We start from the raw sequence: 144179 nt of genomic DNA, 5'->3' as shown, positions 1-144179 counted from the left end.
TTTGGCTATTAGGTTGATGCTGGTGTCGATGGGCTGTTAACAAAAACACTGTGTTGTCCACAGGATCATTTCCAGGTCATGTCCTGCCTTCAGCGTACTCTACCTAGACGCCGATCCTCACCTGAATGTTACAGGGATTTTCTTTATGTTGTTCGCGTCTGACCCGGACAATCTCCTGCTGTGTTCTTCATATGTGAAAGGCAAACTCTGGAAAATGTCAGGAGCCAATTTTCCAAACATCTTCATGTTTGTGTCTGAAAATGGCTTGTGTTACTTTTGCTGAGTAACAGTGGTAATTAATTCTGTTGGGGTCCAAGACCGAGCAGTTGGGTTGTTTTCCTGTCCAGTGGCTTCCCACTGGACTGAAACACAAAAGAATGGGATACATTCCTCATGATCCCTGAATATTGTATCATGAAGAAACAATGAAGTTGTTGAATAATTTAACCGAAGCTACTGTAAACTAAGCTAATGATCTCCAAAGCTAATGGTTTGCAAATAAGTGTATATCCTTAATAGTCTAACTTCTTTTTCTTTTTCCTTTTAGACACAGACCCATTATCACAATTATCTTGTGTGAGTGAGGAAATAGTGTAAAAATGTACAAGTGGCTTAATGCATCGCAGTTCTGGACATACTATTCCCCACAGCCGAGCTGGACTTGACAGCAAATGTTCCGTCTACAGGGGTAAAAATAACAGGGCTTTCAGCTGAGATCCTAATGGTCAGACACAGACGCCTAAATATGTTCCTCTGGCTGCTGTTCACATCAGCCCTTGACAGCAGTTCTTAGCGATAATCATAGCCCTTGAAGATCAGATGGTGAGGCCCTTCATGTTTCACTGCCCTGTTTACTGTAAAAGTGATGGAATCTTGAGGAGGCAGCAACAAACAGAGAACAAACCCCCTGCTTGAAACACAGAATCAGATTAGTGCATTTTAATGAATACATTACCAAAGCAGAAAATGTAAATATCTCCACTTTGAAAATCCGACCCTGGTGTTTAATTTTAGTTTTTGCAGTGTCTTAATCTCAAGTTCTTTGGGTTGCTAAGGTCTGTAGATCAAATATTGACCTAGCAGCATTTCTAATTTCAGAACCACTGCAATTTGTCCCACCAAGAAAAAAGAAAGACTAATTCAAAACCTCGGGAAAGACTGATTGGTTTCTCCACATGAGCCCCCGCCATTCCTCCTCCTCCACCCCTTCAATTTGCTTTGTTCTACTGAAGTGCACCTTCATGCTTGCCTTTGCAAATTGCAGTTTTTACTTAACACAACGCTTAATTGCAGGCACATGCTTGAGTGGCCACGATGCCCATCAGAGGCGAAATGAGTCACAACAGCACAGCGTAGATTATTCTGGAATCAGCAGCCGCGGTGCCAGGCTCCCACTCTAAGCCCCCAAACCAGGGCCGAGTCCATCTCTTGGGCACCGGCACCAGATGGCAAAGCCAGTAACAGAGCTGGGAGAAGAAGAAAAAACACAGAGGAGGAATGCAGAATGGAGAGAGGAAATGAGAGAAAAGTCAGAGATTGAAAAAAAAAAAAAAAAGAGAGGATGGAAAACGCTTGGGTTCGGTCTGATCATTAGATTTCTAAACTCAGACGGCTGCGGGTGGATTTGCATAGCCTAGGGTTGGCAGTGGCCCACTTTCCCCTCGCTGTCTTTCTGAAAGACTGCCAGTGCATTCCATTATTTGTGTCAAGGCGGGTTCTGTGATGAGGAAAATAACTGCTGGCACATAGTCAGAGTTTAGGGTCTCTCCCCTCCCCTCCCCTCCTGGTGTTCACTGGGACTGGCTGGTTCCTCAATGCAACCCAGATATCTGCTGGCCACCACCGGAGAGAGGCAGGAAATGCAGCAGGTAAAAGGGCGAGATGAAGGGGAGAGAATGCGTTAAAGAATGTGAGAAATCAGTGCGGTACACACACTTTCTGCAGGCAGAGCGCGAGGCCTGGTTCTCTCTCTGAAGATTGAGCCAGCCAGAGACCAGCCCCCACTGTTCACATGGCTCTGAGACATCACTTTCCTATCCAGCTCCTGTGCTGAGCACAACAGCAAGGACAACAAGACATGCACGCTGGCTGGGGATGAATGATATCCGGGTTCCACGGAGCAATGAAAGAAACTGATTGTACCGTATATAATGTCACTAAACATGTGGACATATTCAAGACTTGGAATAAAAACATGACACCCAGATATATTACAAAAACAAATCCAAGCATTTCTGTTCTGCATGTTTGAGTACAGACTGGTTATGTTTCTCTATGTGTCAGCCCTGATGGCTAAGGACCTGTCCAGGGTGTACCCCACTTCTCAATGTTAGCTGGGATTGGCTACAGCTCCCCTGCGACCCTGAAAGGATAATCAGTTTAGATAAGGGATGGATGTTTTAATGTTGTGTGTTGAAAAGCAAAACAAATCTCCTTTTTCATCATTGTTTACTCTGTTCGTTGTCATATGATTCTACAGTTGGACAAGTAGTCCACTCATAAGTTGCAATATTTAGGCGTTGAGCACTGAACACACACTGAATTTAATTAGGAGTTGTATAAAGTCTTTGTTTCCAGGTCTTGAGTGCACTTTGAATATACAGACAGTACAGAATAATAGTAAACTAGTCATGTACTGAAATAACTTTACATTTAGAAAAAGGACACAGCACACCTGTATGTTCACCTTAGCTGTACTTCATTAAACACACACTAACCATGTGCTTTTTTATTCTTAACTAGCAGTGCATTTTTACTTTTTAAAATAAGCAGTGCACAAGAACAGGACCAGTATATGTACAAAAATAAGATTTTGTGACATAACACACACTTGAAGTAGAAAGATAATACCATGACTAAAAACTAGCAATAAGGAATATGATACCTATAAAATACCAGCATCGTGAGGTATCCTTAAGTGGATCTTTGTTCTGCAGAAGAATGACTCGATAAAGCTTTGGAATGCAAACTCCTCTCCGAGCATCTTTAGGCTATTACAAGCTCAGATTCAAGTGCACATAGAGGGTGCTAGAAGAGTACTTGAAAAGGTATCATGAGTATACTTGTACAAGAGTATAGTTTCATTGTGACTTATTTTTCTTTGCACACAAAATACATCTGCAATAGAAAACTTTCACTGTTTTGAAAGTTGGTTGTCAGTATTCTGTAGGTACAAATTAACAATTCAATAATATCAACATAACTAGTTTGATTGTGTTGGAATCTTTAAACACAAGCGTATATCTATAGCCTGGTATGGTTTATGGACATTTTCTTGTATCTATGTTTTACATTTTATTCAATATTTTCAGTATATGTTTTTATGCCCTTTTGTTAAAAAATGTCCCGTATTTACTGTCTTTTTTAATTCGTATTTTTATTTTAGATTTAAAATCGATTCTGCAGTATTTAATTTACAGCATTTGTATGTGTTTTGTTCTATTCTTGGCTTATCAGTAAATTGTGGACCACTCTGCTGGACTAACCTGTTTGAACGCTGCTATATAAACAAAGATTGATTGATTGATTGATTACATATTGACCATCAGCAGTGTGTACTGTGGGTTTTAAAGATAAGTATTTAATTGGGTTACTATTATTCTAAAAGTATATATTTATTCTGAGAGTATGCATGTGTGTGTCTGTGTGAGCTGCATACACACAGGACTGGCATGTCATGCTTTGTTCTTATGCCCATAATTTTATGTATCATGTCGTCTTATTTACAGTAAATCAAAGCTGCCTCTCCGCAGCGTCTCCAATATTCTGTTTATCACAGTGGCTGAATTCCACACAGGAAGCACTTGCGGCACGAGGCCATTGTTATTCATGGACAAGGTGTTTTCACTGTCTCTGCATATTTTGAGGGATTTGAATAACTATCCCCCTGCGGCTCAGAATCTGCTGACCTAATGAGCCAACCTGACTGATTGACACAGGAGACCATGGGAGAAGCCATTCATCTTCTCCTGCAGTGAATAAACATTGGCTATTTCATCCTGCCAATGTATGCCTGATAATGCATCATTTTAATCCAGTCAGAAAAAAAAGAATTAAAAAAAATCTGCGACACATCCCTGAAAATGCTCCGATCACGATCCCTACGTCTTAAACCCACATGCGAAAGGTGTGCGGGCTGCCAGGAATTCAGAAATATGAAGTAATGATTGCTTTTTAGGTTCATCAAAGAGCTCATTCTACTATAAAATTGCTTGTGGCAACACAAATTAAAGTAGGAAAATGTTTTTTATAGAAGAAAAAAAAGAGGTAACTTTAGTTGACAAAATAGAGAAGGCGTCTTAAGGAGAGCGATGAAACGCAGAGCATCAATGACAGTGGTTTAAATGAAATGCACCAGATGCGTCTTTTTTATCGTTTCTGTCAGTGTCGTATTCCGAGGCTCACATCCAGCTGTCATTTCACAAGACTCGTGTGTTGGAAGTCACTGCTGTTCTGACTCTGCCTTCACGAACCAAAACTTCCTAAATCTGGCGTCATCCTGTCAAAATGGAGATTAGTGGATAATGTGCATAAGCCTGGCGTGTTTCCTCTTAACATTTTTTGTGTTAAATGCGAAGAAAACCTGCAATTTATGTTTGTTTTTTAAAAGAGGCAGTCTTTCAAACGTATGAGGGGAAATAGCACCGCAATTATACAAGTAATTAATCAAATTCCTCCGTGCTGAAGCAGCTTTTTTAGGATTCAAGGAGGCTGTTCAAATTGCTGCAAGGTCAAGCGACTCGACCCGTTTCAATTACACAAACGATTCCACTTGAGGATTCTGTCCTCGGTTCCTTCGGGCTGCTGTTACTTCGCTGTCACTTGAACAGAGACGAGAGGCTTCACACTGTGTAGCCAGTGCCAAAGTTTAAACAAAAATATGTCGGAGCCTCATAATGTATGGGTATTTTGTTGATGTTTAAAAGAGTCGTTGAACATTCTGGGAAATTATTCCATTGAGGAGTCTGTCCAAATGTAATAAGATCTGTCTACCAGCACCTCTCAGTGATTGAATACTGTAGCTGTTTCCCCCCATTTCCAGTATTTGCAAAGATGAGCTAACTAGCTGCTGGAACGGCTTCATAACACACTCAGATGTAAGTGGCATCATTCATTCTAACTCTTGGCAAGAAAGAGAAGCACATTTTGAAAAATGCCAAACTATTCACATAAGGTAAAATTGTGTCTGTGTGTAACACTGGATGTTCTGTTTCTACTATTTTGTTAAATCTAAGCGAAATATTAATATATTTTATATATCACTAGGGCAATGCCCGTTGTAAACATGTCGGTTTGGAAAGGGCTGGTTGCTTTGCCTGTGGTAATGCTGGCGGCTGACCTGCAGTAATTGAGCGGAAAAGTCCTGCTACAGAGCCCTGAAGCTGCCCTGAAGCCCCCCCCCCCCCCCCCCCACTGCTGCAGAAAGAGCTGTTCACCTGTTTATTTAAAATGGGGGTTGAAGCTCAACACAGTAAACAGAACCCTGAACTGCAGAATCAGTTGTTGTGAATGTGCCTGTGGTCCTGAACGCTCTGTATCATGATCACTTACGTTGATAGGTCCTCCCCTCGCGTGTCCAGATCATGCCAAATTCAACAATACACATGCCAAGTATGACGCCAATAAGATGAACAGTTCTCAAGATATGTCGGCCAGAGTGTTAGAAGCTGATTTCTGGAATTTTTTTATGTCAATACATATATACAGTATATTAAATGGATTGTGATAGCTGACTCCATGCTGGACAAAGCAGAGGAGACGCACACACACATGAGTTGTAACTAAAAACAAGTCTACTTTACAGAGCTGGAAGGAAAATCAGTGAGTAAACAAACCAAATGCAACAAAACCAAATGGGTTGGGAGCCAGGGGAGAGAGATGCACTGGCTGACTGCCACCAGTGTATACTATAGTGCAGCCAGATCAATGTGAGCTGAATCTCCCTGATGACCGCAGCCTGTCCTCCAGTGCTCCTGCAGGGAGAGGCCGGCCCAGAGAGGGTCGTCCCAAAGGCATTTCTGATTTCCCTGAAGTGTTTAGCACACGGCCTGTGGATTTCATAATTTGCATGTAATGGTTGCTTGATGAAGCGGAGTCACAAACCCTCCTTCGCATCCCTCTCATCATTCACACGTGTCATTCACAGCGTTTATAGAGTCATTCTGGTTCTCAATGAGGAGTGTCTGTCAGCTGTCAGCAGAAAGATTGTAGTTTGAATAGTTGCTGTCATTTATTCTGCACCACGGCCTGTTTGCAGTATCTATTTAGCAATCTTATGACGGCCGTGTAGGGGTTTGTGAAACATTTATGCACAGCGTCAGTAGTCCTCATCTAAATGCTGAGTGTGAGTTGAGCACAGAGTTACTTTAGAAACTGCTTAGACGGGAAAACATACAGTAGGCTTGCCCTTTAAATCCTTTGCAGTTCAATCCTAAAATCCCTTAGGGAGGCGCACACCCATTTAAAGGGCGTCAAATGATGATTGATGAGGCATCCTCACAACAAGCCTGCCCCCTTCCACTACTTTGGAAACAATCTGTTATCCCCAAAACACCAAAAGCCAAGCCACAATGTTGTATTAGGCCCCCTAATTTCCTTGCATCGGGGGAATGGGAGCCATTAGCCATTTAAGTGACAGCAGAGTGCTTCGAAGGGCAAGTTGTCCAGAGATGGAAAGTCCTCACTCTAAGTGGAGGTCAAAGGGCCACTAGTTTGTTGTACCCCTCGAGGGGCCTCACACAGCTCACTCACATGCTCCCTGTTAAAGATAGCTCTGTGCAACATATGGTCAGGGGGAAATAACAGGGAAAAGAAAACAGCTTTTGAACAAGCAGGGTCATGTTGTTGACTTTTCAGTTCACTGAATCTATTAGAGAAAGTGTGTTCAACTATATTAAAAACCATTAGTCAGGATGTCTGCTTTTCTTTTTGGTCCCTATAGCGTTTTCTTAGTTGTGGACTTTTATATGTATATAAAATATGTATACTGAATACTGCATAGCTGCATTAATGTGCATCAGAAATTTATTTTCCATTCCATTTCCATTGAAATTTGAATTTACCAACTTGTACACCCACTTTCATTGTTTAAATACTAGTTAAAATTGTTTATTTCACTAATAGCAAACTTCTCTTGTGGTAACTAATGGTTACCATCACTGGATCCTGAGCTGGACACTTTTATGCTGATATAATAAAAAACATTTATTTAAACTACTAATATAAATGATCATTTAATGTTTTCAGTGAATCTAACAGTAAATTCTGACTTTTTGACTTCATCGTAATTGATATATATTATGCTGATTTAGCCCCTGGCAGTTACGGCCCTAAGTAGAGCGCTTTGGATGCTGTGGGTTCAGCAGATGAGGAGGAGGAGCGGGGGGAACCTTGGAGGAGTTCTGCTGAGTCTGTAAAATATTGTGTTCATTATTTTAATGTCACAAACATCTTGAAATTTTGCTCATTTTTACAGGTTAGAGTTCATAGTTCAGAATCCTTGGAGGCCACATCCTGCTGACAATGCTTAAGGCTCTACTGCGGTAATATTTTAATATTACTAAATTAAAATGGATATGCCGAACACAGTTTGACGTTTAAATGTATCCAACTGGGAAAATACCATCTGTTTACAGAAGAAGGGGAAAGGTGTTGATATCTCTAAGCAGCCATGCTTGGAAGCCTTGGTGTGTCACTGGGGGACCATGGGAGGGACATGGCATCAGATAGCAGGTTGAAGAACAGTGTAAAGGCGTGAGATGGTGGCTGTCGCAGCCCCTGAGGGAAAGTCTTTTTCTGTGACTGTGGTGGGCAGCACGAGGCAGTGTGAATAAAGTGACTGCTGGGCCCGTGTCTGTGGCCCGATGCTGCTCTCTGACTCGTCTGGCCAGAGTTTGGGCCTCAAGCCATTCAACACAGTCATCCACCTCCTCTTTTATCCTCAGACTACTGAGCAGTTAGTAGTGGCTTTGGTGGTTGTCCTCCTGACCCTGCAGGTGCTGGCGGTGATATTGATCTCGGCCAGGAGGTAAGCCAGGTCTGCTGTCATGCAGCCTGATGGTCGGAAGGGACAGATCTCCTGTAGTACCAGAGGAATCTGCCCTCAAAGGTCCACAAAAGCTCATATCCAGAGGCTACAGGATGTGCAATGCGTGTGTGGTGGCCGCAAACTGTAGGAATATCCTCCTGCCTCTATGCTGCCTGTATTGGCAGGTATCTCTCCATGACAGGCATCGACCACACACCTGTGCAGCAGAATTCAGGGAGTTAACAACCCCCCCTGTTCATGTGTCAGCAGGCATCTTCCCAGAGAAGGATCCACTCCATGTTTCAGAGGCCACCTGGATCTGATTCATTTAACACAGGCAGCAGTTAGCAGTCTGAAACACTCCTTGATGGGCCCCTTGAGGTAATCGTTCTATATCTTCTATATGTCTAATGCAACCTTGAGACAGACAATTGCTCGGCTTAGATCTGAAAAGAGATACAAACAGGGGAAAGGGAACTAGAGCTTTTTATTGAGACAGTAATGACACAGAGCGTAAATTCGTAACTATATTTCACAGTGGCACCATATCCCTGATATTTCACATAATTAAACAAATTCTACAAAGTCCATTACAGCCAGGATTGCTGTGTTTAGAAAGTGTCTACAACATTGTCCAAGGTTTAGTCAGTCTCTCTCCTCCTTTAGTCAATCTGAATGTATCTTTTGTTTTACTAATTGAGCGCAACAAAAATAAATATCTTATCGCTCATTGCACAATTTTTTTCTAGCTCTTACTTTTTGTAGTGTTTTTTTAATTTAATTCTGTATTTATTATTGCACTTTATTATTGCACACCACAGCAACTTCCTTTAAAGGTACTTGGCAATACACCCAGATTCTGACACATTAAACAAATATCTTTTATAGACTTGTATTATTTGGCCATCCACCATGTGCATTCCCTCAGTTGAGTCCAAATTACAGCTGAAATATTCAACTGGGCTTTAAAGGTGAAACAGAGATGAGATCGAGGGAATGTGACTCATTGATTGAGACAAGCCCAGACTGGCCAGTGAAGAACAACACCTGCAAGTAGGAGATGAAATCAACAAGGGAGATAAATTGCGATTCGGGACACAGTTGAGAAGCTAAATGTTAATGTCGTAATAAATTGTCCACTCTGGACTAGTATTGATGCACCGCAGCAAACGTATAGTATGCGAAAATAAGGGAGGAAATAGAAATAACCCAAAGGAGACACAGACAGATAGAAAGATACAGAGGCAGTGAGAGGAAGACTTTCCCAGGGAGGAAGAATTACCCAGAGAGAAACAAAGACAGATAGAAAAACAGAAAAAGAGAAAGTGAGAGAGATGAGACACTGCCTGCACCCAATGGAAAATCTGTATTGACTTCTGCAGAGTGAAAACTTAAACCCTTTTAAATGATTTTTTTTTCATCAATGCAACTAACACAAAATGGCTTGACTTATAAGACAAGAGCCCACTGAGGCCTTTGCCCTCTCATTACAGATTTCCTATTGAGAGCAAATGGGAAAATTCGATCCTTTGTTCTCTCTGGGCCTCCAAATCTTTTCCTGGTCACGAGATGTTTGTGGGGATTCCACTGTTTACTGGGATATTGTATTTCCCTTTACCAGAATTGCTGCATGCATTTCTTCAAACATAGACACAACAGCACACAAGTAGAGAGCTGGGAAATGAATCAACAAAGGAGCACTTATTATGATGATCATTTACTATTCTACTTAAAACTAAGGCTCATTAGATTGAACTTAATATTGAACAACTGGACCTGTCAAATTCAAGGCTGCAGTGTCAGCGGCTGCCCTGAGCCCCCAGGGGTCCCCGAGAACCCAGGTTTCATGTTTAATTTTCTCTGGTGGAAATCTGATTTATTATAATGCTAATCTGGTTTTGATACGCAAAATTTAATTATTTTATCAACTGAAATCTTTATTTAGTTTTCGTCATTAAAAAAACTAATCCTGAGCGCCCACTGTGCAAACGAATCAATGGTGAAATAGTCATGTATTTCAGTGCACTGGCTACCTTATTGACACACAATGTAATACTGTGTGAATCAGCCTGTCTGGTACCAACACAGTCTCAGTCACTGTGATCACATTGTTTCCATTCTTCTAATGTTTTGTGCACATCAACTGAAGCTCCTGATCTCCGCATGATGTTTGTCTGCAGTGCTCTGCCGCCACATGATTGACTGATTAGATAATTGCATCAATAAGCTGGAGTGCAGGCATTCATAAGCGTGTATTGAATGTATATTTGAATCAGCTGTCGGGTTACACTACATTGTGGTCTGCAATTAATTATTTCCTGAATTGTGATTAAAAAACATTTTTATTTAGGTAGGTGTATTCTCAACTACACAGTTTTTTTAAATGTTTTAATCAGCTTTAAATCTTTTTTTAATTGTTTATTCATGAGGTACATATTTTCCATCAAAGCATTCAATGAACAAACCACATATTCCCAACCACCATGTAGAAGCTAACTGGGGCCCAAATAGAAATATAGAATAGCTTTTTTATGAGCTTTTTTGACCTTTTATTCATTGGCCAATCATATTTGCCTGATTTAAATTCGGTATTCACTCTTTTAGCTCTGTTTTGGTCTCCACCAACTCCATAGGTAATTATTTGCTTATTATATTGTTGTTAGCTAGTTACTAACTGTCCGTCTGTCCTTAGGGTTTGGCTGTTTTTTGCTGTAAACAACCAAACACCAAAACAACACAGAGTAGGCTACAACTTTGAAATTTGGGGCGAGAAAAACCAAAACAAAGAGCTAAGAGTTGCTAAAGTGACACACACAAGTCTTCGATAATCCTATCAATTAAAGGCAAGAATGCCACAAAAATATCTTTTTAAAAAAGTGTGAGATCTGAGCGCTCCTGAATCAGCTGGATGTTGAAAGAGCCTTCGCTCGCAAGCACATGCTCAATTCAGCAGCCACCCACTCCTAGCCTCACTACTCTCTTGGCTCTCTCCCTGTCTTCTGTTGCCACCTCTACCCTTTTCCTGACCCCGTTCCCCATCTTCCACCTCACCTCCCTCGCCCTCACGCATCCTGAAACGGCGGCCTCTCGCTCCACCATCATCCTCATGCACCTCACATGAGGCTGTTTCTTGACCCTTAAGTCCATGGACATACTGCCAGTCCAATTATGTTAGATTAGCGACTCCTTCTCATTTGACTCTCTGTCTCTCACACTCTTTTTCCGTCTATTTGCTTTGTTAAGAGAGAGCAGACTGCACGGGAGAGAGGGAATCAAGGGGATGAGGGGAGAGAAGAGTCAGCCCATTGCGAAGAGCTGACATGACTACCATTATTGTTGCATAATGGCCAATTATAACATCTTTTTGGCCATTTGTGTTGGCGCAGTAGACAGGATTTCAAAGTGTACGCAATGTGCTGTCTCTTTAAAGACAGTTTACAGTGAGTGTCAATTTAGCTCAGCAGTTTTCAGCCACAGCCAGTCGGACACTACACGCCACAAAGTACTTTCATTGTCACCGCGGAGCTGCCTCAGTGACAGTTCAAAGTAAAAGTTGGATAAAGATGGAAGTAAAACTGGTATGAAGTTGTTTGACATGACTTCATCTGTTTTTAGAGGATATAGTAGAAATGTTTCTGCCCAAAAGGTTTTTTTTTAACAGTTTGCTGTTATTTTTAGGTATAAATCACTATATACTGCTGCTAATCCTGGGAGGGAATCACATCCTCCTGACAGATTCACATTAGAAACAGAACAACCTTTGTTCCATCAAGTTGAATAAGAGCACCTTCACTGTGTCAGGTCAAAATATCCCAGAGCATTGTGACCCTGAATCTTTCCACAGGGATCTCTTGACATTTAACTACAAGAAGTAATCGGGGGATAAAATTCATGCAACCTTCTACCGTCAACCCACTTTTTCCTGTTTGCACTGAAACGTGCTCTGTTCCTCTCAGCGTCTCAGCGCTGCCTGCTGACGAGGCTTACACTCCTAATAGTAGGTTCATATTCTGCCACTAAGGCATTGCACAAAGACTGTTGGGGGGGGGGGAGTGGGTCTGAATCTTATGTTTCAGTTTCTTAAAAGCAAGACCCTCCTCAGCGCTAATAATGTTTTCATTGAATAAAAAATTAAAAAACAAACTGGAGCTTTCTATTTTATAACTTTACAGTGATGGAGGACACAGCAGCACTAAAGCATTTTTCTAAGTGTAATCTTTACCATGTTCACCTAACTAGCAATGAAGACAAAGTACAGCGTTTTTCTTAGTTTTTGCAGGTATTTGGTAGTAGATGAAAGTGTTGCACACATTGTAATTTTGAATTGAGGATATGTGATGCCGCTGGTAACACCTATTTAATCACGCTACTGTTCGCACTCTGGCCCTCCGGCACAAGATGGCATTGTTCATATATGGGATATTGTTGCCTTCAGGTAGAAGTGGAGATGTGTCCCCCATGTTTATATAAAGCCTATGGGTTTATCATGTTAATTCACTAGGGACACTAAAGCCCTGATACAGGTGAGTGTGTCTGCACCAATAGAGCACATACAAACCATCTGTTGTTGCCATTTTTTAACTAAATCACATAAGGAAAGAAGAAGAAGAAGCAGAAGAATGGAACAAAGTAGAAACTGGGTCAATAAAAAGTTCAAAGGCCCTCCTCTGCTCCCCAAAAGATTACCCTCCTCTTAGCATAACGGGAGGGTAATCATTTTCATAAAGTCCCAAACCTGCTGGTGATTAAGTGTGCGTGCGTGCGTGCTTGTGTGCGAGACACCGAAAATGTAAAACTCGAATCAGTGACAAATCTTCCGAGAAATGCAAAAAAACCTCTTGGTTTCACAAACACAGAGCTTGCGCCAAATCAGGTGGACTCTGCGTCTCATAATTGTGATCGCGAAAGTGTCATAATATAATATCAAATTGCCTTTTCTGATTAATTGCCCTCCAGATGCATACTGCATATAGCCCGGCACTCAACTCAAGGACAGCCACCTGGCGTCTGCAGTGTGCCGTGAAGAGAGCTGCCTGCTCATCACTGTTTGATCCTGCAAGCGCCAGCAAACTGGTGTTTTATCAGGACGGCTAATTATAGGCAGAGAAGGATGTGGAAACGGCATCCTGCCTCCAGAGGAACGCGGCGTGCCCACACATTCATTTGCACACACACACACACACACAGGCTGACACAGGCGTCCGTGTTATTGAGGACTGCGCGTGCATATACACACATACACGTCCCCGACTCCCTCTGAGGTTTACCGCGATCCATCTATCACAGAGGGGGCAGGACAGCAAAATGACACGGCTAACTGCTCTGCTGTGGTTGGTCAGTGACAGAAGCGTTTCTCTGGCCCCAATTTGGGGCCCTTGAACTCTTCGGTCGTTGTTTGTATCCTCCCTTAACCCCAGGTTTCTCTATTGTAAGGAGATCTGTCAACGAGGCTCCAGTTTGCGGAGGTAAACATCTCACTGGGCGTCAGGGGAAGTCGCTCTTGCATGCAGAGGTTACAAGAGTTCACTTGGGGTCTGTGTTGTTTTCTTACAGAAATCGGTCGAAGGCAATGTGGCTTTGGCTACGACACAGTGACAGTGATGAAAGTTTAAGGGATATGATTTACCAAACTTTTGCTGGAGTTAAGAGGCAAATAAAATAATCATTTTCTAGTTCATCAGTTATTCATCAGTTATTAATAACAGCCTCATTATTCCCTAGTTTGTTTCATCTGCAGTGACAACTCGTTGGAGCAAATTGAAATGAATCTGATAAAAAAAAAAAAAAGTTTAAACAAATCAGCAGAATTAAAAGGAGGTTTTTTTTCAGCTTTAGGACTTAATGTCAGTGAAAGTGAGGCTGCGCTCTAATCACACTCCAACAAACAAATCCTTGGCATAATTACAGAAATATGGCAGCTGATTTATCAACTCCCAAATCAGAGCTCAGCATCAGTTCATCTAAACCGGAAAGTGTGTCGGCCTTCAAACCATCATCCCGTCCGTCTTTTCAGGCCTCTTTCATTTGCCAATCACTCAGTGTACGCTCATGAGTAATAACGTCTGTGAAGAGTTGAAGTGAAAATAATCCTCAGATTCCGTGTGTATTTGTGTGTGTGTGTTGTGTGTTGTGTTCTACCTTCTGCCCAGACACACTCACAGCATCTCAAGGATGTCAGCAGACGCAGCTCCCGCCCTTGGATGCCAACTTCGGGCCACGAGTCATAAAACGGCTGCTTCTGCGGCAAAGCTGTTCTTCACCTGCTTTGAGTTTCCTTCTGCGTTTTCTCGTGTTCCCTCCCCCCGCCAAATTTCCAGCATGTTGCATATCATCCTCTTTTAAGCGAAGTCACGTCATATAAATTATTATAAGTAAATTTCATGGTCATGACAGGGCAGTATGAGGGGATCTTGGCTCCACTTTGCGGCAGAGGCCCGTCTGTAGGGCCCCGCAGTGAGCAGGAGATGGAAACATTGATGTGTGCCATTCATCTTAATGTCAGAGGTGTGTATGTCTGTGTTTGTGTTCATGTGTGCATGTGTGAGTGTTGTGCTCCATGAATGCATGTGTGCATGTGTGTACGTGGTGTGTGTGTGTGTGATGTATTGTATTGATAGATGTTCTGACAGCGCAGTCGTCTCCCAGCCTGTCTGAGGAAGAAGAAGCAGCCTGTTCTGATTTGCGAGGAGCTCAGAAGCTGCACATGTCAGAAAGCAGAACAATGAATAGTTTGTGAATCTCGCTGTCTCCTCTTTCTCTCCTCTCCGTTTTACGCATTAGCATGCAAACGCAGCCCAGTAATGCAAAATGCAAATATTGTCACAGTGGGTAATTGAGGCAAATTTTGTATTTCCATACCCAAACAAATATTCACTATAATATATATGCATATGAGAGAGCCTTAAAGTCACAAACAATGAAGCCCCAAAAAAGATTAAATAAAGTAAACATAGTAAAGCTCAATGGTAAACTTGACGTTTTAATTGCCTACTTGAATGATAAACAGCTGGTTAGAGTGAAAGCATCTGGTTGGGATTTGTATCCCAGATGGAGCAGTTCTACGGGATGGTGAAAAATATATAAGTGATGGGGTAAATTAAATGTTGAGAAAAAGATGAGGAAAGAAATTTACTTTAAAAGGTTCAGTGTGTAAGATTTAGGTGAAAGGGATTTATTGGCAGAAACTGAATACGAAATAATCCTAGTGATGTTTTCACTAGTATGTTTCATCTAAATTGTACGAATTGTTGTTTTCTTTACCCGAGAATAGGCCCCATTATATTTAAATACTTTATATTCACATCAGGAGTGGGTCCTCTCTACGGAGGCCGCCATGTTTTCGTCCAGACTGGACAAACTAAACACCTTTTGAGTTTTTATGTCAACTGAAGGCTACCACAGGTTCTCTTTAATGTTTGGAAAGGGAGGGTGAGGTGAGGGGTATTCAGCTGCAACATGCGACTTCACCACTAGACGTCATTAAATTCTACACACTGAACCTTTAATACATTTACACCCACGTAAGAGCTCCGAAGCCGCGGCCCCCCAGTGGGTTCCTGGTTCCGTCCTCCTTGTGAGCAGCAGGACACTGATAGATCGATAGGTCTAGTTCTGCTTCAATCAGCAACCTCACCCCAGTGGTCCTGGCCCCGCCCCCTGCTGCGGACGTTTCTGCTGAAGTAAACGGGGGGGGGGGGGGGGGGGGGGGGGTGCACTTGAGATATTAACCCTGCTTAAAAGACTCTAAAATGTTAACATCTGAGAAAAAATTGAATAAAAACAAAAAAGACTAGTTAGTTCACCGCAAAATTATAATTCACTCTGGAATGAGAAATGACATGATCGCAACACATGAACATGATTGTCGCCCGACTGCTAAAATATCTCCTGATTGCTTTGCTCTTTTGTTTTAAAAACCCTACTTTCTTTGGCGTGCCCCATACAGTCTACAGGCGGCTGTGGTTCAGGAGGTAGAGCGGGTCGTTCACCAACCAGAAAGTCATCGGTTCGATCCGAAAGATCCCCATGTCGCATGTCAAAGTGTTGGTAAGATACTCTGGGCCAAATTGTGTGATTGATGTGTGATAGATAAAGTGCTGCACCTAGATGCACTGTATGAATATGTATGTGTTGCTGGGTGAACTGTTGAGCACTTTGAGTGGGTATCAAGACGAGAAAGTGTGATTTAAATACAGGCTATAAATACAGCCATTTACCGTTTACCATTTACGATGTGCCCAAAGTGTCATACCACATTGACATTAAGCCGCCATCAGCATCGATGATGTGTCCTCCTTCCTCGGCCACCATTTTACACTAATTTGATTTATATGTTAGTGCGAACGTATTATGTAGTCTGAGTATGGAAGTCCACCAACTGAGACACAGCAAGGGTGTTCGAACCTTGAAATATTTCAAGTGCACAGGTATGATTCAAATTGCACAGTAATGAGTGCCCGAAGTCACCCATAAGTTTTCCTGGCTCACGGTACATAGCTTTCTCTGCTTGGAGTGAATATTATTACATCCTTGCCCTTTTGCTCTGTTTATTCAGTTGTAATGAGCCGCTTTAATATGGCCATACAAACACAGGGGCCCCGAGTTAACTGGATGTTTTGATGTCTGGACTCGGAACGCAAACATGGGAAAATGAATTTATGTGATAGGCAGTTTGCTTTGGAGCAGGAATTGATAACAGCAGATAAACACCTTCCGGAGTCAGGGGTGGTGATTAGGATACACAGAGGATGAGGCTCAGATTGTTTTTGTCTGCCTAAAACTCAGCCTTAATGAATACAAATACACATTCTCCTTTCGCACGTGCACACTCGGCAAGGTGTGCTTCATCCTTCTGAAATCGGCTCCAGGTATAACACCACATACACATGCCCTGTGGTAAGCTGTTTATTTTCTTTGTATTATGATTTGTGCCCTATTAACAATTCAAATGCATCTGTTGTCACCAAACTGCAAAAGGCGTATAAACGTCTGATACTCTTGTGCCCTTTTCTAGCCTTTCATTCTGCTGTGGTTACACGGCTTGCAAAATCCACCCAAAAGCAGACTAAGCAATGAAAGTCTTTTATCAGCACAGCTGGAGCCCAAATACCCCGTGAAATAGTATTTAATATTCGCTCCCTCTCCCTTGCTGAAGAGATGCCTCCTCATTTCCTTTGTGTTGCTGTAATACACAAAGTCAGGCCTGCCTGTGCTTACCATCAAGGTTCCTGCTGTTTGTCACTTTCTGCTCTGATATGAGGTTTTAAAGCCTCATCCAATTCACATTTGATTCCTTCATTTTGCAGGCAGCATGTTGAAGTGACCGTTATTTAAACCCCTGAGCTATGATTGTGCTCTTGTATCCAGGCATACAGTTAGATTTTTCTGTGTAAGAGCAAGATGCTGTAATAACAGAGATACTCTGCATTTAAAGAGTGAAAACTATCTGGGCTGTTTGTGTTTCCGAATTTCCACATTTTTCAGGGACAAGGCACAATTTGTTCCTCTCATATATCAGCATACAGTCAAAGAGGCAACCATTGGTTTCTGTGGAAGATAATTCAAACCCAGAGGGTAATTTAAAAACACGTTCAGGATCCTCAGAAGACTCTAGTAACCATCTGGATGAAAAAGTATTTGTACTGAGACTGACTCACGATTGGTCGACTGTGTGTATTGACAGGACCTCACTACTGCTACTCCGCAGACTTCAAGGACAGATTTGAGACTAAATTAAACATCAGCCAGAGTTGATGTTTTTAGCCAACTCATGGGGCTAATGCTAGTTTTAATTGGCTAGCTGGCTATAGCTGATCAAATCTTCCCAAAAAAGTTATAATTTCAGCTTTAATCTCACCAGAATATGGCTAAAAATGAGAAGCCTGCTCTGTCCTTTGTCTGTCTGAAATGAGGGATGTATTGTTTTAAAAGTTAAAAAGTCCATTTTAAAGTTAATTAGATATTTAAATCGGAAAAAATATCAGTGTATAATGTGCAAGAATGGAAAAATACAGGCAAAAGTTATCTTAAATTTAGGTACCGGGACCATTTTGGACTGTCTGGCTCTTGCACAAGTTATTTTTCAAAAGGCAGAGTTATCTAAAATATAACTCTTGTGTCTGATTAGTATTATATTCAGTGGCGAGAGGAATTCAACTGTGTGATTACTAACGCCGTCATTCACTACATCAGTCTCTCAGTGTGACTAACCTTGAGCCAAAGCACAGAGAGCGAGAGCACAATAACTGCTGGGCATGTACTGTGAACGACATTTGAAAAGGGAAAGTGTGACTCTGTGTGAGGGGTTGAGGCAAGATGAAGTAACTGATTCATACTGTGTCTGACTAATGTGACTTTCTTTAGTGAAGGAAAATGGAGGGTCAAAGTTGAAAGAAAGAAAGATGTATTTTCTTTTTACAAAGTTAGATGTATGCCTGCTGTGGTGGCGATATGACACCTGGGTATTTATTGCATGGATGCAGTAGGCAATTTGTAAGCGGATGAGGGGGGGTACCATCCCCTTTAAACCAAAATTAATAGCCTGCCAAATCTGTCATCCCCTCTTAGCCATCCCCCCATCTCCTAAGAGAGAGAGGGCTGTGTGTGCAGGTAGAGAATGTCTGCATGCAGGTGAACATCCTATTGTTAATGCTGAGCTCTTTGGCTCATTTTCCCTCTGTCTCCCACACAAACACACCGGCTATCTGTTTCACTCAGACTGACCATCAGCAGCACCGGGAGAAATCCTACCCTAGTCTTTGGTCAGTGGCCAACTGGCCATCCATAAAGATTTTACCATCTTCGGCAGGCAGGATTCAGCATAAACTTGGTAGATAGACATAACAAGCATAGTTCTCTATAGCTCCTTTTCCGTTGGTCAAAAAATCCACTTACACCCACTAACATTTGGCTTTTGTGTGCAATGGGAGTGGATTCATACGGCATTCACTCCCGGGTCAAATAGTCTGCAGCTCTGATCGGTAGTGATGCAAACGTGACACCCAGGTAAACACGCTTATTTGGCAAGACAGAGATGTGAGAGTTTTTTGATGCATTTGTGAAATCGAATATGACGGAGAAACCAAACAGAAAGTCAAACCTCTCTACTGGCAATGAGAAAGGAGTTAATGGCCTATTTTTGCAGGTTTACTCGCGTTTAAATAACTTGCGTACGGCTGCTCTCGACCGATCATGTTTATAAAGTAATATTCACAACATTTTTGGTGACCATCCCCTCTGGTTAAAAATGAACAAATCACCTACTGTCTGGATGAAACTAGAATTTTTCTGTTGATTCGCCTCTTCTCAAAATGCCTGTTTCTGTTCCCATGTTCTGCAGAGCAGTTAACAACACTCCTACAGTCTCAGTGAAAAGCATGTTTGAGGCTATATAGACCTTTAACTATCTGGAAGCAATGGGCCAGTGAGAGGGATGAATCATGTCGACAGCAGAGCTCGTATCACCCGTGGTGTAAAAGGGACATTGCTGGAAGGGAGCGTCTCATAATATGGATGCCATCATTAAAAGCAGTGAGAGTGTTCTGCTTCGCATGGAACACAGACACACACACACACACATATTGTGCAAACCCACACATGTATTCACCAAATACAGACACAAAGAGTGCACAGAACTCTTTATCTCTATGACACACACACACACACACACACACTGGACACCTGAACAAACTTTGCTCAAGGTTTAGGAATAAAAGCGCCATGCAATCCTAATATCTTCCATTTTACACTGTTTGGAAGCTATTATATTGGAACTGATTTCATAAATATGCTCTTATACAGTTTGGAAAGTCAAATCTTTAGGTCTTATTTGAAAACATAAATAACTTTCTCCTCAAAGCCAGAAAAGGTGAACACATGCACAAACCTAGCATCACCTTTTACACCTTATTCCGTACAGTTGAATCAAATCTTCTGCTGTTTACCCCCCGTCAGCACTGGGGAATGCTCCAATCAAGTAAGATGTGCATGAAACAACAGCTCCCCGGCCGGCAACACAGGTAACATGGCAAAATTGTTTTGGCCCAGATTTGGCACACATCCCAAACATCCTACATCCAGCCCACAGGCTGCATGGCCACAAGTAAACCATACCAATACCGCATGTCAACCAAAGATGGCCCAAATTTGTTTAATGCTATTTGAGCCATATTCACCATTTACCACATGGGCTACTTAAGGTTCACATCCAGATTACACCTTGCCTTGCCTGCTCATTTATCTTGGGATATTTGGGCCACATTTGCTATTTTGCAAGCGGGTAACTTTAGGCTGAAATCCATTTTATTCAGGCCACAAAGGCCAGAAGGGCTGCATCCTTGCCTGAAGTGGCCCACATCTGTATGCTATCTGGGTTTAAGGTGAGGATCCAATAAAAAAAAAATACACTGTCTCTTACAAAACACATAATAAACTTGTTTAACCGATTCGTTTTGGCTGCTAGAATTTTCCTACACCGATCAAAAGCCTCCCAAACCATCACTTTGTGAAATTGATAACAGCTTCCAATTATTAACTGTTTATATATCCTTCCTGTACTCAAAGTATCTTTGGGGGAAAGCTTAAAATCGGGTGTGAACAAGTATATCATACAAGCATCCATTTATGCATCTAATCCAGTTACAAAGTTTGGGACCTGCAGTTTCTCAAAGTTCAGTGACTCGCGACATCATACAACGGTAACCTTTTTCTAAGAGACAACAGATACATCCCAGTGGTGGTGATTTTACCCTTTAGAGAAATCCATAATTTCTGGCAGCTCAAGATTAATAATGTTTTGTCTGATAAACAGCTGACCTGAGCAATCGTGTGACTGATTATAAATAGCCTGCTTAAATGTTGCTGTCACTCACTAATAGGAAACATGGACTGAGCGAATGTAACACCGCAACACAATTTCTGATCTGAACTAATCCAAACGAGGTGAAGCTGTAAATCGGCACAAATTTAATATTCACAGAAATGGAAAATGTTACCACTAGCACCTAAGTGTGAGAGGAACCCATGGGATTTTTCTGGAGCAGAGGATGCATATTTTGGCTCATAACTAATAAACCCGTTTAAAAATTAAGCTGATTTCCTTATGCACCTCCAGCAAACACTTGTGTGAAGTCACAAAATGAGGCTGACATGCATTTTTTCATGTGGAAACTCCAGCTTTTACATGTAGTGACATCATAGGTCTGAGGGTTAGCTCTGTGGGTTTGTGACTTCCAGTAAATTCTTCCTGTTGAAGTTGTGTTGCAGCTCTCCAGGGTGAGGGGAGGTATCTAAACAGGGTGATTGAATGTGCAGATGTACAGGTTCCTGCGGGTGATTTGTACAAATCAGGCCCAAATAATTCACTGTCCATTCAGAGGAGTCAGCTTTCTGCGTTGGCTGGGCCTCTACTGACATCTAGTGGTGCAAAAACTAACTTTAGGTTGTGCCAAGTTGAGTCAAAGATGATGCAGGGGTGAATTAAATACAGCTTCTTTACTTGAAGAAAGTTGCAATACCTGAACGTAAAAGTTATATTATAAATGAATGTGCTGGAATCAAAACCTTCAGTTATATGTGTAATCTAGATAATGTTCAAAATAAAAGAAACAAGTCAATTGAAAGTCATTGTCAGGTGAAGTTATTGTGAAGTTGTTGTTGCCAAATGAGACTTTCCATAGTTTTTACAGATTGTATCATTGTTGTCAATGGAGCATTAACACGTGAGCAGCATTTTGGTAGTAGCATAGTTAAGATGAGCTGATTTTACTAATTCTTTAAAAGTTTTAATTTGCAAGAACCTCAACCTTATAAAGACATTAATACGTATTAATATTATGAATATTATCATCATTTCATCAGTATGTTATCACCATTACTCTCCACAACAGTATCACGACTTCCTTTGCACCTTATTTCCGACATATTTTTAGTGTGCGGGACTCCCTCAGCATCTTGTGTATTGTGTATTTTCCTTTTTTGTGTGTTTTTACCTTGTACTTTATCGTATTTTGATAAACGTGGCTGCTGCTATGGCAATTTAATTTCCCTGGGGATCTATCTATCTATCTATCTATCTTTTTTTTTTTTCTTCCAGTGCAGTAATAATATTTCAGTCTGTTTGACGTCTTTTTAAAAGCTTAGCGTCTGAATGTTCAAACAAGAAAGAATAATGTATCGTTAATGCACTAGAACAATTTGATTGAAACTAAGACAGAAAACGTCCTTTTTTCTGAAGAGAATAAAACCTGAAGGACGTAGTTATCGACAAGTCAGAAAAATGTAACATAGCAGAAGAAGAATCGAGCAATAAAGTAGCATACAATGGAATTTCTAAGGTAAGGACAAGTACTTGAAGAAAGCACTTGAGTACAGTCGTCAGTGAACTTGGCCGTGTTCCACACTGTAAAGCTAAAACCATGAGACCCTATAAATGCATATCAGACCAGTCTTCCTATCAGCAGATACTTAATATTCAAGGATGGAGATTGAAAAAGATCTAAAGGGAATAACCCTACTTTTAACTGAGTTCTGAACTTCAGATAAGAAATGTTAATAGTATTCACTTCAAAAAAGAGAGACAGACACTCTGGGGTCTCCTGAGCCACCGGGCCCTGAGCCTGCTCTCAGAAAGCCCATCAAGTATTCCATCCCCGTCAGAAATGTTAATTCACATCCATTTACTGTAAACCCTTTCTTCAGTATAAAGTTTCATAGCTTTGATCAGGTTTATCTTGGTAGTTTACTGCCATACTTTATGCTTTTGTACAACATTAACTGAGATTACTCATTTGGAATAGGCCTTAGCCTTGTTCACAGCTGACATTTGGACTTTTCAGAGTAGGAAACACAACGATTTTACAACTAATAATAACAAAGACAAGGACCTGGAAACTGAAACAACTAAATGTGCTTCATCCATCTTTATAGACCTGCTCTCAGCAGCCATTTTGACTTCTCGTAGTAGGAAACACATTGATTTTGTTACATACAGTGCCTTGCATAAGTATTCACCCCCCTAGGACTTTTTCCCATTATGTACTGTTACTAACTGGAATTCAAATAGACTTAAATAAACTTTTTCCCGTTTGATCAACAAAACATGCATAGTACTTTGGAGGTGCAAAATAAATTTTATTGTGACACAAACAATAATGAGAACAAAAAAGTTGACATCTGTTGGGTGCATAAGTATTCACCCCCCTGTGTCAATACTTGGTAGAACCCCCTTTCGCTGCAATTACAGCTGCAAGTCTTTTGGGGTATGTCTCTACCAGCTTTGCACATCTAGAGATGGAAAGGTTTGTCCATTCTTCTTGGCAAAAAAGATGAAGCTCAGTCAGATTGGATGGAGACCGTCTGTGAACCGCAATCTTCAAGTCTTGCCATAGATTCTCTATTGGATTGAGGTCTGGGCTTTGACTGGGCCATTTTAAGACATTAACATTCTTTAATCCAAACCATTCCATTGTAGCTCTGGCTGTATGTTTAGGGTCATTGTCCTGCTGGAAGATGAACCTCCGCCCCAGTCTCAAGTCTTTTGCAGACTGCATCAGATTTTCTTCAAGGATTTCCCTGTATTTGGCTCCATCCATCTTTCCCTCTATTCTGACCAGTTTCCCTGTACCTGCTGAAGAGAAGCATCCCCACAGCATGATGCTACCACCACCATATTTCACTGTTGGGACGGTGTGCTCAGGGTGATGGGCAGTGTTGGGTTTTCGCCACACATAGCGTTTTGCATTGAGGCCAAAAAGTTCAATTTTGGTCTCATCTGACCAGAGCACCTTCTTCCACATGTTTGCTGTGTCTCCCACATGGCTTCTGGCAAACTCCAAACGGGATTTTTTATCGATCCCTTTCAACAATGGCTTTCTTCTTGCCACTCTTCCATAAAGGCCAGATTTGTGGAGTAGACGACTAATAGTTGTCCTGTGGACAGATTCTCCCACCTCAGCTGTGGATCTCTGCAACTCCTCCAGAGTAACCATGGGCCTCCTGGTTGCTTCTCTGATTAATTTTCTCCTTGTCCGACTCTTCAGTTTGGGTGGACGGCCTCCTCTTGGTAGGTTTGCGGTTGTGCCATATTCTTTCCATTTTCTTATGATGGATTTTATGGTGCTCAGAGAGATGTTCAAAGCTCTGGATATTTTTTTAGAACCTAACCCTGCTTCATATTTCTCCACAACTTTATCCCTGACCTGTTTGGTGAGCTCCTTGGTCTTCATGATGCTGTTTGTTCAGTAATGATCTCCAACAAACTCTGAGTCCGTCACAGAACAGGTGTATTTATACTGAGATTAAATTGCAGACAGGTGGACCCTATTTACTAATTATGTGACTTGCAAATGTGACTTGTGAATGCAATTGGTCGCACCAGATCTTTGTTAGGGGTTTCACAGTAAAGGGGGTGAATACATATGCACTCAACACTTTTCAGATTTTTATTTGTAAATAATTGTGAAATCCATGTAATATTTCCCCCCACTTCCAAATGATGCACTATTTTGTGTTGGTCCATTACATAAACTCACGATGAAATAAATTTTAATCTGTGGTTATACCATGACAAAATGTAGAAAAGTCCAAAGGGGGTGAATACTTATGCAAGGCACTGTATAATAATCATGACTGTAACCAAAGCACACCTGACCTTACCCATCATATAATCACATTTAAAAGAGAGCAGCTAACCTTTGCATGCAGCAGGTAGGATCATCATGGGTCCTTCTCTGTGACATCTTTCCTGTCACATGTTCTTTCTGCTTAATTTAGTAAAATGGCTCCTTGAATGGTGCTTTTGCCACCTTGACAATTTAGGAAGTTGACTTCACTCACATGATTCCTCAAAACTAATAACAGTATTTAGAATAATTGTGTTTCATTTGTTCAATTTAAAATAATCAACTAAAATGTACGATTATGAGTAGTAATACAGCATTTTATTTGAATATGAATTTCACTTTTTTAAAGTTTGTTTAATTATTTGGTACATTTTTGCCATCATCGCTTAAATATTCTCTCATAATTGATTGAATCCAGACATTTTAGACCTGGTCCTAAAAAAAATGAAAACAATGCAGATAATTTGTGAGTTTATTATTAACACTTACTTGTCAAAATGACTGCTGTGAAAAAGGCTGTTCATACCTTTGCTTTTACTAAATTCTAAACTGTTTTTATACATTTCTATTCATTGCGTAGGATGTCAAAAGTATAGAAAGGTTAGAATATGAACTACTAATATTTTAGTGAAAGCAAAAGGCAGTGAATTGTAAAATTAAGAAGAAAAAATTAAAACACCTAAATTAAATATAAACACAATAACGAAAGTGATTTAACCAAATTATCACACATACAAAATTGTAGTAATTATCTTTTCCTTTTTTAAATGAAACAATAATAAGGAATTAAAGTCATTTTAGTGCATGTAAAGGTTACAAATATATACATATAATATATAAAAAATATAACAAGTCAATTTAAAAATGTGATTATTCTGAAGTATAACTAAACAACTGCTACTACGCAATTGATCGTGTTTTGACGGTTTGAATATCTTGTGTATATGTGTATATGTACAAACATTGCAGATATGTGCTCAACACACAGATAAATAAATATTAGTGAAAGAAACTCAAACAGAAAATACATACGTTATGTCAAAAAATAGATATAACATACATTTAAAGGAGAAATCATTTGTGGTAGAGTCTTGATATATTCAAATTTAAATTCACATAGAAATCCTGCGGGGGAAATCTATTGGGGGTATTATTTAAGAGTCTGGGTGTGAAATGTACTGTTTATATTGAAATCAAATGTTGTAATTTTTATCTTTAAATTGTGTAGTAAAATTTTTACGGTCAAATATCACATTAAGATGATCATTTATACATTATATAATTCTTCTATCGAGTTTATGAAATAATTGAATGGGTACAATGATTTAAAGAAATGGACAGATATAGATTTGTTGGACATATGTTTTAAATTTGCTCCTCCGCTGCGTCTCCGTGGACGTTACGTGCGTACGGAGCGATTCACGACACTTCCGGTCGCGGCGGTGCGTGCGGTGACGTTGCTGAGGGCGCAGCCTCCACAGACGCGGAGCAGGACGGTGACAATGGCCGATATTTCTCTGTATCTCACTAACGTGAACGTGTCGATAGGACAGAACATGGCTGTGGAGCAGGTCAGTGCAAATCTTCTCCTCACGTTGACTCAGATCAGTGTCTGGCTCGCCCAGTGCGGTGAATGATGTCACAGCCTGCAGCCCGATGACACTGGCACAGCTCTGCCTGGTGATGAGGAGGATATGACACGAGAAATGTTATTTATTAATTTGTACCCCACACCCTGCATCAGTGTTTGAATCCTACCTGGGGGCTGCATCCACTGACTGACCCCCCCTTATTAAAAAAAAGAGTCTCATAATAATAATAATAATACACTGTCTTCATATTTGCCTCCATCCTTAACTCCATCACACAGAGCCCGAAGGACTTTGAGTGTGTGGAGCTGGGGGAGCAGGACAAGAGAGAGGAGCAGCAGCAGAGGGAGAAGGTTCCTCGCAGGATCATCCACTTCTCCAGCGGGGAGACCATGGAGGAGTACAGCACGGACGAGGAGGACGCAGAGGACCAGGAGCCCGAGAGGAAGGACCTGCTGTCCTCCCCGGTCGATGCGGTGAGGGTGAGGAACAGAGGAGGGCTGGGGAATTTGTGTGTGTGTGGGCACAAGGAGATAAATGAGGACAAAGGGGATGATGGGAGGAAGGACTGTGTGTGTGTGTGTGTGTTTGTTTGTGTGTGAGAGGGACAAGGAATTTGTTTTGTGAGTAAATAATTCAAATGAGAAGCAGCAGTGGCGCAAGTCCCTCATCAAAATAAAAGAGTCACGGTGACTTTATTTTGTTGTGTCGCAGTCCAAGATGACCTGGGGTCCATACTTCTGGTTCCACATGTGGAGAGCGGCCACGTCCACTGTCTCAGGTTTGTTCATCCAGGTTCCTTATTTACGACATGGAGGCCGTATAGCTCCAGTGCAATGATGCAGGATGAGTGTGTTAGTCAGCCGTCTTTGGGCTGAACTCAGGCTTTCTGATGTCATGCTGCTGCCTTTTTTTTATTCACATCACCTCATGCTGCATGGTCAACCACATGGATGTGTCATAATACATCTATACGGTCAACCTGTCCCAGATCAGGTTAATGACTCTCTGGAGGTCATCATCCCTATGAACCTGAACAAGTACTAAAAAACAATAAAGAGGTCAGTTTGTTTACCAATTGAATTGTGTCAGAAAAAGGAGCCTAAATAAAGTTTGAACAAATTTGCACTAATACTCAACTTGAATACAGCCCATACATCATAATGCACGAGTCTGAGATCCAGTGAGCTGGGACTGTCACCTGTCAGTCCTGTGTGACCAGCGATGACCATCCCTCAGTCAGAGAAACGTTCTTACTCTTGACTGTAGTGTTTATATGTTCCTGTGTGCACGCCGACATACAACAGTCTGTTGAAAACACATTCAGATGAGGTTATGACTTCACTTCTGTCTTGTCTCCCTTGTGCTGAAAACCCGCAGATGAGTTATCAGATGTGTTTTTAACAGCCTTGTATTTGTTGGTAGTTTTGTGATCCACACATTTTGATGCTTCGTAGTCATTGGCAGCTTTATCCTCCATTTCTTATTCATTAGTTTTATTCTACTGAGAGAAGGTCGGTCAAAAGGTCAAAGTAATGGTTATCTCACCCAGATAGTCTCAACTTGTGTCAGTGCAGAGAAATAGTCTTGTTATTATCCTTCCTTTATAGGTTAAAAATGCTCTGGCTTCTTTGTGTTTCTTTAACCAATCACGGTTGTCCTGGGCAGCACTAAGCCAAGGAAACAACTACGGTGACGATGCAAAGTGTTGTCAGGGGAAACTTGTTTTGGTGGAACATTTGTACGTGTGGGTTGGCGAGCATGTAGATGTAGCCTTACTTTTGATATGATTCCTTGTTCTTCTACATACTCTAATCATACTACACTCGTGTGTTCATATTTTATATATTCTTTATCACTTTCATAGCACTTTCTGCTGCTGCTGCTTATGTAATGTGCTGCAGGTCCTCACTGCTCGGTCTCACGTCATATTAAGTGCTGCACTCACAGTCCTGCTGCTGCCGCTGCATGAGGAGTTTTGTGTCATGAAGAACTTCAGACTTCAAACTTTACGAATCCAGTTAACTAGATTTATAAAAATACACGCTCACATTACTGTGTTAACAGCAAATCTCAATTCTGAGTTCACCTTGTGTCAGTGAAGCTGTAGACCTGTTTGAATTATCAACGCTGCTGACATTAAGTAGCAGCATTTGTGCAGAATTATAAGAGGAGTGTGTTTAACAAAGAGGAAAAAGTACTGTATTTTACTTGAACTGTACCAAAGTGGAAAGAGTTTTTCCAAAATGGGCACTGCATCATTTCTGTTAGTGTGTTGGTTTGTATTATTTCCAATTTCTCCCTGTTATGATTTTCCAGCATGTGACTACCTTGGCGAGAGGATGGCCTCCCTCTTTGGCATAACCTCAGCCAAATATCAGTACGCCATCGACGAATACTACAGGATGAAGAAAGAGGTGTGTTACAGTTCTGAGAGCGCGTTAATGGGTTTTTGTATTTGTCAATCAGCTGATTTAATCTTGTGTCCCCTGCGTCAGAGGGAGGAAGAGAAAGAGGAAAACCGCTTATCAGAAGAAGCAGATCGAACCTTCGACCATCTACAATCTCAGGAAGACGAGGACGAGCCCATCGCCATGTCGGAGCGAGCCGGGGCGTCCGCCTCTCGCCTCGACGTGACCTATCGGATCGAGGATGAAAATCAGGTACCGCCAAGCACCATCAGAGTCCCCGCTCTTGTCACGGCGACCTAACCATCCCCGGGGGGAAAGGACGTTTGAGCTTTAATGTCTGTCTTTTTTGTTAAAGAAGGACCACTGTCTTGTTTCACCGAGCACCGTTTGGTTTGTGTGTTGACGCAGCTTTAGATGGGCAGTGCTGCTGTATGGTGGTTGATTGGCAAGGACGGTAGAGGCGCTGGAAGTGTCCCTATGCAACAGCGTAGCAACTGATAAAGTAACCGCTGGATAATTATCAAGAGGTGTGATATTAAAAAACAAACGGAACGAGCCAGGAAATGAAATAAAATGTTCCAGTTTATCTGCTCGAGCAACCGTTTTCCATTTCAGGCTCCTCGCAACATTATTCAACACTTTATTAGCTGCAGCAGCGTCCCAGATTAGAACGCTCGTTGTGGAGTGAAGGTTATACGTTGCTCCCCTGTGCCTCAGATGGACCGGACACTGTGCCTAAATCACCAATACAGCCAAGTCAGTGCCAGATCTAGACTAACATATATTTGAAGATCATTTTAAGTGATTCAATATGTAAAATAGCCTTCGCTTTAGCGCGCACACTCAGATTTGGATGGAGTTTTTCAACTATCTGATGCTGTTTTGTCCAGATCTGTTCAAAACAGTGTGGTCTTGATCCACCTGGCTGCGCTAAAGAGCTGGCTACTTTAACACGCCCTCACCTGTTTGATTGTAGTCTGTATTAATGTTCATTAAGCTCTTATTGCACTCAATGTCTGTGGAAGCACTGAGCAGATTAAGCCTTGGTTACTACTGACATTTTGTTAAAAAAACAATGAAAACGGGTTTAAATGTCCTGTTCTTTGTTGCTCCTACTGTCTGCCTCATCTGCTACACATTCAAAACATGTAATAGTAGATGAGGTCTGAAGATCTTTGATAATGGCAGGGAGCATTGTTACACTGAGTCTGTATCCAGACATGCAAAGTTACATTTTTAACAGTTTTTAGTACGATTTTTGATATTCATGTATTTATTTGACCAAACTGATTGCACTTAATTTATGCATTTTTTTCTATTGTTTTAATAAGTAACACTGTAATGAGCTGTTAATAAAAACCATTGTCTGACTTTTACACATGTCTCTGTGTGGCAGGTTTTCATTTCAAGATATCAAGTCAAACAAGTGCAAATGGAAAAAAATCTGTATTTTTCCCCGAAGTCAGTGTCTGTGACTCGGCGCTGCAGCGTGATGTGACTGATGGTTGTCGGCGGTAACAAAGGAGCCTGTGTTGTTGTGTGTGCAGATCGCTCTGAGGTCAGAGACTCTGTCCACTCGCTGCACAATGTCCCCATTCTCAGGTCAGAGTGGGTTTCTGCGGTCCCGAACGACCTCCGCAGCAGCCACGCCCTCACCGCCAACTGTCAATATGACGCACTCAGCTTCACAAATCAACGACATGCTGAGTGAACGCTGGTGGGTATGATGGGGGAGTGCCTATAAAGCTGCTTTCAGACATGCACTGAACTTTTGACATTTTTTCGGGGAAACATTTGCCAGAGGGGCTGCATGTGAGAAAGCAAACGTCAGAGTCAGTTGTTTCAGACGTTTTCTGAAACTTATCCTGCCAGCCCCTTAGTAAAATGTCTGGATAATGTGGGTGTTGATGATGTTTCTGACTGTTTTCCCAGGGAATAATTGATGAAAAAAATCTGGCACATTCAGGAACCTGTTTTCTATGAGTGTGTGAAATTTGTTGCAGCTTTATTGGATTTAGGGGGACCGTTGGGCCTCCTGTTGTGTTCTTCATATGTGAAAGGCAACCTTTCCTAGAGTTCATGTCTGAAAACGGCTTTAGAGTCACTAAGACACTGGCAGGGTCATGAACTTTTGTTACAGTGTTAGAATAACAACAATTGTGAATGTTTGTGTGTGTGCGTGTTTGTGTGTCGGTCGACGTACAGAGCCAACATTGTGATCATTTTGATGTCGTCATAATTGTTGGTTACACTGTAAAAACCTCCATCTCATCAAGTAGTTTTGACAATAGAGTGCAGTGAGTTTGTTTCAGCCTGTTTCCAAAACACATAATAATTTGTTATTGTGGAAGCATAATACTGGTCAAACTCTCATTGGCTTTCTTACAGTCAGTTAGATGAGAAGCTCGATACCGCTCACCACTCTGTGCCATGAACCATGAGCGTTACCTCGGATTTAAAAAATGTCTCAAAATGTCTCAATCTCAACAAGTAATTTAAACGTGGTTTTGCTCATTTTCATGACATTTCCCGAGAGGGGGAGCTTGAAACTGGGCCCGTCGCCAGTACTTAAGGACTTAATGAGAAACAAAACGACTTATGATGGAAATGTTTGGCGGCGACCACGACAGGAAAACTAAGCTTTTCTTTCTGCATAATAGCTGTTTCCTGGAAAAACAGGAAAAAAGCTGTGTTCTACTGGTCATTTGGACAGGATGTGAAATTTCACATTCAGGCTTTGGCGTCCTTCAAAGTGAGTCGACTCACAAACAAGATATAAAAGCAAAGCCTGTTGGTGGCTGAATATATGCGGCACCACGTCATTATGTGGTGGTGCCGTGATGAGACAGCTCATCTATGAGAGTCACCTTGTGAAATGGGTCCGTGCCACAGCCTGGCCTCACAGAAAACTGACAGACAATACCACCCACTGACAGCCCTGCACGGCCAAGTTCACCGAGTCATGTCACACTGCTGAAGGCTCGTACATCATTCAAAGACACAGTGACAGGGCAGGTTTTTTTAAATCATGTTTACGATCTGATATGGATGTTGTTGTTGTTAAGAGCATAAATGGAAATGTGTGTCAAAGGCTGAGGCCAGGTTCCTCTTCTGCAGCTGAAATCGACTCAAACTAGTGAAAAACAGCTCCTGGCTGTTTCATCTTTATCATTTATTGATATGTTTTGGAGTCAGTTATGTACATACATTAAGATTTGTATTTCCCTTTGCACACACGTTGTGCAAAATTAGTCTTCAAGAGAATCTAATTTATTTAAGGGGCCAGGTTCCACATGCAAATGGGATTTTGTCTGGTCGATTAGAGGAGCAATAGTAATAATAATTAGTCATTATTATTATCAAAACAATTAAACCAGATTAGTATGTCATGATAAGTCCTGTCAGTCAAGTTAAAGGAAGGGTTGGCAAATTGTTTTTGAAACACTTTTTATCTTTTTTGTTGAAATCCTCCTCACCTCCCGATCAATTCATCAATTTTGAAAAGAGAAGAAGACGGTGTCTGTGGCCCTCGCAGGACTGCAGCACAGACAACTAATGATCGGCTTGTGTACCTGTCTTCCACTAACTGACCAGTCTGCCATTGCAAGAGACATACGCATACAGTTTACAGGCGGTTCATGTTCATGTGTTTTGGGGGCAGTAGCTTTAATGGGAGGGGATGTGATGTATATGTCCCTTTTATTTTTAATTTTACCAACCCAAGCTTTAATGTCACAGGTAATTACAGGGAAATAACTTTTCTGAACAAGAACCAGAATTACCTGCGGCAAAGTCAAGGACCATCCAACAAGTGTGTAACAAAAGAATTGCACTTGTCACACCACTGAACCTTGGAATAATAAGCATGTTGATCCAAAGAAGTCTATTATTGCGAGGATAAATTGTGGCTTAATAAAAATAAGGTCTTCCTTAAGAAAAACTATTTTGTTGGGATCTTTGACAGTTCACATTTCAGTAAAGATTTATCCTTTTGTTTCTCAAATGTACTTATTTATATAATTTCCATATAGACTGTTGCTTAGACAGACGTTATCATTAATTGAACCAATCAGAACCAAAGTCCATTTGAGCAGCTCTTTTATGTTGATTTCAGCTGCGGGAGCCCATCACAGATTTTCTGTTTCCAAGTTCAAATGATTGTAACGTACATAAAATGGGAGTAATCATTTAAAAAGATAGAAAGACTGAAACTATGTTAAATACTTTATTATGGCCACTGGAGGCACTATTCATGTGTGAACATTTTTCATATAATGCTGGTTTATTTACTTCTCTGATATTCCCTGTACAGATACATTACTGCTTAGTCTGTGAAGGCAGATATGTTTTCAGACTGTGTAGAACTGTATGAATGTGTTTATACACCTTTTTTCCAGAAGTTAGTCACCAGTGTCAGGTTGGTCTGGCTGGTTGAGGGAAAAAAAAATATATTTACCGTCTTTATTATGCATTTCCTGTTCAGTCCACTAGGGGGTGGTACTGTATTTAATAGAAGAGGCTAACTGGGGTTACTATGGTGCATAATAACAGTCATTGTGGAACAAATTTTGTAACTAAAAGTTTTTTTTAAAGATTTGAGGAAAAGTTTTGCATGAAAAAAGGGAATCATCCAGATATAATTGTAAAAGAATGATGGACGCAAAACATTATCTAATGAAAGCTTCTTGTCTTGTAAACTTGGAATATAAGCAAGTTTGATAAAGCATGTCCACCACAGGTCTTTATATAAGAGCCTGTGCACTGGTGAAGCAGAGAGAAGACGGACTCGCCTCATCCATCTCAGCGTCTTCCATCTAGAAGACGTGAGGCACGCACCAGTCATCGGGCAAACAGTGATTAAGTGGGAAAATCCAGAGTTGAGAATTCACAATGCCATTCCTCGTGACTGAGTGTTTACTGGTGCAGCCATGAATGTGTGTGGGGGTGTGTGTGTACTTGTGATCGCCCAAAACGTTGCTTCAAATGTCTTGTGCCAATCCCCCCACCTGTGTGTCCACGTGCCGGCCTCGAGTCGTCTGACGCTTGGGGCATACCTGACATTTTTGCGGCCTTTGGGCAGTGGGGGTGGGGGCTGGAGGTGTTTACTGCTCTGGGGAGACCAGTTCAGCGAGCGTTCTCACTGCCAACTTACTCAAAGCTGGTATACGCTAGTTTAGCCACACGTCCTAAAATAAAGTATCCAACCACACCTGAGTGCCATGTGTGCTGACACATCGACTCTGTGATTAATCAGTGTGCACATTCCGATTAATCACTCACAGAGCACTAACAAAAGTGAGGTAAGTGCCGTAGAGGCAACACGTCCAGTAGGGAGATCTGGTACCTGGCACAAAACTAGAGAGGCACGTTTGTGGCTTGTTCCAACCAATTTCCTCGATATGCGGAAAAAAAAAAAGAGGACTACTGCTCCTCAGCGGTAAAAGCCACATGTACATCAATGGAAACAGAGGCAGAGGTGAGAGAGAGACGGGGGGACAGTGAGACATATAAAAAGACAGAGGGAGGATGATGAGAACAGCAGCAGCCCCTTTGATGTGGGCCTCAGCTGGGCCCTCTGTGTGTGTGTGTGTGTGTGTGTGTGTGTGTGTGTGTGTGTGTGTGTGTGTGTGTGTGTGTGTGTGTGTGTGTGTGTGTGTGTGTTCGGCAAAGCAGGCCTGCTGAGGGAAGGGGATTTCCAGCGCCGCTTGGTCTCCTGTCTCACCCCCTTTAGCCTTTGCTTCCTCCGTGGGCTACAGCGTAAAAACACAGAGAGCCTGTCTCCTGTGAGACAAAGCCCCTGCAGCTAACACTGCAACGGCAGGAATTGTCAGTTTAATGATGAAACTCTACTTTATAACCACATCCCTTTGGGTAGTAAAGAGGAGTCGAATATGCAAGGTGAAGGAGAGTGGGTTCTGTTGCTTTGGGGTATCAAGTTTCTTCTCTTTAGCTTTGCATGCTACATGAAAACACTGCAATTTCCTGCTTTGCATCCAAGTGTTATACACAGTATCTCTTCATTAAAACATCACTTGTTGCCATAAAAAGATATTGCACCCACAATCTCAACATTTAGAAAATGAATATTTACCTCCCTGCACTTGTAATTTCTCTCAAACACACAAAGGACTATTTCTTTTAAGCATTGCATGCTCTGAAAACACCAATGTTAGATAATCATCTCCCCCACATAATTGCAAAAGCTCCTCTGCATGTTTTCTGACTTCTGCACATCACACTTCTCTCACTCACTCACTCTGTCTGCACACAGCACACATGCACACACCCAAGCACACATGCACACACCCAAATGCAGAAACATGTGCTTGTCAAAAAGCACTTCACACACTCATGTAGCGCATGCACACACGCACGCACACACAAACACACACCCACACAAGGTTGCGGAAAGTCCCTGGCACAAGTTGTCTTCTATCTCAGTTCTAGCTGTTTGCTAGTACAGGTGGCTGCTTCAATGACAACGGGAAGACAATATGGCCTGTGATCATACATTGCACTTTACCAGCTGCTGGTACATTTATTGACTGTTTGCTTTGGGAAAAACTGCAAATAAGCTCAATAAAATACATGAAAAGTGTGTTCGGGGGGGAGATCCACACCTGCTGCCAGATTGATGTGGCTCGCAAGCTTCCAGTTCATATCACAACTACATTTAACAAGGTTTTACAGTGTGGATTCAATAATTCTCCTTTAACCCAAATATAGAAGAAAAAAAAGGCAACCATATCCCCTTATTCAAGAAGATTCACATCTGTTTCTGCCCAAAGCAGTAAGCAGATATGTGAGTAAACAAACAGGAAAAGCATTTAACTTTATTTAAATCTATAAGATACAGATGCAATTTTAAATAGGACAGAAATAACTTATCAGTTCAAAATTATTCAAATCTGGTATAAACTCAAAAGTATGAGAGACAACACATTTAGAATGTGTGAATAATCAAAGACATTATATTTCTATATTTTTTTCCATATGTGAACATGTGAGCTGCATGTGCAATGCGCCTGTGTAATGTGCAAGTTGCACAATGCTATTTTCACCATCAACCTCACCCAATACAAAAAAGACATAACAAGCTCATAATCAAATTCAATGCATATATTCCACAACAACGTATCTACATACATCTACAGACAGTTTAAAAATTACCAAAACTGTTTTATTTTAGATTTTACTCACTTGAATGTTGATATATCCAGTCCAGTAAAACAAGGTGATGTGCTTCGAAGAAGGTTTGCAGGTTGTGTGAGGTCACGGCCTTATAGCCAGACTTACTGTATATACACATTTACTATCCAAAAGCTTTGTGAGGCTGGACAAAAGGACTTATTGACTATGAAAATATGTTCTATAAAAAACAGATTTAAGGAGAGCTAAATGTGCTCTTCATTGTGGGGGGCCAGCATCACTGTAATCTATAGTTTCATATATTCTATCATTTGATGAATTACTCCTTTATTATACATTTCTTAGATATTCTATCTTTATGTATCTATATGTGACTTAAAATCTGTTCTCTTATATGAATTACATTACATTATATTATTATTATTATTATTCAGAATCAAAACTTTTACCATGAACAAATTCTTTCAACAACCCTGGAAATTCTGTGCAACCACCCTCTGTATACAATATTTGTTTTCTGTCAAACCCTGTATCTTTAATCCATTTATTATATGAAAAAACGTTTTTGTCAAACTTCCATTGCTCTCGGTTTGGTTTGCAGTTATTTGCCTTTTTATTATTCTTTGGCCACACTGGCTGGGGCAGCAGGAAACTGAGTCAGGCCCATAGCTGAAAATCTCCATGATAGATGAAAACTGTGTATGGTCTTTTTGTATTTAAATTTTATTGAATTTTTCCCTGATATTTTTAGTAAAAGTGCATCTGCAGAAAAAACACATGTCCACAAAGAGAGTGGAAAGTATGAGTCAGTTCCTTGATAAGTAGATGCACATGACAGTATCTAGTCTTTATCACGTTTGTCTTTGTAATTGTCAAACACTTTATGACTCAGTTTCCTATCAACCAGTGAACATAATTTATCTTTTATCACAATTTCTAACTTTCTCCTCATCTGGACATGAGTCAAGACTGACGGATTTTTGCAGTTTGTGAAAAGCCCCAGTGTGAAATTCTGATCTTTTTTGTTCAGATTTACTTATATGAATGAGTGATATTCACAACCAAGACAGCATATACTGATTAAAATGTGTAGGTACTTCCATCAGTCGAACCTGATCAAAATAGAATCTGTTTAAATCAAGATTTGGACCAACAACAAAATGTATAATTACTATACCACCACAAAGTGATGCAAAATGAACACAAGGAGACATTAAATGACTACAAAGTGACACAAAACAACCAAAGAGGCATAAAAAGACTCACAAAACAACCACAAAGAAAACATGAACAACCACCATGTGATGTAAAAAAAAAAGTATGACGCAAAATAAGACAAGGACTCGAGCAATATGGCCATGTCCGTGTTTTACACAGTCTGTGCCCCATGCGGCCCAAAAGTTTCTAAACCCGCTATGTTGTAGATTTAAATGTTCAAAAAGACGGTTTTAAAAAATAGTATGTGATGTAGAGTCATGTTATGTAAATTAAAGTAAAGGTTCACTGTCACAAACTGTTCATGTTCCAGTTGGAACAAGCAGCAATGAGTGTGATTATTTTGGCCTTAACTTGGCTTGAGAAACACTGTCAGGTCAGTGGGTGTTTTGTTCTGCAGGGTGGAGGCGCGCTCCCTTTTTGCAGAATGACCTTATGTAACTGCCGGTCAGGGCAAAGTGGTAGTGAAACATCCTCTGCACAATAATGACCCTGCATGGGTGGAGTGTTGCTGCTTGCAAAGGCCACTCAGGTCCAAATGTATAACTTTAGGTACTTTCCTCTCCATCTGTCACTCATGCTCTCACATCATGCAGACAGCGTGAACAGCGGTTTGAAACCAGGAAGCAGTACAGTACATGTCAGCCCACCTATAAACTGTGGTTGTCTGTTGCTGGGGTCAAAAATAAGAGAACAGTGACAGTAATTCTGTGGGTGTTATTTTGTCATTCACAGACATCAAGTACATAGCAGTGTATTACTGTTATCATTGATTACATTTGATCATGAGCACAAAGGTTGAGATCATTTGAATTTGGTTTAGTTGTTGCTTTTCCTCAGGCAAATCTGTGAAATCTTTGAAGAGGCTGGACTGTAATGGAATTTTTAAAAATGCAAAATGCTGAGTTATTTTAGGCCAGTCTGGAGTTGTACTGCCACTGGCAACTTAACATAGATGTGAACGAAAAAGAATGTTGATGACTATGTGAAGCTTAGTGGCTTTAAGCTATTTTAGGCGTAGCTGTCAGGCATTTAAATAGAAAGTCGGGTGTTGTTAATCCAGGCCCAACCGCTAGTAGAGTTAAATCAATCGGGTGGAGCTTTGTATCATACAAAAATAAATAAGACAATGTTTTGTATTGTCTTGCTTTGGTATGGCAAGGTGTGTTTATAGATGTGCCTACGTGAGTAATGAGAATAAACACGTATCTAATCTATAAATACACACAGGTTATGCACAGCTATGTAATCTATGAAGGTGGTAAAGCAAACACGCGTCATGTTGTTTTACTTTGTTGAGCTCAAGTCAAGAAAAACAAGCCATTCCAAAGAGTAAGGCTAAAGACATCTGTCATTTATTTGTTGCAATTACTATAAATCAATTACATAAAACCGCTCCCTTTTAGTACACAACACATTTTTTTCGCTTATGCTGTAGATGAAGCAAAACTATATCATTATAAGTATACTTTTTTTTTTTTTTTACAATTTTGAGGCAGGGAAACAAGCTGCAAACACATCATCACCTCATTTGGGTTAAAAAGGCTAATGTGTTAGTAAAGTGTTGCTCATTTACAATTCCACCAGACATGGAGTATCATTAACCTACATTTGTCTGGCCACCTGATGCATTTATGTCCATTATTTGCTCTCTTTGTAGCTCTGTTTTGCCAGATGCTCCACTATGCTAGCTACTACGTTTTTGTATTTGCTGCTTGAACTCTATAGAGCGTACAGATCCACTATTTGTATAAAAATATCACTCAATTCATCTAAAAATACAACGATACAAGATAGTGCTAATACCAGGATCAATTCGTTTCACAATATATCTATGTCCAGACAGCACAAAAACGACAAAAGCCCAAACAGGCATGCCAGGCCAGTAGGTGGCAATAAAGTCTACATCAACGGTTTATAAAATAGTAGAGAAGAACGCTGCGGGTAATGTGGTGCAGTAATGGTCAATTTAACTGCAAACCTGTAATTAGACGTCACAGTGCTAACCAAACATAGAGAAACCAGTCATTGTTGTTATTGTATCTGGCACATCCTCATTACACAAAGCAACAGTGGGCATATGCATGAAGTCAACTTGAACGTCATTGGGTTTTTTTTATACTTTTATACTTTGTAAAAATCTCTGTTTTACTGACTTAAAACGCTGTTTGTCCGCAGTGTACTGTGTAAGTTACTGGACTGAGCTTCTACTAATGCAGCAGTACCAAGAAGGCGAAGCGCTAAATCTTTTTTTTTAGACAGAAATAGTTTCTATAGTTGGACATTTATACTCATCTTGAAAGGAGAACACATGTTATTTATATTGTAACTCTCTGTTTGTTATCTACAGGTTAATAGGCATAACTTTAATTCACATGATCCGCTTTGCATCCGCAGTACAAAACACCTGGATGTGCCCGGTCACCTGCAAGCTCCAGAAGGAGTGAATGGCGAGCATGGGAATCTTCAGGGAGTGGTTATGTCATACAGTATAACAGCTTGAGGGGGCAATTAGAAGGTAATGGCTGTATAAACACACATTCGCGGAACAGAACTCAATTTCCTCCCTTGCTTGTTACTAGACGCTTCTGCGACTTCACAACCCAAAACTGCTTCAATCCCAAGAGAAACGGGGGAATGTGAATAACGCTGTGTCCCTGAGGAGGTCAAGCACTTGAGTGCATCTCAGCAAAGTTCAATTGTCATTCAGCACAGCTTGTCCCCGAATCTCGAAATGCTAACACACACAAGGAAATCTCCCAACTTCCTGGAGGACAGGAAACTCCCTACTTTTGTTTTGCTGTGGCCAATCCACGCAGCAGCCAAACAATGGATATTTTTAGCCGTTTTGTTAAATATATCCCACTTACCAGTGCTGTTAAGATGAAATTGCTATTTAGGTTGTTTGGCTTTTGAGGCAAGCAGAGGCCTGTCTCACGTTAGCTGCTTTGATAAAACACTTGTGGCGGAAATCTTTGCATTTTTCCTTCATCATAGTCAGGACATTCGTGGTGAGGTGCATTCAAAGCCCACGGAAACCAAACGCAGGCTCACAGTCCTTGTTATGTCTGTGCCTCACACACGGTACTGTATATTTACGTGAAAGACTTTTATCTTCCCTTTAAATTCACTCAACACAAAGGGATCCCACGCCTTCTGATGTAGCTACCAGACCAGCCTGTTTGTCTGTCTGTGGGGGGAAACAGCTCATGACACACGGAGGGAAATATGAGAGGAAGAACAGAGGGAGGCAGTCAAGCAACTCATTGTCCAGAGTTGAGGATTTAGCGGCGCAAAATACATGGAGACGCACAGTGAGAGAGGAATTCCCCCAGTAGGTTCAAACGATTGCAGATGTGCGCCTGGCCGACTGCTACTGCATACATCTGGGCCAGAAAGCTTTCCCGCACGCCTCCTCCTCCATCCTCCGAGCCCTCCATGTCTCGTCTTCATAACACTGCCCTCTGCTCTACCCTGGAAAAGCAATTAGGTAGAACACATGGCCTGGTGTAAACTACCACTCACCAGGCAGCCAGTCCAGCGGCTGTGGCTGTCCACAGCAGCGTGGATCATGGGAGGCCTGAAAAGACCATTATCTTGGCAACTGGGAGGGAGAGATTTGGCGGAGGGAAAGTTTTGGGGGATTTCAGAAGGGAAAGATGCAGCTTCTAAGTAACAGTGCTACTGGAGGTCAGCAGTAGTCCGCAACTTGTGCAAAACTGCACGTTTACAGTCAGACTGTTTTGCAGGATTTTCACCATCTTCTACCATGTTTTATTTTGAAATGCAGAGCCCCATCTTGAAACTAACTCCAAGAAGTTTAAAAGAAGTGTGAATGAGTAAACATGCATGCATGACCAGATTTATTTAGAATACAGCATGTCCCTCTTTGCAGGGAACATTCCCTGATACTATTAATAATCTATAATTGATATCAAGTACGACGCACATACAACAAGTGGCATGTTTTGCTTATTGATTACTTCCTTGTTCAAAAGAAGACACGCACCTGAGTCAGACAAACTTGTTTATGCTCATTCGGAGACAACAGGCACTCTGCACGAGCCCACAGACACTGATGCGCATGTGCAAACACATACTAGTGGGAAATTCCCAGCAAAAATTCCACTCCAGCAGTCCTCTGTGAGCACATTCCTGGGTTTTTCACAGCATCTTGCTGCTGAAATGAAAGTCGAATTTATAGTTGCAGGGCAGTTTTGAAGATTCAGCGTAGCCCCAAGCTAGCAGTAAATCTTTCTTGGCTGAGTATATTTCATGTAAGCTTATATCCCTCCTCAATTTCCTTGATGCAGATCTTTGGGGAAAGTGAGGGAGCATGAAAGAACAAGCAGAGAACAGGGAAGGAGGAAGAGACTAAAGAATTCGACAGAAAGGGATTTCTTAGGTGCTCAACATGTAAAAACAACAATATGTTGTGTAATAATTCGTGAGATTACATCCTTACATATAGACTTCATGTTTGGCCAGAACACAGAATAGCATAGTGACTAACAATCAGTCATGTAATTGTATAATTTTGGGAACACAGTTTGGGAACAGTTGTCTCATTCCAAATTCCCCTAGAATTCCCTGCGATGACTTCAGAGGTGATTGTGGTTATTTATGTTTATTCCTCTATAACTATTTATCATAACTAAATAAAACGGATGAGGGCATGTTTTCCGTTTGCAGATAACGTGGACACCCAATTAATGAATGTATAAGTGTCTAAGGGGGATTTTTATAGGCGTACAGTAGAGTGCAAAAAATGAGTCATGCTAGTTGGTGACTTTAACTGTCTCCCTACACCACAATTGTATCTATTAGGCTGTGGTCTTGCTCCGGGATTGCTCAATATTTGCTGACAAAATCGTGTTATTGTATTAGCTTGATGTATCTCTTTCATCATCATATATGTAATGGGCCAAAACACAGTTGGTTTGGGTGCTGCTGCATAGTACAGCTGGCATTGCTGCAACACAGTAGGGTGTTTCCTCTCTTCTTAAACCATCAGGAGATTACTTACCTCACTCTGGAACCACTGTGCTTTATGCACTATGCTACTGGCCTCTGAAATTAATCTGCAGATGGGATTTCCAGGTTTTATACCAGCCAGCCATGGAAAATCCCCCGTCTCTAATTAGGAATACTTTAGTTTTATTTGATTGATGAGAAGTCCCACATTTATTCACCTTGCTTCTTAAAGCTACAGTACTTTTGTATTAGCAGTAGAAAAAAAATGTTCTTCGGTTGATTAAAAATGTTGAAAACAGGTTTTCCATTAGCAGTTCGGTTGAGTACTTACATTTAAAAATAAATTCTTCTGGCGTTGCAGCCTCGCTTTTTGCAGCCATTATCTCTTTTGAAAAACAAGTAAGAACGTAGTAGATGTAGTTGTGTTGTATTGTTTATTTATTTTTAGCAGTTACGAACATTAGAGTAACAGTATGGGCCTCCATACTGTGCCACTATGCTATTGGGGACTAGCTGGTGGACAAAACTGAGCATTTAGCACACAGATGTCTTGATAATACCCTACGAAACCATAGAAGCGTGAATATCAGACTTTTATTTATTTCGTAGTCCGAGGCAAAACTGCAATTAGAACTGCTAGCTGTTTAAAAACACACGTTTTGCTAACACATTGGCCACATCAACTCTTATTAAGTTGATATGCCGATGTTGTGTTTCCAACTCGTTCCACTGAAATCAAGGGGCCAAAAGGTCAGGGGCTCTGAACAGCAGTGTTATTGAGTAATGTTTTGTGAGCTAAACAAAGAAATGTGTAATTGATCAATGAAATAAGTTTGTATCAAATAAATACGCTGCTTTTTGTACGTTTTAGCCTCATGGGAGAAGCTATGTTCTGGTTCTAGTTAAACAAAGTGAAAAATACAACTTCAAAGCCTGAGGGTAGCAATCGCTGTCATGTGGTGAGTAAAAATGTTAAGTTTGTCGCTATCAGATGATGGGCATTAAAGGTAAATATAATGAGATCGCTCAGAATGAGGCAGAGGGTGATACAGGGATCAAGGTATGAGGCACAGCAGACAAAGCTTACCAGCAGAACCTGATAGTTAAGGCTTGTCTGAATACGCCTGCTGGTGTGTACTGAAAAACACTGTGAGGTTGTCATGACTCAAAATACAGAGAAATACTTAGAAAAGGAGAAGAGGGTTTGGGTTTCCTGTGGTACAGCAGAGTGAGGCATGTTAAAAGTTGTTTTTGTTGTTTTGCCCCATTTGGATTTTCTTCCTCAGGTTAAATTTGATCCATCTCTATTTTATTTCTATGCACTAGGCCCAGTTCTTCTGTGGCAATGTGCGAATTACATGTTTTTTTCTAGTTATAAACCTTACCTATCCTACAGGTTATATTCAGGGAGAAGAGGAAGTATGTGGGAGTCTAAAAAAGCTATTGATCTCGCCCACCACTCTGACATCCAGCCATGTGGCTTCCTTTTTCATACTGGTATTTTTATATGATATTACAAGCTGCACACAGGCAGGAAGTGCAACTATTTTAAATCAAAAGCTCTGTCTGTGAATATCATTTGTTTTTGTTAGTCTCTGGGATTTAATGCACAGGGTATTTCAGGATTTATTTTCATGGGATAATTATAGTAAAATGCTTCGGTTAAACCACAGATACCCCCTTCAATGCTGGCTCTGCTGTTAGTGCAAACACATGTTCATGTATGGTTCATGCATTTTCTTATAGGAAAAAAGGGGAGACAATTGTTTCCAATGGTCAATGTACTTACTTCGAATTATGGCTCTTAACTGGCAGGTGAAACGTGGATATGTCTGGTTTATATGATATTGCATCAAAATAGGCTGCAGTAGTTCAACTTCAAACTACATAACATACAGTTGAAATAGTACAGGGGCATCTCAACAAGTATTCATATGAAGTCCAGTTTACTTCTGATGTAGAGTATTTTTCAATCTGTGAAAATATGTGTAAATTTATCTATTTTCTTTGAGGCACTGGAGGGAGCATGCTAAAGAAAGTGTAACACAAGCCTTGGTCACAAACTGGAGGAGTGAAATATGATTAAGCAGGCCGAAGGGTTCTTGTGAAAGATGCTACAGAGTGGCATTAAGGGAAGTGTAGTTACAAGAGTTTAGGCCGGTTGTTCATACAAGGAACTATACATCCCAATATCACAGCCTTTAACTTCGTGGAATTGCTCGTACTACATCAATGTTTAACCCCATTAAAAATTAACTATGTTTCTTTTTTGTATTATTAGTTTAACACTTGATTCAACACTTAACATAAGTCCTGTTTACACCTTGGTTACATGTGATCTGTATCAGGATACCATCTATCCACAGGCTTCTGTCTTCAGACCTGGTTTCAATAAAAACTCAATTCTGCCGTGACCAGATCTCAATATGTAAGTGAGTTAGGTGGGATCAACAGGCGTCATTCATTTTTAAACCACTTTTTGCAAGGTGACTACGTCTAGATGTGGTCTAGACGTCTAAATCGTGGCCTGGACTCGCTGCGGTCTGCGTACATTAACACTTTGCATTAATGTGGGGTGTTTTTTTTTTTCATTTTCCAGAGAGGATATCCAGATGTGGACTGATGTTAATACCAGACTCAAATGGGGCCATGATACCCACTGTAGACTCAAGTGTGGTATCAATTATCCGATTGAATTCATTTTCTTATTATTTCCTTCTTTTCACCCAATTTCTGTGTGATTTATACACATTTGTTTTGCACATTTTAGTGACGGACACTGTAGCAGTTGTGAAAGGGCTGAATTGAGTTATCTTCACTTTCTATTTGAGGTAAATAGGGTCCTTTTGTTTCCCCGCTCCTCCCGTCTCCATCGGGGCTAAAACGCAGTGTTTATCTGGAAGATCATCAGAGCAGCACTCAAGGGAATTAGGTCATGAAAGCAAAGTCAGTACATAAGTGAAAGACGAACAACATTTGCCAAAAAAGAAAAGCCAAGAGCAACATTTGCTTTCGAGTTGTTCAGTAGTAAAAAGTGTATAATAAAAAGAGAAATAGACTTGACCTTGTTGGAAGATCAATTAAATGAATCGATTAGATGAAGAGAAGACAGAGAAACAAATATTGTATAAAAAAAAAAATACATGGCAATGTTTTCCAGGTTGTGTGCCAACAGTTGTTTTTTGTTCACACCAATAATTTATGACATTATGATCATAATATTATTTATTTAGGAGTAAAGCACTCCTGCACTTACTCTTCAAACCACACTTATTGCATGTGTGTTAATCTCTGTACAGTACCTGGGTGGTTTGCTTTTAAACTCCGCTGTCACTACACCATGTAGTAATTTACACTCTGCTGTCTCACTGTTATGCAGCCAGTCCAAGACTACAACATTCTGGGTTATTTTATTTACACTACAGATTTTAAATTTCTCTCGAATACCTTGGGCATTTGCGAACAAATGTGACAACACAAATTGCGACATACCTTGAGAATACTGTGCAACCACCTGCATGTTTGCAACATGACAAACCAATAGATTACTTACAAGGAACAACATACAAATTCTAAAGAAGATGTCAGACGTAAGAGGAAGTGAGAATGCGGAATGTTTATCACATGCATGCTAGGTGGACTTATATCACTTTTGCCTCACCATGCATTATTTCACTTTAAATTAGCTGTTCGTAGAAACTGCACACTGGATTCAGCTTCATAGAAACTTTATTGAGAGAAGTAAAATGTAATGAATATTTTTCTGTTTGAGTTATATTATAGTTTATAGTATTATATATTTTTTTCATGTTTTTACAGTAAATACAGATTTAAAAAACAGATTTGAAAATGTCTTAATAGCAAAAACTTTTTTGTCAGATGTGGAATGAAAAGCTTTTGAAATGTACTGTACACAATGAGTCAATGTCCCATTTTCAGTTATGAGGGTGTTCAGAGAAAGCAAGCCTAATCATACCAATGTTTCCCTTATTGCCTAACATCTAAACTTCTGTGCTTGGAAAACATTAGACAGCCTGTGGGTTTTGAATGTTGAAAAAAAAAGAAGTATTTTCATAGATGGTGGAGATCCCCCCATAAACAGTCCCACGCCTCTTTCTCTTCGACAAGAGGGCGGGGGTCTTTCTGGTTTCAAATGTGAGCGAAAACGCTGCACAGTATAGTATGAATGAGCTGTGCTTTCATATGGCATAAGAACCGGATGCTGGAGGAGAGATGTGGTGAAGGGGACAGGAAAGGGGGAAGAAAGTGACAGGTGTCAGGTTGGAGGGGCATCGTCGTGGGTGGGGGGTGGTTTGCATGGTTATAAAATATCCAAAAAACAGAAGGTGCAGATGGTCTGTCGACGTAAACTAGAAGCATTCTGAGGTTTTACTTACCTCAACCAGCAGTCTAATTAGGTCTTAAAAATACATTAGGTCAGTCATTTCATAAAAAATGAATGTCTCCATTTATTAGTGTGGATTTTCTAAAATGATCCTAAAGTGGACATTTTGAAGTTGCAAAATCCATGTTGGAAAGTCACGTCTTTATCATCTCTGCCCCACACACTCCTTTAGTGTGAAGGAGTCTGGGTGTGCCAGAGAGGACAAGCTTTTTGACGATTAACGGCTGTTAAAATAAATAACTTGTTGCATAATTGGGTCATATGAGGTTGAGTATTTAAATATAAATACTCCCATGTATGTCACCTACAATTATACACTATCACAAACTGTGCTGTTAAAAAAGGATCATGACCTGGTATCCAAAGATACCATAAAATAGGAGAAAAGTTATAAGATTACCCCTGTTGGCATCGCAGGCCGAGGGGACGACTTTCTTCTTATCGCAGATCATCTGAATGTACGTCATTATCTGAGTTTATGTGCTAGTGACTTATAAAGAGGAAGCACACATCCTCTCTACAGCTGCATGAGCTACCTGGGGACACAGGGAAAATCCCCACATGACATGCGCACATTTGAGGCTTTTTCTTTTTTCTTTTTTTTTTTTTATAAGGAAGAAGGAAATGGGAATTAAGCATCAAACCATGTAATCCGTAACTGATTTTGTCCCACAAACGGTTAAAAAGAAACCGCGCTTGTTCCTTCTAAAGGTGGCATTACTTTCACGTGGCTTGTTATAGGATGAGAAAAAGGAATCTGTGGTGTTGTGAGGGTTAATCTGATGTTTTTTTCCACTTTTTTCACTTTGTCATAGTAACATACAATTACAAGTTTAGCTTTTAAATGTTGATGTCTAAACCAGGCAAAATGAAAGTAATATAATAGCTAATATATCAGTAAATGCTTTCTTAAATAAAATAAAAATGAGACACTCAGGGCTGACATAGACAAATAAATATAAGTTATTAAACAAATTAAAATGTAACTGTGTAATGACACCATTTAATAAATTATCCACATTACACTCCAGAAAAAATATTCAAGAGCCTATACTTAACATAAAAGTTGCCATGCTGAATACTCCAATACAAGACTGTCCTGCGTTTAATAATGTTAATAAGTAGGGAAATATTATGAGTAAAATTTACAGAGATATCACAAGTAATGATTACGCAAAGTCAGTGTATTTTATCTAATATTGTGATATTGGATTACTTCTGATGTTGATGTGTAAATAGCACTAAGTTGAAGCTGGGCAAGGTATATCCTAATTTAACAAGCTTATTAACTGTTGGTTGATTAAACTTAGCGATGTGTTTAGAGTGTTTACACAACACCTTAAAATTTGCATAATGCCGAAGAGCAAAGAAAAGGTTCAGGTCCGACAGGTTTATACATAATTTACAACAGGTGCACGTTGAACAAGTGACAAAAGTTTACCATGTGACAAGTTCACATTGAAAGATTCTATTTAGAGCTGTTGAATTATATTAATTGGTTCATAAGCGATGACGTCAAGAACTCTGTAACCCGTGTACCAACATTTCTAGAAGTCCGGGACTTCCTTTTAACTATCCCTTTAAGCCATTACAATGTATTTTAAGATTAATTCATTTAATATGAATGGAAAATACCAGTCTTCCAAAATAGCAAATTATTGTTGTGTGACCGTCAAATAAAAATGTGTCCGGTGGTAAAGGTAAGACGTGTTTCATTTTTGACATTTAGTGGAAGTATTAAAAAAGTATATACATTTACCTTAAAACTATACTTAAGTGTAGTACTTCATAGTACTTAGATTACTTGAGTGCTTCAGAGGACACAGCAGAGTAGTAGTATTAGTAGTAGTAGTTGTATTATATCACCATGGAAACAACGCAGGCCTCTCACACCGGATGATGTTCTGGTCCCTTCAGCTCAACTTCCGGGTAGAAACTGTGTGTATGAATTAGAATCTGCCTGCAATATTCATCTGGACGAACTTTGTCGGCCACGCTAACCTGTGTAAAATGTCCCGAGGCTCGAGTGCGGGGTTCGACCGACACATAACCATCTTCTCTCCCGAGGGAAGACTCTACCAAGTCGGTCAGTGCGCGGACGGGTCCAGACAAAAGCCGGCTCCGAGGCTCACCTGTTTGCTAGCTAGCTAAATGCTCTGTCATGGTTCGCTTAGCTTAGCTTGGCTTCTAGCTGGTAAACAAACAACGCGCCAAAGCGAAAGAGGCGTCAGATGCGACCATGACAGTTATATTAGTGTCCTGCGAGTTGTTATTGTCCCCTCTAGGTTTCTGATGATAGCAGGAAGCAAGAGGGAATCAAAACAGCTAGCTGGCTAGCAGGGTCGTTAGCATGGTTGGCGTTGCAGACAAGCAATCTGATTCATTGATCTAAGTCACAGCTTACTGTTTATGCAAATGTTGATTGATGGAAAAGTCACTGACAATTTTTCTTTTTAATAAATTTTCTCTGTAATGACCTCATACTGCCGCCAATCCATCCATTTTACGTAACACAAAAATAGGAAACATACACTGGGTCTATGTGCTGCAGGTTGATCCAGTCTGTTCTGAAGCTGAGCTGGTTGCAGAGTTTTGTTGCAGACATCTTATCAACATCAGCTAGTAGACAGATCCTAAAGTTGCACCACAGGCTATTTACTGGAATGAAGTGAACATTTGCTGATAAACAGCCTTAAACTGAACATGCAGCCTCAGCTGATCCATGTCTCCTGCTGAGGGAGACACCTTTGTGTGTTTGTACATGTTCACCAGACTGTCCACAATCATCTGAGTGACTTGTGGGTTTAGTATCATTTATAAACGTCCATTACTGTTGCGTGATGAACATACATGTGCATTGTCTCCTGCTTGTTTGCAGAATATGCTTTCAAGGCCATCAACCAAGGTGGACTCACATCAGTAGCCATCAGGGGGAAGGACTGTGCGATTGTCGTAACACAGAAAAAAGTGCCGGTGAGTTGACATCATGTGGTTTTCATATGGTTCACATCACTAACATCCTCCTGCAACCACAACACCAGGTTTCTCTTCATTGTATCATCCATACTCACAATGAATGTCAAATGTATAATACTCAGTATGTGTGGAAGCTTATTTTCATGGCAGCTCAATGCTGGTCAGTCAACAGTCGGATTGACTGTACATCTTGTGTTGGTATTCGTGAGTTTCACTATATTCATTTTCCCTCCGTCAAACACTCATAGTTTACTGCAAAAATGTCTCACATTTTATATTAGATTGTATGTATTGTGTTTTCAATAACAGCAGAAATAATAATAGACGTGCATCATATTTTTAGAGCCCAATTTATATTTGAAATAGACAATGTGTATTATATATTATATGTAATTTATATTGTATAATATACTATCTTTATAACTTCAGGAAGAAAATTATTTCCTTTCTCTCTGAAATTTTTTTGCTTTGTTTTTCACTTTGAACCAGCAAGTGTAAAAAAGTAAACAATTTCTTTTTATTATGTTTATACTATATTATTTTGTATTTGAGTCAGGTTTAATTGTATTTATACTCTTGGTCACTTCTATAGTTTAATGCTATTTGAGGGACAGTTTGATATTTAGTAGCACATATGGGCATGTATATTTAAATATATATTTTCATAGGAATTCCCATGCAACATATTTATTCATTGAAGGAGATAAAGAATTATTTTGGAAACAATAATGACATCAAACGATGAAGCCACTATCACATGCTCATTACTTTTTCTTCTTTAAAACAGGACAAGCTCCTGGATTCCAACACAATGAGTCACCTTTTCAGAATAACAGATAATATTGGATGTGTAATGTCTGGGATGACGGGTAAGGAAAAAAACCTGATGTTTCTATGATGAAGGAAACTAATTATGGATCCTTAGTTTTCACTATTTTGTGTGGGAAAAATCCTGTAATTTAAAGGTTCAGTGTGTAGAATTTAATGATATATACATGTTGCAGCTGAATACCCCTCACCTCACCCTCCCAACCGTGAAGGAGAACCTGTGGGAGCCCTCAGTTGTCATAAAAACTGGTGTTTAGTTTGTCCAGGTTGGGCTACTGTAAAAAAATAAATGGTGGTGGAGAGGATGTGCTCCAGATGAATATATAAAGTATCTAAATATATACGTGGCAAGGTAAAGAAAACAACCATTCATATAATTTAGATCATTACACACTAGTGAAAACATCACTAGGATTATTTTATATTCAATTTCTGCCAATAGATCCCTTTCACCTAAATCTTACACACTGAACCTTTTTAAAGTCATATAAAACGCACACATTTAAAAACAACCTGAAATACCAAAATCTGGGTCAAATTTTGACATGATTACCATTTTCAAAATAGACAATTAAGAATCTCCATTCCTTTATTGGTGGTTAGTTCATGGCAGCTGCTTTGCATTTTCTTCTTCTCTGTAACTTTCTCTTATGAAACTGTTGTCTGAGAGTGGCTAGTTTAGAAGACACAGTAACATTTCTATCAATCGGAACAATCCAGATGAAATCCAATTCAAACCCATCCACGTAGTTCTTTGCTTTAAAGATTGAAAGCACCATAGTTACTGTATGACAGTTTAGTGGACACTCTAAAACAAATCGGCCTCTCTTCTCTCCCCCTCTTCAACGTGCTCTGACATCCAACAGCTGACAGCAGGTCCCAAGTGCAGCGAGCTCGCTATGAGGCGGCCAACTGGCAGTACAAGTACGGTTATGAGATTCCAGTGGACATGCTGTGTAAGAGAATGGCTGACATCTCACAAGTCTACACGCAGAATGCTGAAATGCGACCACTGGGCTGCTGTACGTATACATGTTTTTTTTATTCACTATTGTTAATTTTTGGACAACGCCTGTTAACCGCCACTCTCCTCTCAAACGCCTGCAGGTATGATCGTGATCGGCATAGACGAGGAGTACGGCCCCCAGGTGTACAAGTGCGACCCAGCAGGCTACTACTGCGGCTTCAAGGCCACCGCTTCTGGAGTCAAGCAGACAGAAGCCACCAGCTTCCTGGAGAAGAAAGTGAAAAAGAAATTGGACTGGACCTTTGAACAAACTATTGAGGTACGTGAGGTCAACGCTTATCGCAGGTTGATAAAGTAGGAACAGGAATGTGAAAGTAACTTTAAAGGTGCTTTCCAGTTGTGTGGTGTCAAATTACGCAGTGAATTCTCATATCAGGTCCACCATTATTTGATATAATATAAACATAAACCTGATCTTGTCTTCCTCATAACGTATCTATTCTTTTCTCTACTTTTAGACAGCAATTTCTTGTTTGGCAACTGTTCTTTCCATTGACTTCAAGCCCTCTGAGCTCGAGGTGGGCGTCATCACAACACAGGACCCTAAGTTCAGGTAAAAGTCAGGCAACAGAGGATCTTTTAACACAAATCCATTTGGTGGGGGGGAGTCTAAAAATAGCAGCTACAAAAGTCATTTCACTTCCACCTTTTTTTTAAAGTGATTTTCCTAAGGGGTTGTAAGAATGAAATCACTATTAGTCATCTTTCACAACCTGTTTTATTTATGTATAATGTTTGATATTATCTTGTTTTTACTCTTCTCTCATCTTTTATTATTTATGCTCTAATGTTGTGTGATCTTCAAATTGCTTCTGTTTTCCATTGTTTGCCTTCAATTCTTCATTTTTAACACGTTAATCACCTTGTTACTGTGTTTTGAAAGGTGTTTTGCTATGTCCATCATCAACTAATTGATTGTTAAGTCGCTAAAATGACAGAAAACAGTAAAAAAATGTATAATCCCCACAGTGTGAGCTTCTTATGTGTAGCAGCTTCAAAATTTTAACCAAAACAATCAATTAATTGTTACACCTCTAGTAAAAGTACAAATAGATTTTGGACTTGAAGTGTATGATTAAATAATTGTATTCATTTGTGTATCTTTTCCCTCCAGGATTCTGACAGAGACTGAAGTGGACGTCCACCTGATGGCCCTGGCAGAGCGCGACTGAGCGGCCACCTGTTGGATTAAAGTTAGAGCATGATGGGATATGCAGTTCCCAGATGGAGGCCGGTGTTATCTTTGTTTGCTGTACATTTACCCCACTGTTTCATTCAACAATAAAAAAAAATATGTTTTTGGAGTAAAATAACGTTTGTCCTTGATTTTATTTTTATTGTTTATTTGTCTTTTGCATTGTTAGTTTTTTCCTTGCATACACACACACACAGAGACGAGACTTTTTAACCCCCGGCCATGTAAACTACTACTAACTAAAACCTTTGTTTCATCAGCTGTGTTTTCATCTGTGGGCTGAATTTAGCTGCAGAAGGAAATAGAACATGAGCGGGTGCAGAGCTTTACCTCTGAGCTTCCTGTTGTGGCACAGAAGAAATCACATGACATACACTAAAGTTGTGTGGAGAGGTTATTCTACTACACAAACTGCTGTAGATGACATCTGACCTCATTTTCTCTTAATTTATGTCTTCACGATCTTTATCGTGTCAGAAATATGAACTCTGCTCAGAGGATGTACTTCACAATCATTTTAACAGTGGCTTCTAGTGGGTGTCTGGAATGGGGGGGGGGGGGGGGTCCAGCTCATAATTCAGACGACTTTGTCATCACCATATGATCAGAAATGATGTTAACACATCACTGAGTCATTATTAGTTGCTTCCTATTAATCTTGTCACATCAGCACTTGTCCCCCTAGCTTCCAAGAAACAAATCCAGCTAAAAAAGGAAAGTTCTCTTCAAGTTCCAAATGCAGTCATCGTTTTCGATTTTCTGGACTTTTTACTCACATTAATGTTTACATCCCTTATGTAATTTGCAATTTCCCAAAGAAGTTGGTCCTGTTGTGAAAGACAGAGGAGTCCCCCCCCCCCCCCCCCCCCCCCCACACAGTGAAAAGTTTACAGCCCTGAGGATAATTACAGCTATTAAACCTTATCACCGAGTTAAATATGACTTCAGGTCGAGCCAGTTCCTTCAGGTAATTCCACCTAACTCTATCAAAGTGTCACCTTGACACAGGGTTAACACTAACTCTCTGTGGCACACTCTTCCGTCTTTTTAAATAACATTTCCTCCTTCAAAAAAATTCCCTTGGCATTTCTACCCGGTGCCTGTTCCCAGCTGCTATTCAGCAGTAGTTCCAGGGCGGGGCGGAATATTTAAGTACATTATGCTTCTCTTGTTCTACCCAGGGACTTTCAGCGCGGTGACTCAGAGACCTGGTGACCTCGCCCCAACGAGGAAATCCCAGACTGTTCCAAGTGGTCTGTCTGTGTTTCACAAGTCTGGGTGACTCTCTTCCTCATCACTTTGAGTAAGTGAGAAGTGTTTCTTACTTTAAACTGTGGAAAGCCCGACTGGTCACATGGAAGGAAATAATACTCATGCTGTCCAAGTTCTTTATATTCATAGACTTCTTTTTATTCTGAGCATTTTTGTTAATAGTGCTTAAATTCACACGACATATAGAATGTACAGGTACAAAAATAATATCTCTTCATTTACAATATATTACACGTCTGGTATGTACACATCAATATATATTTTTACAGTATAGAGAAAGACCACATGGAGGTCATGGTCTTTCTGGTGTGTTCAGTCCTGTGACCCGGACTGGCTTGGCCCAGACTGGACGCCATCTTCATTCATGTTTGTGATTCCGGGGGCCGGCACCAGTGGATGTGGATCTGGACGGGGGGGGACAGACACTGACTTGTCCCTCATCGTTGGGCCGCAGGCAACCCAGTAGCAGCTTCACTGTCGTTGATACCATCAACGGAGAGATGGTTCTGTTTACTTTCCGAACTTTATGTCATCGTACAACTGTAGGAAAGAAAAGAGAACGTTAGGGACTTGTATCTTGTAGGTTTATGATTATATGTCACATTTGCTTATGAGATGCCTCATGGTTCTGCCATTCCAAATCAGATACTGACCTCGTCTTCCGACAGGTCCAGTTCCTCCATGTCGCTCTCATCCGATTCGCTTTCGGGGAGCTCCCTCAGTTCCTGCGCCGTCCTCTCAAACAGCTGGCACCGTATCACTTCGTTCGTGCGCCCGTAGGTGAGGTGGTACGCCGTGAAGCCGCCATAGTTCATGCAGTTGACGTCGGCACCGAGGTCGAGGAGGCAGCGAACCAGAGCGGGGTTCTGGAGATCAACAGCCAGGTGGAGGGCCGTTCGTCCACTGCATTGTTCCTACCGAAAACAATGAAGTAAAAGTAACGTTAGCTTCCTGCTTTTTAATTCGGATTTTTGCAAAAAAAATTACGCAGGTTTGTTTTTTATTTAGGAGGTAATGACGCCTACCTGTGTGTTGATGTCTGCACCCAGCCGAACAAGGTTTTCCACCAATGAGATGTAGCCGTTAATGGACGCCAGGTGGAGACAGTTGTGACCTGGGGAGGAGAAAAAATAAAAAAAGGTCAGTCAACAACCAAAGTCAATAAGCAGCAAGACCAACTCTGCATGTATGTAAAACTTTTATTTTTCAATATGTACCATTGTAGTTGGGGAAGGACACCATGGAGGTGAGGTGGCGCTGGCAGTTTTGGGTGATGAGGCCGAAGCAGGCGAGGGAGCCTCTCTTGCAGGCGATGTGGAGCGCTGTGTTGCCGCAATTATCGGCCAACCGTGGGTCACAGCCGGCCTTCAGGAGCTTCTCCACCAACAGGGGCTGCTCTGTGATCACTGCTAGATGGAGGGCAGTCTGAGGGGGGGGGGAGGGAAATCAAATGGACATTTAATTATTATACTGTTTTTTTTTTAAAAACACTTTCTGTTTGAGCTGAAGAAGACCATTATTTTGGTTTAATCTTGATCTTTGATTATTACCTGTCTCTGGTGGTTGTGGATGTTGAGGAAGGGGTGGTTGTGCGACAGCTTGATCATCTGGAGGGCATGTTCAGTGGCTTCGTGAATGATGGCCAAGTGGAGAGGCCTGTGGGGAAGGGGAGAGAGAGAGGGGGGGGAGGTTAGTTAAAATGGTGCTTTTTCCCCCAATAAAAGAAAAAACACAGGCACTGAGGAAGTGGTTCCAGCCAAATAGGAAAGAACAAAGGCTGAGTAGCAGTGGAGCGTTTCGCAACAATGGAGTTTTGTCGGGTTATTTCCACCAGTTGTGGCTTGACACATCTGATGCTTTATCAGTTACTGGCAGAGGGCCAGGGACTTTCCTGAACGCGCAACGCGGAGTTAAGCACCGCCCCTGCTGCGCTCTGAGCCAAAGTACACACTGCTGAGTACACACTGTGCTGCTCACACACACACGCGCGCACGCACGCAAACAGACCCACTTTAAAAAAAACCCTCTTGTTTTCGTGCAACCTTCATGCTTAACGGTGCAACTTTTCAAACCATTTCAATGCTGGTGCAGTGCCCCGACTTCCACTGATTTTACGCACAATCCTAACATCGTGCATAATGCACAGTTGCAGTATTAGTGATCCACTAAAGTCTCCACTTACGTGTCACCATCCTCCGTCACCGCACTCCTCCACGGCTCGCTTTCGTGCGAGTGATCCCGCGGGTCCACGCTCATGTCCTCAAACTCGCTCACCAGCTCGTCCTCCTTCAGGGACTCCAGGCCGCTGTCGAAGCGGTCATCTTGGCAGGGCAGAATTTTCCCCTGCTTAGGTCCCATGTTGTCGTAGTTATAATCCATTTGACCGTGGTTGGATACTCGGTGCACGTCCATGTCTGAGTGAGAGCAGTAGCAGGCTGTGCGTGTGTGTGCGTGTCAATCCAGAGGTCAGGGCAGAATGGTGCAGCTGGAGGAGGCGCACTGGGTTTTGTGCGCTCGCTGGGCGGAGCCTTGGCGGGGATTTCCACTTGACTTATCTTAGAAAAAGCAGAGGGAAATCACACGGAGCTGTGCTTTTGTGAGAAAAATCCCCCCTCACACACACTCAGAACGAAAACTTGTAGTTTCCTATTCAACACCTATTTTCACCTGTGATGTAGGTTAACTTAGACACTTTGTATTTCAGTGAATGAGGCATGGTGTGCATGAATGAAAGACAGAAGAATTCCCTTTTGCACTGGGGAAAATCATTTTTTTAAAGTGGCTAACCAAAGTAGGACTGCATATTTTCCACCTCATACCTCTGGCCTAATTGGACAAATTTAAACTTGTCATAATACTTAAAAATCTGTGTTTCCAAAATGAGGTTCAGTTCAAAGTTTACAGTGACAATAGCCCACACCTACACCATTCACCACATTGTGTTATCATACATGAATTCTGTGGTCATCTTAATCAGACAAGAGAGGCATTTAATTTGACTTGCAAAGCACATTTATACTTGTCTTCATCTACATGTAAATATCACAAAAATGCAAGGAATCTGTTTTATTTTCCCCAAATAAACAGATATTTATTTGATCGAACATGTTTTATTATTTATGTTTATCTACCTTTTAAGTCTTTCTGTATGTCGAACAGTTATCTAGTCGGCAGTGTCAAATTTAGTGTGATTTGGACACGTGATACGTTTAATATTTATACAAATTGAATAAACTACCAGCGCTCTGTAGCAGTCTTCATTTCAGATAAACCAGGTAGGATGAACACACGTTTTTCTAACTTCACTCTGCAACATAGACTGTTCATGAAAGATTAAGTTTATCTAGTCTTATCTTACTTTTACAGCCTCATATGATTCTAAAAACATGAGGTGGGCAGGAATGCCAAATGTGTCCCTTTGCCCCATGATGCATCAAATAAAATCATATATAAATGCACGTGAAAGCCGCACATGTGGTGTAAAAACAACAACAAATATCCAGCTTGTAAATTCAGGGGACATACAGAAGAAAGTGGCAGGATTTCCACACTTGTTCCTGCACATGGTTACGCTACTGAGTGAGTTTACGCAGCTCTGTAAAGAGCAGAGGAAGAGGGGAAGATTCTGAAGTTTCCTCATGGAGACTCCCTGATGAAAACAGCTCTGCATGTTCCACAACACTATGCTCTGGACTTACCAGTTAAGCAACGTACATGCTTTAACACACCTCTGGAGGAAAAGTCCTTCATAGGTCAGCCCTAAACCAGGGAAACACTGTGTTGAGTCATGGACGAATGCACATTACTGTAACTATGTTATGTAATAATAATGCACATCACATCGCTTTTGACATTTGGTTGGAATTCTGAACTTTTTCCTCATAATTTCTTTTTCACAGCCAGTGTTGTGACTTTCCTCGTTATTTTTTGTTATTGCGTCTGTCTCTTTGTTGCTTTGAGGTAAATTCTTAAAAAGGAAACTCCTCTGTCTTTCACAACAAAGTTGTGGTAAAGTGCGCGACTGGGCTTCTTGCGTGTGCTCCCCCGACATTTAAGATAAAATTCCCAGGATCACGCCTGTTGACACCTTGAATGGGGGCTTGGTGAAAACATAGCAACAGTATCCAGGAGCAGAGAAGGTATCACACCTCTGTGGGGCGAGACTCAGTTGTGATTACGATATGAAAACCAGACGCACACACACATCTACACACCCAGCAGGTCTGTGATGTCACTATGGGGCAGCCTCCTGTACGTCTCACACACACATCCCTCGTACAGGCTCATACCATCTCCTGCCTTGAATTCCACACATACTTTCACATCTGCCAAGTATCACAATGAGACATCTGGGGACAAAATGTTCTTGCAGCCCTGTGTTTTCACTCCTGTTGCCAAGATGCTTGTGTCTATATAAGGTCACATGATAGGGAAATGCTGGAACTTCCACTTTACATCCTAGAGATTTACTTTTTAGTAAAGGCTTGCATGTGCACTTGCCTGCACTTGCCTTGTGTATTTATTTGTGGTCACTATGGAAACCAACATGGAGCAATGACGCCAGCTCGGATCGAGTGATGCACATTGCCATAACTTAGCTACCAGTTTATTTGCTACTACAAATGAAAACTAATGCATTGAAGTTATGCCTTATACAACCGCCCTAAAATAAACTCTGCTAAGATTATAATATTCAGTTTTTATTAAAAGTGAATGTACCAATACTGATATTAATGGGGTGAAAAAAGACCCTCAGTACAATGCGATACAATTCAATAGTACCATAAACTACAGCCTGACCTGGAAGTTAAATCAGTGTTTCAACAATTGATCCTTTCTCAAACTCAAAATTGATCATGAAGGCAGGATTTATACCACAATATATGGTGTACAATATATTTCCAAAATACAAAATAAACCTGTCCTATAAACAGTATTAATTTATAGGAATTAAAAAAATAACAAAACATTTGTTTTGTAAAAGTATCATGGTTAGCCACTCTAATAATAATAGAAATAATTAACAATAACAGCTACAAACATTTTATGTCAGAGTAATGGATGCCTACATTTGGTGCTTTAGGTTAGCATGAGGTAAAATACCGTTGAATTAGAAGTCAGGGGAAAAGGAGGGGGTGACGTCGAATAAACTACTAATACTGAAATTGCATCATGCATGGCTAATTTGTGAAAGTGAGACGCAAACGTAATTTCTGGACAGAATGTTTACACCTAAAGGAATAGTTTGACATTTTGGAAGCTGCGCTTTTTCACTTTCATGCTGAGACATGAGAAGAGCGACACCTCTATCATGTCTGTAGGGTGGTGGGGGGGGGGGGGGCACAGTGATTTTAGCACACTTAAAGCTTTGTAATTAAAAACGGTCATTTATTTAGTACACAAACAGAGATACATGATAATTAGTGAGCTATAGAGGTGTAGTTACACATATTTTTAACATTGGACACAGTAGGGTTTCTCCTCGCTTCCTGTTTTGAGGTTAAGTTACAGTAATAACGTGTGACTCTGGTTCCATAACTAGGGTACATACCATAGTCAGCATGTAAAAATGGATATGACGAGAAAAGTGAAGCCAGTGTTTCAATCGTGTTCATTTTTGCTGTAAGTTTGGTTTTAATTAGTCATTTGATGAACTGGGGTCAAATGTGCAAGATGGCAGCATTCATAGGAGAAAGAGGAGAGAGTCATCCATCTTTATGTGCACTATATGGTACAGGCACATGTGTTCCTCATCCGTATTTGTTTGTGTACAAATTAATCAAAAGTAATGTGATATGTTTATCGTGACATTTTACTGCAATTTACTTCGCACAGAGCCAGGCTTGGTCTTTATGCTAAATTAAGCAAATAGCCTCTTAGCTCTGGCTCCAAAATTAACATACAGAGATAATGGCGTCATCATTTTATCCAATTCCTGGTAGGAAATCCACCTCCTGTTTCAGGAGGAAGCTGATGCTCCATTATTACAGTAATCACTCAGTGGACCTTTACCTTGACACTCATCCATGGCTCGTGTGGGCCCAGTGACACAGCACTTCTAGGCCCAGTTTACACAAACGACACCCACGCCATGTTTTCACAGTGCGTGGCTTTGTGTAAAGAGGAGTATTTTAGTATGACAACCTCACACATGGCTGTTCTCCACGTCTTGTATTGAATAATGGGTGGGCATGTTTGCTGTTTAATGACATGAGTCAGATTGTTTCTTTGAGACACCTCATCACAACCGTGCTTTATGAAAAGATCTTGTGTAACCTTCATGTGCTATGATATGATTTTAATAGCTGAAGATAGTCCAAGATTATTAATCAACCCCATTAGGTGAATCACAAAAAGAACAAGGAAGATCTATTCAAACAGGTTCCCACACCTGTAAAATAAGAATGGTTCCCTTTCATAATGTCATCTAATGGTCATGATGGTTTGAATAGTGGGAAAGTTGAGTTTCTACCTGTTTTACTGACTGAAGACATCAGAGACTCACTGATTGAAACTTTCAAGCTGAGGTGAACGTCTCTGAGATGCTCCCCTCTGTCGAGTCAGTTTCGCGCTGAATGCGCAAATGCATAATTTTTCGGGGAAGCGTGGGTGTTTTTCGCAGAAGGGGTAATACCTTTATTTCCCTCCCCAGGCATTCCCACGGTGATACGCACACAGACACACACCGACACAGACACATACAAAGGGGTTAATATGAACTGCTGTCCTACTGCCCTACTGCCAGCAGCCATCTCCCAAGACCCTAGTGTCCCGGTCAGGTTCAGAATTGTTGTCTTACAGCAGCATTAAAACACATTATAGGCTCAGTTCAATAGATCTATAAAAAAAAAGTGGTGTCTAGCCATGCAGACATTTTGAGTTTTATTGGCAAGTTTTATTAGATATTTGATATTCGTCTCAGAGATTTAGATGAAATTTAGTTTCGGACATGAATACCACTCTCAGTTCAACATAAATGATAAATGGTCTGTATTTATATCGCGCTTTTCTCATCTTGATGACCACTCACGCCTGCTGCTTTGTTCATGAGTGAAAGAGAAAGTCAGGATCCTGATCCATGTCTGGCAATGGCTATACAGTGCATCTCTGTGCAGCACTCTCTCTTTCACACATCTCTCACGCACTGCCAGTACAGCAGTCGTGGACGACCCGCTCTACCTCCCGAGCCACAGCCGCCCGACATGAAGACCCCAAAGGGACAAAGAATGTGAAGAGAGCAAAAGATTGAGGTTTATTGTCATCACCATGAGGTTGCCAACACGATCATCACAGAGTGTAGGACTGAGCTCAGCCAAGAAAAGACTCCAGCATGATACAATTTGGGGTTTTATACAGATTACACAAACTCAGTATAACATGTTACTTAGTGAGCGTTAGAGGTGCTGGTAGGTGGATTTGCTTTGGAGTGAGCAACATCAGCTGTTTCTTTTTTAATTTTAAGTTAATTATTATATCTGTTGGCTCTATCGCTTCATATTTACCATACAGACATGAGAGTGGAATCAGTCTTCCCACCTAACCTGTGCTTAGAGGGCAAATAAGAGCGTTCCTCAATCTGGAATTTCCTTTCAAGCTAACCTTAAAGCGCTTATATGCATTTAAGGACCTCGCTTTAAAGACAATTATGTATTGATGAGCCTTAAAGGCTGGGAGATGTCAGGCTGTGCATACCTGCATGTGAAATCAAGGGCTCTGTGATGCAAAAGTGAAATGGGTTTAAACACGATCATGAAAATTTCAGTGTGATTTTAGAGTGGTAAGCAGAATGCTAATGTTGGGGATTTACAAAAAGGCCTTGCTTGGCTCAAATTCAAATACTTGCCGCTGCATATTGAACAAGCAGGAGATGTAGGAGTGATTTGATGAACTTTAAACAAAGTAAGATAAAAGCATTACAGAGACACACTTCAAGTTGTTTAATTGTAATTTAGATGACAAGCCTTCCCCTGTATCTTCATCTGTTATTGTAACGTTTAGTCAATAATATGACCATCAGGTTTTATAGGGAACGATAGATCAACTCAATTCTTAGAACTCTCAAATGAGCTCACCAGATGAGACTGAAAGCAGAGGCCTAAAATCATATCAGAGGGGGAAAGACTTGGAGACACAGTCTGTGCTAGCAAGTGTGGTTTGAGGTCACAGATTTACATTGATTACATGTCAGAGCGCTGACTGTCATGCGAGTGTTCATGCAGTTAAAACAAGGCAAATGATATTGTACCAAGAAATGTATCTGGGCTGCAGAGACTTCAGCTACAAGTAATGAGAGAATGTGCAGTAAACCATAAACTGTGGTTCTCTGTTTGGATTACTTCTCATTCCTCAGTCTCTCCATCAGCCCTTCGTGCGCAGCTTTATTGATTGTCCATTGTGTCAGCTCGTCTCCGCTCTGGACCGCGTGAGACAAAGAGAAAAAGTTTAATATTATGAAATAAACCACAAAAACAGCTCAGATTTTCTGCCATAGCACAACGTACTGCACCCTGAACTGAAATTAGACCGGCAAAGTTTCCTGACACACTTACAGAAGCGTGCTACACACCACGGAAACAGTGATGCTACAAGACAAACCACAAATCAACTGAGCACAATCTCTCAGTTTAATATCCTCATGTGCAGTTTTGCATTTGTGTGAGGTTGGAGGGGCCCCTCTGTTTGTTCTGTCAACCTATGACTCACAAAATAAAAAATGAAAGAATTAAAGTAGTTCATGCTTCATGCTCACCTTATTCTTTACAGATACATAACTCAAATAGTGATATATATAGTTATTCAAATTCAGGCTCATAATTTATGTTCTTTTTTAAATCACGTTCCTTTGATTATTCTAAAATCTCTATTTTATTTAATAATGACTCTGAACTCTTCCTGTTTCAATAGCAGCGCAGGTCATACTCTTCAGGAATATTTTACTTTTTTAACACACATACTGTTTGCCCTCCCGTCAAATGTCTTTATCGCCATCCTGAGGTCAAAGCATGAATTGCAGATCTTAGGATCTTGTCAGTGGGATACAATGCACTAGAACATGTACACTGCCAACCACAACACAATGATTTTGTGCCATATAGTGTTTTGTTTGTCATCCGGCTGGTAGACAACACCACGGCTCACACCTCCACCCACTGCTCAGTCTGTCCATCACTGTCACCCAGGTGAGTGAGAGATGAGCAGCAGGCTGTCACAGCTCTGGCCCCCCAGGGTGCTGGAATGATCTTCCACTCAGGTATCAGAGGCCCTCCAGCACCTTTGTACCAGATCCCCTGCAGCTGTGCTGGGTAGAATCTCTGTAAGGGTTCTCCTGTCTGCCTCCAAGTAGCCTCACTGAGACTGACACTGACAACACGCAATGAAAATGTCCCACAGGAATAAGAGTTTCTCAAAAACAATGGCAGTCAATATTAGATTATTGCAAACAACCAAGAGGGGAAAAAACATGGAACATAACTAGAATGGCAGTGGACTGCATACCACCGGGATTTTTATTTGGATCAGCATCCAATTGCACACATTCATAGATATAAGTTACATGTTTGATTTTATTATCAAAATCCATAAATTATTCTCTGAGGAATTAATAGTGTTGAGAAATACCCCATCTAACAACGCTAATGAAGGTGAAGAAAATGTATTTGATCCGCTCCCCAATCAAGATCTGCAACAAAATTTCATGGAAATCAGTTGAGTTAGTTTTTGCATAATCCTGCTCACTAATAAACAAACAAACACGGATGACAACATAACCACCTTGGCCTAGGTAATAATAATAAAATAAAACTTTTATAATCATTTTTACAATTAGGTCAATATTCTTTAATCACAACTGCTTTTCTTTCATTGTGTTATTCTTAATTACTCAATTACATTTATTTCTGTATTTATTGTGAAGGGGGTCTTTTAACTGTATTTCAGGAGGTTTCATTATTATTATTATTATTATTATTATTATTATTATTAATACATTATTTGATATATTGACTTAAATTAAAATGTATATTATTTTTTCCATTTTATTTTCTGTGGGTTTATTTCATTTATTCCAAGGGTCTAATGTGTGTAAGTCAGTATAAAGAATTGGACTATTTCTTTATTATTGCGAGGGGGCCTTTTAATTTATTTCAGTGGGTTTATTATTATATTATTGACAATAAGAAGAAGAAGAAGAAGAAGAAGAAGAAGAATAATGTGTTTTATTTATTTAATTAAGTTAAAAAACTAACCTTAACTAAATTTAATGAAATAACTATTATTCATTTAATTATTATTTTAGATGAATTTAATTTACTTACAGTGGTTTCATATAATTAATTTCAAGGGTAAAAGTACATCATTATATTTAAATACCTGCTCATACAGTAGCTGTCGGGTTCTGGTGAAAGTTTAACAAACTACAAATCCCTGAAACCCTCCAGTGACCCTTATCAGCTTCTGATTGGACAAACTCAGTAAAGCCTCCTCTCATTGGTCGGCGGTGGCCATGTTTGCACTTCCAGCTGGTGTAGATGCGGGCTAGCTAACCGGTTAGCTGTCTGGGCCATATTTCTCTTTTTTCACCGTGGGCTAACATCAACGAACAGCGGCGCCAGCCCGTCAACACCGGCTCTTCTGTCCGCCGCCATGCCGGTTCACATTCGGGAGAAGAAAGAAAGTAACCACGAGGAGATGGAGGTGGACTACCCGGAGCAGGACGGCAGCAGCACGGACGAGGAGGACACAGTGAGCTCCTCCGTGTCCGAAGATGGAGACAGCTCCGGTAGGAAAACAACAACAACAGGCCTCAATAAACACCAACACGCAGTTACAATGTTACACTGGTTGTGCTGTTGAAAATGACCTGACATGCTGACCAGGGAGTGCAGGTGGTGCAGTGTTGTTGACGAGGAGCTGTCATGTCCTCCTGTAAACAGAGATGGATGATGAGGACTGTGAGAGGAGGAGGATGGAGTGTCTGGATGAGATGACCACGCTGGAGAAACAGTTCACTGACCTGAAGGAGCAGTAAGTTCCTCCACATGCTGTCCCCATTAACACCTGGAACTGTCCGTCCCGAACTCACAACATACACAAATGCATCTCTTACTGTGACGTGGAGCAGACTCTGACCTGCTGCTCATCTGTGTACGGTGGCCGAGAGAGATCAACGCACTGCAAATTAAGAAAACCACTTCATCAGTTGGACCATTCCAATGGAAATGTTTCCAGGGGACCCAAAAAGGTGATGAACCTGGCTGTAGTTCAATGCTTTGTAAAGTTATTGAAGTCTGCTACTTGTCAGTGGGGATGGAACTTCATAAAGCATTGAACCACAGCCAGGTTCATCACTTTTTTTGGTCCCCTGGAAACACTTCAGTTTTCGCTATTTGCAGCGTGTTTCCGTATTTGCATGTGTTGTGACTTTTTGCAGTGCATGTTGTTTCTTCTATTTGCATGTGTTTTCTTTCTTGGCAGTGCCTTGCGCTCTCGGCCAACGTACATATGACTGCTTTAGGTCCTCTTCCACAAGTATTCTTCAGATCAATCCTTATCATCACCACGATAACATTAACATCAAAGATTTGTGTAAGTTCGAAGTGATATTTGAAATAGTCTTTTGCTTTTAAAATGTCAAACTCGCCTGTTGTACTTGATGGTCACAGCGTTCTGTTCCTCAGAAGTGAGCAGAGGTGGCAGAAGTACTCACATTCTTTACTCAAGTAGAAGTACAGATAATTGTGTTAAAAAGGACTCAGGTAAAAGTAGAAGTACTGATTCAACCTGTTTTCTCAAGTAAAAGCATAAAAGTACAGGCTCTGAAAAGTACTCAAAGATTAAAAAGTACTCAAGAAAAAATAAAAAGTACCATTTCTACCAGCTCCCCACTGCTGCTGGACTCAGTAATGTCACAATAGTAATAATCAAGTTCAAGCTCCTGAATTGCTCTGTGTGTTGCTGCTGTGTTATTATTATTATTATAATTGTTTGCTGCTTAGGTTGTACAAGGAGCGTCTGAGCCAGGTGGACATCAAGCTGCAGGAGGTAATGGCTGGCTGTGCCCAAGAGTACCTGGAGCCTTTAGCCAACCTGCAGGAGAACATGCAGATCAGGACTAAAGTGGCTGGTGAGTCCAAACTCGTACTCGGACATGAACTTTGACGGAAAAATCGGTCCGGACGTTTTCTGGACTTGGCCTTTCACATTTGAAGAACGCAGCAGGAGATTGTCCGACACGTTCACGACAGCAGGAAAATGTCCATCACATACGGGCGAGGAATGGAGCATGCAGGAGGCCGGACACGACGTATAAAGTCTGCCATTGAAAACACATGTATTTGTTTACAGCACATCGACACTGGCGTTGGCCCTCATAACCAAAAGCTCTCCGAACTCATTGCCTTTCCAAGTTGATGTCTTCTTCTGTATCTTCTATGTGTATGACACCTTTTTTACATTTTGAGATATTTGTATTCTTCCAGTTTCATGTCTACAGCGTGTTAGAATGTCATCAACACGTCCACTCGCTTGCTGCAAATTTTCAGGAAATTCTCAAATGGGCTCACTCGGCTCACTTTTTGTAAAAGTAAAAATTTACAAAATGGCTGGAGCAACTGACTGCACATCTGCGTGCTCACATACAGCCCCTCTGTAGAAGTTTCTGGAAAATTTCTGGACTTAGGAAGCAGAACAGGATTTAACACCTGATTAAATGTCAGTGTTTGATTTGAATATTTAACTCCATTTGTCTCTGTGCAAATTAAAGACTATAGTTGTTTGAATTAAACCGAATTGTTCTTTCCTGTCGGTTGCCTCGGATTGATTTCCCATCATTGTGTGTTGCAGGGATCTACAGGGAGCTGTGTTTGGATTCGGTGAAGAATAAGTACGAGTGTGAGATCCAGGCAGCCTGCCAACACTGGGAGGTGAGAGGCCAACGGTAGAGCCAGTGAGGCACCTCTTTAAAAATAGATTTTATTCAACAGACGATTACCTGAACAAAGCAGGAAATCCACTGTAGTTTTGGACGTTTTGGGTTTTTGCCTCATCTGAGGCCTGTACTACGAAGCAGGATTTGCGGTTATTAGGGGAACTTCAGGTTTACGTCAGGGTTTTCAGTCGAAGCCTGTTCACTTCTTATCGGGGTAAATCAACCATGGTAACTTTTGGCTAACCTGCTCCAGAGGAGGTTAAGATGGAGATAAGAGAGCAATCAGTATAAATGATCCGCCCATCAATTCCATTGAATCATGACATCACTGTTCTTAGAGGATCCTGTGAGAGTGGATTGTTGAACTTGCTTCGTAGTACAGGCCCCTGCACTGCCTGGATTAGATTCAACCCCGTTCCTGCTCCTGCTTCTGGAGTGGTGTGTTGTGATGTGATGTGATGACCTCTCTGCTGACTTTCTTTCTGTCTTCCAGAGTGAGAAACTGCTGCTGTTTGACACTGTGCAAAGTGAACTGGAGGAAAAGATAAGAAGATTGGAAGAGGACAGACACAGTATTGATATTACCTCAGGTACCAGCCAGCGCTTCAACACAAACCATTGTTGTTTTGATCCATCCAAGTCAGTAACATGCCAAAATCTATCAGAATGTTTTTTTTTTAGAGAGAGATTCTAAAGTTTCAGGTTCAGGGCAGCCACAGTCCATGAAACCCAAAGTATTTGGTTATATTCAGAAACAGAGAAAAGAATTACTTGCATTCATTTTGCAGCAGTTGGTAAATATTTGTTAATTTTATTGAACAATAAGTAAAGCAGGTAATTTATCTCTATTGGGAGCCACCACTTGACAAACCAATGGCTTAATTGTTTATTGTTAGTACTTACATACTTTACAGGGTACAACTGTATGCATTCAGGAGAGTGCATTACTGCACCAAGGCCCAACAGTCCTCTTAGATTCAATCAAAAAACATTTCAGATCATAAAACCATTATCTCCATTGCCCAAGAAAAAAGACACGTTTCATTGAAGCCTACTTCCCTTTGAAACTGCATTTAAATCTGCTAACGCTGGGTTTTTATTTGGACACACTCCTGAATGTTCCAAGATCCATGAATTAGTCTCTGGGAAATTGGGGAAAATGCCCAAAAATCTCTTATCACGCAATGTTGAAAAGAAGTTATAAAGAACTAGATCCACACCAAAAGTTAATAGTCTTTCTTGGCCCATTTCTCATCCTTCCATCAAGTTTCATGGAAATCCTGCTGAAAAACAAACTGACAGGGGTGAACACAACCTTCTTACACAGAAGTAAGAATGAGGAATCAGTGAATAAACATTGCGTATTTGATCAAGAAAATGTTAACTGACAACAAGTGAAGTTTGCACATAATAACTATAAAACTTAATAATATATTAAAGCAAATATCCAAACAGAAGAAGTGACACAGAGACATAATCTACTCTCTTTCTTTTCCAGAGTTGTGGAACGATGGATTACACTCACGGAAAAACAAGAAAAAGGACCCGTTCTGCCCTGTCAAGAAGAAGAAGCCTGTTGTAGTTTCTGATATCCTTTTCCCCTTTGGCCTGTCCTTGTCTTGTTCCACTTACATTTTACTGCAGCAGTTCACTGTCGCGCTTGTTAGAGACAGATGTTTTCCGCCACTCCTCAGAGTTTCCCTTAACTTCTCCTTTACGGCCTTATATCGTTTACATGCTGCAAGATCTGGATATTCTTGAAGACTGGACTGCAATAAGAAAGGTACTGTTATTATAATGGACAAACTAGTCAGCTGGTTAATGCATCTGTGTTGATGTTAAGTGCAGATGTTAGGTGTCTGTTTCCTCCACCCGCAGGCAATGGCATCACTGGGGCCACACAGGGTGAAGGTGGATGGTAAGAGTTACTCCTCTTCCTTGGTTACAGTCAATAGGTGGCTGAGTGCAGCGATCGACCCACAGTTACACATGAGGGGTTCATTCAGTACTGAAAGTGCTCAAGTTCATTGATGAGGAGACGAATGTTGCCTTTGTCCCTCTCCTTGTCCTCTATTTTTTTTGGTTTTGTTTAGATTTTGTACTGTATTTCTTTTAACCTTACCTCACCCTTAGTCCCTTCTTCCCTTCCTTGTCTCACTGTCTCATCCTCATCAAATTTTATCCGTCTCTTTTTCCTCCTCCAGTTCCTGCAGTGAAGCCTGAAAGGCATCACCATGTAGCGCGCTCCGAGGACGGTCGACTTTTCTATGACAACCAGTGGTATTGCAGGGGACAGGCCATCTGCATCAACAGGAAGGATGAGTACCCGACAAGGTGTGTGTGTGTGGGAGGAGGGTTTATTTAGGAATAGATTGCTCTATGTAAAACTGAGAGAGAGTGAGGATTTTGGTTACAGCATGAGTAAGTTAGAAAGTTGAACAACATCATCTGCAACTTTGTGTTTATGACTACACTAATGCAGATATTTTGCAAAACAAACTATTTCCTCTGCATTTTCGCCTCTCGTCCACACACACACGGCGTTTTAAGTTACAGGTTTCATTTAACAACGGAGGAAAAGATATCCATTTAAATAAATATCTACAACTGCTTTGACAAGGCCTGCGGAGCAGTTGTGGTCACATGGTGGATTTGTTCAGCAATGGAGATGATCATGGATGATTTAACCAAACGCCATGATAGCGTTAACAGGAAAGATTGTGATTCCACCCACTGCTCCATGTGTCCTGTCCTGTGCGTAGTCAAGACAGGATGCACACTGAATAGATGGGAATTGATGTCACAGCACAACTCTGACACCCCTCCATACCACTGAGTGGAAAAACAAATGCAACAGAAGGATGTTATGGGGGGGTAGAGCTGCGATACAGGGGCCAGTCAGTGGTCTGAGAGTAAAACTTAAAACCTGAAACATAAACATATATTAATATAAACTATATTCCTAAAACATACTAATTGGTGACAAGTACCTGAATAACCTTAATAAACCCAGCTGAACTCCTTTGGGAGATAATAACTTTAACTTGTATTTATTTAAAAGGGACAGTGTTCATTAATTAATATGAGCACAATGGTTCATATAAATGTACCAGAGTTAGTCTCAGTTTCCTCTACAGTCCCAGACATGTTGACGTTAAAAAGAGAACAAACAACAGACAAACGGACAATAAACTTACTCGAATAGAAGGAATCTAATGCTACAAGCACTAAAGCTGTCCTGCAGGCTCACCTCAATAAAACACTTTATTTCGTTTTCTACTTTAATTTGTCACCAGCCTCTGTGTGCGTTTGTGTGTGTGTGTGTGTGTGTAACGTCACCCCAGGGAAGTGCCAGTTTCACTAAAACAAGCCTTAAGACATCTAGTTCCAAGAAGTCATCTGAGGTTCATGACTTTAAACACTATTCACGCACAAAGACACAAACATGTACACACATTCATTTTGTCCGATTTGTTAATGTGTACGCATTTTTTAATAGCTCGCAGTCACTGGGACAAGTCTCATCTCCACCCCATAGTTATCTGTAAATGGATGTAGACATAGCTTTGGATATGATAATATAAACACAGAGACACAATATGAATAAAAATGAGAATGGCTTTCAGTAGAGTGCACACCTCTTCCCCAACAGCCCTCTTTTGAAACCACATTTGAATTTACTAGATTCAGATTTTTGTTTGAATCCGCACCTAATTTCACATCCTCATAAATATCAGTCCCCTACACGTGTCTTTATTTCTGTTTTGATTTTGTTTGTCATCAAGATCCATGAACTATTCTCTGAGAAATCAATGACAATGTCTAAACTGCACTTTCTCATAATGTTCATGAAAGTGAGTAAAACTATTCCAGGATCCAGACTGTTAAAAATCTAACGCCCCTTGGCTGGGGAAACGATGTCATAATGCATAATGCACTGATCAAAGATTTATCGTGTCCTGTCTTGTGTGTGTTTTCTGTTCTGTCACATCTTAAAGTTTTATTTGTCAGCCTGATCCAAAATCACGAGGTTTGTAGAAACATATAGATTATATTCTGCGTTTCACTTTGAGATCCACATGCTTCGTAAGGTCACTGCAGCAACAGTCTGCAAAACAAATGCTGCCATTTTAGTTAAGAAATGCACAAGGGCACATTCTGACGGTTTTCCACACTGTGAGAAGTGGCCATCAACTTCTGCTTACTGAGACAGTCTCATGCAAACTGTGAGGATTGTGGTTTGGTTTGTCGCACTAACGTCGTGCTGTTCTGTGTGTCATGCAGCGCCATCATCACCACAATCAACAATGACGAGGTGTGGTTCAAACGGCTGGATGGCACCAAGTCAAAGCTGTACATCTCCCAGCTGCAGAAAGGCAAATACACTATCAAGCACTCCTAAAACCACAGTAACACACACACACACACACACACACACAGTACAAAGACCATCATCTCTGCCATGTTTCTCTGCCTCGTTTCCATGTTGTATCTTTCTACATGCTTGCCATATGTACAGTGCACACATACATACGAAAAACATTTAACTCAAAACCCTGAAGAGTTCACACAGACACACAGACCCATTCAACAAAACAAGAAACAAACAAGTATCAACTGACCCTTTTTCAGAAAGTGGTCTTCTCTGTAAATATGTATATGTATGTTGATATTATTGACAAGGCCACAAAGTGTCATTCTCCTTTGGATCGGAGATTAATGCAAAGTGCTGCTAAAAAAAATAAAAAATAAGACACCATGGGAGAAGAGCAGGAGCGAACTGTGAAGCTCAGTCGCGTGCCTTTCTGAGACGAGACGATGCCTCGACTGATTTAAAAAAAAGTTCTGAACTATCAATGCAGTGTGAAGCCTTACTCTGTAGTGTGTTAGCACCAGGAGGACTGAAGCGGGTCAATGAATGAACCCTGATCCAGGTGAGGATGCTGTAAGACTTGAATTTCATGCTCCACAGAGCCTAATAAATCTGTATTAAGATCCCCAGGGACTGCAGTGTGATACAGTGTTTGATTTAGTAAAGGAAAATAAGTGTCAATATGGAGATGGATTGACTGATTAATCAGTTTTGAGTAGATGATTATATTGTGAACATAATGAGATGAAACTGCTCTTCAAGAACACCCTCTGGGGTTTGTTGAAACCCACTTGGGGATCCTCTGTACTAAATGATCTCTTGATGTGTTGAAGATTCTGTGTAATTTTAACAGCACCACATTTTTTAACGTTCAAATCAAGGCCAGTTCATGAACTAAGCCAAACCTGACAGTTTGAAAAGAATCCTGAACATGCAGAAATGGGAAGTTCCCTGTATATAGAGACTACAGTATTGTATGTTTACTCTGTTTCTTCCCTCTAACTCCTATTGTATTGCCATGTGTCTAATAGTGCCTAGAAAAAAACATTTAAAAGAGACTTTCATACTGGAAAATGCGGCTATTGTGGCTCCTATCAAGTGACGATGGCTAAGTTGATGGGATGCCAGCATTTTTCTTTCAAGGAGACATACATTTTCTCACATTCATGTGCATAATTTGAATTGGTGTTATTACTTGATAAGGTGTACATGCTCAAATGTTCAGAAAACACATCATTGTCCTCATAATGTCAATTTCTGCTCCGATTGGCCAGCTGGTCCACTCTTTTGTTACTGGTCCACCGTTTCCAGAGCATGTGGGAAGTGTTGGCCTCTGCTCTTACTTTGCCTTGTTTCGTAAGGGGGCCTGCCAGACTAACAGCTCGCCGTGTATTATGCAAATTCTTCTGAAGTATCGTCCGGACCACTGACAGGGTGCTACAGGATTATCAGGAGCAGTGTATTCTGTGGAGGAAAGTAAAACTGAGCACGATGTGTCACCTTTAAGGAGGAGGACTAAAAAAGTCCAACTCAAAAGGCTTGGGTTTCATTTTTGGGGCCCAGAACAAAATCAGATTTGTAATTTATGGTGCCATTTTTCATATTCTTTGTTTTTATCTAGTCTGTTTGTTTCCGCTTTGAATAAAACAGCAGAGAGGATCATTTATTAAGCACTGCAGCATAAATGTTACATCTGTAAAACATCTAAAAAAATATTTCCTGTTCCCTGCCCTCTCCTCTCGTCTTTGTTCCCTCCTCTGTTGTCACTTCTCTTTCCCTATTCCCCTTTGCCTTGTTCTTTGTTGTAAGTATAAGTGTTCCTCAGTTTCTGATGTATCAGCAGTACAAAGAGAAAGAAGGTGAAAGGACTTTATTTTTGTGCGTACAGTCCGTCCAATGTAAATTACATTTGGTTAAATGATGGGGATGTTGCGTTGTGTGTCGTCTCTGTTGTGCTTTATACTTTCAGCATTGCATACAATACATAATTCAAAGTATTAGCTCGGAGCAGTATTGTACAGAACCATAAACAAAGAAACAATATTTGTGATAAACTTAATGTGGAATCCACTCTGTTGAACTTTTGTTGTTTTATTGCTTCTTTGTTTTTATGCACCATGGTTCTTTTTCAACAGTAGAGGTAAAAAGAAAACTTTGACATTGTGCCAATGCATCTACAGCTGATTAAAGATTTTGTTTGTAATATATTTTGAAGAGTCCTACCTGCACACAAACATTTCATAAGAGTTCATTTGAGTAGAATTGTTTTTCCACTGTTATTTTAAGACTTCCTGTCTGCTTTTCCAGCAAGAAAAGTGGCTCTGCATTTAGGTGATTACAGTATCAACCTGCACTGCTCAGCTTGAGTCACGCTAATTTCCTTCTCTTTGACTTAAGAGCCTTTTGGATTTGGCCTCGCATGCACAAAAAGGCCCAGATAAAATCTTATATAATACTCCAGTGTACAAAGGCAGAAAAGTCCCTGACAGTGCTCAACCCAAAGTCACCCCAGCGGTTTTCTGGACACCGGCTACACTCCTCTGTGACGAAAAAAAAAAAAGTGGCTTATTTGGGAGAAAAATGCTGAGCTGGTTCTATTTGATAATGGCTCTTTGGTCTGCTGCGCTGTTCAACGCTTGAGTCACTGATTTCTGCCAGAGGGCCACTCACTAGATTAACACCACACACTAATATCGATCCAGGATCTGAGCTGATGTACCTTTTTCTTCCCCCAACTGTCCGCGTGCCCTCGGGCCTGTGCTGACGCCTCGTGCAGGACGTTTGCGACCTTTGATTGATCTATTGGGACTATTGAGAAGGGATCAATTGAAAGACTAATTAGTCACATTTCTCCTTTAGATAGAGCTTCATTACCCAAAGTGATGTTTCAAATACATATCATTTCATATAATTTAACACATTCACACCAGGTCAACACCTTGATGTTTATGAAAGTGTGTATCATAAACTCCCGCAATATGAATGGCCCAACAAGCCCTCCTTTCACTTCCCCACTGCACTTCCTCTTTTCTGGCCACAAGGTGTCAGTGGAGCTCCACAGTGGAGCCTCTGCACTAGATGGGAGGGGAGGGGGGGGTCTATGAATCTGGGGCACCCTGCTACTGAAGCCTTCCAGCTGATGAGAGCGAGAGAGAGAGGATGAAGGCACAGTTTGATCACAGCTTGCTGGCCACGTCTGCTACCGCAACAGAGAGGGAGAGAGAGGAGGAGGAAAATCCCCATCACCGCGTCAAAGGCGACAGCGGTAGCGAGCAAGCAACAGGGCTGTCTGTCTCTGTACGTGCCATGCAGCATCCCCCCAGAGCTCTCTTTGATCCGCTTCTTACGCTCCTGTGAGCGTGCACATGAATACATGTATGAACATGGTCAGAATTGGACATAACATGTAGATGCAGACACATAGGAGCAAAGGAAGGGGGGGGTCCTTGTTTGTTTTCTCTCTGTCTGTATTTGCGAGGATGCTGGGTTGAATGTGGTGCTCACCCTGAGGTTCTAGAGGGTTCTGGGGAGCTGCTACTGTGACGAGTCAGGTCCTGATGGATGAGAGAAACTAGCCATCTTCAGCTCCATCTATACTTAATGAGTAACCAGAACTGGAGGGTCATTGGGACGTGTTTACTGCAACACTGGGGCTAATTAGACCGTGAAAGTGTCACACTGTGCTAAATTACTTATATCCCCTATGTGTGTACATTGCTACGCATGCAGAGTGAGGCTGTGTGCGTAGATCTCTCTGTGCATGCGTGCATGTGCCGTGTGCCAGTGCTGTGCGTGGGTGTGTACCTTTGCTGATTGTGTAAGAGAATGTTAAATGTATAAATCTATAGGTTAACATCAAAGGGATGAGGCACGCAGCTCATCGTCAGGATCTATGAGAAGAGAGGGATGTACAGAGCGAGTTTGATTCAAATGGACAGTGCTGTCTGGTGACACCTCTCTAAGTGTGTCAGGGACAATGGCCTAGAATTCAGCACTCAGGGTATAGCCGCTTCTTCATCTTATCCTATCTAGACTCTTCTTACATCAAGTTTCTGCTTCTCGAAAGATAAGCTCAAATTGTCTTGCACACTGGAAAGTAGCGTGTTTCCAGGGTGCAAGACAATTTGAGCTCTGGAAAGTAAGTTTAGATTTGGTCTTTTGTATAAGCAACATTTTGAAGACCTTTTTACCATTAATTTTAAAAGATGGATCTCTGAAAGTACTAGATGGTTACCTCTGACTAAATGGTTTCACATTGAACAAAGCAGTGGCAAAACAACCAGTGCTAATAAAATGCTTTTAGTTTTTGAATATTATACATGTTATCCATAAATGTCCACAAGGTGACAAATGGCAAATTCCAGTTGAATACAACACTGCAATAACATATGATTAATAATAAAAATGAATAGTGCATTTCACCAGATCACCAAAGGGCCTGTCTTCTCAGGCATTGCTGTTTGTAAAATACGATGTACAGTGTTTTTTTAATAATTTCATTTTTTTTATCTGATCCACAGATTCGGTGTTTATCAGAGGTCCAAAGAATTATCTTATTTGATAATTGTTAAACCCTTTTTTCAGTAATGGGCAGTATTTGATGATTTAACTGGACATATTTTAGGACAGTTTTTAGTAGGATCGTCTGAGTTTTCTGCTCCTGTGGATGAATCAGACCTTTTCCTGGTTTTATTGCGCCCCTGTGAGTCTGTCACAGTACATAACAATCATGGTCTCCAACTGCAGCTTACTAGAATAACACAAGTTAACTTGTGGACTGATGCCATGGCACAGCATGATGATGCATTGCCACTGGGTCTTGGCATCTGCGACTTACTTCTGATCTCCGACCTGTGACATGATACATAAAGGCTACTTTCTGCAAGGCGAATGAAGGATGGAACAGCAGCTGCCAATATCTTTTTTTGTGATCAATTTATCCATCGCAGATATCAACCTGGCATATTTTATCATTCCCCAAACAGCAGGGCAGATATTTGTCTCAGCCAAGAAACTGCCTGTTATTCGATAGAAGGTGGGTGAGATGAATGGCCTCGATGAATGGGGTTGCTACAAGCATCTCAGGTCCGGTGGGTCATGTTTCACGACAGCCATGGAATAGTGAAGTCCTCATAGATATCTTGACAGTCCTTTCAATGACCCAAAGGCCCTCCCAGCCGAGAAGATGGCTACTGTGGTCTCATTCCAAAGAACTCAGCATAACAGAGCAGTGAAAGCCTTGATTGGCATTACCTTAAAGTAGAACACCCACTCCCTCTCATCCACTCTTTAGCTGTCAGAGCATCAGAAAGAACTACCTGTCAACCTCTTCGAGTATGATATGCTGAGGTGTCCCAGCTAATGTGCGTTTAAATTCTCAACACTTGTGTAAGCCTCTCAAGGCTTTGATCTGGAGACAAAGAGGGTAGAACTCTTTATTTCTGTCTCCAATGCAAAATGGCTCGCCAGCACAATGTTAGTAGATGGAGTTGACCCAGAGGCCCATTCTGTTCTGTTCCCCATATCCTGTCTGCTACACTCTCCTGTCCAGGTGTTCACATCACTGATCTCTTCTTGTCGTGGGGGTTTGGAGATAGTTGATCTTTAACCACCTTCTGCTGAATTTGGCTGAGACAGCTGCATTCTATGGTACACTCCTCTCCCCCTCAGTGAAAATTGCTAGTTTATACCCATTGGGCAGGCTCAGTTAAAGCTGTTATCCATAATGACAGCATTGCTGCATACTCTGACAACAGCTAAAAGGGCGAATAAGCCATACAACCCAAACTACATGCTGAGTTGAGGGAACGTGAGAGATGCTATTTTCAGACAGCACCTTCTGCTTTAGCCAATGAATATAAAAAGTTTGCCAGGGTGCAGGGGGCCCAGTTTCAGTGCGTTGCATCCTCGAGGGACAGAGACGTTGAAAAAGTGCATCATCTGTGCCCTGTGTGAGTTTCGGCATGATATGCACTCTGCAGCACGTTATCCACTCTGTGGACAGTGTTGCTGGTAAACCCCCTTAGGCTCAGCCATTGGTTGTGCAAGGGTATCTTTGAAGGATCCCCTTGGCTGTCTGTGCACACTCAAGGAGTAAGATGGCAGCTTTGCTAAGTGGAACATCTATTGATGTCTGCATGTTAGCAGCACTGTTGAGGTCCTGCATGTTTTCAGGTTTAAATGCAGTGTGATTGACATGTGGGCTGCTGCCAGCAACAGCTCTGTCCTTGCTGTATCATAGCTCTGTCTCGGTCTCCAGCATCTGCTGCAGCAAAGGCGGAATACTGCTCAGTGAACAGTTGGAGCAGCCGTATTACTCAGAGAGGAGCCATGTATCCTCTTGCACTTTCACAAAGTAGCCTGGTTGGCAGCTGGTGAGTGCCACTTGCCTACATGCAAAATTTAAATGCAGGACCAAGATGACAAGTGGCCAGGCTGTTGGAGCCTGGTAATAGCGACAATGCTCATATGGAACATGTGTTATAACGTGTATCAGTCATTAGCATTCGTAATAAAAACGGTTGAGTAAATGTAACAGGCTAAGGACTGTGTAATAAAAAGATTAAACTGCAAATGTTTGAGAAGAATCTGCAAGCTGTTGCACTGCTATTGATGACAAATGTTGTTTATCTCTTTTAGCTCCAACCTTCTCCTTCATATAAAACTTTTAAAAAAAACACCTGAACCTACTTTGAGATGTTTTTCCAGTCCTGACAATTGATTTCAGGTGTTATAAATCTTTTTGACTTGATAGCTTGAAACTAAGCAGCTCCAACAGGCTGGCGGGCCTGTATCTGTCAGGTTTATTTAGCCGACCGGGGTGGTATCACCTTCCACCTCCACACCCACTGTCCCCAGACACCATACAGTGTCTCCTCATTATGTCAGGTCTGATATGCAAAGTAGTCCTGGGAATGACTGTAACATTAGCAGAGAGACAGGGGCACTGTTTTTGTGTACGTGCATGAGAGGGTGTGTGTTTGTGTCTGGATGGGTTCCCCAGCCAGTGGCAAGACAGTTGCTATGATTTTACAGAGAGAGGGTATCACGTTCAGCGTCATCTTCCCAAACAGATAAACACACACATCTTATCCGCCTCTTGCAGGCGCAGCCTCAGAGCAGGCCCAATATGGAAATGTAGTCAAATGGCCAACTGGCATGAGCAACAGGATAGGAGACTACAGACTTGGTAGTCAGGGAGATTCTCCTGCCTCAGAGTTTAGTCATAGGCTTCCTGTCTTTCAGGAGGGATGTTGCTTTTTGTTTACTGTAAAAGCCTGTGTACAAAATGCAGGCATATATACACATTTTACTTGAACGTACACTGGAAAGTGTGTCAGCTGTATTAACTGCATTGTGTACGTGCACATCAGCGTGTGTGTGTGTGTCTGTAAGCTGGATGCAGAATCAGTGGACTGAGAAACAGAAAGCTCACCCAGCCATTTGGCTGCAGTCCTAATTGGCTGTGCGCTGTTGACAGGATGCTGACAGAGCAAATCGCATAGACAGGTACTCTGTTTCTCTCTGTTTTCATCTTCTGGGTTTGTGAAATTATTTCCTCAGAGGAATTCCCTGCTCTACTCATTTTCAGGCACAAAAAAATGTAAGTGGTGCCCTCTGACAAGTTACAAAGCTTGTTGTTTTTCCAGTGTTTGAATAGAGAAAAAAGGGGAATGTGGAGTCTGGAGATACGCAAGCTTTAATGAGACTGCTCTGTGCTGCTTATCGGGCCTTGGTGGTTTACTGTTGACTGGTGACCTGCCTGGCCTCTGAGTGTGTGCCTGTGTGTGGACAAACACATGCACCTGCACCTACAGATTTTTATAGCTATAAATGAGCATTCACACAAAACGTGCTCGGATTCTGTTCATGTTTAAACATGTAAGGGTGTGTCCATGCATTCATGCACCGCTGCAAAGCGCTCTACAGCTTTGCACTTAAAAAAACAGAGAGAGGAACATCCTGGGTAGAGAAAATCAAGAGTACAGTTCATCATAATGGCAAAGTTGACTCTGCAGGGAACACATGCACAAACACATACAGGGCTTTTGATGGACAGCAGAAAGCAGTGGGGTGTGAGTAAAAGAGGGGGAGGGGACATTAGCAGCATTTCAAACGAACCATGTCTAAAGGACGGGAAAGATTGCTGCCTCCGGGTGCTTTTACCCAACACTTTACTTTGATGGATCACAATGATATCACTTAATGCACTTCTTTCTCTCGCTGCCGCTCATTCACAAATACATTTACTCAATCCGGCGTCCCTTCAGGTGTGTTTTCACATTGTTTACACTTTATGTGAAGTTATGTCACACACTGTATGCCTTCGAGAGGTGAAGCGCTGCTCTACTCAGTCAGCCATGTTGTCAAAGAATAACACAATCATCATGGCCATCAGTCTAGACTCAAGGATAAAGGAGATGTCGCTTTTTGCCATCAGGCCCCCTGGGTTATGAAAAACCTTGGCTTAGAAATCTAAGTCAGCTTCATTTATGTATTTGTTGTATTTTGCCCACGTTTCCTCTTGCTTCCCAGAGTGTAACATTTTTAGAGTGTGAGATTTTAGTAAATACATTAACACACTCTTTGGTGGCAAGTTAGATCAGAACATTGACACCACACTCATGTCTGTCCATTTTGATATAAAGCTACAGCTACAATATCATTCTACAGCCAGTTAGCTTAGCATGGCAGTATCACTGGAAACCAGAAATACTTTGACAAATGCTGTATCCACGCTGTCAGCAGAATGTGTAACAGGACAAACTCTTTAAATTGGTTGAATAAATATAGTTTAATTATTGATTTTTATTTCCTGACATTTTTAAATTCGGAGGACAACTACGAGGCACCAAAGTGTCATGTTTTCGCTTCAGTTTTGTAATTACTTATTCAGTGCTATAAAAACGTTGTGAATGATATCGATTGATTACTCAGACTGACTTGTGATTGGTCAAGCTTGTGTATTGGCGGGACCTCATTACCGCAGCTCCACTCCACAACCATGACTGCACAGACTCTGGCTCCTAATAATGTCTCCGGTGCAAGATGGCAGCTTTCGTATCTGGGGTATTTTGGCTTCATTTGTAGATAGTGGGAGGAAGTGGAAACACATCGTCCATCTTCATATGCTGTCCATGGTTAGCATGCTGATGTTAGCATTTAGCTCAAAGCGCTGCTGTGCCTAAGTGCAGCTTCACAGAGCTGCTAGTATGGCTGGAGACATTTATTCGTTAATAATTAATTTACAACAAGATCAATAGATAATTTGTAATATCTAATGGATCATTAACATTACTGTTTATTTTGGCCCTTAAGACCAAGTTTATCATGCCTATTACCTACAGTATATGCTGTTGGGCTGAGCACTGGGAGGGAAAAGGACAAGAATCCTAGATCAGTGGATGATCCCACGTTTCAAAGTACAGTCTCTGCCCCCCTTCTCTGTGTTGACGTGGTTTAATGCGAGTTCCTCTCTTTCTTCATGATGTAGTGTCGCTCTCTCTCTCTTTCATTCTTTCACTTTTTAATCCTGAACCTCTCTTTCTATTACGTTTTTTATGACTTAGAAATTAACAGCCATAATGAGGTGCAGCTCAATGATTAAGATATTTTATCTCTTTGTCTGTCTTTCTGTCTTTCCGAGACTTTGAGGGCTCAGGGTCTCCCAATTTTAATAAAGCTCTTCCATTGGAACTGTTAGTACTAACTGATCATGACATCCACGATCCTTTGCTTTTTCTTCTCTTTAAAGAGGGTTTGTGTTTTTCACTGGTATGTGTAGCAACCTTCAGTGTGACATCTTCCCTTTTTATCCAACCTTTGGGGTGTGTAATGGCATGGAAGAAAATATAAAGTAAAGCCAGTGACATTAAATGTGTGTTGTTGTGCATTGTTGTTGTCAGTCAGCAGGGTTTTATATTCCCTCACCACTGAATTCCCACTGAACATCTGGGGCTTAACAGCAGTTTGCAATGAAGAAGTCATCACAGTGAATTTCTTCCCTCTGAGAATGTATTATCCCCCCCGGCATATAAGACAGTGGGATATAGTGATCAGTATGTCTGTTCCTAATTCCTTCATCCATGTAATAATTGGTTTCAGAACCATACATTTTTTTAATGAAATCTCACAATTTTCTTAATCCTGTAGTGAAATGGGGCCTTCTGACATTTTGGGGTTGCCCTCCATCTCCTGGTAACGCTTGTTTTAGCAGTCGCCCATTTGGAATACAGTTGCTCATCCACCATCTTGCAAATTTTCCATTGGTGTTGACCATAGTCTGCCTTAGATGTGACAATGCTTCTGAACGTCTGGCCGAAGAATGCTCATCACTGTTTCCTGAAGGTGGTGTTATCAAGGTGGTTGTTCTGCTTGATAAATATTCACTTTACTTTCTGTTAAGAAGAAGGAAATGTAATAAAGACACACCCATGAGAAATATTTGGCTTTGTTGATTTAAAAATGATTTGCGGTTAATCAGATATCAAAGTAGATTATTATTTATAAATTGTCACCATGATCACCACTTTGGTCCAGACTGAAATATCTGGAAAAACTACAGGATAGATTGGCACTAAACTTGGTAGAAAGACAACTCTAAGAACTAGTGCCCCCATCAGCTTTGACATTGTTTTATGAAAGACACCTGAAAACACAATGACATCTGCATCAACCTCAGCCGTAACCTGTTTGGTGCTCAACTGTTAGCAACTATAATGATAAACTGCTGCCCGAAAAGTACAGCTTCACAAAGTATCTTGCAAGGATCAGACTGACTCTAAATCGGGCCTGTTCAGACAATAACAAGTGGATAGTGGGAAGTTATTCTTATTTTAACACCTGGCATTAAAATGTGTCCTGAGTGTGTCTCCCGTGACCTTTTGTCACAGGTTTCTTCCTCGTTCCGTATGCAAATAAACAAGTACATCATTTGTATTTGCAAAGATAAAATGATGTTGTCTTTAACCAGTCTGAGTGTACAGATATGTCCAATGGTGTCAGTATTGATATTGTGGCTGTGGCCCCAAACTGATCAATGTATTTACACTGAGACATGTAAAAATCCTTTCAGTTCATACTGAAACTGTTGCAGGTCAGAGGATGTCAGCTGAGTAGGCGCTCCTTCATATGTGGCCCAGGACGTGTTTGGGTACACATAGAAAAATGCGTCTTAGACCATCTCCTAATGTGCTCTCTCAGGACACAGGACCCATTTGGGTGCGTTCAGACCTTAACTTACCACTGACTATCTGTGTTCCGATCACTCAGGAGGTCTATGTCTTGTTAGGTAATAGTTGCACATTAATCAACTATAAGTCCAAAGTAGTTCTCACAGAGGGACCTAACAAAATGTTTCGAAAGGCATTGTCATTGTGGCATCAAACTGACAGGAAGCGAAGGCCTACTCGTGGTTTCTTTCATAACCAGCCATGAATCTGACCTCTGAGATAAACTGCCACAAATATGTTTTCGATAAAGCAGTTGGAGCAAATTAAACTACTGAATTCCAAAGATGATTGTTTGCTTGTGTCACACACATTCCACTCACAACACTCCATCAGATGCACAGCTGTGAGCTGAGCAACGCTGCCAGCGGATCACAGAGTACAGCAGTAATACCAGGGTACTTGTCAATGTCTGGGCCCATAGGCTTGGCCTCGTCACCGCTCTCCAAAGCTGACATCAGATTGGCTGTCACCTCCGTTTATTATCAAGAGTCTCCCTCTGTACTGTCGAAAGCCACTGTGGCAACTCGCAACTGGCAAGTTAAAAGGCAGGTGTTGCACACGTGGTGCCGAGCCATCTGAGGACAGGATGAGAAGCACTGACTCATAAACACAAGAGAGCACACGGTGTATAATTGTCCAAGTGCTGCCGTGCCTTCCCAAATCAATTCAGTAGGTTGTGCAGAGGTCAAGCTCATTACAGTTCTTGGTTGAGAAGTGTGTGGTTGATGGGATAACAGTGTGAAAAAGAAGCAGCTGTCAACATCATCCAGACTCACGGCCTGGGCTGAACATTTGTACATTAGAATAAGTTCCGAGGAGAGACGCTGAATTACAAAATCCAATGAAAAAACATTTGTTGGACCCTCATGAAGGGAAAGTGAAGATGTGGACCTCGGTATCCTGCAGCCAGACCACGTAAACATGAAAGCGTGTAGGTGGCTTTAAGTTCATGTGTGTGTGTGTGCTCAACATTTGGATGTGCGTGGGATGACCGGACGTCAGAGAAAGAATGAGAAATGGAGAGAGAGAGAGAGTTAGAGAGAGCCGCTCCGTCATGCATGTACGTATACTGTACAGCACGAGTGTACGTGTGTGTTTTCGCACAATGGGAGTTTCTCGGTGCTGAACTCAGCAAATTCTGTTGCGTCTCCAGCAGTGTTGCTGACATGAATATTCATGAGGTCCTCACGTCTTCGGTAAAAGCCTCATGGTGTTCCACAGAGGCCGTTGGAAGGGGGGGTGCTTTGTGCACTTTGTGTGCACTGTTGAGGTGACTCAGTGTTTCATCGCAGGTTTGTTTTCCAAATTCTCAAAAAAAAAACGGTTTTAGTCATAAGATATGATTAACATTTTACGTGGTTTACCTGTCTGTATGAGTAATTTGTGACTGCTTCATATTAAACAAACAAACACACACACGCACACACACTGTGAATGTGTTGAAAAGCAGCCCCTAAAGCTCTCTGTTTATGAATAAGTAAATAGAATTTCCCGTCCAGCAGTGGCTTTTTCTCTCCCTCAGCCCAGCCCAGCCCATCGCTTCGAGCTATTTTTTCCCCTCACACGGTCCTTTCTAACAACCACACAAACCTATCACCCCTTTGGCTTACCAGGCCTACTTTCACCTCCAGCTGCAACAGCGCCAGTACGCCTGCATCTTCCATTCTTATGTAACCCTCAGAAGGAGGGCGAGCAGAGGAGCGGGCTCGCTCTGTCTTTATGTGCTGGCTTCAATGAGCCTCAGTGATGCCCAGGGATGCATGTTAAGCCCCGCAGACTGCGCACTGGAACGTACATAAAGACACAGCGCCCCCAGCGCAAAAGCACAGCCCCTTGTACCTGACCCATCCATCCACATGCATGTTTAAAGCGGAAATGAATGGGCTGACTTGTCTGCGTCTTTTCATAAGGAAACATTCTGTTCCCTTTATCTGCCAGCAAACTAATGCAGTGGGCTGGGGGACGGCTGGGAAAAAAAGGGCTTTTATTGTGAAATGGATGCATCCTTTAATGGATTAGAGGGAGTGAGAGAGAGACTACATGTCGACAAGAGAAAAGGGAGAGGACGCACTAATGGAATCCACCATCATCCAATCATTTTCAAGTCCAAAAAATTCCCATAGGCTTTTTATAGTGACAAATTATCTCTGCCTCTGAGGCGATTATAGCCGTACACAGTCTGATGCAACCATGCTTTATTAAGGTATGATAATAATGTGAGTGAGCGCTTCCAAAAAGGGTTGAGAGTCTGCTTTTCCAGTGAGGTTATTAAGAGTACATCTGCCCTCATTAATGTTTCATTGGGTCAGGGCTAACAGCAGCATCACCAGAAAAGTCTGACCCACCTAAATGAAAAGCTGCTACACTGCATCAGCACTGTATTACAGGCACGCCCCATGGCACGATGACACCTTGTACCTGGGCGTTCCTGCGTCGAGCTGGCTTGCATAGAGTTTGCATGTTCTTCCCTTGTGTTTCATCTGGGCGACACGTGTCCTTCCTCAACATACAGACGAGCACGTTTGGCTGAATTGGAAACTAATCTTCCAGTAGGTGTGAATGCGAGGGTAAAAGGTGTTCAGGCAGAGCTGAGATGAGGATTTTTGGCCGAAAATACAGTGATTTTGTTTATTGCTTAATCATTTTAGTTGTCATTTACAGAAAAAAAATTGGTCTTGGACCCTGTATCATAGGGATCTGTGCAGAGACCTGTGCTGCATCTCTCTGTCTCTCATTTCCTGTCATTTCTCTACAATCTGTGATAAAGGAATGAGAAGCAGAACCCCAAAAAGGTTTACAAATACACATGCAGCTGTACAAAAACTCTGACTAAAATAAGAATACTAAATAGTTTTTTCTTTGAGCTAGGACATATCAGATCTTTTGCCATTGTCTTCTCATCATACTATTGGGTCTCATTATCGCTCTTCTGTGTCACTGACCCAGGTCAGGCTCTGTGCCCAGCTTGCCCAGGCTCCGTGCCCACTGGCCTTTATTTGCCCCTTTCACTTGTTGCCCCTCTCGCGAGGCCAATTGTGGGCCTGTGGCTGCTTCAGCCCCGAGCAGAGCTCTAACGACAGCCTGGTGAGTTCACCTGCCCTCACCAGGCCACAGCCCATGTATTATTCATCAGCTATCTCAGGTGACCTCTCATAAACACCCGATTACCATTTCGGATCAAATGTCTCATTAGTGGCCCATTCAGCTTCCTCAAATATTGCTTTTGTGACTTCAGAGGACTGCCATCCAGCTGCCCTCATCCGACCGATTGATCCTTGACTGTCATTCGCCAGCCGGTGAACGTGATTGCAATTGGCGCTCGATCCGGCGGAAACTGAAGATGGCTTGGCCTGTGTTGCTGTCACTGCCCTTGTCTCAGGTTTTCAACCATAAAGTCCCCCCCAAGTCCTCTTGGTAACTGCAGGTGAAGTGCACTGTCCCCCCCAGGCTGACCCCCAGCCCCCCTGGCCCGTATGCCAGGCACTTAATAGAATTTAACAAACAGGTATGGAGAGGGATGAAGGTGGGAGGGAAAAGAGAGATGTGTATTTTCAATGCAACTCTCCGTATCCCAGAGGAACGTCAAATAAAAGGATATTTTTTGTTCAACAAGCTATGCCTCTGTGTGTTTAGCCTTTGACCCTCCATTAACACTGGACTGGCTTCGCTGGGCCAGACCTTTGTCCGCTTAGATTGGGCTCTCGACACTCAAAATACTGCCGCCCCATTACTATCCAGTTTGCCTTGAGCACATAAAGTATGCTCCGTTGCTTTTGTATAGCCTGTGTCTGTCTGTGTGTGTGTGTGTGTGTGTGTGTGTGTGTGTGTGTGTGTGTGTGTGTGTGTGTGTGTGTGTGTGTGTGTGTGTGTGTAAAACCCATGAACAGAATTGCTTTCTGAGGGTCAAGGCTAAGTTTTAGGGTTAGTCATTTAGCTGGTGTTTATATTAGATAGTAAACGTTCGGGAAAGAGGTGAGGAAATGCACTATGTGAGCAGTGTCAGGGTTATGTGAATGAAATAGTGAAACAAGTTTGTTTGTGTGTGCGTGTTTCCTTGTTTGTGTCACGTCATTAGGACCTTTTCTACTATAAACACAGACCTTGTCAGGACCAGTGTACCTCGTGGGGACCAAAGCCCTACTGAGGCAGCACGTCTTTCATATTTCTCATGGTTAGAGGTAAGAGGGTAAGGCAGGAATTGATAATGTTAAGGTTCGGGATAATGAATGGAACTCAATGCAAAGTCCTAAAAGGATATCTGCGCAAATGTGTGTATTGCTACTGGTTTAAAAACTGGGAAAATGATTTATTCCACCTCCAAGGCGACATTGTGATTTTGATATTTTGATGAAATATTTAAAGACAGTTGAAAGCATTAACTTTGTCTCTTGTATTTAAAGTATTTCTTCGCATAATTTGTTCTTTCCTTTCTAGCAATGAGGATGTATTGTTCAGAAAACCGAGCAAGAGGAGGTTTCTAATAAACACAGACACACACAAGAATTTCTACACGTAAATTGCCCGCATGCACGCCCAATGCCCCCCCCCGACTGTGCTCGTCAGCACGGCCTTTATTTGTCACATTTGTCAGCCAGGACTTGGCCTTTATTAGATGCTCCGCTCTCTCTCAGTGTTTTCAAAAAACAAACCAGAGAGGCTGCTAATTAAGGGCAAGGCTGCTGTTTGAGTTTAACCAAAGAATCCTCATTAGTTTGCCAGGCGGTAATTAGAGAGAGGGAGAAAGAGAGGCTGACTCTGCCCACTGTGCTGTACATCACTGAGGATTTAATGATTATTCAGCCAGTCGTATGGTGCTTAATGGTTTATATCAGTAGATTAAATACATTATTTCTCTCTTTGACAGAGAATGATGAAATAATCATCTCAGCTGATTACAATAACAACAGGGCATATGTTAAATAATTCAGTGATAAATAAAAAAGAATAAATTATCCTCCTTTACCAAGACCTTTTAGAGGAGGTGGTTTTGGTTCGGTCCTATTTGCCAACTCTGCAGCACATTGTTTGTGGCAACCCGATCTGACCTCGATCTGACCCAGCTACCCCCGGAGCTAAACGGCTCCATGTGCTTTGCATTCTGGGAAGCAGCAGAGCCCGCAAACTGTAACAGTTTGTGTACAAGCAGCAGCCGACAAACATCTGAACAATAAATGAATGTTCTCGTGTGGACTGTAGTGCTGCACTTTGGTTCACTTGGATTTGTCTCTGTTTGAAAGGACACCAAACCAAGGGGAGAGCATCCAAGTTTACAAACTCACCAACTCACTGGGATCAGAGCAGACAAACTATCTGAGGGAAAAACTGAGTGATCGGAAGTCCTTTGTTGTCCAGATGATGGAACTTTCCATCCAACCGAAGACGCTTGTTTGATGTGAGCCACTTATACGTCTTTGACACCAAATTTCAAAGGTATACGCAGGTGTTTTATACGTAGGTATTTAAAACTCGCTTAAAATATGCAATCCTTTCCCAGTACTACTCAAGGAGTTTGCATGTCTGTCTTTTGACATTGCGTCATGTTCTTCTTCGTGATTGCACCAAATTTCCTTTCCAAATTAGCACGTTCACCCGGGTGTCATGTTTCCATCACTGCCAACCGGAGCCAGAGCTCATTAAAACCTGTGTCTACTGTGGAGTCATTTGACCCAGAAGTGAATGCCAATTTGATCTATTCCCATTGCGGACAAAAGCCAAATAGTGGGTGTTTGTCGGGGGGGTTTACCAGAGGAAAAGGGGTTATGGATTGTGCCCTTGTGTGACAGGCCTCCCAAGTCACAATAATCCACTTACAGTTCTTTCAAATTCTAACTGTCACTTTAATCCTCAGCGAATGCTCATCAAAGCAGAGTGTTGACGATGGCCTCACTATTTATATCAAAGGTAATTCTCTGTTCTGAATCAGCCCATGCTCATCGCTGCAGTTTGTGTGGGGAGATGAGGAGATGGAAATCATCTCTTGGCTGGGAAAAGCCAGTGGACCTCAGCTGGCCAATGAGAGTGGACTGCCAGTTGCCCACCTGGTGACTAGGCCTCTGTGTGGGTGGACACGGCATAGAGGACACTGCTGCTTCCCAGCCCTGTCTCTGTGGAAGCATGCACAGACACACTTTCACTTTCATATGCATGAGGCCTTAATACAGTTCTGTGCCATGTAAGGCAAATAAATGCTGGGCTTCCTTTGTTTGACATATTTCTGCTGCAGAGTTCTTTAATACAATATAAAGATACAAAGCAATATAAGATTGTAATATAATATAGTTTGTTTTCATATAGATATAAATAAATATGTGTATATATATATATAAATACCATTTACCATGTATATCTGAGTTTAAGTAATATAGTATTACTTGACATGAATTAATTTGATGTGTGCCTTCATTTTTCGTTTTTGTCCATGTCCTATCCACAAAGATGGAGGAGGTGGGGTTTATGACATGTACTGCAGCCAGCCACCAGGGGGCAGTCAAGATGTTGAACAATTTAATACAGTTTATTGTGTTATCCCTCTTAATCTGGTAATTTTAGACATAATTGCCCTGCTGTCATATATTATACCTTCTTTTTTCTTTTTCAATCTTTATGTTCTTTGTGTGTAGTAGCACAGAGCGACCACTTCATTAGCCACACATGCACATTAAAGGATTGGTTCATAATTTTCAAGTCTATGTATAAACACTCTTGTGCCCGTACGAGCACTGAAACCGATTTGACTTTACCATCAAATAATTTATTTTAGTCTTTAAAAGAAATCCCTTCCTAATGGTCTTTTGAAAATTTGAAAAATGAAGGTGGTGATGTGTGTAAAAAGGAATTCAACAGTTTATCTGAGGCCTATTTGAGACTTCTGCTGCCTGAGCTGATCAAATCAAGTGAGTGGCTTCCAAAGTCAATGTAGTCGTTTTAGTGTAAAATTCCATCCATGCTTTTCCATGTTGAGCTACAGCAGAAGAATAGTGACAAAGAAAATCTACTTCAAACCAATACATAACTGTTAATATGGCAGGCACTCATTTGATTTTGTGTTAGCATGCTGACCCTTAGCATTGACCTCTGTAGAGTCTCATAGATCTGCCTGCATGACTGTCAACTATTAGCGAGGTTGTTGATTTATAACTAACAGAGACTAAACTCTGAAAAACATTATAACGATAGGATTTAATGTCTAGTTGTTTTACATTCTATTACAATGTACAGCTAACGTAGTGTAGGCTACGTGCTAACTGAAAATGCAGGTGAGTGCAAATGATAATCTTCAGGCCTTCTGAGCTTGTTTCTTATCTCTTGATTGGCTCCATAAGCTGCTAATTATTTATAACTTTATCTCTGGAATGAGTATTGATTACTGTTTGGGATCATTTGAGGTCTTGGCCCTCCTCCCATCTCTGCTCCACGTGTTCGTGTGGGCCGATGGCATTGTGCAGAAAGGCCTCGGAGTGGCACTGAGAACAAGGCCTTTTCATTCGCTGACAGTTGGCCCTCTGTCAATCAACACAACTCCGGATTAGCCAGTGCTGACGGGTTGGCCGACCGACCCATCCTGGGAACGAATGCTGTGCCCTTCCCACACTGTCGCCTGTCAGCACCTTTCACATACAATATACAAATGCAGGGGCTCTCCATTCCCAGCTCCCTGCTGTCTCCTCCAACTACTACCCCTTGACAGCAGGATCTTTTTTTTTTTTTTACCCCCACAGCACAAAATGTGGCCTGCGGCTCGTCACAGCAGGACGGAAAAGGTCTGAGTCGGCTTGTTGCCTCAGCTTTCTTGGCACTCGAATGTACTGTCGATGCAGGAAGAACTGACAGAGAGAGGGAGAGGAAGACAGAGAGGTGGTTGAGGCTGAGGGGGGGGTCACACAGACGCAGCGAACAAATAAAGGACCTAAGCATAAACCACGCTGTCACAAGACGTCTGCCTAATTGAATTGTTCCTGGCAGCGCTGAGAGAGCGCAGACCATTTTAAGTTTAGCTTTATTGAATTATTAAACCAGAAAAGGAGGACGGCATAACATTTAAGGGAACATTCTCCTCTCCAGAACGCTGAGGGAGCAGTGAATGGTGCGACTGTCCAACTGTATGTAGTGTAACAAGACATGAAAACAAAATTACTTATTACTGAAAATTGTACTTCACAGAAGTGCGTCAGTATAGATCGTCGCGTCCGCAGCGCCGGACCCCGAGCCTATTTGCCGTAATGGCTCCTTTTGTGTCAAGGAACATTTGAGCCAACTGTATTTTGTTCAGATGTTGCGTATATTGGCAATGAATAATTGAAGAGTCAGGAACGTGTGCAGATTGTTATGAGCATGTGTGCACGAGTTGTTGAATGTGTGTGTGTGTGTGTGTGTGTGTGTGTGTGTGTGTGTGTGTGTGTGTGTGTGTGTGTGTGTGTGTGTGTGTGTGTGTGTGTGTGTCTGTTTAGACAAGGGAGGGGTAGAAATTGGACTTGATGCAAACAAATCTGTCGTCTGGACAGGACGATCTCGGGCCAGTCTCACTTTCATGTGCAGCTTCTGTTGCACATTTCCATCACACACTAATATGTAATTCATACAATCTGCCATCAAGGCCACGGGTGCATTACAAGCGTCAACCTCTGTGCCCATGGGGCCTCAGAGTAGCAGCCGTCCTTACCCCCATCTCATCTGCAATGCCTCCCCCAGCACTACTGCATTATGTTGCATTTGCATCATGTTGTCTCTGCATTGCCTCTGCAAGACTGCCCCCCCCCCCCCCCCCCCCCCTCATTTCACTCCCCTCCTCTTCCCCCTCTCTTCTCCTTTTTTTTTTTTTATATATCTGCCCCCCACCCCTTCCTCCTCAACCCTTTCTCCAGCGTCATGCTGGTGCCAATCTGCAGGGGCTTGGTAGTGCGCTGCTGTGCAGACAGGGCAGGACGGGGCAGGGCATGGCTCGGTCGATCTGCAGCAGCAGCAGCAGCGATCGTGTTTGAAGTGAATGAAGTGGTGTGTAGTGTTCGTGTATTGGCAGGGAATATGCAATGAGCCCAGAAAAGATTACGTTGCGGTAAAAAACAAAAAAAAAAGGGGGGGAAATACATCAGAGGAAATCCCTAGCAGGAGGATCCCAGCTCAGCGCTTTCTCCCTGGCACCACCCTCTGCCTCCCTCTCCTCTTTCCATCCCTCTGCCTGGTTTTCCCTCCCTTCCCCCTTTTTTCCTCATTCCCATCCTGTCTCTTTGAATTGGTCTCTGTGCATTGATATTTCTTGCGATTTTTTTTTTCTCTCTTTGTTTTTTCAATCCAAGGGGTTTTTATCCCTGTTGGAGGAGAGGGTGACGCAATCCTCTGCCACTCCAGTCCCCTGCCTCCTCTGCACGTGTGTGCATACATGTGAGTGGGCGTATTTGCCTTTTGCATGTATGTGCATTTGTTCTTCCTTTACATGCGTTGTGTGTGCATCATGAGGACGTGGACATCCAAAGCAAAAGCTCTACTGGCCCTTTGACTATCACTTTGTCTCTTGTCCCTGCCTGAACACACTGTATCACAAAGGGAGGTTTGCACAACAGGTGGATTTCCATGTTAGCGATTGTGCCAACGATGCTGATAATGCTGGCTGTTATGTAGATAAGCCTCTTGGTGCAAGTGGGCCCCATGTAGCTAAAGGGTGCTGGTGCCTTCACCCCGGGGGCCCAGCGTTGATGTACGGAGTCTTTTAGCCCTTGGCCACAAACAGTCGTCTGCGCTCCTGGAGCTCAATAGAAGGCAGGCTGTTCTGCCAGGCCTTTATTAAAGGGCTGTTTGTATTGCCTGCTGTTTTTTTCATTAGATGGAATCTTATATCATCGCCTCTGAATATTGCATGAGGTTCAGCGAGGCTTGGTTGTCGTGACACCGCCGTAATATTTCACAACAATCAAAGATGGATGAGCCTATTCTTCTAGGTAAATAGAGAGAGGCTGGGCACAGCTGAGGAGAAGCCCAAAGATGGTGACGGTGACACTGACGCACCGTAAAGGAGGCTGGAGGAGGAAGGGTTGGAAAAAAGAAAAGCCCAGAAGATTGATTGGAGTCCATAAAAACTAAAACGCAGTGTCAGACAAATGGAGCAGGCAAGAGATGAGAGAGAAAGGTAAATGAGGGGGAAAGTAGAGGGAGAGGACAAGAGAGGGAGAGGGAGTGGGAAATCTTAGACAGAGTGAGGAGGCTAAAAAAGAGAGAGATGGGGCTATTAGAGGGTTGGGAGGAAGAGAGAGACCCACGCTGCTCCCAGTAATTGAAAAGGCACCGGGACTGATTTAGAGAGGAGCTTAGTTGGGGTTTGTTGGGATGGGGAGGGCGCTGCATTGCAGAGCGCAAGGACCTAGGAACCGCCAAGCCCCCTGCAGTGCTTTGCTCCACCACCTCTACTGTCTTCATTAGCTCAACACGGTGAAAATGACCCTCCAAGGCCCATAAGAAGCAGTAAAGCTGCAAAAACATTATGGCTCGATCCGTACGAGACAATTACAGGTGTGCGTTCTGTTCTGCCATGAATAATACAGGGAAATAAAGAATTAGAGGGGACAGGGCTTCACGGGGATCAGATAAAATACAGGAATGAAGTGGGAGGAAAGTTCTCGTGCAGCAAATGTTCAAGTTTTCCAGTTATGTGTGTACACGGCGTGAGTGTGAAAGTGTAAAGATCAAGCCGGTGTAAAAGGTTGACTCTGACGTTCTTCTGATTCTCTAGCTTTACCTTTAACAAGGATCGGCCTATTCCTTTTATTACCGTGTGTGTGTGTGTGTGTATGAGGGAGAGAGAAGAGTAGAAAGTGCCAGAAGCCTCCCTATATTGATGTTGTGCCTGGCTCAGTTCACCTCATCCACTTCCTTAACTTGCTAATACAGCTGGACAGTACACCAATAAACAGGGCTCCATGTCATCAAACAAATGCCTGGTCTGCACCTGCCTACACACACACACACACACACACACCCACCCACCCACACACACACACACACACACACACACACACACACACACACACACACGTACATATATATATATATATATATATATATATATATACAGGCTACAGACCCTCTCATAGACACACACACTCCTGCTGTATGTCATGGGCTTGTCTCAGAAGTGTGCCTGTTCTTTCCAGGGGCGCTGATACGTGATACCTCTGCCCGGTCAATCCTTCTCGCATTACTGCCTCCGCAGTGTGCTGCTTCATTTACACGTGAAATATTGATGTTCTTAATTTAACCCCCAGGGGGCTCAGGTGTCCCTTCCTCCCCTGAGAGGAGGGTTAGCCTTTTCTAGAGAACCATGCAGCAGCCCCAAAGCAGAAACAGAAACCCTTTCCATCTATGGGATTGGTTGACAGGATGCCTTTAGCGGAGCCTCATTGGCTGGCTGGCACATAGAGCGGCAGCACAAACCCACCAGCGGAGTCGTATCCCAGCGGGTTTTTCTCCCTTTTTTGTATCCCACCTGTTCTGTGCTTGTGTTTTGTAGGGTTGATACCTGTGCTGTTTGCCTGTAAGAGCGTGTTCAATGTTTAATGCTGTCATGTTGTGGTTTTTCTGATGTGGTAGGAAGCGTTTTGTCGTAACATCTATGTTCGGTGTTCAGACGCCCCACTTGTCGACTTTGACCATTTTTTCTAACCATCAATTGCAGCAAATGGTCCAGTTCAAGATAATTCTGTGTTTTTGCAAGACAGTGTAGAATCCTAAATGAAAAACATGAACTAAACAACAAGAAATTGAATGAAGCGAAATCTATAAATTAACAAATGAATTGGGAAATTATTGAATTGAAATGAATCAAAACTCAACTTTACGTTGTGATATTTTATTTCATTGTCAACATTTTATTTTAAATAAAAATACCTTTTAGCCAATCACATGCCTGAAGCTTTGATTAATGAGGCTCAACAACTGCTACCAGATTCAGCTAGCTACTTTTAACTTGAGCAGCAACGGTACTGCAATTCTACAATAAGCAAACTAACTGCTGCTGGGATTAAACATATTACCACTCGGTCATAGACTTTATATAAAGATTAGATATATAACGCATCTCAACTCCCCACACCCCTCCCACTTAACAGAAATGAAGCCCAAAAAAATCCTGGATATGAAAGTTGCCATCTTGTGCCGATGACGTCACTTGGAGCCAGAGTCTGTGCAGTGGCTATCGGGGGACGAAGCCGTAGTATCTAGGTTAACATGTGCTTGACCAATAGCGAGTCAGTCTCAGCTGTCAATCATTACGTTTCATCCTGTTTTTATACCATCGAATTAGCAACTCAAACCATTTTATCAGAGAAATTAACACTTGAACAAACATGAGTGTGATATTTGTCAAAAATAACCAAAACTGTTTTGAAGAAAAATTTAAGTGATGTGTATTTTGGCTTTAATTTGTCCCATGTCCTATCCACTAACATGTAGTAGGGATTTATTACCTATACTTCAACCAGCCACCAGGGGGCAATCACGGCTACTTTTGGGCAACCATTATGTCATCTATTGTTATATAGACTATGGAATCAGTATTGAACCTCAGCTTTTATGTAGTTTAACAAGGCTACATATTCTTTCTACCTAGCCTGCCAGCCAGCTGGGATGGATTTAAAAAGGCTGCTTGTTGTCAAACTGAGGAGCAGCTATAGAGTCAGGAGTCGTCCTAAAGACTGAAGGACCCAAAACTAAAAACTGAGGTGACAGGCACTGCAGGCTGTTCCACTGTCATTAGGATATAAAATGTGACGTGAGAAAAACATGTCTGTGAAAATACCATTAGTAAAAAAAGAACATGTGAAAAAGATAGTTTTGAAATGGAGAAATACCTTTTTATGATAATAATAATAGTAATGATGGGCTTACTTTTTGTAATTTATTATATAATCTCATAATTTGTTGCTTAATTTATTTAGTCCTCTTCATTCACTTTCATTTGTATTCATATATTTAACATTGGACATTAAAAAGAGCTCTGTTATTTTCCTTTGAATGTAAATTTTATGGTTTGAGCACCGGACCAGTTGAGGTAACCAAGAGCAGCAGTGCTTCAGTCCCAGCTGTCAATCTACTTTATGGCTCTTCTTATTGGCTGGTGTGGTGCTGCAGGGAGGGGCCAGTGAGAAGGTCTCAGTGAGTAGTTTGCCTGGATTTATTTCAAAATAAAACCCGAGAGCTATAATCAGGGCTGGGTTCCTTCTTAGTCACTCTCTCCTCAAATTATATGATTAATGCAGGAAAGGCTTGTTCCACGGCAGCTAAATTGTACCCAACATAAGAGAACGTGCGTGGAATGCAAAGAATGTCCGGTCTCCCTTATCTGTGTAAAAAGAATGAGGTGTGTGTATCCTTGTATGTAAGGGCACGGCTCTCTTCATGATTTATCTTGTCTAGTTTATGTGCAGGCTGGTGGAGCTGTCTCAGTCTATATTTGCTCCTTTCCAAACATGGTCAAATTACACTCCAAATATAGTAAAACCATTTTGTTCTGACTTGCCTTTTTGAACATTTAGGTAGCATGCTGCTGGAGGTGAGGCAGACACGTTCCTGCTTGTCTGTACTCTGTGTGTGTGTCTTTTAAAAAGAGCACACGGCAGTGGTGTTGTGGCCTGGTTTGCCTTACTAGGACAAGCCAACATCGGCAGATGCAGGAGGGTTTATTCAAACTCCCACTTGCCTTTTCAAAAACCCCCAACATCCCAGTTCCAGCATGCTGCTGTTGCCTAGCAACCGGCTGTGTCTTGAGAGAGAAGAGAGCCGTCATAGATGTGTATGTATATCCTCGGCTGAGAGCGAGAGCAAACACTCTGCTGCCTCTCCCTCCCCTGTGGGCAGCTCACTCACTCTCTCCACAACCTCACTGCCATTTAATGGGGGACAGTATGAATCCTGCCTCTGCTCAGCGTCACCCAGTGACAGTGCACATGGAGAGAACCGTGCTTATAATCATTTGATACATTTATCTACTCGGTAAACAACGTAGACTTGTTATTATGTCTTTATAGATGATTTTCACAATCAGGCTTTAAAAAAATGACATTAGACGCAATAAAGTTCATGGTCTTTTATTTGAAAAAAAAAATAAAGACTAGCATGTACAACTTGGAATGAATGTAAACTGAACTCAGATGAACAGCTGCGAAGACTGGTGCACTGACACTCCTAACAGCATGCGCTGCAAACACAGTACACCCCTCACTACGCTTTTGTCTGAGTCGAGAAACAGAAGAAGAAAAAAAGTGAAGGCCAGTGATTCTCTCTTGCAAGAAAAGAGGACAGACACTCCATCTCAGCGAAAAAAGAAAAGAAAAAAGAAAAGAAAGCTCACCGTAAGACTCTTTAAGTCCCCCTCCTTTTAAAAGGGCAGGACGCACAACTACTAAGATGGCCGTCCAAATAACATAACAAAAACAAAAGAACATGCCAAACATTTGAAAATGTATTTTTTGTACATTGTTTTTTTTTTCTCTTTTTATCTAGCATACAATTAAGTCCCATTCCACTTTAACGCTTGAGTTAGAACCTGGTATATTCTCTCATCTTAACAGTACAGGGTTCCTCTCCAAATACAAAAAAACTGTACCAAACCAACAAGAGGACAGCTTATAGTGGAATCAGCACGCTCTGGTAGCCCGGAGGAGGGATGGGGGGGCATGGGGGTTAGTGCTCCGGTCTCAAGCTGCATGCATGAAGAACAGAAAACAGAGAGAGAGAGAAAGAAGAGATGGCCAGCCCAGACATTTACCACTCGCAAATGGAACTGGAAGGAGTTCGCCAAATGCTTTAGCTTTAGTCTGAAGGTAGTAGTTACAGGGTTTGTTGTTATTATTTTTACTTGTTAAGTACTGATGCTAAACTGATCTCCGGGGGGAGGGGACAGGATCACTAACCATCATTTTCATGCAGATATTTTTTGTATATTTTCTTTATATTTTTTCCTGTGTGGACAGAAGGATAGATTAATTCAACATTCAATTATTTTCTATACAGAAACAGTATGAATAAATGAACATTTTTCCAAGAGGTAAGTAAAACATTTTGACTTTTTTTTTTCTTGTTTTTTCCTTTTTTTCTTCTAAGAGGGGACAGGACGGGGCGGGCAAGCTTCACTTTGCGGTCATCATCTGTACAAACTCTGCAGAGGGAGAGAGAGAGAGAGAGGGAGAGAGGGAGAGGAGAAGAGACAATGAGGTCATCAGGGTTCAGGCTTTGGTAAAGCCTGTTGCCAGTGAGAGCAAATCACCTGCTAAACTGTTAAACGTTTTATTGTTTTTTTTAATCAACTTGAGAACATCTTAATTGGTGTCCCCTTTCCAAACGGCTTTGGGTGTTCATCTCATTAAACCCATTTGATTAAAAAGCTTCTACGTTGTGCTTACAGTTTTGCCGCAACACACACGAAAAATAAATCAGAGGCTTTCATTGTCTGTAGAGTACATATTCTGTCTGTGGTACAATGGGAATAGGGAAGTAGGGCACTTTTCAGCCAAGACTTACGGACTCTTCATAATATATCAACAGCCTTCTAGAAAATGAGCGCAGTCTGTCGTGTAATGTTGCCGAGGGACTGAAGAGAGGGGGATGGGAGGAAGAGAGAAAAGACTCCTGGCACACTGATGATAATTCAGAGGGATGACTTTCACCCATCCCTGTTCACCACGCTCCATGTATAGCCCCTATCTAATAACTAATATTATGTGTGGCTGGCTTATCTTGCAGCTGTCCTCAGAGAAATACACAGCTTGGAAAATGAAGTGTTCTGGTCTCCCTGTTTAATAAAAGCCTACACCGCGGCCTAGAAACTAAGGCTATTTGTGCACCGTGACATTTTAGCATCTGCTTCATTTTCATGTATTTTTTACCTTCGTAGTTGACCTGTCCGTCTCCATCAATGTCTGCTTCTCTGATCATCTCGTCCACCTCCTCATCTGTTAGCTTCTCTCCCAGGTTCGTCATGACGTGACGGAGCTCTGCAGCGCTGATGTAGCCATTTCCGTCCTGGAAACATGCAGCATGGGAGCAAATGTGTAAAGAACATGTAAAACAAATCCCCAAAGGTCGACAACTGGTGGGGTAAAAAATTCCCACCAGATCAATTAATGAGCTGAGACGGTGGCAGGTGTTAAATAAGCAGCAAGTTTGACACTCATAACTCTCCACTATCAGAATAATCTTGCTTACTTTATTTACTAAATAGCTGCAAGTCTTTTTGGGCTCAACAGAACAATAGAAGATTAAAATTAAACTAAATCTGTTTGCCAAGCATTCAAACAGTTATATAACCTCTTCATGATGTGCTTTAAACTTCATTTACCTTGTCAAATACCCGGAAAGCCTCACGAATCTCCTCCTCGCTGTCTGTGTCCTTCATTTTTCTGGCCATCATGGTCAGGAACTCCGGAAAGTCGATGGTTCCATTACCTGGAATGTGTGATCAATGAGGCACATTTAATTAGCAAAAATTGCAATTACTTAAAAAGCAAACTCAGATAAGTAGAGATAATATAACCCAGCATTTAGCTGATGAAAGTCGCTCAGCTCAAACATATTCATGTAGTGCTCCTCTTTTACTCCCCCTCCTGTGTGTGACAGTAGCGCTTACACTAGTGTACAGGGCACAACTTCTCTCCAGAGGGGACTGCGGCAGTGACATGAGTAATCGCAGTGAGGGCAGCAGCCCTCACATCATTTTAGTGAGCACCTTCCTTCCTTTGATAAACACAGCTACTGCAGGCTGGGTGTGTGTGTTTCCCTTTTCTTACTTTAGGGAAGCCCCAGGAGGAGGTTACGTATGTTACTCAGCACAGCAGCACTGCGGGGGGGGCCATGGCTAGTCATCCATAATGTAGATGTAGCGTATACTGTGCAGCTTGGCCTTCAAGAAGACTGGATAAATCAAAAGCTTATCTCTCCTGGTGCCCCCGTCAGAAACTGAGGCTGGAGGGAAAGTGAGAAGGACAGGGAGGAGGGGGAGGCTTCAGTTCACATGCTACATCCCTCTATCCCACTTTTATCTTCTACTTTTTTTCTGCCTTTTTGGGCAGTGTTTGCAATGCGTTTTTTGGGTCGTCCAAAAGAGCGACCATTTGGATGGCTCAGTCAGTGTTGCCGGTGTTTTCGCTTTTGCTAATTGGTGGTGGCGCATGCATGCGTGCAGTAGGATCAATATCCATGTTGCAGTTGTCAAGACCGGATTACCAGGGGATCAGACCCTCTTGACAGGGGAAGGATCTATGAGGAGCTCAGCGGTTAACAAACTGCAACCACAGACGATGGGAGGGTGGGTGGTAAATCTAGTGGTAAACCCAATGGCCTTGGTATTTTACGTACATGCAATTGATATATACGAATGCAGGAGTATGGAGGTGAATTAAGATTAAAAACCAGAGAATTTCACGAGGGGACTGAAGTGAAGGGCAGGGATAGTGAAGGGAAAAGAACCGAGGAGGATTAGCCCAGGGGAGAGGGGGTTTACGGAGCAAGCCTCAGAGAGCGAAATATAGAGAGAATGGATGTATGTGTGTTTGTGTGGAACAAAAAGGGATGCAGTAATGTGATGGGGCAGATGGTGATCTCATGACCCGGGGTAACAATCTAAGGACCTGTTATCTAACACAAAGAGACAGCCAGGAGCACCGAGGGAAAACATGCTGGCGCCCAAGGCTGGGAGACTAAAGAGGGGGGGTGTCCCGGTCTTCTAGAGGGGCAGGACTGGAAAACTATCATCTGAGATGCACAACGACTAGAGAAGAAGCAAGGCAGCCCTTGAGTGATATCTGCTCAACTGCACCTCGGGCCAGCTGCTGCAGTGGAAGAAGGAAGGAGGGAGGGAGGGAGGGAGGGAGGGAGGGAGATAGGGAGGAAGGCAGGCGGGAAGAGAGAGAAAATGGTGGGAGGGAAAGAGAGAGAGAGAAAAAAAAGAAGAGGGAGGGAGTGGGCGGTAGAGAGGGAGATGGAGATGAGGGAGATGTGAAGAGTAGAGAATATAAGGAGTGAACCGAGTGGGAGATGGTGCGATTACACATAAGAGGTGCTGACGCAAACTATAGAAGGCTGAGGCATCGCAGTGCACTGGTGTGTGTGGTCATTGTTTTACTTGAATCATAAAGCCAACTTCCATCCCTGAGATAAGAAAGAGGGGTGGGATTGTGTAATGACAATGCTAGTATTTTTGTCCGGCAGTTGTTTAATCCTGAATTAAATTGGTTCATCTTGTCTCAAACGTCTCTATTAAATATTTTACCTCACTACAATGTGCTCATGCCACATATTCAGCATCCCTGTATCGTTTTAAGAAGGTGCGGGTAGCTAGGCAGCAGTTCCATTTCAAGCTGCAATCGTTTTTACTATCAAATAGCCAAGGGACTATTTCTTTTAGAAGCTCTCTGTCTACTTAAAGCCCTCCGTCCCTGCTTCCATTCATTGTCATTCTTTACCACAGCATCCTTGTTTGGTAAATAAAGCTGATTTTCAATGGGCCAGCTGACATCCCATGGCTGCCGATGTGGGTACGGGATGTGCAAAGCGCAGAGAGGCCTTATGCAACCACTTTTATTTTCCATTACTAGCTTCATTGCTGTCTGACCTAGATTGCATCAGCCAAGGGAGGCAGAGGCAGAACAAGGGGATGTTAGTGATGGTGTGTGTATGTGTATGTGTATGTGTATGTGTATGTGTGTGTGCTTGCTCTGTAGTGTAACTGAGGGGGAGGGCGCTGAGGAAGGTGGGCGGATGTTTCAATAAAGGGGCAGCCAAACTGCGGAGCAATTGATTTCTCCTGATCAATGCAGTCCCATTTACGAAATCCTATAAGCTGACAGAGCACCACTGGGGTACAGGCCCCACTGACAGCTAACATCCTCGACTCTACCGCCCAAGGACGGTCAGCTCGAAGGCGACGAGCCAACTTCTCAAACTCCTTTCCCCTCTCTCCTTTTCTGTCTTTCTTTCTATCACTCTCTTCCAATCACAGTGCCTCTGTGAGATGCTGCAGTGCAGGATAGAGAGTTGGTTAACAGAGGAGGAGGTGAAGAGAAGAATCTGTCTCAATTATGGCACTCAGCATGGGGCACCAACACTGACAGTCTTTTGACACGTAGCCGGCTCTTCTCACCAGCTCTGTGAGCACCTCCTGCACATCCATATCTCAGAGAGTGATTGACGATGACTAAAGTGCTGACACAGAGGGACACGTCATCTGAAAATAAAGCTGGCCAGACAGTTGGCTTGGACAGTTGGTGGACAGTTGGCAGAAAAGGGAGGGAGGTGGGCAACCACACGACTGATGTGTTTTTCGAAATGGGGCCATAATGGATGCTCCATCTAATCCCTTATCCATTTGTAACAGAGGTTTTATCACTGCAGTCATGCAATGTAGTGATAATGGTTATATTCTACCAGAAAAGCTGAAATGGATTGATAAATCTCTGTAGCTAGGACTGAGGTAAAATCAGGAGCTTTAAAGAAATGATGTAGTTGTAATGTGTGGGGCTAGAGTTAGCAGTCACAGTTGCCTAATATTTTGTTTATTTAAAAGTAATTTCCCAGTAAATAACAATTGTCTAACACTCAATATGTGTCCAGTGATATTATGGAATCCTGTTCTAAAAATGATCTATAAAATAGACGTAAATTCCTGTTGTATTTGTGATGCAAGACATTTATAGCATCCTATGATTTAGTCCACTCTTGTGTTTATTATTTAGCAGAAATCAGCTGTCTCGTAGCATTTTATCTGTGGCCTCATTTCAAGATTGAACACATGTTAGACGAATATAATTGTGAAAGGTTATAACTGTTTGAATTACATAATTTGGGATCGATCTAATAGGTTATGTTGCTATGTTGCTATCTTCCCTGATTTGCCATCTTATATGACCTATTTAACATAGAGCTTAATTTAATATTACATATCAGGAATTGCTCATTCTCAAATGTTCATGATATGGGTAAATTGAATATGAGTATACTGACCGTCAGCGTCCACCTCATTGATCATGTCCTGCAGTTCGGCCTCTGTGGGGTTCTGACCCAGCGACCTCATGACGGTGCCAAGCTCTTTGGTGGTAATGGTGCCGTCACCATCCTTGTCGAATAAGGAGAAAGCCTCCTTGAACTCTGCAGGGGTGGAGGTAAGAGTGAGAGGTTACATTAATGTTGTGGTGCAGTTACAAATCGTGGGTTATGTTAGGACGCTGCAGTCAGGTCCAAAAGGTTCATTGATTCTTGAGAGCGATGGGACTAGAGAGGCTGAGTTAACAGTTCATTCTTGTCTGTAAATTTGCCCACATGAGTGTGAACACAACTCAGGCTGGAAATGTGCTGAGTTCTGAAAACTCTTAGAGATCTTATCACAATCTGTGAGAAAAAAATAAGAAAGCGAAGCAGAAGATTGGAAGATTTCAGTGAGAGAAGTTCTATGTATGCATCAGTTTTTTCTTTATACAAGTAGGTCTCTGAACTAGAAGGCCATAGAAACCCATCCAGGGAAGTGCAGGCAATAGTGAGCATTAGCACAAGCTAATTAACCACAGAGGGCGTTTGGCTGAGAAGAAACTGTGCAGCCTCCAGTTTTAGTACAGAGCCCCTATCATTTATTCATAAGGAATATCAAGGTGCTTGAGTGAGAGAAACTACTCGTAAGGCTGGCCTGGAAAACTGTCTATTCACTGGAGCTTCGTGGCTTTCGATCCTGACTCATGACATGTTGTAAATACTTGTTCCTCTTATTTCTGTTCAATTAAAAAAGCTAATGATCTACCAAGGGAGGGTAGGTGCCAGATCCTTCAATTTTCCATGTCATGACACACTCTCTGAAAGTGTCATCGAGGCAACCAGAACAGCTAATGAGAACTAGGAGGAGGAACTTATTGAATATATTTCATAGGGTGGAATTGATCCACCAGAATCAAGTAAATATGTGAAGAAAGGACTTGGCTGTAAGAAGAGAAAATCTCTGTTCCTACCTGCAATCTGCTCCTCTGTTAGTTGGTCAGCCTGTGGGGGGGGGGGGAGAAGAGAGAGAATAACAAACAAGTTATTCAACAAGGCAATTATTCCAAACCTCAAACTTTCGTCACTACATTCCTCATCCTCCCCACCCACCAACCACCACACAGCTTAACACTGTCCAGAGTGTTCAGGGCTCTGATGGCCTCAGTGCAAAGCAATCCCCAGAGGCCGCAACTGGAATCTACTCATGGAGCTGCCAAGATTTAACAATAAAAATAACAATAGCCCAAATTAACCAAGAGCCACAGTTTGCGGACTTAAAAATCTGCAACTTAATATTTCTTCTAAATGACAGAATTACAGCACCTCCAGATTTGGTCCCTTTAATGACTTAAAGCCAATTGGAGTCCATCTTGACTTCAGGCAATTCTGGACTCAGTTATCAGACATTTTTCCTTGATAGCAAATGGTACTTCATTAGGTTCAACTTTGAGCTGATGTGTGGCTCCATGGGATCGTAAAAACAAAAGCAGGCGACGCCACGGTGGTCCTCCACAAAAAGGGACTACTGGGAAACGAACTGTAATAAAATGGATGAAGTGCTGTCTCCAGACCAGCAGAAAATGTTTAAGCGGGTTGTTTTAGGACATATCATCACGGGAGTGTTTTCCATAGTCCTACCAACAGGGGGAAAAAAGAGGCCTGCTGGGTTGGCACTGTTTGGTTCCCCTCCCAGCCTGTTCCCTGCAGTAGCTGGGGATCTTTCATGGCTGATAGTGACTCACACATGCTGTAAATGGCTTGGAAGCGAGCATCCACTGCCGGGTCTTTTACATAGATGGATTCAGGCTTCTTTGTAAAGGCATCCACTGATTTCAAACAAACACCCACAGCAATAAAAGTGTGAATACAGAGCTTGTGGTACAAAATACTCCCACGGGTGCCCCCCCTCATCAATGTCTCAGGAAAAAAAGGGGAGTTTGTTTTATTATTATTTGTTATCAACCCACTGACATCATTGTGCCTGGATACAAAGAAGATACATACACAGACAAACATGAGTGGTCACAGATGTGCACGTGCACTCACGCACTAATGTTCATGCATGCTCATACACCGTCTCTTTTGGGTATTTGCATTCATTTCCTTAAGACTTACTGCAACCATAACGTCCGCTTGGCTAACCTTCACCTCTGACCCCAAAAAACTGTTTTTCTCGAACTGATTACACAGCTTTTCTGCCAAATTGGACAAGCCATCCTCAATGAATCGGTTTTCAGTCTGATATCTGTCCCAAACGGTAGCCAATGATAGAAACACGCAAACAACTCTAAATGGAACTCTTCCTCGACACCAATACTTTCCACCCACATGTTTCCTGTGAATTAGTCAGAGTGCTCAGCTGTGCCTCAAATTCTTCCAGCCCATCGATGTGGTTATGTGTTTGTGCGAGGAATCTAGCTTTGGCTACAGCCGAGCACACACTAATAACAAAGTTGTCCTTCCTCATAGCCGACATAAACCTGTCACATTAAAAACGCAGGTGTGAGTAATAAAATATTTCAGTGGGACTAATGACCAGAACAGCAACACCTGTCTTTTCTGCCGTGACCTTTCAAAATGGCTGCCGTGAAAGAAGCCTATCCCATGAACGCAAACCTGGAACTTATTGAGTCTGTGTTTGGAGGTGAGGGTATTTTATTTTGGAATTCAATACAGCAAATTGAATTTGCTGCATAATGACTAGATTTGGTTAGAAGGGATGAGATTTAGCAGATCACGGCATGACACAGCACAAGCTGACCTTTATCTGTAAAAAAAAAAAAAGGGCCTCTCTACTCGTGGCCTGAGCAGCAGCATCCAGAGGATTGGATCGATCTGGTCAGTGAGGGGTTCATGGATAACTTCAACGGCGCTCATACGATTAGCTGACATGATTCAATAACCTGTTCCGCACACAACAGCGCTCGCCTGTCTTCTGCCTCCCCACACCCTCTTCCTGTCTCCATTTCCATCTGTGAGAAAAGGGAAATGTCAAAAGACACCACCGCCTTGCCAGCACTAATATGCCACCCAGCTCGACCCACGTTTTCAGTCTTGTCTGTTTTATTCTCTGACGTCATCTTCCACACTGTCCCTCTCATCTCGTACATTTTCTGCCCTCGTGTTAATTTCTTGCTCCTTCTCTGTCAATGGTAATGTTGATGAGGCATCCTTCCTTTCTTTCCTTAGTCACCCTCTTTGTCATGCTGCATCGCCCCTGTTGTATGGTTGCTGTCTCTTTCTGTCCCCTGCTGTCTCCCTAAGTGTACTGGGTGTGGGGTTTGGTGACTCAGTGCTATGGATCCTCCCCTGGCTCAGACCCAAGCTGCTGGGGCCTCACAGTGCTGCTGCACTGCCCACTACCGGCCCATCCCTTTCTTTTCTCCATTTTCTTCCTTTTCCTCCCCAGGCACTTGGACACGGGCCAATCCCAACTCCTCCTTCTGAAGACCTTTACCCTCTATGTGTATGTTTTCACTTTCTTTACGTGACATACAGCTCAGAGGAAACTCCCCGTGAATCACCATCCATGATGTCCTATGGAGATGGTAATTCACTGCCAGACTTACGGAGGGTAGGGAGTGCATGTGTGCTTTTGGGGATGGGTGGTGCTCTGCTGGCAGTGGTCTGTTGGCACGAGTCGGTCAACCACTCCCACTGTTGCCTGGGCAGCCGGCCCCAGCAATGCGATCCAAACTGGGCTGTGGGAGGCAGAGGGCAGTTCACTGGGCCAGCAAGGAATATCTTTTACTCTCACTTGATGCCATAGCACCCTTGCATCCTTCTCTGTTCACTCTGTTTAATTTGACAGGGTGGATGCAAAATGGTGTAAGAGGACGCTGATTACCATCTTCTTCATTAGCAGCCCTTTATCAACACTTTCCAGGTTTTTTGAGATGCCAGTCCGTCGCTGTGAGGTGGCGACAGTTCCTGAAGTAGCTTCTCAATATTCACCCAGTGAAAGGTGCAAAAACCAGCTGTCACCCTGACAGATGGGTGTGACACACACACACACACACACTCTCACTCTCACACACAGTTCCATTCATCATGACACAAGCACAAACACAAAGAGTCAGTGTGCCACACACTCCCACTCTATAGAAGCACTGAGTTCAACTGAGTGCTGAACGCCTCGTCTCTTTGAGACTGGACAAAAGACAGTGAGGCCTCTGGGCCCTGGCTGTGTCAGGGGGGAAGGAGGGCGAGTGGATGGGGTGTAAACAACACCAGCCTCCCAACATCCTGCAGACAATGCCTGTCCGCCATATGGCCTGGTGGTGGTAGGTGGCTGGGTACTCCACCCCACCACAGACAGCACTGCGTCGTTCCGAGACACAAGGGACATGGAACATGGCTAGGTGTTGCCGCCAAGCATATAAATTATTCACTGCAGCGGATCAGATGTCCTTCAAGTTACTAAACATGCATCAGCAAACAAGAGCGTGACAGAAATATGATAGGGCCTTAGCATGGTCCAACTACTTATTCGATACTTCCACCTCAATGGGGGAGGCGGTTTCCACTTCAGTGGGCGTATTGATGCAGACAAGGGGCTTACGCCTGTGGATTAAACTTTTCAGAGACGCTGATACGCAAGCTAACTCCATAACAATTCCACTTTACACTCCAATTACTGCGGTGCGTTGCAACGTGAAACTGCATCGCAGCTCGATACCATATATGGGATATTTGATCACAGAGGAGGGAGGGTGGGTTGTGTGTGTGTGTGGGGGGGGCTCCAGCTTCACAACTCCCTCGGGCCATTAATGATCTATCAAGCTTGATAATCAATGGATTAGCCCGAAAGGCCTCTTTTCCACATCCACTCTTGATAACGTCTCCTTATGTGGCGTAGCCGGCGGAGGGGCTCCATTTCATTAGCCGGCTGCATATGCCAGCATGCATGTGACTCCAACATCTGGTTTTGCAGACGTTAATTCGCTACTGAATGGTACTAGACCTAGATACACGTAGGGGACAGATAATCTTGACCGCCCGGTGATAATTATATTTCACAATGTGTGGCTGTAGACTGGTTTGGAAATAGTCAAAGCTGTTGATGTTTTGCGGTGGCCAGTGGCAGAAAGAGCTTCTTGGACAACTCACACTGGCAGTTTGCATAACATTGAAAAAAAAAAAATTTGCAAAGTGGCAACCAAATCAGCCGACATGACACAGACGGATAACACAGCCCGAGATAAACCCTGGAGCCCACAGTGACAGGCGGAGCTGCATCTTTCACTTACGAACCGGGGGGGGGGGGGGGGGGGGGGGCTGCACACGTTTAGCTACAACCTTGTCATTGACAGAATATGGACAGTTTCCGTTGCGGAACACTGACGGGATACAGTTGTGCCGTTCTCCCCACATCATGGCACGGCACGGCGCGGCTCGGGCAGCAAAGATGGTGCAATCTAGTGAGAAAGAAGGGGAACCAGAGCAAACGCAGCAGGCGGCTCCTTCTCCTCCAGAGGAGCGTGTCGAACAGAGGGGGGGGGGGGGGTCGGATAAGAAGACACGGGGCAGCTCTGTGACATGTGTAGAGGCGTGTTGGCCGCGTAACACACCCCACACACGGGCGGTGCGCGGAATAATAACGCGGTAATAACGCAGCATTATCTCGCTGGTTATCCCCGCAGCGGTTAATCTCGAGCTGGGGGGAGAAGTGGGAGCCGCACCGTGACAGCAGCCGCCGCGGAGCCGCTACGTGAGCCGACATGGCCCAACACCGCCGGGCGAATTGCGCAGTTTTGAGGAAATACGCTCCCGCTCTGACGGTGTCCACCATTTTCAGTGAAACAGACGCACGTCAGCCACACGGCACGAGAGGACTCGATGTGACACCACACACAAGCGAACACGTTAAAAGTTAATGCGGACTGCGGGCGTTTTCCGTCCACACACACACACACACACTCTCACACACACACGAGCAGGAATCAATGAGCGAGCGGTGGATATAACAGGAAAAAAGCGTTAAACAGACCCGGGTTTTACATGTGGAGGCGAGTTATTCACACGCATTTCCCGTGTTCGCAGAATGAATGGCGATACTTACCATGTCGATGAGTTGTGTGCTTGTTGGTCTGTGGAGGCAGAGTGTGCTCGTTCCTTAGATGGAGTTCCACTGGCGGGTTAGCACTGTGTATATTGGCCGTGGCCAGAATGGGGAGGGGGGTGTGGGGGGGTTGCCTGTGTATCCCTCCGCCGCACTAGCACCCACTTCCTTATTTCAATTCAGGGCTGTTGCAGCAAGAGAAGCAGGCCTCCTCCTCTTCCTCTTCCTCTTCCTCCTCCTCCTCCAGCAGGAGACATGCCAATCACCGGGGCTCGAACTCCTGCAGTGCACGGAGAGCATCCTCACACTCACGTTCCACTGCACGATGGCGAGGGTGCAGTGCACGTTCAAGTGATTATATTGTTATAATGGTTCATTTGTAGGATCATGATGATCATGATGCACATGCAGACCTGTAGAACATCACTTAATCAGTGGGTGCGAATAAACACACAGGAGACTTGGTGATAAATGTGTCCCATGGATGTTTCCAGATGTTACCATTATTCCCCATTGGTGATTTCACTGTATGATCACAACCTGGACGACATATTCTGTTCATAACTGTTTTTGATATAGTTTATTGTGCGTAAAACATCGCAGACTGACATAACTTGACAAAAAGCAATATTTATAAGGACTTTATTTGGTAGGTAGAGCTTTTAGGTCCAAAGTTAATGTATTATGGTTTGCATTTACACTATAATTAACTTTTAGTGTGCTAAAACCCTGAAATGACTTATCATCATCATCATTGTCATCATTTTTCTTGCCAAGAAGAAGATAATCCCATGTATTAATGACCAGGGTGCACTGTTTGTCCTCATTTTATATTTTTTTAATTTTAAATCAGTCTTGTACAGCAACTGCAAAGCTTTAGTGTGAATTTCCTCCATTTGTACTCATAATAGTATAGTATATCATATTTTTATAATTATAATTCAAGGATCAAATATATTACGGCAAATGTAATCAATAACTTATACTGTTATCCAGGTGCACAATCGACATATTACAAATATATAAACAACATTATGCCATAGCTCCTAAAGTTGCAATCTGTTGCCATGAGTGAGTCTAACATGACTCAGTCCATTTCTTGTTAATGATCTATTTGTAATTGTTTCGCCATGTGTAGCAGTTTTGAACTATCAAACTCAGGCTTGGATGAAACTTATCTTTAAATGGAGGCAGATAACTGTGAGAACTTCAGTGATATATAGATTAAAACATATTAAATCTCCAGTGGTGCATTCTGGAGCTGTCACCTATCTGCCTGATTTATTATTAGTCCAGAGAGACAGTCAGCTTCTCCCAGCACAGGGAACTAGTTTTCAGCCGCGGAAGGATACCTCTAGTGGAGGAAGCAGCCTGGTTGACACCGGAGAATTTGCGGTGCCGGTGTGTGAGGTCGTCTCTGATTGGTCGCTGCAGACCTGCAATATTATCCTCTATGTGTCGGCCGCGCTGATTGGCTACACGGGACCTGCATTGCACCAGGCAGTGGCACTTGATGGGAATATAATAAATATAAATACGGTCATTTTCAAACCAGCGTCGCTTTGAGCGCCGCGTGTTTTCTGCCGTGTGCGTATTCGTGTTTATTTGCATGTGTTTGATGGAGACGGAGGGAAAAGGCGACACGCTTTCATTGGTGCGGGAAAATGTTTGATAGGCTCTTTATGGGAAGTGCGCAGATTTACGATTGGCTGCTGTGAAGTGTGGTCGGCCTGCGTCAAATCAACTGTGGAGCACAGCGGTGTTACTGTACGTTTATATAGACACACTCAGCCGCAGCCATATATATATATATTATATATTACTACGTTATATGAATCTATACAAGACGGAGCTGTATAAACTGCGGGAGGAACAGTGACGACGCAGGAAATATATATAAATATATGTACATATTAAAGATTAATTTATACACGCACACATTTATTAAACATGTGTATATATGTACAGTATATGTATATACATTAATAATAAACTGTATGTGTGTATATGTATATACATATACAATATACTATATGTATATAGATAGAGATATTCATGCACATGTATTTAAGATAGATATATATATATATATGTGTGTGTGAGTGAGACAAAAGCACCTCTCAGTGGACATAGTGTTGAAATCATGAACAGTTGTTTACAGCAGGTGGAGTAAAAAGATGACACATTAAAACTATGTCCATGTTTCATATACAGTGAATAAAGACTAACTATATATTTGAATCAGTGGTATATGTCAGTGCTGTCTGATGGAGCCGTTATCATAGCTCTGTTTTCAGTTTGATAAATATAGATGGATTTTATTAACAAATGAACAGAGAGATAAACAGCCTCACAAAGTGATAGTGTGTTATACTGTGTACGTTGTCAAGTCGGTGAAATGTATCACTGTTCTCTAACAGTAAAAATAAGTGAATATATGTGGCAATGGATATGACGGTAAATATATACTATAAACCAAACCCAGTGCTTCAGTGGACCTGTTCTGGACTGTTCCAGCCACTGGAGTCATTATCAACATGTATTGATTAGCCTGTACATACTAATAGTAGACTTTGTTTTATTTTATTCACTTACCTTCTTTATGCATTATACATTTACTGCATGTGCTGATATACCAACCCTGAATATACTCACTTTGTTTCAATTACATAACCATATGATCATAGTTACCTGGTGAACCCATAACGAGGGCCCGAATGCAAAGAAAAAATTGATCTTTCTTTAAATTATTTTTTGAATTGAACTCTTTAAAGATCTTCCTGATATTTATTCAAGCACACTGTAAAAAAAATTAAAAAAAAACCCACTTGCAGTTCATAGAGACCAGGCTGTTTGCCGTCCTCTCGTCAGGTCAACTAACTCTAACTCAAGCTGAGCTGTTTCATTTGTTAATCTACTGGAACTAATCGGGGCTTCTTCCTGAATTTGTTCGGTGCTTTTGCCCTGTTTAACAGGAGGAACGGCTCTTACATAAGCATTTATACGTTTCACCCGCTCTTCCTAAACCTCCTGCTGTCTTTAAGAAGGATGAGGAATATAGACTGAGGTATCTGATAAGCTCATAACGCACGTACAGAATTGTTCCCTTATCATTCATGTGTTTGGAAATTTCTCGTTTTCATAACTAGGCTCTTTATTTGCATTTATTCAGAGATTACTAGAAGACAACCTGCGCACACACTGGCTGACCAATAATGTGAATGTGGCATTTCAGAGAACGCCAGCACCGTGGTCAACCTCGACGTATCATCCCCCATCAGTGTCTGAGCGCTCATGGGGGCGTTTTAGAAATACCCAACCCAGAGTTAGCCTTAAGCTGACAGGGCAAACGCCTCATTAGAACGCACACTCCTCTTCTTGTAACCCTCCCAGCCTCTCTGGCCCAACACGCCACGCTTGATTTAAATGTTTTTTTTTCTTTTTCTCTCTCTCTCTCTCTCTCTCTCTTCCATTTGCTGAATGTGCTGTGATGTATGAGCTGCATCTGAAATGCGTGACTGATTTAATAAGGAGCGTTTGTGAGGAGGGGGCTGCAGCACAACAGCAGCAGCGCCGTTCTCACTCGAGCCCAAAGACGGCCCTGCAAAGTGGTTGGATGCCTGCTGCATGGGGCCACTTTCTGCTGAGCACTGAGTTACACATGGCTCCACATCAAGAGGAATTAAATCAGCGCCGCTGTTCCCCACATGTCAGACTGCAGCAGTGGCAGCTTAGCTGGATTTACTTAACCAGGCTGTAATGACTTACAAGGCTGATTTGAATAGAAGACGGCGAAATCAAATCGCACTGGGCCCCTTGCTGCAGATGTGTACCAACATGTGCAGGAACACAAACATTAAACAAAACTCACTCTGATGTATCTGAACTGCTGAGGAACATTTTCCTTTAGACACACATAAGAGTGAAACATTAGTGCATTGACATTATGCAACTCCTGGAGGAAATGTCAGAGTAAAATGCTACAGTCATGGCGTTACATCTCATTGTGTAACCCTTAAGATTTAATTATGTGATTCTGTGCTATGGGTGGTTGTCATATGGATTATTACAGTAATCGGTGAATTTCTGTTAAAAAGGAGGCAACTGGCAATTTCTTCAGGCTTTCATCTCGCCTCTGGCCCGAGACGACAAACATGACTTTGCACATTGATATGATTGATTTTGTTTGTGACACTGAGGGCGACAACACAGAGACCAAACTAAATGAATAATTCATGTGATTAATTATCTTGAGATATTACAGCACGGAGATGAAGTCAATAAACTAGAATCTAATATAGAGCTGCCGTCGACAGATGCTGCTTCTGAACAAACAAGGTTTTAGAGGGCGCTGCCGGCCAAAACGCTTGTGTAAATGAAAAAAGGGCAAAAGTGATGACAAACGTGCCATCGTCTGACATTTTCTTTTTTACTTGTCATTTTATTTATTGTCTTAACAAATAACGGTAACAGGAGAGTGGGATAAAGCAGACACAACATGCACAAAATATATCAAAACTCTCTGGGGAAGACAGACAGCTCAACAGCTACATCCTCTCGTTCACACAGCGATAGACAGAGGCGGGGTGAGGTGAGAGAAACATAAAAGTTTGAAAGTTAGAGGTAAAGCCCCTCTGGTGTTCCCTCCTGCTTCTTGTACAGGACGTTCTCCTTGGATTTCTTGAAATCCTCGTTGGTGACTTTCATGCGGCGCTCTCGCAAAGCCATGAGGCCGGCTTCTGTGCAGATGGCCTTGGGGAAGCACAGAGGGGAGAGGACTAAGTGTCACGATCAAAGAGCACTTCAATAAATGGTTTTGTGAGAGAAAGTAATGATACATTACACAGAAAACTCAGCCCAATATAGTGGAAACAAAAAGCAGCAATAATAATGATTTAGTTTGTGTCATAAGTCTTACTTTTTTGTGAGCTAAACATTAAAAAAACAAACATCTTATATTAAACAGAATGTGACTGTAGGTTGATTTTTTCACTGCTAATATTAATTCTTATAAAGACAATTTAAATGGACCACAGATCAGAATACAAGATGAACTTAACAGCCTTTGTGGTTTTCACTTTAAATAAACAGAAGCTTTCAAGTTCTTTAACACTGAGAATCCTGCTGGAAATCATTCATATTTTATGTTTAACAAACTACATCCAAGTTTCCATTTCAGCATCAGAAAACACTGGCAGCTCACTCAAAGTGTCCTTCTACAACATTCCACATGAGGGCGGCAGAGTTAAGTTTATGAATGGAGACTTGAGTTGAAAGTAGCTGCTCACTGAAAACACCTTAAACCCACTGTCACAGAAACACAACAGAGGTAAAGTAAAAAAACAGAAAGCATCTCCAGCTAAAGCACCAACCATATTGATTAAAGCACTGTGATGTAAAGATAACATACCTCATAGAACACTGGGAAAACTATGATTGGAAAATATCATATTCTATTGGCCTAACTAGTATGTGTAGGCTCCTTTCCACTATTTCTGTGGTCAATAAGAAAAATAAGAGCTTTGGGATTATGTCAATGAAGAGCAGATAAAAAAAATAATATTTTACAGTTAAGAATCAGCTCTCACCTTGATGTCTGCTCCTGATAGGTCATCCTTCGCCAGGATGAGGTCATCAAGGGTGACATCATCTGCGACTGTCATGCGGCTGGTGTGGATGGAGAAGATCCTCCTCTTGGTCTTCTCATCTGGCAGTGGAAACTCGATCTTACGGTCGATTCTCCCTGTGGAGGAGGGGGAGAGAAGAAAACAACGATATGACTTGACTGTGTACAAACTGGTCCAATGAAGAGGTTCTTGACATTTTCACTCAAAACCGATGTGATTACAAAACAGCAATGCACTATTATAATCAAAAATCTCAGAATTAAGAAAGTTCTTTTGCCTATGACTCAACCCCAATTTTTAGTGCAGTAAAACATCTGAATGGCACTGTTCAGCTGATAATATATTTAAGTGCACTATCAGTGGGAGTCAATGAATAAATAAATATCGGTTAATGTTTAGTGGGGAGGATTTTCAAATTGGCAAAAACTGTGAATTCTTCTCAATCAGGAAGACTTTTGCACTGTTATGTAAATTAATTTATTGTATTCAAATGACCTCTGTATTTTAAGAGGTCATTTGGTCATTATTGGTGTTATTCTTTAACACCAATACCATTTCTACTTCCTACCATGACTCAGCAATTCATAAATGCCAGTCAGTGATACTGTAGATGCGTGAGCCGACAGCCAGTCAGGGACCAATAATAGGCAGAGTCAAGGGACGGTCACACATAATCGAATGCAGCAGTGGCGAACGTCCCCCCTCCTTTTCACTTCCTATAAGTGCGAGCGAGGGGGCGATTAAAACGTTCACGTCCTATGACAAAGCAAATCTGCAGCATGGCTTCACATGAAGTTTATCTATGGGGAACTTTGACTTGTGACATTCGCACGCATTTCGTATATGTGTGACCGGGCCCACACACGCGATCAGGCTTCTACTGACCAGGTCTGATGAGTGCTGGATCCAGGGTCTCTATCCGATTGGTGGCCATGATAACTTTCACGTCTCCGCGCGAGTCGAAGCCGTCAAGCTGGTTGAGCAGCTCCAGCATGGTCCTCTGGATCTCCCGCTCGCCTCCAGAGTTGGAGTCGTACCTGCACAACACAGTCATGATTAAACATTCATGGAATCCACTGAGTTGGCCTTGGTCTTCTGACTCCATAGACATCGAGCTTGTCCGTCATGTGGTCTTGTTATCACAGACACTCTTAACGGAGTCTACTCCATGTGAGCCACAAGCTCATTTATTATTAAAGTCAGTCAATATCCAACCACAGACATGGACAGGCTCATTCATTTACACCAGCCAATATTCTGTTTAACAACACTACTGTCTTACACTTCTGACAAAGAAAAACAGACAAATAAAGCCTTTGATTTGTTATTTCCGACACCATCTGTTCAATTTCTTTCCAAATGATAAAAAAAATGTAAAAGGTAGCCTCTGTATTACATCACATACACCTGTAAAACAAACTGCAGAGTTTTGATGTGCATACTGAAATTTGGATGAATAATACAGGTATACTTTGCAGTTTAATAAGCCTACAACACGTTAAAATCAGAAACAGACAGAAACACAATTTCAGTTGGACGAGGAAAAAAAACCCTGCGACGGTTATTCAACCATAACTATTCCTAAGGTACTGTAGGAAACATTCACAAAAATAACTTGGTCATATTTCCTAAAACTGTCGCTATGATCTGACCCAAGTGCACGAGGCAGGTAATATTAGAAAAGAAAAAAATCTGACTCCTCTTTCTCCACCCACGTCTCTAAACCCACAATCAGAGCCAGGAGCAGTGTCTGACCGAGTGTCAATCACTGCTCGTGCACAATACTCCCTCTCTGCATAACATCCACTCGCTTCCACCATCACTCGGTACAGTTTGACCCATTAGTGAAACAAACGTAATGGATGAGAAACAAACCACACATGACTGCCTTTTACCACTTTCCCAGCAACTGCACACACAACACACAACTGAACTGGTAACAGTAACGTTTTCTACTGGAACAATGCAGTCAAGCTAACGTTAGCTTGTTTCTGGTGAAGGCTACTGGTTAGCATTGCTATATTTGAAAGTCAGGAAGTACCCAGACAGTCATGTTGGCGGTTTGGTGTTTGTCTGTGCTCGCACAGGTGGGTGTTGTCATGTTTTACTGTGTAGCACGAGTTAGCCACATGTCTGTGTCACAGGGAAAAGGCCCAGCCAGCTGCAGCTCTCATGTTACTGTGATGAAGCAGCTTGGCTAACTTAAGCTTGAATTTGCTGGTGGTTAGTGTCACGTTTTTGCAATTGCAAGGTTGCTAAAAAATCGTTGTGAAATGCCCAGGCAGTCTGTGTTTTGTTTTTGTCTGAGACAGTTTGTGCTCAGGAGGAAGGGGGAGGAGGGCTCTCACAGTTAAATTTGTTGAAATTCCCATATTCTCTCACTCCTGTTTTCAAAATCCTACACACTACAAATTTGTATTATATACAGACACAGCCAGTTGTCAAACTCACTAATCCAACATGAGGTCATCCACCGCTGACTCCTGCTGAGCACATCTCAGTTTTTTACAACAGTTTACAGTAGCCTGCTGTGTACCTCTTGGTGCCGATGGCGTCGATCTCGTCGATGAAGACGATGGAGGGGGCATGTTCCTCTGCCACCCTGAAGAGCTCTCGGACCAGCTTGGGCCCATCTCCCAGGTACTTCTGGATCAGCTCTGAGCCCACCACACGCAGAAACGTGGCTGATGTCTGATTGGCTACGGCCTTGGCGAGCAGGGTTTTACCTGGCAGACACATGACAGAAGCAAGTTCAGTCAACACATCTCAGCATTTCTAGGTATGCACACTTTATTCCGACAGACAACTTCCACGTCCTTGACACTCTGCTGTTTATTATTCTAGCGGTCTGATGCCTGTATGAACATCATTGATTTTTAGTAGGGATCAATAAGAATTCACTGACTAGATATTGGACTTTTTAAAAATTTAAATCAATTTGTGACCAGAGAGCTTTCAATAGGGACATCTTCAATAAAGGGCTAAAGTGAAGAGCTGTTGAACAAAATGTCATTTCTTGCTACTTTTGAAAAGACAGACCTGTGCTCATTTGATTTTTGAAAGGTGTTGGCTGTTTTCCATGATATTTACACAGTGGAATAACAGAAAGTACGCCAACCCCTTTGATTTATATGGTCATAAAATGTGATCTGATCTTTATTTATGCCACATGTACAGACAGACACAATGTTCTTGAGATAACACAAATTATTCTAATCTTTTCTGTCTTATTTGACTCTCCCTTTATGGAAACTCCAAATTTAATAACTGGTTAAAATCACTCCCACGCCTCTTTGGTGGCATTTCTTTTTTGTGAACTTCTTGTCTATAACCCTGATGTTAATAAGCTGCTTGGATTTCGTTAATGTCAGGGATGCTCCCTGTGTGCAGAGAGGATGAAGGGTTTGAAGTGGAAGTGGGTACTGAGAGGGTATAAGGGTTGTTTGAGAAAGGGCAACTTTGTCAACTGTCTGTCTGACATAAGCTGATATTTACTCCAGTAGTATCTGGTCGTCCCTGTATTCCTGCACCGAGCGACTGGCTGATCAGCACCAGGAAAGTTGCTCTTTTTATTAAATGCTGCATCCTTATTTTCTGTACACATCTTTGATGAGTGTAGTCAGAGATCTCCGCTTGGACTTCATCTGTCCACAACACGTGTTTCCAAACATTCTCTGGGTTAAGCTACGGTTATGCTTGACCGATATGTCATTTAGTAACTTAGGCTTCATCCAGATGTTGCTTTCCAGACTGCTAATGTTGACCTACTTGATGAGGTCATGGGTACGATTTCCTTCGAATGACTAGTCCTTGTTTGTGCACAACCCTCCCACAGCTTTGCATTGATGTGTTTTTCCCCCTTTCTGGCCAGAGGATGATTTCCCAGATTTCAATTCCACTTTACTTTAACTGGCATTCTTTAATGCCATTTCAGCCAGTGGAAGTTTCAAGCTGGAAGCTCACCAATATATTCTTATGCCTGCTCTTTTTGTAGTAATTAAATAGCTTCATTGTCAGATGCTCAATCGGTTTTTAGAGTCCATGGTATTTAGTACCACTCTTGATGCACAACGGTGTCCTAATTATAAAAATATACTACTTAACGTTTACCTCCGTAGTTGAACTCTTTAGATTTGTAGTCTAATTGTACTGCTTTGATGAAACTACCCACACAATGATGATCATATTTATTTATTTTAACAATGGCTGAAATTGTTTTAAATCATTTTAACTGCAACAAAGACTGGAGCACTGCGAGGCTGCAGGAGGCTCGTGACAGATGTCAGTGAGGTCAAACTGGCTTAACAACAGCCTCATGGCTGGATTTCACTTGAAAAGATACTAATGTGATGGACTGAAAAATGAAAAGTTAGGCAACATATGTACATTTGTATCATTCTGGTACCATAGTAAGTAATGGGTGTAAAACTATTATCTATGATCAGTTGAAGTTTTTCAAATGAATTCTTAAAATTGGACAATATCAATGCTGTATGTTGAGCCCTCATTAAAATGGCTTGACACCATTACTTTGCTGATGTATGGTGCAAGCAGGGTTGGTAATGAAGGTTGGAAGGATATTAGCTTCTTAAACCTTTCTTACCTGTGCCAGGTGGACCATATAGGATGACACCCTTGGGCGGCTTAATGCCCATCTCTTCATAATACTCTGGATGTGTAAGAGGCAGCTCCACTGACTCCTATGAGAAACAACAGAAAACTACACAGTCAGCCTCAGCATTTAGTAATGATGTTGAACTAATATGAGCCAGCAATAATGGGAACTTGAATAGATGTGCATCCAGTCTACCTGATTCAAACTTAATTTGGTAACTCCATGTCACACTGTGGCATGTAATAGATTTAAAAGGGTGCTAAAAACTCACATTCTGTAGGCGCCTTATGCTACGAACAAAAATATTGCATTTAGCTGTATTGGGGACAATATTCAGTCTTTCAAACAAACCCTGCATACAGAACAAGAGCAGAGGATTATGCTTGAGAATGTATTCTTTGCAGAACTCCATTACAAGAGCAGCACCTGAATATTGTCCAGCGCAAACATTCAAGTTATCTGGTGCCTAATCAAGAAAGACTTAAAACATTTGGGATTTGGTGACTTAATTAGTTTTGTAATACCAATTTTTCATTTCAAATACAAGCACCTTCCTTTCATCACAGATGATTTACAGACATGACACATTCATAACACCACCGTATAGCACACCATCTTTACATTTATTACAAAAATAAGACATTTAGCAAGTGGTTGCAAATCATTTGATTTCCCACCCCTTACATTATGGTTTTTGACATGGGTTTATATCAAGTTCTATGTGGTCTGTTAATTACTTTATAGGTCATATATCAAATTTAAAATACATTTTAAAAATGTACGGTAGAGTTTTGTGGCTTCAATTCATCTATTTTGTTGGTTTCATATCACATTGAGCTGAAGACTTAAAGGCTCCAACTAGCAAGACCTATTAGTGTCTTTATGCAAACTGAGGTGCATGTGTGATAAACTGTACCTTGATCTCCTGGATTTGATTGTCCAGTCCTCCAATGTCAGCATATGTTTCTTGTGGGGCCTTCTCCACCTTCATGACTGTTACCAGGGGATCAGTGTCGTCCATCAGCACCCCAATCACAGCATGAACCTAAACATACACACGATACACAAATGACAGTCAAATCAAATTATAATAATGATTGATGATACATCAATTAGAAAGGTGGCTGAAAATTTGTAAATAATCTGTTAAGTGTATGTGAATTGTGGAACCCTTGCTGGTTAGTCTGATGGATTTTAAGTTTAAGTACAGCCGGTAGTTAAATGAAAAACATCAAATGTCAAAAAGCCGCTAAATGTTTCCTGCTTAATATCTTGAATCATAAGCAGATAGAGATGATCCTAAAATAAGCGTTATGATTGATGGACCTTGTGGTTGAGCAGGACGGAGCAGCCCGGCTCCAACAAATCCTTATCCACAAATGACAGGATGCTGACGTAATGCTCTGATCCCACTGAGGTGGAAACAATTGCATGGTTGTCGTCAATGATTTCCTCCAGGGTGCCCACAGACATAGGTGTCCCTCTCAGGTCGTCCACCTTTGACCTCTCCTCCTGTAAGAAAGAAAAGAAAAGTCAAGAAGTTAAGAAATACTTTCCCTGTGTTTGACCCAAAATAGGTAGCACCAAATAATATGCAGTACTAAGGCCACAATGGCTGACCTCCTGCTTCTCTTCCAGGGGTTTCATCTGCTCCTGGTTCCTGATGAACTCCTCCTCCATCAGTAGGTAGTCTTTGATACGCTCCTGCTTCAGCAGCTTCAGGCGGCATTGAGTGTGAGGGGTGACTAAAAGACAGCACATGTAAACATTACATTAAGAACATATGTAAACGCCAATTTGATACTGTAACAACAACTTTGTTCCTTTTGGCTTGAATTTGAGGTTTAAAATACATTTTCCTTAGTTTCTCGTTCATTCTCTTAATATTCAGTCGTGTCATGTAAGGAGTTTTCTCGGTTGTATCCACTGTACTTATATACAATATTTTATTATCACTGTTGACTGCAGATATTTAAAGAACCACAGAGGTCAACCTTTTAATCCAGAGAAAACAACAAAGTGTATGAGCAGTAGAACTGAGAATTCAACACTTCCCATAAATGCACCAAAGAAAACAGACACTAAACCAGACAGATAAAATATTTCTCTAAACTCCTTGTCATTTCAGTTTCTTACCCAATGGTAGTTTGCTGGCAGCATCTGGTCCCTTTGTCTTCTTCTTTCTCTTACCAACTCTGGTGGGAATTGGAGGCTCGTACTTCTTTTTCTTATCCTTCAGTTGGCACACAGTGAAATGACTTGCGTTAGAGTCTGTAACACGTCGACTACAGTGTTGACATTTCACAAACATTCAACAGAAAACATGCCGAGTACTTTGTTACCTTCTCACAAACAACCACACAAGATCTCACATGCTACGGTCACTTTTGTTATGCTTTATGTATAGAGGCAAACAGTGAGAACAATAAAACATTGAAGAAACTATTTGGATAAAATATGATGAATTTACAACAAGGTGTGTCAAACAAGGCTGCTCTATTAGCAACATACACGTAAATGTATCATTAGTGATAGTTGATAATGTCAGTGTTAGGCTAGCAGGTTCAGACACCAGCTAGCAGAAGCTGTGTCATTCTCACCTTGTCATCCTTCTTGCCTCCTCCTGGACCGTGGCCTCCACTCTGGCTTTGTCCCTAGAAGAGTTCCAGACACATGTTATTAAAAGTGAGCACAAGATGAACCGAGCAGGTTGATCGAATCGGTGCAGGCAGTGAATTCCTGTCCAGCAACTCATTGGCTAAGATGTTTACAACAGAGTTAGCTCACGTCGCCGTTACCGACCGGCTAGCACAACTTCAACGCGTCATCTCGTTTGATTTGAAAGGCCGATTATAATAAATACACCGCCCTCCACTTATATATGTTGTATATTAACATTAAGAGTGTGAGCTATTTCTACACAATGGATGGCTTCGCTGTAAGCAGCCAGGTTAACGACTGCTGCTAACGGAGAAAAGCTAATGTCGTTAGCATTCGGCCAGTGGACTCTTTCCTCTTTTAAATTCAGTTTTTACAACACAAATGAAACACAAAACCATCCGAAACCGCGCAGCAGCACGCGTGCTAATATGTGCAGCTCTGTGTAATGTTACGATGCCGAATAATACGTTTTAGTATCATAAATAGGAGCCGCAGGGAAAATTGCTTGCTCACTTACCATAGTGACTTGTCGCTCCTGTGTGACGTCAGAGCGTACGGCAACACTGGGGGACAAAAGCTCTCAGACGCTGACTATGCTGACTATAAAAAAAGCGCTTGTGTCATTGGAACAAATCACCACTAGGAAGCGCATGAAATATGTTTTTTATACAATGTATTGCAATACAGGGCTCACAATAAAGTACTTTAATAAGTATATTTAAATGACCCTGGTTATTGGCACATTCTGTAATTGTAAGTCAAACATTAGACACTATCACGAATTGAAATTAAAATTGTAGTAATATTTGGACCACGCATTGTTTAAATTGAACAGTACAGACACAACTGTAAATAATATTTATGCTAATTAAAATAACACTTATTCTTATTTGAATATTTCAAACGAACCATCTTTATTCTCCACTAAATTGTAATTTGGTGGATTGATGGATAAATGTATAATGTGATAATATCAAACCTTCATGTCCTGATGCTCTGATCTGCAGGTGATCTTCTACAGTTCTACACAAATGTAACAAAATAGGTGAACTTTGACGTATGACTTTAAGGGCAGCTTGCTCAGCACTGCACAAGGTCGTGATGTGGGTGTGCAACAGTAAACACGATGCAATAAAGCCGCAGACATGATACTGTTTTTCTCAATGCAGTCATTGCTCTACATATGTTGGACTAGCACCACATACCATCTGGGTCTCACAGCCTTGTTGATCACACAGACTGTTTAATTGGCTCACTTGCTAGTTAACCTCCCCTGTCAAACTCTTGCACATGATAAATCAATAATTATGCACACAACACTGACAACGCATTCCTCCCATCCTAATTAAGTCATTAAGGTAATTAGCTAATTGTGACGGGGTGTCACTGTTTGTGTAGCTATTCCCTCTGGTGCAGCAGGATGGCATTTACGCAACGCCCTAGTTTGACAACCACTGATCTTAACAGGACTATCACATGCATAGTGTCTAATCTGAGTATACATATACTGAAAGTATAGTATTGCATTCATATTTTTAAATAATGTTTATAATATTAATAGACTTATTGTAAGTAGCTCTGGAAAAAAGCATCAGCGAAATTAAATGTAATGTAATGTAATATATAAATCCTACCCCCGACCCCACCCCCAAAATAGAAAAATGCAATAAGGAAAAGAAATCCACTTCACTTTATTCTCAAAATCACACATGATTTTTCACTTGGAGTAAATTTCAAATTGTCCCCAGTCCAGCAGATACGACAGTGGTCGTCGTGACTCACGAAAAATCTTCTTTGTATTTGTGCGTCCGTGCAAGTCTCACTTATAAAACACACACACGTACTGTATTTGTCCACACACGGAAACGCAAACAGATTGGAACACACAATCATTTGTTCAAAGCTATTATTATCTGTGTAGGCTCAGCTTCTCTGACATGGTCCCTGATTCTCTATTCAGCTATCTTTTGTGTGTACACTTCAGTGTGTGTGTGTGGGTGTGTGTGTGTCTGTGTGTGTGTGTGTGTGTGCGCGCGAGCGTGTGTGTGTGTGTGTGTGTGTGTGTGTGTGTGTGTGTGTGTGTGTGTGTGTGTGTGCGCGCGTGTGTGTGTGTGTGTGTGCAGCATGCATTGGCAATGGCAAGGCAACTTGTCTCTAGTGTGTGTGTCAGATAATGTGTCTGAGCGTGAGATTGTCTCAGAAAGAGTGGAGGCTTTTAGATTCAATGTATTTTTGTCTCTTTCAATATTCTGTGTGTGATATTGGATTCTAGTATTCAGGGATTTGTTCATGTCCGCGTTATTTTCTCCTTCTAAACTGTGTATGAGCGGACCTGCTCATAATGTAGGTGGCTCCTCAGTGTTGTTATCGATTGATGAGAGTACCATGTTCACAAGAAGGTCAAATACATAAGGTCAAGTAAGCTCGTACATAAAATGTAATAACATACACTATAAACTTCAATTTTAAATTCAATTTTCAAAGACTAAAGCTGCTGAACTGATCACTCTCCCAGCCCGGTTGCCTTTAGTAATTTTGAATACATATTGTTGTCAAGCTTTCTTTTACTTGCTCTGCTCATTTCAAGTTTTTGATCATAATGTTTATTTTATTCCTCAAAATTCGTAGTCATTGTTGAAGTAATGGGTCCTTCACATTTCTACCTGGTGACCTTCTTTCCGATTATAACCACTTTTGCCGGCAGATATTATATTTCATCAGCTGCAGTAAACTGGCTAACTAAAGTCAAGTTCAGACTATACCACTTTCGAAGTTATCAGATCCCCATGCAGGTCACACTACACAACTCGCTGTTTTGTGATCGGGAGTCTTGCATTCATAATAAGTTCACACTACAAGAATGATTGACAACAGGGGGTCATAAACTGCACAAGCTTCCACCAGGAGAGACCCCTGACTAGTACGTCTGGTCTCTAAACTAATTTAGCTTAGTTTCTTGCAAGGATGCTGGAAGTAGTGGTGCTGAGGGGGCTGCAACACCCCCTACTGGCAAGGGGCTTCAACTGCAAAGCAAAAAGTCGAGAGTAAAATGGCAGTAGGCCTACTTTTTTATATAATATTTCATTTCATTTCAGAATATTCAGTGTATTTTCTGTGCTGCCAATCTGATGCACAAATGTGATAACACAAACTGAAAAGATTCCAGTGGTGGAAAAAAGTGGGTTAGATTTGAAAAATCTCTCATTTCTTAAATAGCCCTAAAGCCATATGTTTGCTCTCTGGTATAATGTAAAATGTATCTCAACCACTCAATTTAATGCAAAAATCTTGACTCAGTTGCATTGTATTCAATATAATGTCATTATATAGATATTCTCTTGTAGCACCCCCATCTTTGACTGACTTCCAGCATCCCTGGTTTCTTGACTTCTCTTGAAGCATTGCTATCCATGCTCTCTGCCATGTTTGTTGCTGTTGTATTCCTCCTCTGGGTTTCCACCTCATTATACCACCTTCACCCCACCCTGCTCTCTGATTGGCTGTCACTGTTTCATTCAGCCTGCCATGAAACCAATCAGAGGAGGCGACGTGTCAGCGAGCCTCTTGAATCGCATTTTTTAAGTGTCCACACATGGGCTATTGGCATCTGCTGATTGTGTTGATCAGGCTTTAAATCATGGAGTGTGATCAAGGGAGTTGCTAATGAGAGATCCAATAGATTATTCGAAGACACCACTACCAGCTGACACTTTTACATTTCCAGCACACAATTTGTTAAAATGATCATTGATAATGATAAGGACACATGATATTAAGCTAAAAGACTGAAGCTACTGCTTCATGCATGGCTGGGGTCGCTGGTGTTAAATTCCCCAAATCCAATAAAGAGCAGGACTGCTACAGTTATCCTCTCTCTGATAGCATACAGGAGTGGCTCAGGCCTACTACAGAGGAACAGACTTTCACTTGTTAATTTAAGTAAAAAATAAAAAGGCATTAACCCATTAAACTGGAAAAAATGCAGATTTTCCTGTGAGTACGGCCCCATGCACTGTACTTTAACATGCTAAGAAATCCAAGGCTTGAAAGGTTTGCCTTGCTAGTTACTGTTGCTAAGCCAAAATTGGATAGCTGCGGTGTGTGTGTTTGTGTGTGTGTGTCTGTGTGTGTGGGGGGGGGGGGGTGGGTGTAGCAGATGATCAATTACAACTCTTATCTTTTTTCTTTACTCAGCTTATGTTTAATTAATGCTGCGTACCATCTGGATCTTCTTCTCAGTTTAGGCTGTGAACTGATTTTGCAGCCGATTACTCACAGACTCAATACTCTTACAACCACCAGAAATCTTTTTTTTTTTTTTTACTACAGAAATAGCAGCTTTGACAGGTGGTAATTTTGTCGAGACGTCTCCAACGGAGTTCGCCTCTGTAGGTCAGGCACTTAAGTCAGATGTGAAGCTCAGCTGATGACATGCGAGGTGGAACAACCTGGAGGATTCTCAGGCTGTAATTTCAGCAACCTCTTACATATATTCACAAGGAGCTTGACTAGAACATCACCTTAATCAAGCATAGTGTCTGCATGTCAAACTTGCGTGGAGTCCCAGCATGTGTGAATTTCATCTTGTGCCACATGATAATAATAATGATAACTGGTTTGCATGCAATAAAGCTTTGTCCGCAAACAATATGAACTTGTTCACACTAAATAAAAATCTTGTTCCTACTAAATCATTACCCGATGGTGATCAAGTTCAGCAAATTATTCCCGCTAATGACAATCATGCTTCTCCATACAAGAGCACAGCAAGAATGTTGTTAAATGAAATTAGCTGAGCTATCTCTGTTCTCTCTATGTGAACTCGTTAGAGAAGCATCTACAATTATCTATAATCTATTTCCAACTTTAATTATTTTGTGCACCCAAGATGTTTATCGTGTGCAATGAGGTTAATATCTTGCGAGTACAGGATAAAAAAGACGTTAGGGGCTCCATATTTCTGCTCGTAGCTGGTCACACATTCCGCTAAAATCAATAACTCCTCATGCATTTTATTAACACTCATCTTTCTGTCTCTGGTCCTTTGTCTTGACTGTATTTGCTGTGAATCCAGACCACGGTAAATACAATCACCTTACAGTTTTGAGCTAAAATCAAATAAGGAGACCTGGAGCTGTTTGTTTCACTGCATTTATATCAATACCAAACACCTCAAGGCCTGGACAGCATCGGGGCTGCCATGAGGCTGCTATGAGGCTGCACGGCAAAGCAAATCGAGGTAAACAGCAGTCTCACATAATAGGTTTCATCCCCAGACAGAAAATACTGCTCATTCAGCTTCAGATAGGTCTGTTTGGATTGTAATGATGTTCACTCTGGAGGCTTTGTCCTCTTCTTGTTGCGATAATGAAAGTGGCGCCTAAGTCAGTGGCTATGGAGCGAGATATAATGTGGCTAGGAAGCATTTGTGTGAATCATGAATTGTGCTTCTTTCACACCGTGCTTTTGTGTAATAACTACTGTTCGACACACAACCAGGAAACATCCATTTTATTAAAGCTATTTTCTCTCATTAACGTCCTTTACAGAGACAGGAACAGTGTGGACACAGTCACATTAGTGCGTGTTGTAAAGTACTGCAGATGAGTGGAAGTTGTGGTTCTGTGTGAAGTAGCATGTAGTGTGCATCGGGTCTTTGAAGAGTAGATACACAGGATCTGGAAAGACTTTTTTTTTTTTATCACCATGGAAACTAAATTCCTCACAGGGGAACATTCCGGCACTCTGAGCCTGATCCAGATGTGAGACTTCAGCAAACCTATCATGCATCATTCATAGAGTCATGTTCTTGAATGGGGGGGAAGTGGGTCTGAGATGGTTTAATTCTAAGCTGTAGCTGCTGGGGGTCGGCCTACTTGTCAACGAGAAGGATATAATTTGTCATAATAAATTCCGTCTTGTACTCGACTCGTTTTTTCTTTCAGGGAGGCAGTCCTTGGGTTTGTGCTTCCTGATTCCCCCAGCCTTTTGTATCCTATGAAAAAAAAAATGTATTCTGTTTCTTCTATCTGTCCACACTGGTCTCCGCCAGCCGGTTGTTCATGATGCCAAGGGCGCCCACCCCTCCTGAGAATCCGTTCTGACGTGAACTGGAGCTGGACTGGCGTGGGTGCCCGATGGCCATCTCCGAAAGCTGCTTCTGCATAATGGCCAGGTTCACCTGCAGGGAGAGGGGGGAGGAATCAACAGATGAGGAAATATTTGCTGTCTGTGCTTGGAAGTGTTAAGTGAGAACCTGTGATGCCTTTGTGAAACCTGAGACAATGTGTTGGTGGCAGGTACATCTGATTTTAAAGGCAGCAGATGGTGTTTTTCCTCTCCTCTTTCTGTGTCGCTTTTTACTGAACAAAGAAGACAAACAAACCGGATACTGGTTTACTCTCGCACACAGCAACCTTCCCCTTTCATTTTCCCTCCTCAAAGCGTGTAGTGTGTAGAGAATGTCAATATTAAGGATAGACCCTATTGACTTTGGTGATCCACTGTCTTTTACGCCCTGTCCACCCTAATGTGGATATTGTGCAAAACTAACTTTTTCCTTAGTGTTTGGACATTGGCAGCTATATACTGGTTTCTCTATATTTGGTTAGCACTGCTCGCTCTAATTACAAGTGTTCAGCTCAAATTCAGCAAAACTTCACCACATTGCCTTCACCGAAATCTGCCTTGCCCAATAATACCACAACGTTCAGCTCTGGTATTTAGCTGATTGTTGAAGGAGACCTTATCGCCACCTACTGGCCTGGCATGTTTTTTGAGCATTTGTAGTCATCTTTGTGTTCTCATCTGGATGAAGATATTTTGTAAGATAAAAGTTGACTTCTGTGCATAGAGATTCCTTTTGAAAACGGCGTGGAAATTATTTGTTCAAATAAATATCTGTAGTATTGTAGACAAGACCGTAGTCTGGCGTCACCATGGAGTTGTGTTTGTTATTTTTGAGCGGAAGATCTCAACAAAACCAGGTTAAGTCCTGTTCAGTCATGTTCCTCCTAGGATGTTGTTTAATATTTAGATTTACCACTCTCACCAGCATGAGCACTACTACCAATTAGCAAATGCTTGCATGCTGACACACTAAACTATGAGAGTGAACATGGTAAATATTATTGTCATCATTAGCAGCTTATCATTATAAAAGCACCACAGAGTACCACTTCATTGCGGTGCTAGCATTGCTGCAGACACTTCTTGTAAACAATGAAACAATGGTTGTTATTTAAAAAAAATTCTGCACGCATGCATTCGAACCCAGGACATTTCATGGGATTCAGTTTAAGTTGAGATGACCACAAAGTAACTTGATTGAATGAAAATTAGAGCATGCTGCACCAAAGTCTGATGCTACATTGCTCTGTACATTATACATTGGTATATTGATATATATTCCTGACTCTGATGTCATTTTAAAAAATATATATTTTTGGGGCATTTTACCTTTATTGACAGGACAATTTGAGCAAGAATTGAGGAGAGTGAATGGATGAATAGACGGAGGAGAGGTTTTTAACCTATGTTATGGAAAACAAAGCGATTTCAAGTTTTTCACCACAGTTACCTGCTATTCTACAGAAAACCTGCTGGTCCTCCTTTACTTTTAATCCAACAGTGTGATGTCCCTGTTATTTTAAGCCCCTACGGCGGCGGGAAACAGAAGTGAGGGAAGCGATCCGGGCGACGCTCTAGGCTACATGCTAGGCTAAAGGCTAACGACCCATACAGACCAGTGCTTCAGAGTCTGTTCCTCACCAACTCCATGTCTCTTACAAACAAGATGGATGAGATCAGAATGAGAATTACGATACATTACCTCATCGCTCTGCATCCTGCAAACAGCTGTGTGTAATGTTGTGGTTTGATATTCCAGCCAACTTAAACCCCCTATACAATGAGTGACTTGGTACAAACTCAGGTGGGATGTTGAATTTGCCCACAAGAGGAGAGGGAAGTATGGATTTCTTGTATCTGTATAAATGTATTTAATTCCTAATGACTATGTTAAATCAGTTAGAATATTGTCAGAATTGATTGACATAACGCCCAGGAATCGCTCCCTCAGTTTGCATTTGGAGCAGAGAAAGATGATGCATCCCTTGTTTCATGTTTACATGTGTTTATTTTTTTCACTTCTTCCAAAACAAATGCACATGCTGTCTGGACCGAGGTTTTTACGACTGGTGACAGTGGAGACACTACCGCTTCTGAGGCACCGAAATCTACAAAAATTTAAAGTTCCTAGTAGGACCTTTAAAGTGGAAAGGAACTTTTCATTTTTGCAGAAAGAGAACCACAGCACATAAAGCTACAGGGCCTGAGGGGAAAACTTGTCAGGGTCTGCTCTGCTTTGACCTAAACTTCCACACTGTCCTCAACTGAGTTTTAACACTGTTCAGGGCTTCAGTTCTTTAAGTGATCAGGTTGACAGTTAGTTTAGTGACTTATAAAAAGCGAGTAGGCGGGAGATGGTGAAGGTTTTTGCCAACGTTGTACTTTGAGAGAGTGGGCAGGCTAATTCCTGAAGGCAGGACACAGCACTGAAAGCAATGATTGAGCTCAAAAAAATATCAGCAGGGCCAGCACTGATCCTCTGGAAGTGTAAGTCACACTGATATCAATGTGTGTTCCATGTTTTGGGTTTGTTAACTGTCTGTGTTGATGGTTTCTCATCAGATTTATCACATCCTTGCTATATGGCATCACACCATTCAGTCTGTTCTCACTCAAAACTCTTAGGACCTTTAATCAGAATAATCATCAGGTGTGAAAATGCAGCTAAAGCCTTGTGTGAGCTCTCGACTCAACAGTGGGGGAGCAGTTATGGAAATGTTGAGATAACTGACGCCTCAGAGTGTCTGTTAGGGCTGTTGAGGAGGTGGTAGCAGCAGATTAAGGTTATTGGTGTTCAGAGAAATGTACTCTATAGCTTTACAATTCCAACATAGATTAATATCAGTTTCAATGATAATAATAGGTATGTGCATGTTGTTATATAATATGTCACATGTGTGTCATAAGTAACTCATGAGGAATCTCTGCATTGATAGTTACGCTTCCACAGAGAATAAAAAAAAATTCAGCAAAGCGCATAATGATGGGGATGAATAAGAGCGGCTGAAGTTGGAGGTAATAACTGCAGTGAGTATGACTACAGGGAACAAGGTTATTGGACTAAATGATGTGTCAGCTACTCATGTGATTAGTAAAATCAAATTACTCTTGGTATTTAACTGATTATCCTGCGTGAAATAACACGTTTGATTATATTAATCATGTGAAATATTCAGCCACAACCTTCTGTAGCCCTGCAGCTCTCACCTTGTTGGCTGCTAAGAAATCCCTCATGGAGATCATCTCCCCGGACATCCTGCGCCCAGTGTCAGTCTCGCTCTCGTTCATGGCGTCTGTCTCGATGGAGGGGTCTCTGCGGGAGCGCAGGTGACCCGGGGCCACCACGTTCCTTCTGGGGTGTCGGTGCGGGTGGTGACCCCTCCTAGGGAAGCAGCAGCGGCAGGGGGCTTCCAGTCTCCTCAGCAACCAGTTGAGGACCTGCTTGATGACGATGGAGATGACGTTAAAGAGAGAGTAGATGCAGCAGACGCCGGTCAGGATGAAGAAGAAGTTGCCCAGCCGATACGCCACTGTTGCGTGGCCCTCGTAGACGACCCGCTGGCTGCTCACCATATCTCCAAACCCGATGGTGCTGAAGGCCACAAAACAGAAGTATAGCGAGTCCAGGTAGCCCCAGCCCTCGGCTGCTGAGTACATGAGGGAAGCGCAGCAGGACACCAAGATGGCTGCCACTCCCAGAATGAGCATGACGCAGTAGACTGAAGGCTTCCAGCCAGCCAGATCCTCACCTTTTCCTCTTCTGCCGCCCGCGGCTCCGGCTGCCCTGTTTTCCTCCGAGACTTGCCGGCCGTTTTGCGGAAGTATTGCCTTGTTGTGGCGTCGTTCGTGACAGGACTTGAGGACCACAGCGATAACAGTGATGACACGTTCCAGAAAGAGGTTGAAGAAGAGGATGGTGGCGGCACAGCCAAGCAGGCCGTAGAACATCAGGAAGACTTTTCCTCCAATGGTAGCAGGAGTGGTCATTCCAAACCCTGAATGAAAACCAAAAATATTCTCTGATAAGTGGAAAGCTACAAGATAGAATGACAGTGAATAACAGAAAGAGTAAATAAACTTCCTCACTTTCTACTTAGTAATGTGCTTCTGAATGAAAGGAGAGAATCAATTAATTCAGCTGTGGTTCAAGAGGTATAGTTGTCCACTAACCAGAAGGTCGGCGGTTCGATCCCATTTCGCATGCTGAAGTGTCCTTGGGCAAGATACTGAACCCTAAATTGCCTCTGATGGCTGTGCCAGCAGAGTAAAGTGGAGAAAAAGTGCTGCACATAGACGCATGTATGAATGTATGTGAATGGGTGAATGGCAAAACTGTACTTTATAGAAAACGCAATATAAATACAATCCATTAACCATTTTACATTAAAGTACATTATCTTCACTTCCCAGTTGTTTCTCCATGACTTCACAGGACATTATATTGACTTACATTGATTTCCTAGAGATTTACTCGAACCTTAACCATAGTCACTACTCTCCATAAAAAGTCCCCATAATGTCTGAACACATTAGGGTCCCCACTACATGAGTAATACCTGGTCCACACACACACTCACACACACAGGTTTGCACAGCTGTCCTTGTTAGAACACTGCATTGAGTTCCATTCATAATGGACAGCCTAACCAAAACCTTATGCCCAGCCTTAACCATGACCAAGTCATACCTGACCCAAACTTTAACCTGATCTCAGTCCACATCTTACACCTGACCTTAACCAGGACCTCAGAAATTTAGATTTCCTCATTAGAACTAGATTTTAGTCCCCATGAGGTTTACTGGCCATGACAAGTTACTGGAAAGGGTCCTAAGGAGGAAAAGAAAACAAGTACGCACACACACTGTTATGATTGGTAGTGGAGATGAGGATGGTCATTTGCCTACTTTTTCCGTCTCCGTCACTAATGAAGACGGAAAAAGTATTATCTGCCCTGCTTCTAATTTAAAATTATATCCACTGAACAACTTCAGCCCTCGGGGGTGGCCATTGGTGATGCACTGTCCCGCTCTCCTCTCTTTCTGTCACTCACACGCTCAACACACTTTAAGAGTTGAGGTGTTTTCAGTCTGAGCACATCACTGCCTCAGTCCCAATGTGTGGGTTACACTGTTATTTGGAAACTGAGAGACCCCCGTCGCACGAGGCCCTTTCACATGTCTATTTGATCATTTTATTTTATTTTAAAAAAATGTTTAAGCTCATTCAACTGGTTTTACGCCGGGTGGAGCAGAGACACTGTTTGTCTGTCTTTATCTCATGAGAAAAGGCAGGTGAACTAAATGGTTGTCATAGTGAGAGGTCTTTCTCTTGACAGCGCCTTTGTCCTCTTCAATCATTTAACAATTAAAGCTCAGTGAAGCACCGTCTGTCTGTCTGCTCTCCCTATTCCATTTATTATATTCATAACATTGTTGAATTTTTTATTTTATTTGGGGGGGGGGGACTAATGGATTATTTTCAGGTATAGCAGCTGTAAACTCTTATGACATGAGAGCCCTTTTCTTTAGGAAAACAAAGACCAACATTTCTGTATCTCGGGTCATTAAGAACATATTCTGCAGCCTGACTAATTGCCGCTGTTCCACATGCAGGCGTCTTGTGGAGGGTTTGATTACCTCCACATTCAGATCGGATCTCAGGTTGCTAATTGAGCAGGAGTTTTCTCCCAGACAGGGCCATAAAGCCAAATGAGCAGGATTTTTATTGGTGTGTTTTTCTCCCCTTCTTGTTTCATGAGGCTGGTTGAATGTGTTGATGACGAATCATTAAAGCCATTTAATAAAATACACAGCTCACGAACGAAAGGAGAGAAAATAGTGTGCTGTGTCAGGATGACTGCTCCGATCAAAGAACAAAGACTTCGACGAAACAATCCTGTTTTAATTATTGACCCTGAATGCAACTTAACACCTAAAGGGATTGTTCACTGAAAAATGAAAATACACTCATTATCTACTCATCACTATGCTGATGGAGAGGTGGGTGAAGTGTTTGAGTCCACAAAACACTTCTGGAGTTCAGGGGTAGGAGCAGAATCCAATACAATTGAAGTTAATGGTCTTCTTCAGATGTAATAAAACAACAGAAAAAACTGAAAAAACACAACATGCCTCCATACTGCTGGTGTGGTGTCATCCAAGTGTCCGCAAGCCCCAACATTAATTTTCGACTCAAAACAAGGTAATTTACACCGTCTTTTAAGTCTAAAAGTCCACAGGAAGTGGCTAAGCTAGCGGCCAAAGCCACACAATGTTGCGTCCCAGGGTCCGTGAATGCACCTTGTAGGAAGATATCAGTGAACATTTAGGCTTAAAACATGGTATAAATTACCCCGTTTCGAGTTGGATACGAATGTCTGAAGAAGGACTCACCATCAACTTCAATTGTTTTGGATTCTGTTGCAACAAAGTTTACCCCAACATCATCCCAGGCATATCACACACACACAGATACACACACACACACACACACACACACACACACACACACACACACACACACACACACACATTTAGACCTTCTAGTTTTCAACCAAACCTTTAAAACTATGAAGCTTTCCGAGAGAGGTTTCCAACCATGGCATCGTTGCAGTGTCCTGGAGCCAATTATAGACAATTATATAGGGCCTCTCACAAAATTGTCTTTGCTGTGGACTAACGTGGGGGGGGGGGGGGGGGTTCTTTTCCCACTTTACAGTATCCTTAGTGTTATATAACATAGGAACAGGGGACTCTCCAGGATAATGGAAACACAGCATTGTACCACAACCCACAGTTGTGATTATTACATGTTTTTTTCCATTAGGCTGAAATGATGAAAAAGAGTAGATACAATACCACTGAACCTTCTGTTATCTAGAAGACGTCATTGAGAGGCAAACAAATTTGCCTAGTGATAAAACCCTTCTTCTTTGAATTTCTAAACAAAACACATCACCATGGTCGCACAACTGACCCAACATCTAAAAGAAAGCTGATTTAAACAGCATATTGTATTTTCAGTTCTAGATACTCCCACCAGCCATGTGTAGTGTCACATGTAAGAAAGAGGAAAATCGTCCGGTTCTGTGATTGAATGTTTCTTACCAAAATATAATCCCTGGAGACACAGTTACAATAACTTCATCTCTGAAGTTTTTAAGTGCAAAGGGTTGTACCTTCAACTTGTTGTCAAAGAACCTTTCTCCTCCTGGACTGGTGATTCAATCAGGGCAGTTTCATGCCCATCCAAGCAGCAAAAATACTCCAACTGTGAGTTCCCATCATACGCTAGAGTGTTCTATTTTATAATCTACTTTCAAAGGAAACCAATCTATGCACACCACTATTATATATCTTAATCAGGCCATTTAGCTGAGCTAAAGTTGTATCATCGCAATCTTATAATGAAGTGTCTCTTTTACTATTCCCTTAGTAGTCAGTGGAGCTCTCGACATGTGCCTGTGTTCTGACTGTGCACACACTTGTTAAGATACTGATCCAAACTCTGGTTCACACAGTTCTCTCCTAAAGAGGGTTCAGAATGATGATGTGTTTGTGAAGGGCTTCCTCTTAGGCAACATATGTACTCCAAAAACTGAGAGATGAGTGTCAGATAAAATGAAGACGAAAAAGATAGAGACTGCTTAAATTGATGACACTAAATATATGATCAGAAAATCTCTATCTCTGCAGGCAGCTGGATTCAGAGTAACAAGCTGGGTTACAGCAATGATGACTTCATCAAATGATGCTATGATGAATGCAGCTCTCATATGTAATATTAGCTAATGCAGTCATACTTGCACTGATATACAGTAAATGTCAACTCTTCTAATACCACAGTCAGTCGTTTGTGGAGTATTTTGAAACCATATCAATTAATATGCATTAAAAATGATGCTTCTTATATATGTGACGAAGTTTGAGTTTAGAAATCAGGATGTCTCTATTTAGTCAAAGGTCTCAGAGGCCCCTGGTGCGAATTGATGTTGGACGGTCTCGAAGTTTTCTGGAATCATTTGATCAGTCTTGCAGCCACTTATCCCTTTTTTAGTTACAGTGAAGTTGAAGGAATTAAGTTGTATTTAACGCGATCAATAAGGAAATTTGCTTGACAAACTCCTGATCCCTAAGGTTTGATTCAAAGGGTGATGGGCATGTCAGTCATCCAATCAGAAGGCCTGTGAAACTATTCGAAAGGAATCCACTTTATTTGGGATAAATATTTATATTTTGCCATTTTGGCTCATTAAAGTCATTGTTTAGAGTTTGCTTTGCATTTGTAAAATATGACAAATTAGGGTGACACTGTGATGGAGGAGAAACCAAGAAGCTGCAATCACAAGTGCACGCAACAGGCTTAACATACACACAAGTTAACGATTGATTATCCTCAAAGATATAAGTCAAATCGATTTTTATATAAAAATTTTGCAGGAAGACATCTGCCTGAGATGTTGTAGTTGTTACGCAATTTTTACAAGTCAGCGTCCTCGTCTCACCGATGGTTGACACCACAGTCCCCACGAAGTAAAACGCGCCGGTGAAGTCCCATCGAGGTCTGATCGTGTCCACACGGATCCCGGCTACGTTCGCCTCCTCGTAGTTTCTGAGGAAGTTGTTGAGGTCCTTCTTGCTCAGGTTGTACTTCTGGCTGAAATGCTCGAACCTCTGCACCCAGCGCTCCTTCGCCTCTCGCTCCTTCGGCTGCTCCAGCGCGGAGAACACCGCGGCGCCACAGAAGAGATAGATGATGATGAACAACGCCAGCAGAAGGAACCTCGCGTTATCCTCGTTTATTGGACCCCAGCCGCAGCAGCAGCCGTTCCGACATGCCATTATGTTGCTGTTGTCACCGCGGCGCAGTTGCAGCAAGGGACCTGTGGCATGGTGGTCTCGAACAAAACGCACAGTCCTCAGAAGAAACGTTGAGATATATATTTTTACGACAGAAAAGTCCTGCGCAATGCAATTCGAATTGGCCAGGAACTGAAAAGTGGAGTCTTTAAAGGCTGTGGATTTGGCATTCTGCTCCTGAGCGTCTGCGCAATCCAAACCTCTCAGCCAAACGCAGCTCTCAGTTCATGTCCACCGGGTGTCTACTCTTCAGTCTGGGTTGCCAAGATGCTCAGAGAGGTGCAGAGATCCGCGCAGCAACCTGTGGATGCAGGGAGTCGTGCTGTGGCGATCTGTTGCGATCTGTGCTGCTGCCTCTCCAACGAAGTCTCCACCCCAGTGTGCGCATTTTACGCACCGCGGATTGACAACCCTGAGAAGTGTGAATTCACACTCTCTGTCCGTTCATCACCAACTGCGAAGTCTATCTCGACGAATCTGCCACATCCACACGTGGTCCACGAGTTGCAGCTTGTAAAAAGGCATCACACCAGACTGTATCTAACGACGAGCCCCGAACTGACCTGAAAAATGTTCGACCTGACCCAAACTTTGGAGATTGGATTCCGACAACACAGCGCGCGTTTGCATTGTGAGATCAATATCACTTGACCTTTTCTGAGCTCTGGTGGGGGATTCATTCTCCGGCCCCCGCACATACCCGGGGACGATGTGAGCAAATGTCAAAACGCAGCGACTGCTCCATATAAATTATTCAGGATCACAGGGACAACAAAAAAGCTATTTCTGTAAAAGTTGGGATTCAACAAAACTCGTGAAGCATTTCACGGCCATTTCAGCACCATGGACAGAGCATTGTCTCGGTCTATATATACAGCATGTTAAAATCTAAATCTACCTGGTGAATATCAGGTTTTAAGAGTTAATTCATGTTTTTATTATTTTTGAAAATATAAAGTTCTTAGTTTTCCAAAACAACAACAAAAAAACATATTTTTATAGTTGTAAAAATGTGTGAAGTGCACGAAGCATTATACTTTGAAATAAAAACATACATATGCCATTGTTAATATAGAAGTTCATCGCTTCAACTGTGAATTAATTAGAAACAATGTCAAATACAGTATCAGTATCTCTAATAACTTGAGTTGTGGTTGATTGTGCCCTGGGTTTTTGCTAAATCAACATTGCTGAAGACTTTTCACATACAGACCAGGTTGATTCCTAAGTCCTACAACTGGAAATAGTGTTGCCTAGCACAACAATTACCTGCCTTTGAATGGCAGCTTGGACTGTTCCCAGTGATCTTTCCTCATTGTGTATACATTCTAATACATTGTGCGGATACAAGTTGTTGTAATAGAAGTTATTATAGTGATTAAACAAGAGGGAACCCCTGATGAATGCAGTAAACATCAGTTCAAATAATTCACCAGGAGAACTCAACAATATACTTTTGGACAACAATGTACACGGACAATTACTTGTCCATGTACATGACTCACAGCCTGATTGTAGCATTGTGACTGATTTAATAAACCGGTCCAGAGTCATACCGCACAACAAACTATTGATATTCACTTGCAATTATTTGAAGATTAATGTTGACTCATCAGGGTCTGCAGAGGCTGTTTAAGGCCATCAACAAGTGATCTATGAGGTATATAGTGTGCATGGCATTGAAACAACACTGGCTCAAACAACACTGATAATCTACTGATACTGATAAAGGCTTCTACTTACAAGTAAGTCTGTAAATAAGACTTTTAATTTGGTAAGAATGCCATGGTTATACTAAAGCCTATAATACCATGCTATAATATGCTATGCTATGCTATGCTATACTATATTATATTATGCTATACTATGCTATATTATATTATGCTACGCTATACTATGGTATGCTATACTGGGCTATGCTATACAATTGTATACTATACTATATAGTGTTAGCATACATAATATTGTATAATATACTGCATATTTTATAGTATCATAATATATCAATATATGTTATAGGATGTGGTATAGAAGAGGACTTAAAGGACTAATAGAAGTGGAACGAGGACGATAGAAGTTTTATTATTATATAAATCACAGCAGACAGTAAGGTATTGAGCTGACCATAATTCCCTGCAGGTCAGTTCATTTTAGTTTATGTAGTAGTTTGCGAACCCCACTCTTCTTCAGACTGGTTGAAGTGATTGTAGTCAGATAAACAAGCATAAACAATGTGCGACTCTGCATACACACACTATACACATCCATGTTTATGCATATGTGGCCTTGATTATGGTCATTAATTGTGACAAGGTCGGGACATTCACAAGCATGATCGTGCATACATGCTATTTGCTTATTTATGCATAGACACAGACACAACCACACATGTATCAGCCTCACCTGTATGTGTGGCTGTGACGCTGTCGCCTACAGTAGATGTCTCTTAGTTTGCAGAGCTTTCGATCTGTTGGCCTTGTTTTTTCAAAGATTTTCACTTGCAATGGAAAATAACCCGAGCAGAAGAAGAGTAAAGAATTTTCTGTGGTCTAGCTCGCATCATTACGACCAGTCTTCTATACAAAGCCGTCACATTTACAGCTATATTCTTTACATTTTCTTTTCTTTTAAGCTGCAGGAGGGGTTTGCTCTTTACCTTTTGTAATAACGCTCATTCTATACTCACAGACTCATTAGATACTGTGTGGTAAGGAGGCATTATTCTAAATTGGGGGATTGCATGGTCTGTTGTAACCTTTAATGAGTGAGATTGTGAAGACACTCTTCCAAAGTCTGCTGCGTTTATAGGAAATATACTTACTTGCTTTTTGAAAGGTTTGATGTGAAGAATGACACCCCCTAATTTAACTCTGCAGGTACATTATGAGAGGGACAAAAAAGTTTAATACAACTGAACAGTGGAAATTACCCATGATCCTTGGCATCCTGAACAAGAAGAGCTACCACTCTAAGGAATACACCAAACTCTGATTAGAATTCTTCATATTTTCAAAGTTTCATCACTGAATATTGGAGATAAAAGCTAGTTTTTAAGGACTTTTGAGTATTTATTAACCCAATCTACATTTCAGCATTACTCTTGGACTTGCTGGACCAGATTCTGGGCATTTAAGCAGAAACTATCAGTCAGTTCCACACGTCTTCTCACAGGAGATCGTACCCACTCACCGAAGTGTCAGAGAACAGAGCATCAGGGTGAGGAGTAATAATGAAAGCGGCACCATTCTCCCTATTCCAAGTCAGTGAACCATCGTCCACATTTAAAGCTCCTGTTTTTGGACGAAAAAAGTTCCATATAGAGTTGCTTTAAAACCAGTCTGTGCTACAATACAACAAAAAACACTGCAATGTCCTGTAAACTCTCATGCATGTCAAAGTCTGTTTCCACCACAGCAGAATCGCCAATAGATGTGTCATTAAATTGTGGGTAGATGAAAATCTTTGATAAGGAATACGTCTAAATATGTAGAGTAGAAACAAAAGGAAAACATCCTTATTAATTTCGTTTTTTGTCACATATCCTGTCTGATTATGTGACTCAATTTACATGCGGAGTAATACTAAAATGTTTATTTATAGTTTTTCATAACCTTTCATCACTGTCTGTGAACTTATGCAGAGTGATTAATGAGCTAAATCATACCAAGAACTAAATATATGAGTACTTTGTGGAATATATTCATTTATCTAGGATGCTAAAGTCTGTAATGACTTCATGCAATTAACCGTTGTTTTTTCCAGTAGGCATTAGATCTGTTTCCATGGCAATACATTGAGAATATTCAAATAGCCTAAGGTTTATTCATGAGCTGAGTCTCAGTATATTTGGTGAACACACTTACAGATCTGCAGAAACCTTATAACGATCCAGCTCTTTTGTTTGGATCTCTGCCTTGTCTCTCTGTTGACGTGATGCAGCTTCAACTACTGGGCGACTGTGACTCCACCCTGTAGTCCGCCAAGGTCACAGCCATTTGTCATCAGCCTCTTCATCTGTTAAGTGGCCACTTGACCACAGACCTGGTTTATAAAGCAGCATCATTAGGGCAAGCGCTATAATCATTTACACACAAACAGACATTTGCACATACACATCATGCACGATTTTCCAAAGCGTCACAACACAAGCTCTTGGGATTACAAGGTTCCACAAGGCGGAATCGTCCTCAAGCAAGATGTCAGATCTCAACATGATCTCCAGCAGCTCCGGGGTTGTTGTTCGGTGGCTGACCCTGACCTTGGACCGCCTTGTGGAGGTTGCAAGAAAAACATAATGTGCTAATATGGTCAGAGCAGCAGGCATATTCATATTTCACATCATAAAACCAGAGATCAAAAAGGAAAAATCCTGACCTCCATCTCTTCAGCTTGACTGTCCTACCACATGGTAAGACATGTGCCTCTCACACAGCCGCATCTAAAACCCTGGAAGATGATGTAACGTGTCTGTTTGTTTCTTTGTTAGTTAGCAGGATTAAGCAAAATCTACTGGACGTATCACCACGAAACTTGGTGTGAGGATGTGATATGGATCAGGAAAAAGTCCAGATCAGGGGGCGGGTTAAGGCTTTTTTTCTTTAACATAATCAGATTGTGTATTTTCTTTACATTTTTGTGAATTTCTATAGATGTAATACTGGAATAATTAATAATAATCTATAGGTGTGTGTAGTTTGGTATCAACCACACACACACACACACACACACACACACACAAAAGAACAGCCTCTCACTGAGTTGAGATGATGATGTGAAGGATCCTGTGTGATGTGGGTTTTGTGCGAATTAAAGTTGTATCAGGATGTGATATTGAAAGTGACGCCTGATTGGGTGATTTGTAAAGAGCTGCCAAAATGTCTCTCTCCTTACACTGCAGTTACTTTTTGTGAGCAAAAAGAACCAGACTGGGCTCACAGACACAGTCCTGTTTTCCTGCTGAAATATGAGTCTTTTTATATCAAAGCTAGACAGGCCCCATCGACCTCCACGGATGCCTCGGCAGTTTAACTTGAGGTTGTCGCAAAGAAAGATAAAACAACTGGAGCGATGATTACTTTTCAAAGTTGACTAATCCAGTGTGTGGTAGATATTTGTGAAAAACTATTGTATTACTGTTAAACTTACTTTTGTAATAACCAAAAAGGATGGTTGCAGCCTTTGACACCAGGGGACTGTCCAGGAGAGAGGACTATAGTATGTCTGAGATATACCTATTGTAAACTGCAATGAATTTAGAGAAACCATGACCTTGTCCTCATTGCAGTTGGTTTCAATAAGAAGGAGCAGTTAATATGATTCAGATTTTCATCGGCTGTTAAGATTCTGCTCTGTTTTGGACCTCAGGGAAACATTTTTATGTATTTTACTCAGTATCTATCTATCAAGTTTGGGCTTTTGGATTGTCTTTGTTTTCCCTTTGAGTTTTCCATTTCCTGTTTTATTTTGAAACTCTGTTCCTTATGTGTCTCTTGCTTTTCTGCATGTCTTGGTCCTGTATCCTGCTCTTGTGATCATCTGCATTTGTCTCAATGTGTTTCACCTGTGTTCACTTGTCCCTATCTCCCTTCTGTATACTGTTTCCCTTTGTCTTTGTTTTTACTCCTTGTGTTTCAGTTTAACTCACCAACAGCAGTCTACTTTGTTATTTTTGAGTTTTTTTGTGGATATGCTGTTTGTCAACCTGCCATCCAGTGTAAGTCTGTTATTTCTGTATTTAATTAAACATTTGTCATTGCTGCTAAGTCATCTGCATTTGGGCCACGCAAACATTTCTCCGACATTAGTAAAGTCTGTTTCCCGGGGCCAGAATAAATGAAAATATTCATGTCAAGGCAAGATGACCAGAGAGTTATATTATTATTAACCAACGTGCAGTGTATTGGCATTTAATTAAGCTTCAAATTCTTTATGTCTCACCAGAATTTAAAACTCAGCATTTTAATGCAGGGTTGTTTTTGGATGTGTCACTTAATCAGTTTAAGTTATGTTGTTTGGGTTGATGGAAAGAAAATTGCATATAGTACAAAGTGCTGTGGGAGCTGTAACATTGATAGTTTGAGAACCTGCAGTGCAGTGCCTGTTCTAAACCTGCTTGTTTGAAATGAGCTGTTTCTTTGGCCTGTGGCCTAATACTAAGTGTCACAAAATGATCAAATTATCATATATCATGCATTATTGTTCACATCGTTCACAAATTATCGAACATCGGCAAAGTTATCGTACAAATCCGATAATTATCGTACATCTGGCAACACTGCGCAGGAACAACGTATAGGGACAGACAGTCACATTCACACCTACGGACAATTTAGAGTTTGCATGTGTTTGGACTGTGGTTGAAAGTACCCAGTGAAAACTCACACACAGGAAAACATGCATCCACACAGAAAGGCCCCCGGCCAAACTGGGATTTGAACCAAAAACCTACGGCAACAGTGCTTACCACTTAGTATAGAAATTAGACAGTTAAAGTTCAGCTGAATGTGGATTACTACTGTTAGTGTTGTATCTCTGCTCTGCAATAATTCTTTAACCTTGCGTTTTGTCAGTGTATCTGTGTGCTGGACAATAAAGAAGCAAATTAAATCTTATTCAATCTTAACTAAATCATAAGATTCTATTGAGTCTTTACATACACAGTGCATCTCTCTCTCTCTCTCTCTCTCTCTCTCTCTCTCTCTCTCTCTCTCGCAGGGAGACGTTTGTCTGCTGAGCATGTGGTAGCCATAGTAACAAAAAGAGAACTAGGTTATAAAATACTGTATATAAACAACAGTAAAATGCACAAGAGCGTACAGTGCAGCATCTCAGACAGTCAGTCAGATACTGTATCAACAATATGTTCTGTCTGCTTTGTTTGTCAGGACATATGTGTCTGTGCGTGAGTGTTGCCTTTGTCACTGATTCTTTCTCCATGTTCCCGTGTGCGCAGTCTCTCAGATTTATTCCACACGATTTATTCACACAGACAGTGTTTACACGGACATTCGATTACGTACAGGTTGTTATGTTACTGTCGTCCCCTCTTCTATGAAGAGTAGCACTCCTCCAGTGATGCTTGAAATTATAATATGCAACAGAAAGCATACAGTATAGAATTTGACATAGCATAGTGTCATAGGGTCATTTCATGTATATTCTTATTGCAGAACCTGTTTTTATCTTCCATTGAAGATTTTATTTCATAGCTAGAATTTCCATTGTCAGTCAAGACAAATGAACTTAGGCAATTATGTGATTAGATGTCTGAATAAGAAACCACGCATTCCTGGCTCTGAATAATATAATGATAGACCTCCATTGTTGTCCAAATAGCATTTAAACTAATCAGTAAGTCACACTATTAGGTGACATGTATATTTATAACCATGACACTGAACTGCTGTAAATACTATCTGAAAAAAGAGATATTAATCCGCATCCGAAAATGGTTCCCTTTAAAAATATGCTACACAGTCTGCCAATTTGAAACTTTAAATCTGTGACACATTTTGGACTTGGACTGTATTTAAAGATGGACAACATTACTTTCCCTCAAAAGTGAAGCCAAATCATCTTAATCGCCCTCTGTTGGCTGGTTGTAGTATAGGTCTCCTCCATGTTTGTGAATGGGACATGGATCAAACGTTCCCAAAGATAGTTTCTGTCCATACTTATCATTCTGGTGTATGTTCCAATGGGCTTTTTTTATGATAACTGGACTTTAAATTAGTTGATGCTAGAAAACTGTTGTGAAACGTGATCATGATTGACACCTGACACTGACTCATGATAGGTTGTGCATCTGTATTATTGTTGTTATTATTACATTTACCTGACGCATCAATCCAAAGCAATTTACAATAAGTGCATTCAACCATGAGGGTACAAACCCAAAACAGCAGAAATCATGTAAGTACATTAGCTTAAAAAAAGCCAAACTACAAAGTGCTACATGTAAGTGCATTGTGTGGTGTATTGACTGGACGTTGATACTCCATCCCCTGATCGCT

At 41.7% G+C, this 144179-nt stretch overlaps 7 protein-coding genes across 10 annotated transcripts; 3 read left to right on the top strand and 4 right to left on the bottom strand.

The window, feature by feature from the left end:
• Positions 1 to 26064: 26064 nt before the first annotated feature.
• Positions 26065 to 30021, top strand: LOC117758513 (protein FAM177A1-like). Of its 2 annotated transcripts, none has more exons than XM_034580247.1 (5): positions 26065 to 26216; positions 26516 to 26710; positions 26949 to 27015; positions 28554 to 28651; positions 28733 to 30021. In XM_034580247.1, the coding sequence occupies exons 1-5, from the start codon at positions 26148 to 26150 to the stop codon at positions 28943 to 28945; spliced, it is 642 nt and encodes a 213-aa protein (XP_034436138.1). In that variant the 5' UTR covers positions 26065 to 26147; the 3' UTR covers positions 28946 to 30021. The 2 variants fall into 2 exon arrangements, with proteins under 2 accessions (XP_034436138.1, XP_034436137.1); XM_034580246.1 differs by having other exon boundaries at positions 26516 to 26716.
• An 18273-nt stretch (positions 30022 to 48294) lies between these two features.
• Positions 48295 to 52532, top strand: LOC117758537 (proteasome subunit alpha type-6). The gene is made up of 7 exons (XM_034580289.1): positions 48295 to 48474; positions 49267 to 49361; positions 50152 to 50233; positions 51059 to 51214; positions 51300 to 51478; positions 51678 to 51772; positions 52334 to 52532. Exons 1-7 carry the CDS (start codon positions 48399 to 48401, stop codon positions 52389 to 52391), a joined length of 741 nt encoding a protein of 246 aa, XP_034436180.1. The 5' UTR covers positions 48295 to 48398; the 3' UTR covers positions 52392 to 52532.
• Positions 52533 to 53799: 1267 nt separating this feature from the next.
• LOC117758841 (NF-kappa-B inhibitor alpha-like) lies at positions 53800 to 56168 on the bottom strand. The gene is made up of 6 exons (XM_034580807.1): positions 55869 to 56168; positions 55237 to 55342; positions 54904 to 55111; positions 54712 to 54800; positions 54340 to 54600; positions 53800 to 54226 (listed from the first exon to the last, which is right to left on the bottom strand). The coding sequence occupies exons 1-6, from the start codon at positions 56096 to 56098 to the stop codon at positions 54197 to 54199; spliced, it is 924 nt and encodes a 307-aa protein (XP_034436698.1). The 5' UTR covers positions 56099 to 56168; the 3' UTR covers positions 53800 to 54196.
• Positions 56169 to 64188: 8020 nt separating this feature from the next.
• Positions 64189 to 73191, top strand: brms1lb (BRMS1 like transcriptional repressor b). 2 transcript variants are annotated; one of them, XR_004613366.1, is made up of 11 exons: positions 64194 to 64463; positions 64618 to 64708; positions 65680 to 65807; positions 66527 to 66606; positions 67105 to 67201; positions 68110 to 68199; positions 68330 to 68394; positions 68490 to 68529; positions 68816 to 68945; positions 70896 to 71809; positions 71905 to 73191. XR_004613366.1 is itself a non-coding variant. In XM_034580805.1 (10 exons), exons 1-10 carry the CDS (start codon positions 64328 to 64330, stop codon positions 71011 to 71013), a joined length of 975 nt encoding a protein of 324 aa, XP_034436696.1. In that variant the 5' UTR covers positions 64189 to 64327; the 3' UTR covers positions 71014 to 73191. The 2 variants fall into 2 exon arrangements, 1 of the variants encoding a protein (XP_034436696.1); XM_034580805.1 differs by having other exon boundaries at positions 64189 to 64463; positions 70896 to 73191.
• Positions 73192 to 96270: 23079 nt separating this feature from the next.
• On the bottom strand, positions 96271 to 108411 carry calm1b (calmodulin 1b). The gene is made up of 6 exons (XM_034580804.1): positions 108277 to 108411; positions 103187 to 103217; positions 102195 to 102338; positions 98536 to 98642; positions 98084 to 98219; positions 96271 to 97356 (listed from the first exon to the last, which is right to left on the bottom strand). Exons 1-6 carry the CDS (start codon positions 108277 to 108279, stop codon positions 97328 to 97330), a joined length of 450 nt encoding a protein of 149 aa, XP_034436695.1. The 5' UTR covers positions 108280 to 108411; the 3' UTR covers positions 96271 to 97327.
• A 4275-nt stretch (positions 108412 to 112686) lies between these two features.
• On the bottom strand, positions 112687 to 121780 carry psmc1b (proteasome 26S subunit, ATPase 1b). Its single transcript, XM_034579848.1, has 11 exons — positions 121697 to 121780; positions 121119 to 121172; positions 120655 to 120751; positions 120139 to 120263; positions 119845 to 120030; positions 119435 to 119563; positions 118507 to 118603; positions 116440 to 116629; positions 114789 to 114940; positions 113865 to 114019; positions 112687 to 113028 (listed from the first exon to the last, which is right to left on the bottom strand). Exons 1-11 carry the CDS (start codon positions 121697 to 121699, stop codon positions 112894 to 112896), a joined length of 1323 nt encoding a protein of 440 aa, XP_034435739.1. The 5' UTR covers positions 121700 to 121780; the 3' UTR covers positions 112687 to 112893.
• Positions 121781 to 126675: 4895 nt separating this feature from the next.
• Positions 126676 to 136529, bottom strand: kcnk13b (potassium channel, subfamily K, member 13b). 2 transcript variants are annotated; one of them, XM_034579850.1, is made up of 4 exons: positions 135813 to 136529; positions 130879 to 131303; positions 130516 to 130746; positions 126676 to 127360 (listed from the first exon to the last, which is right to left on the bottom strand). In XM_034579850.1, the coding sequence occupies exons 1-4, from the start codon at positions 136147 to 136149 to the stop codon at positions 127205 to 127207; spliced, it is 1149 nt and encodes a 382-aa protein (XP_034435741.1). In that variant the 5' UTR covers positions 136150 to 136529; the 3' UTR covers positions 126676 to 127204. The 2 variants fall into 2 exon arrangements, with proteins under 2 accessions (XP_034435741.1, XP_034435740.1); XM_034579849.1 differs by having other exon boundaries at positions 130516 to 131303.
• Between the last annotated feature and the right edge of the window lie 7650 nt (positions 136530 to 144179).

The sequence above is a fragment of the Hippoglossus hippoglossus genome, chromosome 24 (assembly GCF_009819705.1).
Source record: "Hippoglossus hippoglossus isolate fHipHip1 chromosome 24, fHipHip1.pri, whole genome shotgun sequence".
Lineage (NCBI taxonomy): Eukaryota > Metazoa > Chordata > Actinopteri > Pleuronectiformes > Pleuronectidae > Hippoglossus > Hippoglossus hippoglossus.
The sequence above is the reverse complement of the archived record's forward strand: the minus strand, read 5'-3'. Positions and strand labels throughout refer to the sequence as shown.

Coding starts and splice junctions, on each gene's coding strand:
- LOC117758513 (XM_034580246.1), top strand. CDS start 26,148: ATGGCCGATATTTCTCTGTATCTCACTAACGTGAACGTGTCGATAGGA. Junction 26,217..26,515: donor AGAACATGGCTGTGGAGCAG/GTCAGTGCAAAT, acceptor TCCATCACACAG/AGCCCGAAGGACTTTGAGTG. Junction 27,016..28,553: donor GGCCACGTCCACTGTCTCAG/GTTTGTTCATCC, acceptor ATGATTTTCCAG/CATGTGACTACCTTGGCGAG.
- LOC117758537 (XM_034580289.1), top strand. CDS start 48,399: ATGTCCCGAGGCTCGAGTGCGGGGTTCGACCGACACATAACCATCTTC. Junction 48,475..49,266: donor GGGAAGACTCTACCAAGTCG/GTCAGTGCGCGG, acceptor GCTTGTTTGCAG/AATATGCTTTCAAGGCCATC. Junction 51,479..51,677: donor CCTTTGAACAAACTATTGAG/GTACGTGAGGTC, acceptor CTCTACTTTTAG/ACAGCAATTTCTTGTTTGGC.
- LOC117758841 (XM_034580807.1), bottom strand. CDS start 56,098: ATGGACGTGCACCGAGTATCCAACCACGGTCAAATGGATTATAACTAC. Junction 55,343..55,868: donor GTGACGGAGGATGGTGACAC/GTAAGTGGAGAC, acceptor CCTTCCCCACAG/GCCTCTCCACTTGGCCATCA. Junction 55,112..55,236: donor TCCACAACCACCAGAGACAG/GTAATAATCAAA, acceptor CCCCCCCCTCAG/ACTGCCCTCCATCTAGCAGT.
- brms1lb (XM_034580805.1), top strand. CDS start 64,328: ATGCCGGTTCACATTCGGGAGAAGAAAGAAAGTAACCACGAGGAGATG. Junction 65,808..66,526: donor GATCAGGACTAAAGTGGCTG/GTGAGTCCAAAC, acceptor TGTGTGTTGCAG/GGATCTACAGGGAGCTGTGT. Junction 67,202..68,109: donor CAGTATTGATATTACCTCAG/GTACCAGCCAGC, acceptor TTTCTTTTCCAG/AGTTGTGGAACGATGGATTA.
- calm1b (XM_034580804.1), bottom strand. Junction 102,339..103,186: donor AACAGAGGAGCAGATTGCAG/GTAGGAACAGAG, acceptor CCACCCCTGCAG/AGTTCAAGGAGGCTTTCTCC. Junction 98,220..98,535: donor CTTTCCGGGTATTTGACAAG/GTAAATGAAGTT, acceptor GCATGTTTCCAG/GACGGAAATGGCTACATCAG.
- psmc1b (XM_034579848.1), bottom strand. Junction 120,752..121,118: donor GAGGCAAGAAGGATGACAAG/GTGAGAATGACA, acceptor TGCCAACTGAAG/GATAAGAAAAAGAAGTACGA. Junction 113,029..113,864: donor TATCAGGAGCAGACATCAAG/GTGAGAGCTGAT, acceptor TGCTTCCCCAAG/GCCATCTGCACAGAAGCCGG.
- kcnk13b (XM_034579849.1), bottom strand. CDS start 136,149: ATGGCATGTCGGAACGGCTGCTGCTGCGGCTGGGGTCCAATAAACGAG. Junction 131,304..135,812: donor GACTGTGGTGTCAACCATCG/GTGAGACGAGGA, acceptor GTTTTCATTCAG/GGTTTGGAATGACCACTCCT. Junction 127,361..130,515: donor ATTTCTTAGCAGCCAACAAG/GTGAGAGCTGCA, acceptor CTCTCCCTGCAG/GTGAACCTGGCCATTATGCA.